The sequence below is a fragment of the Phoenix dactylifera genome, chromosome 5, assembly GCF_051530095.1.
Source record: "Phoenix dactylifera cultivar Ajwa chromosome 5, Ajwa_hap1_PhDact_Kaust_v1.1, whole genome shotgun sequence".
In the NCBI taxonomy this organism is placed as follows: Eukaryota; Viridiplantae; Streptophyta; class Magnoliopsida; order Arecales; family Arecaceae; genus Phoenix; species Phoenix dactylifera.
Window position 1 is genome coordinate 1,662,707 of NC_143194.1, and position 143,378 is coordinate 1,806,084.

General features: G+C 39.2%; 8 protein-coding genes and 2 long non-coding RNA genes across 23 annotated transcripts in view; 6 read left to right on the top strand and 4 right to left on the bottom strand.

Moving 5' to 3' along the window:
- Window positions 1-18,750: 18,750 nt before the first annotated feature.
- On the top strand, window positions 18,751-22,878 carry LOC103700768 (disease resistance protein RGA2-like). The gene is made up of 2 exons (XM_008782635.3): window positions 18,751-22,230; window positions 22,322-22,878. The coding sequence occupies exon 1, from the start codon at window positions 18,948-18,950 to the stop codon at window positions 22,188-22,190; it is 3,243 nt and encodes a 1,080-aa protein (XP_008780857.3). The 5' UTR covers window positions 18,751-18,947; the 3' UTR covers window positions 22,191-22,230; window positions 22,322-22,878.
- A 2,219-nt stretch (window positions 22,879-25,097) lies between these two features.
- Window positions 25,098-30,228, bottom strand: LOC103699185 (YTH domain-containing protein ECT4-like). Its single transcript, XM_039129441.2, has 9 exons — window positions 29,889-30,228; window positions 29,077-29,153; window positions 28,835-28,979; window positions 28,429-28,505; window positions 27,449-28,033; window positions 26,517-27,098; window positions 26,217-26,429; window positions 25,990-26,133; window positions 25,098-25,778 (listed from the first exon to the last, which is right to left on the bottom strand). Exons 1-9 carry the CDS (start codon window positions 29,914-29,916, stop codon window positions 25,527-25,529), a joined length of 2,103 nt encoding a protein of 700 aa, XP_038985369.2. The 5' UTR covers window positions 29,917-30,228; the 3' UTR covers window positions 25,098-25,526.
- Window positions 30,229-34,767: 4,539 nt separating this feature from the next.
- Window positions 34,768-44,593, bottom strand: UNE17 (Subtilisin-like serine endopeptidase family protein). Its single transcript, XM_039129442.2, has 10 exons — window positions 44,507-44,593; window positions 44,316-44,407; window positions 44,140-44,237; window positions 43,869-44,024; window positions 42,773-43,434; window positions 40,161-40,228; window positions 38,805-39,047; window positions 36,782-36,896; window positions 36,020-36,233; window positions 34,768-35,455 (listed from the first exon to the last, which is right to left on the bottom strand). The coding sequence occupies exons 1-10, from the start codon at window positions 44,585-44,587 to the stop codon at window positions 34,860-34,862; spliced, it is 2,325 nt and encodes a 774-aa protein (XP_038985370.2). The 5' UTR covers window positions 44,588-44,593; the 3' UTR covers window positions 34,768-34,859.
- An 18,716-nt stretch (window positions 44,594-63,309) lies between these two features.
- On the top strand, window positions 63,310-70,569 carry LOC103712560 (putative serine/threonine-protein kinase PBL16). The gene is made up of 6 exons (XM_008799110.6): window positions 63,310-64,193; window positions 64,831-65,138; window positions 65,239-65,374; window positions 66,920-67,056; window positions 67,670-67,793; window positions 69,982-70,569. Exons 1-6 carry the CDS (start codon window positions 64,142-64,144, stop codon window positions 70,314-70,316), a joined length of 1,092 nt encoding a protein of 363 aa, XP_008797332.2. The 5' UTR covers window positions 63,310-64,141; the 3' UTR covers window positions 70,317-70,569.
- Window positions 70,570-74,826: 4,257 nt separating this feature from the next.
- LOC103712562 (myosin-12) lies at window positions 74,827-86,797 on the bottom strand. Its single transcript, XM_008799111.5, has 40 exons — window positions 86,585-86,797; window positions 86,354-86,482; window positions 85,055-85,198; window positions 84,817-84,962; window positions 84,575-84,731; window positions 84,392-84,450; window positions 84,141-84,300; window positions 83,865-84,014; window positions 83,648-83,784; window positions 83,411-83,557; window positions 83,082-83,183; window positions 82,915-82,972; window positions 82,726-82,827; window positions 82,585-82,622; window positions 81,995-82,121; window positions 81,739-81,909; window positions 81,507-81,638; window positions 81,306-81,412; window positions 81,128-81,188; window positions 80,813-80,990; window positions 80,519-80,724; window positions 80,259-80,378; window positions 80,030-80,128; window positions 79,730-79,945; window positions 79,366-79,505; window positions 79,140-79,241; window positions 78,936-79,050; window positions 78,793-78,843; window positions 78,589-78,654; window positions 78,296-78,466; window positions 78,042-78,197; window positions 77,537-77,743; window positions 77,304-77,450; window positions 77,114-77,184; window positions 76,878-76,977; window positions 76,702-76,758; window positions 76,561-76,617; window positions 76,412-76,492; window positions 75,501-75,583; window positions 74,827-75,367 (listed from the first exon to the last, which is right to left on the bottom strand). The coding sequence occupies exons 1-40, from the start codon at window positions 86,585-86,587 to the stop codon at window positions 75,241-75,243; spliced, it is 4,680 nt and encodes a 1,559-aa protein (XP_008797333.3). The 5' UTR covers window positions 86,588-86,797; the 3' UTR covers window positions 74,827-75,240.
- Window positions 84,183-85,327, top strand: LOC103712561 (uncharacterized). Its single transcript, XR_005513124.2, has 3 exons — window positions 84,183-84,320; window positions 84,823-84,956; window positions 85,070-85,327. It is a non-coding gene; the product is annotated as an uncharacterized LOC103712561 (long non-coding RNA).
- A 7,453-nt stretch (window positions 86,798-94,250) lies between the features above and the next one.
- LOC103712563 (cysteine synthase) lies at window positions 94,251-105,632 on the bottom strand. The gene is made up of 11 exons (XM_008799114.5): window positions 105,358-105,632; window positions 104,095-104,148; window positions 103,892-104,001; window positions 103,741-103,798; window positions 103,034-103,297; window positions 102,817-102,954; window positions 102,635-102,686; window positions 101,321-101,400; window positions 95,994-96,053; window positions 95,778-95,858; window positions 94,251-94,582 (listed from the first exon to the last, which is right to left on the bottom strand). Exons 2-11 carry the CDS (start codon window positions 104,134-104,136, stop codon window positions 94,490-94,492), a joined length of 978 nt encoding a protein of 325 aa, XP_008797336.1. The 5' UTR covers window positions 104,137-104,148; window positions 105,358-105,632; the 3' UTR covers window positions 94,251-94,489.
- Window positions 105,633-107,711: 2,079 nt separating this feature from the next.
- Window positions 107,712-109,169, top strand: LOC148703306 (uncharacterized). The gene is made up of 2 exons (XR_015986837.1): window positions 107,712-107,761; window positions 109,088-109,169. It is a non-coding gene; the product is annotated as an uncharacterized LOC148703306 (long non-coding RNA).
- A 4,225-nt stretch (window positions 109,170-113,394) lies between these two features.
- On the top strand, window positions 113,395-121,186 carry LPA19 (photosystem II 11 kDa protein-like protein). Of its 3 annotated transcripts, XM_008799115.5 has the most exons (5): window positions 113,395-113,410; window positions 113,543-113,670; window positions 115,382-115,540; window positions 115,640-116,058; window positions 120,790-121,186. In XM_008799115.5, exons 3-5 carry the CDS (start codon window positions 115,417-115,419, stop codon window positions 120,925-120,927), a joined length of 681 nt encoding a protein of 226 aa, XP_008797337.3. In that variant the 5' UTR covers window positions 113,395-113,410; window positions 113,543-113,670; window positions 115,382-115,416; the 3' UTR covers window positions 120,928-121,186. The 3 variants fall into 3 exon arrangements, with proteins under 3 accessions (XP_008797337.3, XP_008797338.3, XP_088577413.1); XM_008799116.6 differs by lacking the exon at window positions 113,395-113,410 and having other exon boundaries at window positions 113,485-113,670; window positions 115,442-115,540; XM_088721287.1 differs by lacking the exons at window positions 113,395-113,410; window positions 113,543-113,670 and adding an exon at window positions 113,677-115,354 and having other exon boundaries at window positions 115,442-115,540.
- Window positions 121,187-125,935: 4,749 nt separating this feature from the next.
- Window positions 125,936-143,378, top strand: part of LOC103712565 (5'-3' exoribonuclease 4-like) — a 35,671-nt gene continuing 18,228 nt past the window's right edge. For 2 of the 12 annotated variants that reach the window (XR_015986838.1, XR_015986839.1), the window contains exons 1-12: window positions 125,979-126,288; window positions 128,852-128,954; window positions 129,054-129,130; window positions 129,222-129,413; window positions 129,585-129,704; window positions 129,792-129,872; window positions 130,192-130,338; window positions 130,480-130,644; window positions 130,847-130,924; window positions 134,274-134,360; window positions 136,768-136,848; window positions 140,474-140,569. Coding sequence is in view for 9 of the 12 variants with exons in the window: in XM_088721293.1 (XP_088577419.1) it covers window positions 126,082-126,288; window positions 128,852-128,954; window positions 129,054-129,130; window positions 129,222-129,413; window positions 129,585-129,704; window positions 129,792-129,872; window positions 130,192-130,338; window positions 130,480-130,644; window positions 130,847-130,924; window positions 134,274-134,360; window positions 136,768-136,848; window positions 140,474-140,569 (1,434 nt within the window). In the remaining 3 variants the exon portion in view is untranslated. Of the gene's footprint in view, window positions 126,289-128,851; window positions 128,955-129,045; window positions 129,131-129,221; window positions 129,414-129,528; window positions 129,705-129,791; window positions 129,873-130,191; window positions 130,339-130,479; window positions 130,645-130,846; window positions 130,925-134,273; window positions 134,361-136,767; window positions 136,849-140,473; window positions 140,570-143,378 lie in introns of all 12 variants that reach the window. The other 10 variants (XM_088721297.1, XM_088721296.1, XM_039129443.2 and 7 more) reach the window with 10 other exon arrangements.

Genomic DNA, 143,378 nt, shown 5'->3' on the forward strand with positions numbered 1-143,378 from the left:
ACGGACACGCGGCGTGACCCAAGGTCGGACGCTTCCGATTTCGTGTTACTGGATCACAGTTCCGGAGAGGTGGAGGCCACATCGAGGCTCCACGTGTCCCAGATCTTATTAAATGAGGGGAGCGGGGCGGCGTCCGTTCGTTCCTCAAGACGATTTGATTTTGCAGACCCATGATGAGGCCCCGAGATCCGACGGGACAACGCTTCGATTTCGTACCCGATTTATTAATCCGGAGTGAATACGGTGCCTCGGCTTACGAGGTCGACGCGTGGCGCAACCCGATCGGGGGATGGGAACCGACCCCATCGATCTGGGCCGTCAGGGGGGTCTATATAAACCCCTCGAGGTTGCCCTAAAGGTCTTATTTGGCTGCTTCTTATTTTCGTTGCCTTTCTCCCTTGCTTCCTTTCTTAACCGAACCTTGCCGTCGGTGCCCGGAGCGATTTCCGGCGATGTCCAGTAGGTTTTCACCCTGTTTTCACTAGGGTTTCCTCTTTTCTTCTCCTCCCCAGCTTCCATTTTCCGCTTTTTTTAACTTTTATTTCGCTCTTCTGTGGGAATGGGTTTGGGTCCTGAGGAAGTGGGATCGAGCCTGTCGGGGGAGGAGTTGGAGCTGATCCGCTCCCGGTTCTTCTTCCAGCCCGGGTTTCGTCTTGAAACTGCGGGGCCGGAGGACAGGGTGACGCAGCCGCCCCCAGGTCGGATCGCGGTCTACCGCGAGACATTTTGGGCTGGCCTGCGTTTTTCCGCCCACGAGTTCGTGAGCCAGCTGTTGGCCGAGTACCAGCTCGTCCCGGCGCAATTGGCTCCGAACTCGTGGAGGACCATAATCGGGTTCTTGTCCCTGTGCCTCGGGCACGGGATCCCGATCTCGGTAGGCCTCTTCCGCCGGTGTTTTCTGTTAAAGAAGAACCCGGCGGATGCAGGAGGGCTATACTTCGCCTTTCGGGGCGGTATGTCACTCTTCCAGGGTGCCCCTTCCTCGATTCATGAGTGGAAGGGGAAGTTTTTCTTCCTGGCGTCCGAGGCGCCTTGGGGGTTCGACCCGAGGTGGGGGAACCCTCGGTTGAAGACCCTCAATAAGCTCTCCGAGCCCTCGAGGAGGGAGCTGAGGACCCTGGACTCCGTGCGAGCCCTCGGGAGGGGCAACGACCTGACCGAGCTCCTGCGGGAGGACGCCCTGGCGAGCGTAGGTCTGAGCTCGGCGCGCCCCGAGGGTAAGGGTGGTTACATTATTTTGTTTTTTCTTCGTTCTTTGCTTTTACTGTCACTGGTCTGATACTTAACGAAATTTTGATTTCAGATATTCCCCGCCTGCCGACCAGCAACACATCACTTTTCTCTCGCCTGAGGAGGCGAGAGGCCGAGGTCGGGGGAGCTAGGCCCCAGCCCCGGAAGAGGGCGAGGTCGGACGGCGCCTCCAGTTCAGCCGGCACGAGTGGCCCCGAGGCGGGGGCCCCTGCAGCCGACCCGAGGCGGGAGCGGGTCGTTAGTGATGCGGGCCCGTCGGCCCCTCCTTGCCCTGCCCCCCTTGCCCAGCGGGGAGAGTCGTCCATGGCCCCGCAGCAGCCAGAATCCGGGCTTGCTCGAGGCCCCGAAGCGAGCGGCTCCGGGACCTCGGGCCCGGTCGTGCCGAGCTCTTCCCGGGCTTTCCGAGAAGAGTCGGTTGAGCCGGACTCCCCTATTCCCGAGGGGAGCTCGGCCTTTCAGGATGCCGAGGTCGCGCGCTCCATGTTGCGGCGTGCGGTACTTCCAGCGGACCGGGCCGTGTTCCGAAATGTTTCGCTGGAGGAGGTCGTTGGCAGCGCTTACTGCAACACTGCCCGGGTAAGCTTCCTTCTTAATTTCCTTGAGTTACTAGCGTACTTGTGTGCTTTTCAACTCACAATACCCTCGTCTCTTCCTTTTCAGCATATTCTCGAGCTCGACACCTTGGCGTTCATCGCCCACGGGTGTCGGGAAGAAGTCCGACAGCTCGGCCGACAGCTAGAGCCGGCCAAGAAAAGAGTCGCCGAGCTGGAGGCGGCGTTGGCCGCGGCCGAGGCTCGGTGGGCGGCCACCGAGGCTGAGCGCCTCGCTATGGCGGAGGGGCTCGGGGAGGAGAAGGCCGCCCATGCCCTAACCAGGTCGGCCTTGCGCGGCACGGAGGCGCGCTTAGGGGAGGTCCAGGCCGAGGTCGCGGCCCTCAGGCATGAGGACGGGGTCTCCCGCCTCCGAATCGAGCAACTTGAGGCCCGGGAGAGGAGGGCACTCGAGCGAGCCGAACATGCCGTGGAGCTCTTCAAGGAGTCGCAAGAGTTCCGCGACATGTTGGAGGAGGAGACAGTGGACGGGTTCCTCCGAGGTTTCGAGAACTTCCGGGCTCAGATGCGCCGGTACTGCCCTCAATACGACCTCTCGACGATCCGTCCGAGGGAGGACCTGGGCCTGGGGTCCGACGTGGAAGCCCTCCCCGCCATTTTGACATCCGAGGCGGGGATATACAAAGAAGACCCCACCGAGCCTTCGACGGGGGTGGCCGAGGCGGTTGGCACCATAGAGGCGGCTCCGACGGCCGAGACGGACGCCGTCCCGGAGGCGGTACCCGAGGCCCCTGCCCCCGACCCCGAGCCTGTGCCGGCTGAAAACCTCGAGATCATCAATGTGCCGGACGACCCCCCGGACGTTGCTCCCGCCGCTTAGGACTTAGCGTATTTTTCCTTTCTTTTTCATTGTATCCGAGGTCGGCTCTTAAATGGTCGACCTCCAATTTTGTAATCGGCCTTCGGCCTTCTGTTAATGAAAAACACTTTCATCATTATGTGTTTGTCTTTCTTTTTTGTTGCGAATGAGGCTAGAGCCTTAGCTAACTGCCTCGACGACCTCTAACTTCACATCTTAGTTTTTGGGTTGCTTAACGAAGTTGTCCCCTTTCCCCGGGCTATGTCTTAGCCTTCTCGGGTTCCAGTCATTCCGACCAAAAGGAGCTCCGAGTCTTAGGTTTTTTAGAAAATTCCTCTAAGTCCCATAGCTCGGATCTATGAATCGTGGAAGTCATCACGTTTAGCCTTTAGGAAAATCCCAAGGCCTCTAGGTCGGGCCTCAGCCCTTCAAGTAAGACCGGACTAGGTCTATGCCTGCTGCTATTCGGAGATTTTAGTCGGGTTTCCGAACTTAACTCCGAACCCCTCGTAGGGAGCGCGGGCTAATAAGTAAGTCATCGTCGAAGGCTTTCGTAGTTATCGTTCTCGGACTCTGCCGAGAACTCGGTGAGCAAGGCTGGGATTTCCAAAAATTGCCTTGGTATCCATGTTTGGCTGATACACTCGTGGTCGGGACCACTTTCTCAGCTAGATGTCGGAGTTTACGTAGAACAGCCGAGTTGGGCCCTAATTTATGAAGCCTTCGTACAGATTGCGGAGACTTGACGAACGGAGCCTGCATAATGTAATTAGGGGGTCGATCTTAAGCCGACCCATTGGAGAGGCCCGACTTTGGGGCGAGATAAGACTCCAACGTTGGGATTCCACTCAGCAATATGTAGATAAAATTTAACAAGAAGGGCGTCTAGCTGGATGTACCTCTTGCATTCTCCGAGTCACGCTTCGCGTGGTGGAGTAGGTTGCCTCCTTTCCTCGTTGACCTCCGGAGTCATTTTGACTTAAAGGGGGGCTCGGGTTTCTCACGGACCCAACAGCGCCCACCGAGGTTGAGAGGATTTGGCGAGGCTTTATTGAATTGTAGCTCTCTGCGAGGTCGAGGGAGTTTCAGACCCCATGGTAGGACCTCGGGCGCCTCAACCTTGGTCGAGGGATCTTGCGTCGGGTCGGCGAGTCCGTGGACGCTTTGCTGACCTGTGGTGCCTCCCGTGGTCGAGGAAGTTTGGGACTCTACGGTCGACCCTCGGGGCATCCCGACCTTAGTCGAGGGATCGTTCGTCAGGTTGGCGGGTCTGGGCACGCTCTACCGACCTGCGACGCTTCCCGAGGTCGAGGGAGTCTGGCTCTCTACGGTCGACCCTCGAGGCATCCCGACCTTAGTCGGGGAATAGCTCGCTTCGGGGATCGGGGATCGTCGACCACTCCCGGGGGTCCACTTCGTGGCGCCCCGGGTGGAGCCACCCTTTCCATCCCTTACGGCTTCTTTCCGAGGTCGAGGGAGTCTGGTTCTCTACGGTCGACCCTCGGGGCATCCCGACCTTAGTCGAGGGATCGTTCGTCAAGTCGGCGGGTCTGGGCACGCTCTACCGACCTGCGACGCTTTCCGAGGTCGAGGGAGTCTGGTTCTCTACGGTCGACCCTCGGGGCATCCCGACCTTAGTCGAGGGATCGCTCGCTTCGGGGATCGGGGATCGTCGACCGCTCCCGGGGGTCCACTTTGTGGCGCCCCGGGTGGAGCCACCCTTTCCACCCCTCACGGCGCCTTCCCGAGGTCGAGGGAGTCTGGTTCTCTACGGTCGACCCTCGGGGCATCCCAACCTTAGTCGAGGTAGGAGAACGAGCCGAGCTCGTCTGGTCAGAGAGGACCGTGCTCATAGATGGAAGTTGATGGAGAACGAGCCGAGCTCGTCTGGTCAGAGAGGACCGTGCTCATAGATGGAAGTTGATGGAGAACGAGCCGAGCTCGTCTGGTCAGAGAGGACCGTGCTCATAGATGGAAGTTGATGGAGAACGAGCCGAGCTCGTCTGGTCAGAGAGGACCGTGCTCATATCTTGACGTCTCGAGTATCCCTATAGCCGCGGCATCCCGACGAACCGGGGCATTCTGACCTTAGTCGAGGAAATTTCGCGCCAAGTCGATATTTCGTCGTCCTGCGATTCTTTCCGAGGTCGAGGGAGTTTGGGACTCTACGGTCGAGCCTCGAGGCATCCCGATTTTGGCCGGGGAATCTGAGGATCACAGATGACCCAATATTAGAAGAGAATTACAGCCATCAAGATAAGAGAATTGTTTGCGAAAAGGAAGCTGAGTCCATTGTCCTGATTGTCTTGAACCCCTAGGGATTTTACTGGTAGTACATTCGCAAATTCTCGGAGTTCCAGCTTCGCGGGATCAGGGTCCCCTCTAGGGACTTTAATTTATACGCCCCTGGTCGTTGTACCCGGGCGATCTGATACGGCCCCTCCCAATTTGGGGCGAGCTTTCCTTGCTCAGTTGGTTGAGAAGCCTCGGCTCTCCTGAGGACGAGGTCCCCCACTTTGAAGAGCTTGGGCTTGACTCTAGAGTTGTAGTATTGGGCCGTTCGCTGTTGGTATCTCGCCATGCGGACCCGGACAACCTCTCTTGTCTCTTCGACGAGGTCCAAGTTGCTCCTGAGCTGGGAAGAATTGGTATCGGGGTCGTAATGCTCCACCCTTGGAGAAGGCAGGCCGATCTCCAACGGGATGACGGCCTCAGTGCCGTATGCTAGGTTGAAGGGGGTCTCTCCCGTGGGCAGTCGAAACGTGGTCCGGTACGCCCAAAGGACATTGTACAAGTCCTCGACCCACTGTCCTTTGGACCGATCAAGCCTAGCCTTGAGCCCCTGCAAAATAGTGCGGTTAGTTACCTCAGTTTTCCCGTTTGTCTGGGGGTGAGCGACTGAGGTGAAACGGTGATCAATGCCGAGCTCAGAGCAAAATTTTCTGAAATGAACATTGTCAAATTGTCGACCATTGTCAGATATAAGGATACGGGGTAGTCCGAATCTGCAGATTATGGACTTCCACACGAAGTCTCGCATCTTTTGCTCGGTGATCCGGGCGACGGGTTCGGCCTCGACCCATTTGGTGAAGTAGTCGATGGAGACGACCAGGAACTTTCTCTGTCCGGTGGCCAGGGAAAAGGGCCCCAGGATGTCGATCCCCCATTGGGCAAACGGCCAGGGGGCGATGATGGAGGTCAGCAGAGCTGAAGGTCGGCGCTGGACATTGGCGTTTCGCTGGCACCGATCGCACTTCCGGACGAAATCCGTTGCATCCTTCTGGAGTGTGGGCCAATAATATCCTTGTCGCAGGACCTTATGGGCTAATGCCCGACCCCTCATGTGATTTCCGCAGATTCCTTCATGGACCTCTCGGAGGGCATAGTCCGCCTCGGAGGGGCGGAGGCATCTGAGGAGGGGAGAAGTAAATGATCGCCGGTAGAGTCTATTCTCGTATAAGACATACCGGGGGGCCTGGCGCTTGATTCGGCGAGCTTCCGTCTCGTCGTGAGGTAGGGTTCCGTCCTGAAGGTAGCAGACGAGCCCATCGATCCAGCTTGGCTCGGAGTCGATGCACATGGTGGGCTCGGGTTCCTCCGTGCTGGGGATCCGAAGATACTCGAGCGCTGTTCTCTTGGGAAGCTCGCTCATGCGGGAGGTTGCCAATTTGGATAGCTGGTCTGCCCTGAGGTTTTTCGCTCTGGGGATGTATTGAATATTGAAAGAATTCAGGGCAGATACGAGTTCCCGCACCTTTTGGAGATACTTTTGCATGGATGGCTCTTTAGCTTCGAAGTCTCCTTGGACCTGGTTCACTACCAGCTGGGAGTCGCTGAAGGCCGTCAGGTCTTCCACTTTTAGTTCTTTTGCCAGCTTGAGCCCGGCGATGAGAGCCTCATACTCGGCCTCATTGTTCGAGGCCGGGAATTCGAGGCGCAAAGCTTGCTCTGCCACCACTCTGTCTGGACTGGTGAGGATGAGTCCGGCCCCGCTACCCTCCGAGGTCGAAGACCCGTCCGAGTGCAGGACCCATGGCTGCCTCGGGGCCTCCTCTAAGGATTCGGGTGGCCTCTCGGGGTCGTCCAGAAGGGTGCACTCCACGATGAAGTCGGCGAGTATCTGTGCTTTGATAGCCGGCCTGGGCCGATATTCGAGGTCGAATTCCCCGAGCTCGACCGCCCATTTGGCGATCCTCTCCGCACGATCCGACCTCTGCAGTATTTGCTTCATAGGCTGGTCGGTCAATATAGCTATCGTGTGGGCTTGGAAGTAAGGCCTGAGTCTCCGAGCCGAGATAATGAGAGCGAAGATGGTCTTCTCAAGTTTAGAATATCGGGTCTCAGGATCCCTGAGAACCCGGCTGGTGTAATAGACCGGCTTTTGGAGCTTGTCCTCTTCCCGGACGAGGACTGAGCTTACTGCAGCTGGGGAGACAGCCAGATATAAGTAAAGGACCTCGCCTTTCTGGGGCTTGGTGAGCAGCGGGGGAGAGGCCAGAAGGCTCCGAAGCTTTTCAAAGGCCTGCTGGCATTCTTCTGTCCACCGGAAGTCTTTCGGCCGTTTAAGGCTCTTGAAGAAGGGGAGGCATCGCTCGGCTGACCGAGAGACGAACCTTCCCAGGGCGGCAACCCGCCCCGCGAGCCGTTGCACCTCCTTAACAGTCTTTGGAGGCGACATCTCTTGCAGTGCCCGGATTTTCTCCGGGTTGGCTTCAATTCCGCGCTGGGTCACTATGAAACCCAGGAACTTGCCCGAGGTGACCCCGAACGCGCACTTCGCCGGGTTGAGTTTCATTTGATATCTTCTGAGCTTGGCGAATGTCTCGTTGAGATCGGCTATGTGGTGTTCCGCCGCTCGGCTCTTTACCAGCATGTCGTCCACATAGACTTCCATGTTCCGGCCGATCTGGTCTTTAAAAATTTGGCTGACCAGTCTCTGATATGTGGCCCCAGCGTTTTTCAGGCCAAAGGGCATCACCTTGTAGCAGTAGGTGCCCTTGTCGGTGATGAAGGCCGTCTTCTCCTCGTCTTCTGGCGCCATTCGGATTTGATTGTATCCTGAAAAGGCGTCCATAAAGGTTAGCAGCTGGTGTCCTGAAGTGGAGTCGACGAGTTGGTCGATGCTCGGGAGGGAGAAGCTGTCTTTCGGGCAGGCCTTGTTCAGGTCGGTATAGTCCACGCACATACGCCACTTCCCATTGGCCTTCTTTACGAGGACTACGTTGGCGAGCCAGTCCGGGTAGGGGACCTCCCGGATGAAGCCGGCCCCGAGGAGTTTGTCCACCTCCTCAGCCGCAGCTCGTTGTCGTTCCGGGGCGGAGCCTATTTTCTTCTGCTTTACAGGCCTGCTGGTCGGTCTCACCTGGAGTCGGTGGACCATAACCTCAGGGTCTATTCCTGGCACGTCCTCGGGCGACCAGGCGAAGACGTCAGCGTTGTCCCGCAGGAAGCTGACGAGGCAATCCCTCTCGCGGGCACCGAGGCCGGAGCCGACCTGCACAGTTAGCTCGGGAAAATTTTCTTGTAGTGGGATTTGAATAAGGAGCTCACCGGGCTCTACTTGCTTCTTCCAGAGGGTGTCCCTCGCATCGAGGGTTTTTATGGGCAGCGAAGGGCCCATCGGGTGGTCCGGCGCCTCGGCTGGTTGCTTTACTGTGTGGGCCGCCATGTAGCATTGCTTGGTGACCAGCTGGTCTCCACGGACCTCGCCTACTCCTTGGTCGGTGGGGAACCGCATGAGCAAATGGCGAGTTGAAACCACGGCTCGAAGGGCATTTAGCCCTGGGCGCCCAAGGATGGCGTTGTAGACCGAGGGCAGACGGACCACCAGGAGGTCCATCCTCACTGTGCTCTCCCGGGGGGCGAGGCCGACTGTGACAAGGAAGCTAGCCTCACCTTCAACCGGGACTGCATCTCCGGTAAACCCAACCAACGGGGCATTGACTCTCCGGAGATGCCCTTCTGTCAATCCCATTTTTTGGTAGGCATGATAATACAAAATGTTGGCTGAGCTTCCATTGTCAACTAGGACACGCTTTACATCAAACCTATTTACAATCATAGAGATGACCACAGCGTCATCATGGGGGGTTTCGACCCCTTCTAAATCCTCATCCGAGAACGAGATGACTTCACCAGTACGTGGGCGCTTCGGGGGTGCTTCCAGGGTGGCCGTCCCTGCCGAGGCCCGCCCGATCATGTTGATGGTGCCGGCGATGGGCCTGTTGTCGCGCGGATTTTCGGTTGGTGCGACATTCTCCGCCGGCCTCCTTTCCTCAGGTCGGTTCCTCACGAACCGGTTGAGTACTCCCCGTCGGATGAGCGCTTCTATCTCATCCCGGAGTTGGTAGCAGTCCTCCGTGTCGTGCCCACGATCTCGGTGGAAGCGGCAATACTTCCTGGGATTCCGGGGGAATCCGGTGTCTCACATAGGAGGCGGGGGTCGGAAGAAGTCCCGACCCTCGATTTCCATCAGGATTTCGGCCCGGGGAGCGTTGACGGGTGTGTAGTTCTCGTACTTTCCCGGGTACGTCCGAGGCCGTGGTGGGGACCTCGGCCGAGGAGGGGTCCTTTGCTGAGATCGCCTCTGCTGTCGGGGCGGACTTCTCAGCCTGGGGAGGTTCTTCTCTCGGCGGGGGGATCGGCTCCTTTGTCGGCCGCGCTCCTCGCGGCGTTTCTTCTGCTTCTTGGAGGCGGGCTCAATTACCCCCCGCCTGGATGCAACTGCCTCCTCGGCCTTGGCATACTTCCGGGCTCGGGCCAACATTTCAGTGAAGTCGGCCGGGAAGCTCTTCTCGATGGAGAAGAGGAATCGGTAGGAGCGAACCCCAGTCTTCAGAGCCGACATAGCCATCGACTGGTCCAGCTCGCGAACCTCCCATGTGGCGGCGGTGAAGCGGTCCATGTACTCCTTGAGGGGCTCCCCCTCTTTCTGTTTGATGTCGAGGAGGGAGTCTGACGTTCGTCGCTGGCGCCGGCTGGCAGCGAAGTTGGTGGCGAACTGCCTGCCGAGCTGCTCAAAAGAGGACACCGTATTCGGCTTCAGCCCAGAAAACCAAAGCCGAGCGGTCCCTCGGAGGGTCGCTGGGAAGGCCTTGCAGAGCATGGCCTCCGAGGACCCTTGTAGGGCCATGAGGGCCCGATAGCTCTCCAGGTGGTCGAGAGGGTCGGTCGTCCCGCTGTAGGGTTCCACCTGAGGCATTTTGAACCTCGCGAGAACCGGCCCATCCTCGATCTGGCGGGAGAAGGGGGACTTGGTGGTGAACTCAAAGTCTCCCTCTTGTCTTGCCTTCTTGCTGTGGAGCGCTGCAATCTGACGCTCCAGATGCTCAACTTTCCGGTCGAGCTCCCCCATTCGTGGGATTGTCGCTGTGGTTTGCGCCGGCTCACGGTGATCTGGGGCTGACTCTGCCTCAGAAAGTTGGGGCCTCTGATCAAAACCTTCTCCCGGTTATTCCTTCCGGGGAGAAGCTCGTTCTCCGTTATTGGCTCTAGAAGAGCCATGCAAGTTTTGGCTTGGGAAAACCGGGCCGTTGGGGAGACACTCCGGCGGGGCCTGAGCTCGTGGGGGGAGCATAGGCAAAGCTTCCTCGCGCCGCAAACTCTGAACGGCGGCGGCCAGGGCCTGGACTTGCTGTACCAAGGCGTCGAACTGTTCCGGCTGGACCAGAGGAACTGGGTCAGCCGGAGTTGGAGAATTCTGGACAGAGTGTCCAGGGCTTTGCGGGGGACGCCGGGAGATGTTAGAGGCTCCCTTACTTCTCAACTTCATGACTGCTACTCGGGCCCTTCCTCTAGCGCCAACTGTTGCTGGAAATTGGACCCGGGGGCAGTCTTCGGTCGAGGAGAGGGAGCGGCGATGAGTTCTCACGGTGGGGCGGCGGTCCGTCGGCGAGCGGCGTCCTCCGTCTGGGGCAGTCGGGGAGAAGGGGCGGCAGGTCCTCCTGGCGAAGTGGCGAACCGTCAGTTGGCGGCGTCCTCCGTTCGGGTGCCTGCACACAAACCGGTGGCCGGGTTTTCCGGCGCCGGCCCTCCGACGCTCAAGTCAGGGAGGGGGCAAATAGTGTAGAAAGGGAGATAAATAATGTCTGTAGAGTGTATCAATCTTCCAACCCCCTCCTGAGAGGCCAAGGCTCCCTTTTATAGGCGGGGGTCGGTTTACCTGCGATGTAACAGGGCGAGGCCGTAGTACGGCTCGGCATGTTGTTCAGGTCGGCGCATGGTCAGGCGAATCATTGCTCTGATGTCGGCGGTGAGGGCGTCGTATAACCAGAACTAGCACGCTGTCAGACGAATTATTGCATTGGTGTCGGAGGTATGGCCGAGATCGGAGACTTATCATAGTTGACTAGACTCTGCTGGGCTGATTTGCCGTGGAGAGCTGAGAGTCCGTAGATGACAGGAGCCATGCGCATTTATGGTGGAGTAAGGCGGAGATCCGCATTTATTATGGAGTAAGCCGGAGATCCGCATTTATTGTGGAGTAAGCCGGAGATCCGCATTTATTGTGGAGTAAGCCGGAGATCCGCATTTATTGTGGAGTAAGCCGGAGATCCGCATTTATTATGGAGTAAGCCGGAGGGTTACAGCGACCATGCGCAATAAATGTCAGGGTACGGTCCTCGGCCGGACCTCTGAGGCGCACGGCCGTAGTAGGTGGCTGACAAGAGTAGACCTCGAACATCGGGGTTTTTCTTAGGTCGGAGGTCTCGAGGTCGGGCGTTCCGAAGTCGGACGCCGACTTCGGCCGTCTGGGGTCGGAAGTTGTACGGCTTCTTAGGGGTATTTATGTCATTTTGGGAAAAAATCTTATTCCCCCCAACAACATCAAATCTAACCCCAAGGTAACTCTGGCTTCATGTTTTCAGGAGGCTACATATGAAGACTGGCTTTATTATTGTTGGGGGGAAAAATAGACCACCCCACACGTACAATTAAAGCACCCAAATCTGACAACAAGCCTGAGCTCACCATACAGGCCGAGCTCATCATGCAGGCCGAGCTCAGAGAGCCGAGCCGAGCTCATCATGCAGGCCGAGCTCAGAAGCTGCCGAGCTCATCCAGGCTGCCGAGCTCAGAAGGCTAAGGCCCAGAAGGCCGAGCACAGAAGCTGCCGAGCTCATCCAGGCCGAGCTCATCTAGGCCGCCGAGCACAGAAGGCTACCGAGCTCATCCAGGCTGCCGAGCTCAGAAGGCTAAGGCCCAGAAGGCCGAGCACAGAAGCTGCCGAGCTCATCCAGGCCGAGCTCATCTAGGCCGCCGAGCACAGAAGGCTGCCGAGCTCATCCAGGCTGCCGAGCTCAGAAGGCTAAGGCCCAGAAGGCCGAGCACAGAAGCTGCCGAGCTCATCCAGGCCGAGCTCATCTAGGCCGCCGAGCACAGAAGGCTGCCGAGCTCATCCAGGCTGCCGAGCTCAGAAGACTAAAGCCAGAAGGCCGAGCACAGCAGGCCGAGCCGAGCTCAGAAGGCCGAGCCGAGCTCATGCAAGCCGAGCTCATCCATGTTGCCGAGCACAGAAGGCCGAACCAGAAGGCTGCCGAGCACAGAAGGCTGCCGAGCTCAGAAGGCCGAGCATAGCAGGCCGAGCACAGAAGGCCGAGCACAGCAGGCCGAGACCAAAAGGCTGAGCTGACCTCAAAAGGCCGACCTCGTCGTCTATATGCTGCGGCCATCCCCTGCAGCAGCCTCACCGCACCATGCTTTACTTGCCGGCCACGCCACGACATATTAATCAGGAACCATACCCTGCTACGACTGTCAACGCCTCACCATTCCCAAGAATGTACTGCACTGCGCGCCACAAGCAAGCTCTGGCTACACGCCATCTCCTCCCATGATGGAAACGGGCCATCCACGGCAACTCATTACTTCACACGCCCACGTCCAATCGTGACGGTAACCCATTAATTCGTCTAGTCACATCACAGGTAACCCTGCCACTCTTCCTATAAAAGGGGAGCTTCTCCCTCTAAAAAGGGGGCTGGAGGTTTCTTCCTCCCAAGGGAGGCTTCGGACTTGGAAATAAAGTCCCTCTCCTTCTCCAAAATTAAGCCCCCCTCTGACTTAAGCATCGGAGGGCCGGCGCCGGAAACCCCGGCCACCGGCTTTTTGCAGGCCCCCCACGGAGGACGCCGCTCACCGACGGATCGCCGCCCGCCAGTGTTCGCCGGAGCTCCTCCTCCTCCTCGGTTCGCGGCCGCCCCCGGGTCCAATTTCCAGCAACAGTTGGCGCTAGAGGAAGGGCCCGAGTTGTGGCCATGAAACTAAGGAGCAGAGGAGTCTCTGATACCTCCCGGCATCATGCTCCAAGCCCCGGGCGCTCAGTCCAGAATCCACCACCAAGACCTCCGGCAGATCAAGCTCCACAAGTCCAACCCGAGCACTTCGACGCGCTAGTGCAGCAAGTCCAAGCGCTAGCCATTGCAGCCCAAAGCCTGCAACAAGTGGAGGCTCCTCCTGTGCCGCCTCCACGGGTTCATGTTAAGCAGAGGAAGAAACTTTCTCCCGAGCTATCTCGAATCAGGCATGGCTCCCGCTACAACGACGTACGTGGGGGCAACTAGTGAGAAGTAGTAGCCAAAGTCTCACATCAACGAGTTGGAGGGAAAGAGAAATAAAAGCTGAGGTCTGGAGAAGGAGAGTTATGTACTCCCTCCTCATGGGTGTAAGTCCTTACGACGGCGCTCGTGACGTTGCTCTCCTTCAGAGCGTCGCCATCACCGAAGCCCCGGCCGTGCACAGACGGCTGCCGAGCTCATCCAGGCCGAGCTCATGCAGGCCGAGCCGAGCTCAGAAGGCCGAGCTCGTCATCCACATGCTGCAGCCACGACCTGCAGCAGTCTCATCCAGGCCGAGCTCAGAAGGCCGAAACCAGAAGGCTGCTGAGCTCATAAGCGCGAGCTCAGAAGCCCGAGCGCAGAACACCCCTCCCAGACAATCGAGCCAAAAAAGGCCGGTGCTGAGCCAAGTCCTGAGGGACTTCGAAGCTCGAGAGCCATCAAAATATCTCAAAAAGGTACAGGATGCCACTTTGGCTTCAAATAATTTCAATATTTCATCTATTTTCAGGTCGGAGAATCCAAAAAACGACCTACGGGTATCCCTATCTCCAACGTCGCCCCGCTCCGAATAAGGGCGCACGGTCGCCAACGAAATCCATCTCCTGTATGTATCTCCAATGATGCCCCGACTAAGTTCGGGATGCCCCGAGTGTCGACAGTGCGTGCCCAGACCCCTCGACACTTCGGGAAGACGGGGTAGTACCTTCGCGGCCCTCCGTGGCGCTCAACACCAACAACGGGGTAGTACCTTCGCGGCCCCCCGTAGCGCCTCCTCGACTAAGGTCGAGATGCCCCGAGTGTCGACAGTGCGTGCCCAGACCCCTCGACACTTCGGAAAGACGGGGTAGTACCTTCGCGGCCCTCCGTGGCGCTCAACACCAACAACGGGGTAGTACCTTCGCGGCCCCCCGTAGCGCCTCCTCGACTAAGGTCGAGATGCCCCGAGTGTCGACAGTGCGTGCCCAGACCCCTCGACACTTCGGGAAGACGGGGTAGTACCTTCGCGGCCCTCCATGGCGCTCAACACCAACAACAGGATAGTACCTTCGCGGCCTCCCGTAGCGCCTCCTCGACTAAGGTCGAGATGCCCTGACGAGTTGACAGTGAGCCCGAGCTCCCTCGACCTCGGGATGACGGGGTAGTACCTTCGCGGCCCCCCGAAACGTTCGTGATTGACAACAAAGCACCCTCAAAATGTTCGTGGATAACAACAAAGCAACGCCCACACAGATCTCCAATGCTGGGAGAAGTGCGACGCGGAAGATCTGCCGCGTCGTCTCGACGTTCTCGAGAGCTGAGTCGACCACAAGCCAAAGAAGGCTGCTGAGTCGACCTGAAGCGTTTGACTCCAACTGCATGAGAGGTACACCCTACTTGGCACGCACATCTCCATATATATTTGGCTATATCACAGGATGATCAACGACTGGACTACTTCCTTCGTCCGAGCCAAAAAGCAGCTCGAACTCGAAAGTCGGGGGGTAGTGTTGGGGGGAAAAATAGACCACCCCACACGTACAATTAAAGCACCCAAATCTGACAACAAGCCTGAGCTCACCATACAGGCCGAGCTCATCATGCAAGCCGAGCTCAGAGAGCCGCGCCGAGCTCATCATGCAGGCCGAGCTCAGAAGCTGCCGAGCTCATCCAGGCCGAGCTCATCCAGGCTGCCGAGCTCAGAAGGCTAAGGCCCAGAAGGCCGAGCACAGAAGCTGCCGAGCTCATCCAGGCCGAGCTCATTTAGGCCGCCGAGCACAGAAGGCTACCGAGCTCATCCAGGCTGCCGAGCTCAGAAGGCTAAGGCCCAGAAGGCCGAGCACAGAAGCTGCCGAGCTCATCCAGGCCGAGCTCATCTAGGCCGCCGAGCACAGAAGGCTGCTGAGCTCATCCAGGCTGCCGAGCTCAGAAGGCTAAGGCCCAGAAGGCCGAGCACAGAAGCTGCCGAGCTCATCCAGGCCGAGCTCATCTAGGCCGCCGAGCACAGAAGGCTACCGAGCTCATCCAGGCTGCCGAGCTCAGAAGGCTAAGGCCCAGAAGGCCGAGCACAGAAGCTGCCGAGCTCATCCAGGCCGAGCTCATCTAGGCCGCCGAGCACAGAAGGCTGCCGAGCTCATCCAGGCTGCCGAGCTCAGAAGACTAAGGCCAGAAGGCCGAGCACAGCAGGCCGAGCCGAGCTCAGAAGGCCGAGCCGAGCTCATGCAAGCCGAGCTCATCCATGTTGCCGAGCACAGAAGGCCGAACCAGAAGGCTGCCGAGCACAGAAGGCTGCCGAGCTCAGAAGGCCGAGCATAGCAGGCCGAGCACAGAAGGCCGAGCACAGCAGGCCGAGACCAAAAGGCTGAGCTGACCTCAGAAGGCCGACCTCGTCGTCTATATGCTGCGGCCATCCCCTGCAGCAGCCTCACCGCACCATGCTTTACTTGCCGGCCACGCCACGACATATTAATCAGGAACCATACCCTGCTACGACTGTCAACGCCTCACCATTCCCAAGAATGTACTGCACTGCGCGCCACAAGCAAGCTCTGGCTACACGCCATCTCCTCCCATGATGGAAACGGGCCATCCACGGCAACTCATTACTTCACACGCCCACGTCCAATCGTGACGGTAACCCATTAATTCGTCTAGTCACATCACAGGTAACCCTGCCACTCTCCCTATAAAAGGGGAGCTTCTCCCTCTAAAAAGGGGGCTGGAGGTTTCTTCCTCCCAAGGGAGGCTTCGGACTTGGAAATACAGTCCCTCTCCTTCTCCAAAATTAAGCCCCCCTCTGACTTAAGCATCGGAGGGCCGGCGCCGGAAACTCCGGCCACCGGCTTTTTGCAGGCCCCCCACGGAGGACGCCGCTCACCGACGGATCGCCGCCCGCCAGTGTTCGCCGGAGCTCCTCCTCCTCCTCGGTTCGCGGCCGCCCCCGGGTCCAATTTCCAGCAACAATTATGAATACATTAGCAAGCAAAGGATTTGTTTTGCTCGTTAACGCAGTTATCAAATTAGTTAACAGTCTATGGCTTAATTTCATTCCATTATAGAATCATAAAGGCTTCCTCTGAGATACCATGGCCATCAAGTATTCATTCATGGTGCATTAATCCTGTTCTAACCTACCTGTAATTTGATAACAAGGAACACCCTCTCAGCCTCATGTGAATCCTGCTAATTTTCCAAGAACAGCATGGAAAGGACATTATGCACAAAATATTTGTTTGATTCAAATTTCTTTGTGTAGCAGACCTTTGAAAAATTAATCTTCAATTGAGAGTTACTGAAGGCTTTCTTCTTGGCTTTCTGTAAACATTCAAGTATACTTCAAGCAACTAATTAGTAAACTTTTTGCTCAAATATTTTGCATCATTAAAATCAAACTTTAATGGTCAACAATATTAAATTGGAGCTACTTCAACTTAGTATAATTATTTTTTAGAAAAGAAAAATACAATAACATCCTTTCCTCGAGATACACTTTAATCTCAATTTTAAAACCTTCAGTTAATACCTTTGATTAATTTTACTATGCCAATATAACGGGATCGGGCCATCTATCTCCATTAAAAGAATAATAAATATTAATTATTATGGATCATCATATAATAAGTTAAAAATTTTACCATTTTCAAAGTGCCCTTTCCTCCCTAATTATGCAAAGAGGACTCCATTGACGACCTCATGGACCACAACTATGTGTGATGATTTTGTGGGCTCTAGGCACAAGCTATGAGGACAAGCTATCTTCCATTTCTATAACATCCAACAGTCAGTAGTTTAACATGCATCGGCTTCGTTAAAACCACGTTACCTTGTCCAAAGATCATGCATGCTTGAAGGCCACCCTGTTAGTCTTAATTGAATTTTGATGGCGTTTTACAAACTATGGGCAAAGCAGCATTTGGTAAATAAATGAGGAATAGATAGATTTCTCCCTTGAGCCACATACAACACAACCTTGACTTACTTGCCAGTCTTTCGTAGCCAAGACTTCGCTAGTGTGGAGTTTGTTATGCAAGGCAAGCCAAAGAAATACCTCGACCTTTTATGGGATAGCAGCCTTTCAGATGAGTTTATAATATAGCCAAATGAGACTGCCATTGTTGACAAACTTATGATAGGAATCAACTACAAAGACGCGATTTTGAGTGAGCTTCCGTGAATGTTGTTAATGAAAATAGTACATTTATCAAATATAAATTTTATCATACCATTTAGTGTTTTACCACCTACTTATGTGTATATTTTAAGAAAAAGTATAAATATTTTTATGTGCTCTCAAATAGCTATGAAAACTCCTAAAACGAAGGATTAATCAACACTTTGGAGCTAGCATCCATACGAACCTAGCCCCTGCCAGCTAGTATAAAACTGGCGTACGAATCATAATACTTTATTGATTAGAAAATATGATTCTTTCTTGGGTACAAAGTGACTTGAGCATAAATATTGATAAACAATATTTTGACCTATGATGTGACTAAATGGCACAGAATGATTTATGAATTTATTTACAATATAAACTTGAAACCATATTTATGAAATATTGATAATTTGTGTATGCATGATTGATTTTGTGACTTGCTTTATCATATTGTACTATAAAATACTTTATTTTGAGATAATTGTTATTGTTTGTAAATAATGCATTATTTATGTAAAAACTTATGCTTGATCCCGTAAGGTGGTGTAAGTTTTATTTACTAAGCTAGTTTATTTACTAGGCAAAAGTTATCTTCTAAATATTAATATTTCTACAAATAGTGAAATAAGTTTCTAACCAATCTAGCCATAATTGCCAAAATCCTATAAAGAGAGCTTGACCATCTTGGTGCACCCAAAATATAGACACATAGCATTTCATTTATATTATTAAATAAACTTGCCATTATTAGCGCCCCTAACATATTTAATCTATATTTCATCTATTTAGGCTATCCATGAACAAAAGCAATTTGAAAAATTTTTTCTTTTACGTATAAACTTAGCATCATGAAAAAAGTTGAACTATTATCACAAAAAATAAGCAGACAAACATACAAACACATAAAGAACTTTGCAAGTTTTTTATTATATTTTTGCGACACAAATATTTAATATACCTGCTACACTTAGAATGAGAAATAATAAACTTTGTTACCTAACCCTTCCCTAAAGATTGATTCTGCTTCCAATTCTCAGATTTTAAAATATTTGACATTAAAATTTGTTCCTATATTTATTTCTTTTTTAATTCCAATTTATGTTCCTCGATTTGAAGCTCCGAGCTGGATGTCGATGACAAATGTGCTAAAAGAGTCCCTCCTTTGATCCACGTACCAATAAAACTTGTTACTTGGGGGGGTGGAATTCTGGTTTCTCTTGAATCAGAAATTAGTTCTTTCATATTTTATTAGATCTGTGACGGAAAAACATGCCAATTAGATTACTTGGACTGCGATATAATTTTGATTGGGGTTGGTGAAGTGTCCATATCTCGGTTTCTGTTTTCTTGAAAAGAAAAAAAAAAAAAAAAAAGATTCCCCAGCTCCCACTAGGCCTTGTCCCCCTCCATTATTGATGCAAAAAGATATCTAGGCCCTGTCCTCCCTCGATTATTGGTTCAAGACTCTCTCATCTCAAGACTCTTCTTCATCAGTGCTTGGTGTGGTCAACTTGGAAACCCCCAAGCATCCTCCGCTCGCCAAGCCCTCACCGATTACAATCTCTTGCTCAAATCTATCCTTGAAGCGTTCCGCGATGGCAGAAGCAGCAGCAATGGCAGTTGCCTCTCCTGTTCTGGAAGTCGTGATCGAGAAGCTGGGTTCTAGATTTTGGGAAGAGCTGGGATTGGCGCAGAGCGTCAACTCTGACATTGAGAGGCTGCAGAGCGTGCTGTCGACGATCGGCGATGTACTCGATGATGCCGAGAGGAGATCCATCCGCGACAAAGCTCTGAATGGTTGGCTGAGGAAGCTCAAGGATGCAGCTTTCGATGCCGACGACGTGGTGGATGAGTTCCGGTACGAAGCGCTGCCGCGACGGATGGAGAGACGTACCCAGCTGATCGGAAAGGTAAGCGACTTCTTCTCTCCTGACAACCAAATTGCTTTTCGCTATAAGATGGCTCACAAGATAAAAAAGATCAATAAGAGATTGGGCGAGATCGCGGAAGAGAGGTCAAAATTCCATCTGGCAGAGGGATCCACCTCAAGAAGGACTCTCGATCGAGAGACCTTCTCATATGTGATTGAGTCCGATGTTTATGGACGAGGTGAAGACAAAGAAAAGATCGTAAATTTCTTGGTCGGTGCAGATGATAGGAGTGATGTCTCGGTGCTTCCAATAGTTGGGTTGGGCGGAGTTGGGAAGACCACACTTGCCCAGCTAGCTTATAATGCTCAGGGGATAAAAGAGCACTTTGATCTTACATCGTGGGTATGTGTTTCTGATGATTTTAGCATCAAGGCAATTATTAAAAATATTATTGGGTGTGAAGCCTCAAACTTGGAAGCTGCTCAACGTGAACTCCAGACGAAACTGGGTGGGAGGAGATTCTTGCTTGTTCTGGACGATGTCTGGAACGAGGTTGAAGCAGAGTGGGAGAGACTGAAGACCTTACTGAGATGTGGCCGGCAAGGAAGCAAGATCATAACTACAACACGAAGCCATGTGGTTGCCAGGATCATGGGAACGGTGGCTCCGCATAATTTGCAAGGCTTGACATCCGCTGACTGCTGGACTCTGTTCAAGCAGAGAGCATTTGGGCCAGGAAGAGAAGAAGAGACTCCAAGGTTGGTTGAAATTGGAAAGGAGATCGTTGAAAAATGTGGGGGCTTGCCCTTGGCTGCAAAGGCTCTCGGAAGTCTAATGAGCTCTAGAAGAGGGGAGAAGGAGTGGTTGCAAGTCAGAGATAGCGAACTATGGAGATTGCCTGTAAACGAGAATAGTATATTACCAGCACTACAGTTGAGTTATGATCATTTGCCTTCTGATTTAAAGCAGTGTTTTGCTTATTGTTCGATATTTCCAAAAGATTATAGAATTGAAAGGGAGAAACTGATTCGGCTGTGGATTGCCGAAGGTTTCATCCAAACATCGGACGGTGATATGCTTGAAGAGGAAGTTGGCAACCGATACTTCAATAGCTTGTTGTGGAGATCCTTTTTTCAGGATGCGATAAAAGATTTCAGTAACAACATAATTATATGCAAGATGCATGACTTGGTGCATGATCTTGCGTGTTCTATCGCAGGAGATGAGTCCTCGATCACGAAGGTGGGCATGAAGACAAGAATTCCACATGGATGTCGGTATTCATCATTTCTTTGTGAGTATAACATGTCGTCGACGACTTTAAAGGCTGATTTTGAAGCAAACAAACTGAGATCACTTATTTCATTGAATAGGATGAGGTTTGATATTCATCAAGAATTTACCATCTATGCGATGTCATCCCTTACTCATCTCCGTGCATTAGATCTATCTCGAGCTGGCATCAAAGAGTTGCCCTGCACAATCAGCAAGTTAAAACATCTTAAGCTCCTTGATTTGTCGGGGACTTCTATTGAAGCTTTACCTGGCTCGATTACCGGCCTTCACAACTTGCGGACTTTGAACCTCGATTATTGTGATGCACTAAAAAGTTTGCCCGAGGGAATGAGTAATATGAGCAGCCTCAGAAACCTAGACATCCATGGATGTAGCAGATTGATTTGCATGCCCCGTTGGTTGGGCCGGTTGACTAACCTCCAAACAATGCACATGTTTATCGCGGGCAAAGAGCGTGGACGTACTATTTCTGAGTTGGAGCACCTAAATTTGATCAGTGGTTACCTAAAAATCACGAACCTTGACAATGTGCAGGATCCATTGGAAGCCACGAAAGCAGACCTGGCATCGAAGACAAACCTGCAATCATTGGGTCTGATGTGGAACAATCACTCATATATGGAATCGGCAGCATCCCCCATGTCAGAGGTGGAGGAAGTATTTGAGAGTCTCCAGCCTCACTCTAATCTGAAGAAGCTAGTTATTTATAGGTATCCAGGTATGAAGTTCCCAACTTGGATGGCATCTTCACCAATCCACAATCTAGTTAGGATCAAGCTGAAAGATCTCCAGAGATGTGAGTATCTTCCAGCGCTTGGTCACCTGCCTCTTCTTGAAAGACTCGATATAGAACGAATGCCTGCTGTAAGGAGAATCGGAGTGGATTTTTATGGGGATGGAGGTATATTTCCCTCGTTACGAGACCTCTATATGAACGAGATGCGTAATTTGGAGGAATGGTCTGCAGAGGGAACGGCAGCAGGAAAATCGTTGGTGATGGCATTCCCTTGCCTTGAAGAGTTTAATCTAGTCGGATGCCCCAAATTGAGGGTAGCACCACGTGTCCCACCGTCAGTCGTGAATGTTAGTATCGAGGGTGATCGGCTATTATTAGCAGTGAGCAGAGGAGGGTTGTGCAGACTGAAAAGTCTCACTATTCATAACTGTGAAGCACTATCATCGCCGTTCCGGTGGGATTGGATGCAGAATCTCACTGCTCTTACTTGGTTGATAATCAGTGACGATAAGCTGATGTGTTTGCCCGAGGGCATTTTGCAGCTGCGCATGCCCTCCCTCCAAGTGTTTGAATTGTTGTGCAGGAACCTAAAGTCCATATCGGGGGAAGAAAGGGATAAGCAACAGCAGCCTCCCACCTTCTTCATGACCATCCAACTGTTGGAATTATATTCCACCAAGAATTTGACCGCTCTGCCGGAGTGGCTAGGGAGCCTCACAGCGCTTCAGAACCTGCTGATCTCGGACTGCCCCCAGCTGCTGGCGAGGCGATGCGAGAGGGAGAGAGGCGAGGACTGGCCCAAGATCGCTCACATCCCATGGATCGACATCTCGCCAGCCAAAGCAACGGAAGAAGACAGAGAAGAAAATAGCCAAAGATCTATTACTTCATTAATCAGAAAGTTAAGATTAACGAGCTGCACGGGCCATGGCTGATGTGGCAATAGCACCATCCCGTGAAATGTTACCTCTGTTGGTGCGTCTTCTTTTCCTTTTCTGTCCATCTGTACCTTTTCTTTATTATGTTTCTTCTGCTAGGCTCTGACACATGGTTCGGTGGTGGACAGCGAGAAATTGGGGCAGCAGTTTGCTCGATGCAGGCCAAGGATGGATTCCAGGAGTATCAGCTCTCCGGCTCGCTGGTTTTTACTGCTGCAGCATTTTCAGATGACTGCTTTTGCCTCATTGTTAAGATCTTCGACTCCTCTGGAGAACATCAAATCCTCTGTTCTCCAATGTCACTGTCCCCCTCAGGGGGATCAAAAATCTTCAGCAAATCTCCAAGCCCTGCCCTGGACACCACGTTTAAAGACCATGGCTATGTTTCGGTCGTCCCAGCACATCCAAGTGCGTCCACTCTGTTGCAGCGGTGTTGCTGAGTACATCCAATGCCTGATGGTTTCATGCTCCCTACATTCTGCGGTCTGTGGAGTACTTTTCATCATCCCTCAGCTTCTTATGTGCACGCAGTGCTTTATGTATTGGAATGAATAGCGGCATATTGATTATTACGTCCTCTGTATGCTTGAAAGTGATAGAGCATAAATAGTTTATAAATACTCTGTAAATTACCATTCTGTGTACCTTTATGTTTATTTTGTTATTTAATGCTGAATTTCTCTTCCTCTGGCTGTACTAGATCAAGGTAATCCAATCAGGAGCACAGGCTAGAAGGTAAATTGATAAGTTTGGTGGGACTATTAGCATATGACACCATGAGTGTGGCAATCTAGGAGACCAAGAATGAACTATCTATAAATGGTGCTGCATTTATTGCTATTGGTGTATAACTAGAAGTTTCTGGCAGTCTAGAAGTTTGAATTGGTTTTATTTTGTTGGTACATTAGTTTGAGGTAATTCCGTGGTACTTTTATAGTTAGTATGAATTTTTATAGTTAGCATGAATTCATTTGTCCTCTCCAAATGTTCCCAGTGTGGTTCTTGGAATTGATTGTGGAGGCACAGGCGGTGGTTTCGGCTTGTACATATGGAGAGGGACTGTGAGAAGAAAGTAGAAAGTTCAATGGATTGTGGAGCAAATGGCTTGCAAGCACTCTAATGGCATTGTGATAATATGGAAGTTTATTTTTTGCTGTGTTACTATAAATTTGAGAAACATTATTTTGTGTGCTATAACTAATAGTGATGACTTGCTAGCACTCTTTTGCATTGTGATAAGGTGGTAATTTGCTTTTCATTATGTTAATCTATTGTTGAGGGAAAAAAAAATATTCGATGTACTATAACTAATAGTGATAGCTTATCTGTAACTTCTGATAAAGTTCTCTCTCCTTTATCCAAAAAAGGGAGAGAAAAAAACTTTTGGCAGAGTTCTGTAATTTAAATAAAATATATGCATTACTTGATAGTTATAAAAATCAGATCAAAGATCGACAAAATCAAGGGTTTAGGTCTCTATGCAGTGGTCCAACTTTTGGATCAACGATCAGACCAGGTTATTACTACAAATATTTAGTGTATGATATGTTCATATAATTTGCAGATAATAGACCTAGTCATCATTCAATTAGTGAACACTAAATGAATAATTAAAGAAAACTAATTTCAAGAATGTAACAGTTCATTGTGTTTGCTTTTTAGAGGGCAAAGCCCGAGGTTCAACTTAGTAAGTTGATGTTGAGGTATGCAAAGAAAACCTATTTTTGCCCTTGGGCTCCATAAGGCTCTACATTTAAACAGCCACTCCAGACCCCATATACTTCCATGAACACTCTTACCCCAACCAACAGCAATCCACTAGATGGATAGATTTACGAGTTCTGATGTTACACCAGCAGTTGGGCTACATGGCCTAGCAATTAATATCATATGAATGATATCATCTGAATGATGTTCCTCAATGCAACCAAGCGTTCTTTCCCACCATTTCCGATCAGATTCACCAATGCTCCTCACAAAATGCCATGCTTTTAGAAAAAATAACAAATGCCATCATCGATAACTTCACTGTTCATAGAATCCCATCATTTCTATATTTGCAATTCTAATTATAAGAACATTATAATTTACCAATTTTTTCCTTCCAACTATTTCTGACAAAACTGAATCACTGTGTAATAAAAGCTTCCAACTGCTACGAAGTCCTGGTTGTTTAATTGTCAAGCAGCAATTAGTGAAATCACATTCCGTCATTTCTAAAGTAACATTGAGAGAGTTAAAGCACTCCTTTGCATGTGCCATAGGAATGATTAATCACCAGTTACCACCTCAACCCACTGAACTTAGAAATGGCAGCCCAACATAACTCACACACTTGACTTGTCTTATCTACACCCTGTAAAATGTCCTAGGCTCTGTTAAACATGGGCTAGAGGCCTGTTCATCTAACAACTTTTACTCAGCCACGTACAACTCCCGGCACTATAGATTAAGAGATACGTACATACAATATGTTATGAATTCAGAACCAAATTTGAGATCTGATGCCTCCAAAAGTTCAGCATGCAGCCTACTTGCAGATGGTTTCTGCTGGTACCAATTTATAAAGAGTTTTTCTACTGATGCATCAAGCCATATTAACTAGGAGCTCTCTCTAGCTCACTGCTCCATAGAGCATAACTTGCTCCATCTAAATTACATCGTCATACAATATGAAATTCGAAACAAGGGGAGTCTTTTTTTGGTTAGTCCAAAAAACTAATTCCATAAGTAACTATAAATCCGCAGCCAAATTTGTGATCTCATACCTCTGGGCTATTCTCGATGGCAGATAGTTTCTTCTGAAACCAACTCGTCAAGTGTCTTGTTCGATGCACGTATTTAAATTGGAGTCATGGAATTGGCAGATGCAAAGCATACTCACAGCTCTCTTCAACTCCTCTATTGCAATACTTTTAACAAGCTTCTTATTCTTAGAGATACAAAGAAAGATTTACAGGAGAAGCAACGGTTTCATAAAAGGAACGACAATTTGAAGTAGAAAACAATCTAATCCAAACCCCAAAACTAAAATTGGCAACAAGAAACTTGTCAGTACACTCTACTCAACACTATAAAACCCCATATTCCTAAACCTAACAACAGTCCAGATGAGAAACCAGCAACTCAACTCAGCATTAAAGGCATTGAGAAAACATGCCCGATCACACGCCAAACGCTATGAAGGCTTTCACAGCCCAAGATCTCAGCACCCCAAATGTAATCTTCTGCAGCCTTAAAATCTGTGTTTCGGATTCCCAGCTATAGCGACATTTATTTGAGCCAACAAAAAAGGTCTTCCAAAACCACTTCTAGAAAGTTCCAATGGCTAACCTAACATCCACTGGCAGCACCATTCGCAATAGCTCGCTTCTCTGTTGCTGGTTTAGCCATCTTCAAGGCATCACCAGCTGCCGCAGCGACACCATTTTTCTCGGATGGCTTCCGCTCCTCACGGCCACCCTGCTGCACATCCTTGCTCAAAATTGTAACAGATTCCAAAGGTTTCTGCAATCTGGGCTTCCCATTAGCAGCATCGTTCTCTTTCTCCCCAGCAACCGCATCAGAAGTTTTTCCATCCCAGGCCTGAAAGCCAAAAAGAGAGAAGAATGAATAAGCCCGATGAAAGGCATAATGGAAGAGTTGTAGCAAATAATACATCTACCAAGCTACAAAATGAGCAAATGAAGACACTGAAACAATGTCTCTGAAACTGGCATGCTTGATATAGCCCAAATGGATACTGTTTCTATAATAAACTGATGCCAACAGGGAACGATAGAAGAGCACAGGATACCTGTTTCTGAAGCTGTTGCTTGGCCTTTTTCTCTTGCATCAATTTCTGGCGGTTCTCATAGAACATGAAATCATCCAAAATGGATGTCTTGCTCGCATGCTCCTTAAAAATCTTGAGCATTTGAAGACCCTGCTCCAGTTTTACCTGCAGCACAAAAAGCAAGAGACAGTAAGTAAAAGCTTTCAATGTAATGATGACATACCATAACGATTCAGAAAGACGCTAACCTCCTGAGTGTCTCGACTGTTTGTCACTGGCTTGTTATCATTGTTCTCTAATGTGATGTGCTTGAGAACACTGTTAGGTACATCCTTGACAATATGCCACTTGACATGGAAGCAACCATTCCACTTGTCTTGCTGCCAGTACTCCACGGTCTTGTTAAAATCAACCGGGCCCACCATTTCCGCAACACCAACAAATTGCCCGCTTGTGTTGACCTGAAAATTTGGGTAAAAATCTGGATGACTAAATCAAGAGCGAAAATAGAAAACAAACTACTCCCTGAAGAATGACATGATACTTACTGAGAAAAACAAGAAGACAGGGCATCCACTAGCTTTCTGCTGAGCTTCCTGGTATCCAGCCTCCAGCTTCTTGTTTCCATTGGGGGTGCTGGCCCAGACATTGTATTTGATGCTCTTATGAATATCATCCTCGCTATATGATTTAATGATGAAGAACTTTCCATCGGTGTATTTCTCAGGGAAGTCAGCACGGTTGTATTGTTCCTTATCTGGTATTACACTAGAATCATCATTCCCAATTGAAGAGAGGTTCTGCCCCCTCGCAGCAATTGTAACAGTAGGTCCAAAAATCTTTTGGTTTTTCAAGTGCCCTGCCCTAGGCCCTCTGTTCAGCTCACTAAAACCGTCTTGGTTCTCATTGCCATAACCATAATATCCATTGCCTCGGCCCCGAGGTTTGTACTTGCTGTCCACAACCAATCCCCAGCGCCCGTTCATCCTAGAATCATAACTATTTGATTCAAAGCCAACACCAGTTCTGAGTGCATTCTGGCCATACAATCGGTTGTTTGTGTACATGCTATTCACGAAACCAGGAGCTGCTGGTCCCATCCCAGATGTCGGTCTTGGGGCATGCATACCCTAGGGATAATAAAGAATGATAATCAATAGGCTAGAAGTGGCACATAAAATAACAATACAACCAAAATAAACCTTTTGCAATATCAAGCAGAATTCATAAGAACATACCATTCAAGCAATTGCAAGGTAAAATGAAAATGAATTTAGAAATTAGATCAACGTCTTCTTGCTGCCTCATATGATAGCTTTTGCTCTGTGGCAAACATTAGGACCAGTGACTCTCACCTGAAATACTTGGTGCTCTGAAGTCAAAAGGCCTAATTAGTTAAATGGAGTTGGCCACAGAACAGTTGCTAACTCAAGCTGGCAGCTTGCAAATAATGCATGATAGGCACTGCCATATAACATACCATAACATGAGGAAGAGGACTGCGATTCTGATTTCTTGCCGAAGGAGTTGTACCATTATGTGATACTGTAGACAACATGGAGCTTGTTGTAGCTGGTCTGTGTTGCCCATTCGAGAAAACAGGTCCCTCAAACCAGGGTACCGGGGACCGCATTACATCAAAACTGAGTCTTGGATCCTTGTAACCAGCAGAAGTCAGTCCCCCTGGCAAAGCTCCTCTACCATGGGAACCATTCGAAGTTAGTGACTGATTTTGGTTGGTTAGCCTTTGAGGTGCTGACCCACTATTTCCATTTGCATTCCCATTGGCAATTCCATTCGAGTTGGCCTTACTTCTATCCACTGGGATGGATGCCTGATCAGCAGCGACCGAAGTCGAAACCCCGTTTTGAGTAGGGGGTTGGTTTGCCGTATGTGGTGCACTGGTAGGAGTTGGTGGTTGGAAAAATGGAGTTGGGTACTGATAATGCTGAGGACCATACGGTTGGCCATCATGCCCAATGGTAGGAACTGGGGAACCAGGAGATGGATATGCACCATAAGGAGCATACCCATATCCATGGTGATACATATCTCCATAGAACCCCTGCCAAGAACCAAAAAGACATTAAGTTAATCCTATCATAAATACACAAAGAATACCTTTTTATTTAAATACTTCTGCTTGTATAGTATTTTGATCTACAAGAAATATCAAGTTACACTGAACATGAGACATGCAATAAAAGCACTGTATCTCCTTGAGCACAATAGTACATAAAATGAAGCAACGTGTAAAAGACATCCACATTGGACAATATATAGAAAAGCAACAAAATAAAAACCACATCATTCCAGCAATTCTCACCTAGATGATCATTCATTTAAATCTCATGTTTGGTGATCTCAAACAACTTAATTCAATTATATCAGAGAACTCCAACTTTTTTTATCCACACTAGTTCAAAGTCAAATATTAATCCAGCAGGTGAGGTAACTTACAGGAGGCATCTCCACTCCATCATGGTTTAAATATCTAGAGTAATCATCCCCCCACTCATTGACAGAACCATCGAAACCTGAAAAATCGAAACTGAAATAAGACATCTCGTAATAATAAAAGGAAAAAGATAATTCCAACAGCACTCAAAGTAAGTTAAGATGTAAAACAAACATCTTAAATAACCCCCCCCCCCCCCCCCCCCTCCTCACACACACACACACACACCAAAAAAAATAAAAAAAACAGAAGATAATACCACAGTTACCAACTAAGGGGATAAAAGCTTCATTATCCACCTCATATAACAACAAAAAAAAATCATACTAATCCACTAAAGACTAACAATAACAATTGACGACCAGAGAAAAAGCCATAAGGCAGAGGGATTTGCAAGCAATTCATTACCTCCATAATAGTAAGGGTATCCATTGGGTAAATAACACATGCTCGGATCCATGAAGTCTGGAAGTAGAGGTGTTAATGACCGCTCTGATGGAATCAGCATGTTTGGGACTTCACCATTGGCAGACCCAAATTGAATAGCAGAAGGCTATTAACCCAAATCCAGGAAAATAATTAACACCAGCCCATCTCTCCCATAAAAGCTGTGCAATCTACAAGAGAACTGGTCAAGGGGAAAAAACTACCTTCTTGGTAGCCTCCACAGCATCATCAGTCTTGACCTGAGAATCCATCGACAACTTTTGCAGCAAATCTGCAGCTTCTGGGACGAACGAATTAAGGAGAAAAAACTAACTATACCAAAAAAAAAAAATTCTATTCTGGACAACAACTAAAAAAAATAGATAAACATTATATCACAACTAAAAAGGAAGCATTAAGAATCTTAATAAAATTTATAGATAACAGAAAAAAGATAAAAGACCATAAAAACTCATTTTGATCGATTGATTTAACCATCAAAAGTACCATCTTAACAACCCTACCTACGAATTTCAATTCAATAAGCCATTTCTGCAAAAATTGATAACCAAAACAGATCAACACGAGCATCAAATCAGCAGAAAAACAAAAAAAAATTAATGAATTTATTCATATCTGTTTGAAGAACTATCTTAAAAGAATATAATCCAAATTGCATATGGAACAGAATTAGGGAAGGCAAAAGTAAAGAAACAGAACTCAGAAGTCTAAAATCTCATCAGAATCATTCCAAAGGCCCAACCAACAAAAGGGAAAACCAAAATCACAAAGAGAACAGCAACCCAAAAGACCCAAACATTCATAAAAGGTCTTCGATGTACGATAAACCCTAACAAAACCCTCAAAATCAACACATCACAAGGAAAAAACGGAACGAAAAAACTCAGCTCCAACGCATCAGAAATCGAAAAACAAGTGATTCCAAGGAAACCGGGGAATCAAACCAATCAAAAATGAAACCAACAACCCTAACCCTAAAACCAGCAGACTTCAATCAAGTAAACGAAAAGGATACGGTCAGCAGTGGGAGCGACGGCTGCCATGGTGAGATCTCGAGGAGGCACGCGTGTTGGGGGAGGTTCCGATGGGATCCGAGCGCGAAATCCTAGGAGAGAGGAGAAAGAGAGATAGAGATAGAGAGAGAGGTGAGGAAGATAAAACCCAGGAGCCGTGGGAGGGAGGAGAGAGAGTGGGGTGGAGTCGCGGGAGAGAAACCCTAGGAGAGAGAAAGTAGGAGGAGGACGAGCGCCGCCAGGGAAGGAATCCAAACGAAGAGGGTTTCCGGCATCGAAAAGCGGTGATTCAAATAGCACCACGGCTCCTCCTTCACCGCCGGATATATTATTTTATTATATATAATATATATATATATATATATATATATATATGTATGTATGTATGTATGTATGTATGTATGTATGTATGTATGGTTCCTTGGCTAAGAGGGCAGAAACCCTAGTCCTCCCTTGACTGTTCGCTACCCTTCCATGGCCCATTGACCCCTTATTGGCCTTAGGATCAAGGTTTAGTGTTCACTTTGACGAGTCAGGGTTTTGATTAGCATGTTTGGACTAGGGTTAGGGTTTTGATTAGCCAATTTGAGCTTTCATATAAAACTAGGGTTCGGACTACATGTGCTTATGATTTGGATCTATGATGCCTGTTGGATCCAACACCAATTATACCATTTCCATTGCAATTTGGGCACTTGGTCATGCTTCGAGATATGTGGTATAGTGCTATCACAAATCTTAAACATTAAATCGAGGGTCTACACTGTTTTGAGCCATTAAATTTTTCGAGGAGCATTGGATCGAACTCCGTTCCTAAACTCTATCAACGCTTGTTCAATATTGTTTGAGTAGTGTCATCAAATTAGGTCTTTTCAACATGCTGAATAACAATGCCTTTTTACCTATCTCACATCCATATCAAATAATGTGATCCTCAAGAATAGGCTACATCGAAGAATAAGACTATGAACAAGGATATTAGTTTTTTCTTAACAAATTGGGCTTTGATTCCAATTGGTGAGGTTGGCTGCGAGTCTTGTATGCTGGTCCATTCTCATGCTTATTGGTTTTAGTGTTTCAAATATGGGGCCTACTAGAAGTCAATTGTAGATGTTCTCTACTGCGTATTTTCTTACTTGGCTCATTCATATCTATAGATGGAAATCTTCATGTAACTTCCTAAAGATTTGGCTTCCAAAAATGAGGTTTTGATGAATAAATTGACCAAAGTGACTATTCTATAGATATAACAAGATCTCTCTTGCTTTTTGTGCAAGGCTAGTATTTGGTTATGGCTCAAGTCCATATCTTGTAGGTAAATCCAGGGTTAAAATTATGCATTTGTTAAATGCACTTCTCCTTCCTTGGACAGTGGGCTTGAATAAATGCAATCTAGTTTGTGTTTTGGGGTTCTAAAATTCAGGGTTAAAAGAAACTTTTTAAAAATATTTGTAAATATCACAATCAGTAAAGGATGATGTCAAAATGAGAATGATTCAACTCTTTTACTTATTGCCTTCAATTTCTATATCAAATTACTTTTTGGTTATGAACTAATACACTTGTCAAAATTGCAACTTCTAAGTCATGATTAAAATTCAACATCTTAAATGAATCTTAGAAAACATGCAGACACATAAATAGAAGAATGTGGAATTGGGAGTTTACAAAAATGGGAGTATCGCTATTTTTCAGTTAGCAAGAGTATATAAGAGTAAACTTGTCATTTCTTAAACTTTATACATCAGAAAATGTTTAGTGGTGAGGAATATCTTGAGCAATGGTTGATCAATCGCATTTGTTATGGAGGTTTGCATGAATCTAAATGCACATCAAATGTTGTCATATATATTCCTTGGTTGCCTCAACGACACTTGTTTGGAATTATTGACATTCAATCTCATTAAATTTTGATTTATGTCATTAATAAATCCATACTTTTTCAAAGTTATTTATCCTAGAAAATCATTTTAAAATTACACATGATTAATTTCACATATTAGAGTGAGAGAGAGAGGGGGGGGACTTATTATTTTGGGATCCACAAAAATGGTGCACGATTTGAGCTTTTTGGTACACACATCTAATGATTCTAGTTAAAAACCTAATTATTACCTTTAGACTGAAGTTACAATTAAAATCAATGTTAAAATACTTAATGTGATGATATAGGACAAAGAAGTATATTCTGGATTAGATTTTATATCTTATAAATTGAGCTTAGAATGATGGGAATTATAGCTGAGATAATTGAGATCAAAGTTCAACTGAGGACTTGGATCATGTGGATAAAATCGAGTTTTTGAGAAGAAAATATGAGCAAAGCTGGACTCACTTTCAGTTAAAGTGAAAGAAAAGAGCATAGTAGCTCATCAGCAATACAAATTAACAGGTTAAGCAGCAGAAGTAAGGATCAAAGTTTCTTATATTCTTTTTCTCTAATCCATCTACCCAGCAAAAACAAAATATGATTGACTAATGATCCCTCATGTTGAAACAATATCCAAACAACCTGCTGTTTCATTCCAACCAAAGGCACCAACAGATACTGACAACTAGAAGATTCCACTATTTTCTCAATCTTGTGTTAGACATTAAAGGCCCTCCAAGAATCTTAAATAGAAACAAGATTAGTGGTGAATGATATCATTTTTTTTTTGCGATCAATATTGACAGATAGATTCTAATTTATTTTTTTTTGGTTTAGAGTTTAATAGTGATTAAGTTTGCATTAGAGTCATATATTTGGAGCTGGAATTTAGAAGTTAATTATCAAAGCTAAAATTGACTAAGGGAGTGCACAAAGTCATTGTCAAAAGTTTATATTGAGAATATTAGATTGAGAGAAAGAGGGAGGAACAAAGTATCAGCTATAGGTTGAAATAATTAATAAATCCGATTTGAGTGTAAGATCACATATGAATATGATATTGGGGTCTCCTGTGCAATGATCAAAAAAGATTATGATTTCTCTAAAAGGATAACAAGGATCATAATTGAGGTTGAAAAGAGTCCAAGGTGAAGTTGATATGGAAGTCAAGTCTTGAACAAAATTCCAGACTGCCATTATGATTGCTGCCTTAAATTGACCATTATTTTAAGTTGAGTTGAACCTTCTTAAAATTGGGAACGTCGGTTGAGCCATTCCATCCCAATAGCGTATATTTGGAGCTCAATATGAAATCCGTCTTTCTTGCAAGACCCGTTCGGATCTTTTCTTCGCTATTAGAGCTACCGGTGCCATGCTCAAAATGCATATAAAACTTATCTTTGATGTGTTGGTGGGTTGTTCCCGTATGTATCAAGTTGGCGACTGATAGGTAGGAGATATAACCTACTTTGTTCCCAGGTATTATACAGGATTCATTACTCTTCCTGGAATATATTAGATTATGTGATGCAGAGAGTGCTACCATAGCCTCAACAATGACTAAAATTATCTTTTTCTTTGAATGAAATGGTTTGAATTGTAATGGTCAAAACTAATTATTAGTGTATATAATGATCGTGAGCAAAATTAGCATGTAACCTAATTTTGAGAGTATGTTTACAGTCATTTCAACGAGCCCAATTCCAATGATGATTTGTTTAAATTTTGTTCATTGATATTCTTGTTATTGCAATATGATTGAATTTTGTAATTGAAGATCCATAGGACTGATCCAAATCAGACCCATCCTTAAAACTCTATTGCTTGTGATTGGCAATCCTAGAAAGCTCATAGTTGGGGATTTATATACTCAAGCATATCATTTATGCCTCCATTATAAAGCAAAAAAGAGGAGCACATAGTCATGGATTACATTCAATTTTGAGGAAAAAAAACATTGAAGTTAACATTGATCAAAGCTTAGAAGATAATGGCCTTATATAAATTTTCTAAAATTTTTCTTGGTCTATATCATCGTCATCATCATTCATAATCTTTTATCTGGAAAAAAGGAGAAAAATATATTACTAACATGGGTCTTGACTTAAGAGATTGGAGTGTCGATAGTGGTGTTTGGTCCCCTAGGCTTTCAAGCCTTGCCAATCTTTCATAGGGATTGCAGCACTCAAGAAGCATGGTTCAGGTAGTTGGTCTAACAGAGCCCTTCACCTAGTGGACTCCTTTAAAATATTGTAGCTTTAAATTTGTTCCACAAGGTCTAATGCATATTACCCTTTTTCTATTTTTTCATGATTAGCTAATGATGGGCCATCCTATCCACCTTGTTTCACAATTAGGATGAGAAAGGAATTAAAGAACTATGAGAAGAACTCCCAAACAAAAGGCTGCTTCCAAGCAAGAGCATTGTAAGACTACCTTAGCAGAATACAAGCAAAAAATACTTGCAGATCACATTCCATCAAGACCAAGTTAACAGGTTAGTCTCTAGTGTTTGGTGGTCCAAAACCTGGACCACCAATCCTATAACATTCCAAAGTTCAGTCAAGAATACCACAACATCACAAGGAGATAGAGATATAAATTATTGATGAGGCAGTGGTGAAGAGTTCACAACTTCCAAAAATGACAGGCAAAGGTTGTTGGGGCATAGGCAACTTTGATCTACCTGATATGTGAACTCTGTCATTGATAGGCAAGTACCCATAAAGATGCAAAGCATTTTTAATGCATAAGATTCAGAGGTGTTCAGCCTCTTCTTTTCTCCTTCTAATCCTATTAGCATTGTCATGGAGAATAATGCTGCGTAATCATGCTTTGGTTATTCCATTTCAAATTATCGCCATAATCCAATATTCGGCTGTCATTATATTTTAGTAATATAATTTGCTCTAACTCAATCCAATATTCCACCAAAAAGGAGATCCATTATTACCTGACTAGAAGAGCACAAAAGCATGACTTGATGCAAGAAAGAAACAACAGAAGAGATGTCAATTGAAAAGCATGATACCTAACTTTTTTGTTATGCTAGAGGGCCATCAATGAACTTCGTTAAGTAAAACTTAATTTGCAACATGTTATGTTAAGCACTCTGATGAGCTGCAGCATCTCTATGTCCATCCCCAAGATTGTTCACACACACTATCAATGGGGTTTTAACATGATGATAGCCATCAAACCAAACTATCTCCCCAAAATCATACCGCCCTTGGGACCGTTTAATTGGCATAACAGTCACATAATATGAAATAGTTTTCTTATGCAAAGAGAAAACTAGGAACCTTGGCCATATAGAAGTGTACACTCCCTCAGGGTTCTTGATGCTGGAGAAATAGAAAGCACTACTTCGACCGACATTCCGAAGAGTTCTCTTGATTGTTAATGTTGACGGAAGGTCCGATATAATTATTGCAGGATAATTTAGCTCCATAACGGAGTGGCTTCCGCTGCAACTAGCGTCAATGCTAGGTGAAGGAAGAACCATCATCTTTATCTGGACCTCAGAGTAGCCTAAACTACAAAGAAAAAGAATATAATCTCGAGTATCCATATCATATACTAGTCCTGGGTCTATTGCTTTTAAGGGATTTACATGCCCTGCACCTATGTCAAAGGGATCTGCTGCTGTCAAAGTGCCTCCTGCCAAGATGTTGTCTGAGCTTGTATCACTCATGTAAGCTGCATGGACAAAATGATAATGAATTTAATGTTTAGTAGAAAAATCATGCAAAAAGAACTAATGGCAGGAAAATGCCTGTACAAAAGTTTATAAATCAAGCTAGTGGATTATGGGACCATTTTTTGGATGATAGAATAGTGAATAAACATTTTGGAGGGCTTTTATTGAGCTCTCATGTAGTTCTATGTTTAAGGATTTATACACAGAAGGCACTCTTGGAAAATGAGATTGTTTGTGCTTTATCATTTAATGGTTCTCCAAGTCATTAGAAACCAATTCAACTATTCAAAAACTATCTAATGATTCACAAAATTCAGAAAAAATTCATGAGGCAGCCATAACTTGTTCATTAGAGTTGTCTATTACATATCAATTTTGTTGCCTCATCAATACCTTTTACGCATACATTGAAGATATCGGTCCACCTATTAATTACAAATTTCTTTCTGTTTACTTTTTTGAGTTTTTCACTTTGTTGAAACTTGTTTAATTGCTTGATTGCTCCATATTAGTCACTTAAAGATGCCAACTTGTTACCAGGCTTGTAGGTTCTTATGTTTTACCTGTTGTCATTAGAGCAGACTTGATTGCAGCCGGGGACCAATCAGGATGAGCTGATTTGAGAAGAGCCACAATGCCTGATACATGGGGGCATGACATTGAGGTCCCCGAATCGAAGTTCCAAACCACAGAACGACCATCAAATGGTAGCAAAGTTGGTGAAGATTTTGGTGACCATGCTGCCAAGATATTTACCCCTGGAGCCATGATATCAGGCTGCAAGAAGATAAAAATGATGTTAACCTTCATGAAAAGTTGAATGATGGGGCTCATGAATAGCTCAGCCTCAGCTTGTTAAATGTTCCATCCAAGTAATATTCTAGCTCAGGCTGCATTTTTTAGACTTATAGCTAAAAAGTAATTAATGCTGGGTTTGCATTAGAAAACAATACAAGGGAGACTAATTTAAGTTAATGGCGATCCAATTGAGCCGATCCATTCATGGATGAATCAGGCTTGGCATGCTAAGAAGCTTGTTCAAGCTCATTCAGTTGGAAAGTGCTTGAGGTCAAGCTCAATTTTGAGGCATGTCTGAATAAGCTCGATCAGCTAGGAGAACATTTGGCTTGAGAAATAAGTATAATCTTGGGTTCATCCAGACGATCGGCTTGTTTATGTTCTAATGAACATAATTTTGAGTTGGCTTGAGTTTAATTTTGAGCTTAAGCACCCTCCTAATGAATATGTTCTAATCGATCAAGCTTTTAGGTGTGAAACACATCAAAGATAGCAAAAGCATGATGCTCAATTAAAAATTTGAGTACCTTGAGGATATTTGGGGATATAGAACTCGGCCCTCTAGAGGAGAAGTACGCCATGGATGGGGCAGGAGAGTGACCAATGTTTGTTTTGCTGGAAAAGATTTGCACCGACAGATCCCTTCAAGATTTTCATGCTTCATATTAGATAATTAGATAACAATATTTTTGCGCAAAAAAGTAAAATATCAATGGATTGATTGGCATTTTTTTTAAAAAAAAATAGATAACAGATTTCTTTGTTAAAAAATTTAGCTAGTCTTTTGAGATTCTTTTTAAGAAAAGGTGGTAATGTTGTCAATCATCTATGTTAAAATTGCCCATGGCAAATACTCGGAGAAATACCTTTCATGGTTCAAAGATGGATCTTTCTATGGAGTAAAGGTGTAAGCACAAAGCTACAACTTGGTTTAGAAGCCTGTTAAAAGTTCTACTCACCATTTTATTTATGATATTGAGATTTCACACCTATGTTAAGGTTGTGTAGATCATACTAGTCTATTACTGGCCATAATGGACTAACCAATAAGGCTAACCAACTTGGTTTTTATTATGGGATGGTCATCTTGTTTTAAAGTCCTTTTAGGAGCCATATCAATGCTAGCTAGGTGGCTCAATTTAGTTTTGCAAACCTTGTGGTACTGAAATTAATATTTATAAATTCTTTTAACCACTTTCTTGCTAAATTATAAGACTTGTAAAATTATAAAAGGTTCTAGGTAGATTGTTTCATGGGATAAGTTTTGACAACTAATATATTATATCTTGTCATCGTAAACACATCAAATGAGCTCATAAAAATATTTAAAATTATTTTTAAAAATTTTAACTGATATTGCACAAGGTGAGCACATTAATTGAGCCCATGAGCACATTAATTGTCCCATGAGTCTTGTCCCATTAGGTGATTCCCCTTGCATTTCTCTCCAATAATTTTTCTTATCAAACCTATACCTTCACCTCGAGTTAATCAGGCAAATGGATCGACATGATTAAGGATCCATAGTTTACTTTTAAGAAACAGAGATTTTGTGTGGATTATGTCTCATTATTTCTGAATGATGTGTTTTATTTTAATCGAGCATTTAATTACATCTTTCTATACATTAGGGGTTAGAGATCTATAATTTTGTTGCTTCTTGTGCTTTAGGAATGGTTGGGATTCATTTCAAATATGCACAAAAATTGCATTTGAAAAAATTAATAATAGGTTTTTGAAAAGAAAATAGTTAATAGTAGGAAACATACCATATGAGTAATACATATTAAGAGATATGAAAGACTGTGAGTAGAAAAAATATTGGAAGTGTTATCACTTAACAAATGCTTTAAACCTTTTATTAGATATAACCATACATATATGGGTGGAAATTAGATGGGTCAGGTCAGATTGGAGGTCAGCCTAGGCCCAACCCAAGAGCCAAAGGCCTTTGCTCACAGCCCAACCCAACCCAACCCTACATTTAATCTGAGCTCCTTAAACCCAACTTGGCTTGGCTTAGGTTCAAAATCGGGTTGCTTCAAGTTGGGTCGAGTCTAATTAGATCGATTGGATCAGCTTAACAAAGTAATCTATAAATACTTTCATGCCAATTGATTATCTAAAAGTAAAACAAAATGAGCTAGAAATGGCAATGTTTGAATATAACATGATTCCCAATTTCATATGGTTAATATATGTCTATAATATCACTCCCGATTTCATATGGTTTATATATGTATATTATATATTTTTATGGTTTTGAACTCTGGTGAGGTTAGATTGCCTAATATGTTAAACTGAATCGAACTTTAATTTGGGTAAGTTTCGGGACTTTCAAACCAAACCCAATCCGGGTCATGCCTCTACGCACCCAAGTAAGTCCAATTTTGGATTGTGCTGGGGTTGACCTGCTCAATTTCCAGTCCTACACGCGCACACATAGAGTTATATATGCATGTATGTATCATTCTTAGATGATATTTTTAATGGATTGACTTTTGTTATCTAAATTAGTAGCATTTCCATAGCTATAAACTTTTCACTTACTTGAAAGATTGAATATAGTGAAGTATCTGAGTGCCTTGATAGAGGTCAACATGGATAGTTGGAAGGAAATCATCCTGAACTGTTTGCCTCGTTATGGACTCAACAAAAATCATGCCCGATCCATTGATTGCTAAGATTGATAGGGCTGCAACTGTGCTAGATACCTGCCCTATGGAAGAGAAGCAAAGAACAATCTTCTTTGACCCTGGCTTGCGGCCGTTCCATTTGTCAAGTGAACATGACCTTTACAATGCAAACAATATGGATAAGACAATAGAGATGAATCATCAAAACTTATCAGTAGACAAAAGTTAAATTGTCATTTTTCTAGAGAGATTGCCTCCTAATAAGAGTAACATAACCTTTAAAAAATGATGTTTCGTTCCTTTATTTCTTTTTCGCATCATATTGTATGCCTAATAAATTCTCATTGTAATGTAGCATATGGATTGAAGTCTTAAAATATGTTCAACTACTTTAGAAATCATGTAAATTTAACTTCAATCTCTATTCTAATTATAATTTTGGATTTATAAGTGATATTTAATTTATAAGATAAATGTATAGTTTGCATATGATTATATTTTTTATTCATTTATTTATAATCATAATTAGTTTGCAAAAAGTTACAATGATGAACTTAGTTACTATATCATCAGTAAAACATTGTGTGTAGAGATATAGATATACACATGCATATATACATATAGATTATATATAAATATATATACTTTATGTTAAAAATATATATAAAGAAAAAGAGCTGGACTTGGCTACACTCGTGGATCTCTATTCGGATTCTATCAGATCTATATTGGATAATGAAGATTCCACATCGATGATCCAAGCAAATGGATGTGTTATACTACCCTTAAACTGCTTACATACCAAAAATTATATGATTTGGAGATCCCTGGCCTATATATCAGTTGATCAAAAAATATATATAATTTAATATTATTTAGACTATCCAATTTTTTCATTATCTGATGCATAGGTTAGGAATCTCCAACTTATATAATTTTTGATATATAAGCAATTTAAAGGTGGTAGATCATATCTAACGGCTCGGATTATCGATGTGCAACCTTTATTATCTAATATAAATCTGACCGAATCTAAATGAAGATCCACTCGAGTGTAGCTAAGTCTAACTCTCTTTCTATATGTGTGTGTCCTATATCTTGGCTCATCCAAAGTATCTAAACTATCAGATACATGTAAAAATTTATATACAAGCACAATTGCGTGCCATACTTCTTGCAAATCTCCACATGACACCCACACCCACGTCCCCCTTCCAACAAAAAAAAAACAAAGAATACACACACAAAGGGAGAGAGATAAGGAGATCACCCATCAACAAAAAACTTCCCACTATCGACCAATTTCATCTTCATTTCTCTTGTGATGAAGCCTTGTCCCTATAGAGAGATCATTTGTTAGTCACCTTTTTTGGATAAGAACAAAAAACAAGGATTATTTATATAATTTTTAAGATAACAATAAATACCTTAGGAGACACCATGTTAAAGATAAATGCTAGGTATTTCTTTATCTTTTTTCTATGTGATTAGAAAAAGAAAGAAGAGCTTTGCTTTTGTTGTATTTTTGTTGGAAAGAAAAAGAATCATTGCATAACAAATAGGAATATGAAGATATAGGGAGCCAAAGAGAAATCATTTAAAGTTCTACAATAAATGCAACCCTAGATCTATGATTTTTTTTATTGCTTATGCCAATAGTGCAAGTTGACTCAACCACACAAACAACGTAACATGTTCAATTAGCAAATACTACAATATGTCCAAATCCTGCCCATAGTATCGCCCAAAGAGAAATTTTATAGGAATTTTTTTTATTATCATGAATTTAGTATTAACAACATGCAACATGTAATGTGAATATGTTTCTTGGAGAAAAAAAAAGGAAGAAAGTATGTCTTGCGAGTCTTCCTAAAAGTCAAGTAGGTTAATATACTTGTGATAAATACAAAGGGATGAAAGTTAATACTTGCTTTTCATGGTTTGGATAATCTTGTAAAACACATTAGGTTTATGGGATTGAGATTAGGACTTTCAATACTAAAGCATATTGAGCTTGCTTCGACCCCTATCAATCGAACTTGCCCCAGACCAGTTCTAGAGAGAGAGAGAAATGCTGTACATTTTTTTTGTTTCTCATATTTTTGTCTTGCGATTTTTTGGCCCTCTCTCGATTCCTACATTCTCACTCTTCCTCTCCCTCTTCTCCATGTATCTTGCACCCACCCACTTGCTCTTGGCTGATGCTCCCTCTCCAATTTGGTAATTTGGTGTTCTCAATTTCATAAATATAGTAGAATTTGATAGGATTTATCCTACCAAACCCTTAATTTCTTTTTTTTCTTTTTTTTTTCCAGTGGGATTGAATAACCTTAATCATTTCAAAATAGACCTATTCATGAGCCGAATGCCTGCCCGGACCGATCAAGCCCAAAAATTTTCGTATGAGCCTAGGCCTGGATTTAAAGCACAGTGGGCCAAGGTGAGCCTGAATATATGCCCGTCTATTAAATGAGCTGGACTTGGATTTAGGTCTGAAAACCTAGCCCAAGCCCGACCCGCTCTAGATGTATAGAATGCCATACAGGCATGCCATACCCATAGCCCAGCCCATTTGGTCTCATTTGTTATAGCTGCATGCGCTTCATTTCCGTGCACCAAGTCCTCATCAAAACAACCATAAAGACATAAGCCAGTAGCCCCATCAACCCCTTTCAAATATTTAATCTTTGTAAGTTATTTTTTTTTAAATTTTTAGACCCCCTCAAAATAAAGGTCGAGAAAGCCTCGAGCCCGGCTTGAGGCTCGCAGCTCGAAGCCCGCGTAAAGAGCAGTCTTCGGCCTGAAAGTAGGCCGGAAGGTCGAATTGGGCTGAGCCCGAGCCCGACTAAAATAAGTGACACCTTGGGCTGAGCTTGACCCGTGTTCAAGTCTATTCCAAATGGATGAGTATGAATTACAAGTGACATATATTGGTTTTACTTGGGGAAAATGGACACTTTTTAATGAGGGAGGCAGGTTGTTTCATTTTTTTTATAATAAAGTTTTCTTTCTCTCCCCTACAACTTGATTGAATAATCTAGCAAGTTTTCTTCAACTTGATTAAATAATCTAGCAAGACATAGACCCTACATAATTGTAAATTTAAAAAAAAAATGACCGAGAGATAGGTATCCACAGGATCTAACTTATAACCAGCATTCCACATGCAAGTTTTTCATATGAAATTTAGACATGAATATTCATCTCGCACGAGACAAGCATCATATGCATCAACTTGTGCAAAGATTATCATACAACTATTTCGGAGTTTTTCTTTTAAGATGAAGAATGAATTCACTGATCATAAATTGAACAGCCCAATGACTGAATTCACTGATCAATGCATATATGTAAACTAGATAAGAAAAATAGACAATACTAGTGAATAGACAATTAAAAAAGAATTATTGATTTTTCTCAGAAAAATTATTATTAATCAAACAAAATAGGGCTGGATATTCTGTAATAGTTTACTTTTTCAGAAGTAAAGACAAGCAAAACTCATGAAATTTCATTTGTATATGAAATGCAATGAAGATGGGATCTGATCATGTATCAACACTAGCATCCTCAATTTACCATAGCATGTTCTTGCAAGAAGGCATTTTGATCATGAAACTGCTGCACTAATAAGGTATCTAAAAGTCTTATGGAGCAGTACCTACAAAGTCAAACCAATGAGATAGTGATGACATATTTGAAATGCTTGTTATGAGCAAGATAACCCTTCTCATTTGAACTAAAAATAATTATAGATAACCTTTCTCATTCCATTGCCATGTTATATGTGATGGATCAACAAAAGCCCATATTCTGCTGAGCTGCTGTTATTAATTACTCTTAGGTATGCATGATTCATGCATGGTGTTTGTGAGAGTATACCATGAAAGAGACATTGTTTCCCAGTACCATCTGCGTTGGGAATGCCCGGTCAATTGTCCCGGCGGCAACACACAAGCCCCACGGCGACACATTTTGCACCAGGGATGAGTCAGGCCCATCGTTCCCGGCCGAGAACACCACCGCCACCCCCAGCTGCATTGCATGGAACGACCCAATGTCACTGCTCGTCGAGAAGAATGGCATCAACGGCGGCGGCGATCCGAGCGAGGCCGAGATCACCTGCACTCCGTCGTGCAAGGCATCGTCGAAGGCGGCCAAGATGTCGGCCTCAGTGCAGCTCCCTTGTAGCCAGCATACCTTGTACACCGCCAGCCGAGCCCGTGGCGCGCCGCCGCGGGCGGTGCCAGGTCCCAGGCCGAAGTAGCTCGCATTCCTTGCGACAGACCCGACCGCCGTCGATGCTGTGTGTGTCCCATGCCCAAGCCGGTCCCGGGGCGATCGGTACTCGGCTTCACCGGTCGTGTTCAGAGGCCCAAACTCACGTTCGAAGCCATTGATGTAGTAGCGAGCTCCGATCAGCTTACGGTTGCATGCTTTCTGTGGGTCGAACTTGTCGGCTTTCACGCATGCTCCATGCCATGATTTTGGGATTGGACCCATGCCGGGTTCCTCCCGGAAGCTATCCGATTCCGGCCAGACACCTTCGATGATTAAGAGATGTGATTAACAAGCAATCAGCATCTTTATTGTAGTTATTTGTTGCTAGAATACTGAGCAAAGAATAACGGTGTTTATATCAGCGTGATGCAATGCCATGCAGTAATTTAACTTTGTTTGAGCGTATGATTGGTGCAATGCAGAGTTTACTGTTCTAACTTTGATACAGTTGGGTCTTTTAATCTACCAAGTGGTGATGAGTATAGAGCATTTTTATGTTTCTTCTTGTGCTTGTCTAATATGGCCGATACATTTGCAGTTTTGATAGATTTTCAGCACTTTGTGAGCTATCATCTTCTCCGCAGCCCATCGGCCGGGAATTTTGCACTGAGGTGGGCAGTTATATGCAGAAACTATGGTAAGCAAGGAGCAAGAACGACATTAGACTTAAGAAGAAAGAGAATTTATTTAAAAGAACCTGTATCCAAGATGCCAACAACTATATCATTTCCATATTTTAACTGCATCGGTGTAGTTTCCTCAGGTCCCAAGGTGAGGCCCATGAAGTCCCAACTTCGAGTTGTGTGCAATCCCAATATCTTGCTCCTGAACACTGATATCACCCCTTCCATACCTACGAATTTGATTAAAACTCTCTTACAATGATAGAACTTAGTATGATTAATATGTTTAATACAGATATAGTCAAGTTTGACACGTAGTTGTAGGAGTCAGTAGCAGCTTCTTACTTGCCAGGGTGGTGGCCTGTGTTGAGTTAAGCATCGCAGCAAAACCAGAGAAGCCATGCTTGTAACTGTAGATCATGGCTTCCTCTGCTTCATCTTCTCTGCAAATTAAGTGAATTGACCAATAAGAAAGCTGATAGAAAGGAATATCAGGATAAGATATTATAACCAACAATCACCTCGAAAAGACACTGGAGAGAAGTCGGACATGGAGCCTTGTGGTGAGAAGAGGATCCTGGCCATGGTTATGGCCCAGGTAGACTATGTGAACCTGCAAGGCAAGAACAAGAAGACAGCATGACGTGAGACTATAATTTGGAGGGAAGAGAAAAAGGTAAGGCTCTTCGTGGGATAAGGTTACAACACGTACATGGGGTGTGGGTGTGGAAGGAATAGAATAAAGTGAGAGTGAGAGGAAGAGACCCCAGAGGAATTGAAAGGAAGTGCTCATTGTCCCTCACACAATCACCCAATTGAAAGTGCTGAGGATTATATAGATGGGGAAAGGTCACTACGAATGATCCCATGGTCTCGAGAGTGGATAGCAGGGTGTAGGGTGCTTGCATTACAATCCTTGAAAAGGCACAAGGACTCTGACAATTCCCCATGGTTGCATGATGACCTCCTCCTTTGGTATCTTGCCTCTATCTTTCTCTTTCTTTGTGGTGAACAAGCTCCATTATAGAGAGAGAGAGGTCTCTCTCTCTCTCTCTCGCACACACAATTGCATGTCTATACCAACTACCAAGATTATAGCAGGTGGATAACAAGGAAAAGTTGCCCACTTCCTCTTTCTAATGTAATCATCTTATCTAGTTTTACCACCTAGCTGTACTTAGGGATGTAAATATGAAAGTAAACTATATTATGAGAGCTTTCTGGAGTTCCCCAAAAGGCTAAATCTCAGAGTTTAGAGTTCTACATTATAGGTAAAGATGGTTACTATGAAGAACAGATGTATGCACTTTCATGATTACTCTTACAACTTGATCTCAAAAGGACTTACAAATCTCATTTATGATAAGGTAAATGTTGACCTTCAATTTTCATCAAAAATGTTTGATCTTCCCTGAGTATAAGAGCAAACATGAGTTTATTAGCATCAAAAGGATAACAGCTATATTCCTATTTATCTTGTTTACTATAATTCTAACGATCTTGCAATAGTTTTCCAGCTGAACATAGTATGTAATAGTCACATGAAGGCTATGCTTAAACTGCTGAGAGTTTGCATCAGTGGTGCACTGGTGATTTAACTGTAGGCATTACATCATAAAAATCAGATTTCCTTTGTACAGCCTCAAGGGGGAATGAAACCTCCTATATAAATCTTCTAACAACTTTAAAACCTAGTTAATAATGTAAAATATATAGGATTATTGAAATATAATTATGACATCCTAACCTATGTTCTATAATATTAACAGCATATGTTGGCAAAAGAACTACTAAAGATTTGTGAGTTCTTAGCGTTACCCCAAGCTACATTATTTCTTTATGAGTGGAGTGGCAGAGGGATTTGGGAGCTATTATTACCTTCATGTTATTCTTCTTCAAAGTAATGAACATGATACACTACTCTAGCTACTCTACATTCTTTACTGGATAAAAACTATGATCTGAATTGACCAATTTTTTTTGGAAAATTAAGTTTCTCGATGATTTTTTTTTTCTACCAAATTCATGGTATATTAATTTGACCATGATAGACAAATAATGGAATTTGAGTATCAATTTTTTTTTAAAAAAAAAAATTAAGTGTCAATACATTGCGTAAATGTGAATCAATATCAAAGCCTATGGGACTTACAAAACACTCCTCATCTACAGCCATGAGTTCATATCATCATTCTTCTTTTTACCTCAACAAAAATACCATCATCATGGATCACCGGCATTCATTCGGTCTTCCTTATAGCTAACTATTATTACATGCATGCATGTATCAGTGGCTTTGCTACTTACATTAAACCCATTCTTGGACCACCCAAAAAATCAACCATTTCAACAAAATTTTACTATCATTCTTATGTTCAATAAAAACAGGGTGCTAAAGAGCTCTCTCACCAAAATCACGAAAACAGACCAAGTACCCTGTTCGAGGAATGCTGCAACGAGACTTTGCTAATTGGAAGATGCACTTAGTGGTCATTTCAAATCATATTTAGGCTGCAAAAGGGGCTGGATGAACCATTAAATAGCCATAGCATGTACGTACTCAACATTAACCGACCCAAATATCTATAAGTGACTATATTTTTCATATGGTAACTAGAAACAGCCATGTTATTATAGCATAGTACTCCAAGGCTCATTGATAGTTTACGTGTAACGTAGGTTTTATGCATCACTTCCAGCTTTTAATTTTTAGTTTGCACAAAATACAAAACTTATTTTTGGTTTTCAATTTCTTTGGAGTTTTTGGTTGTGACAGTAGTGGTAGCAGCCTACAGCTAATGGGTGGTGGTGGGGGCCAACGGTGGTGGTGGTGATCATGGATGGTTTCAATTTTTCTTAAAAAAAGTGAAAGCTATTTCTCGAACTTTCATGTTTTTCAGAAATTCTAAATAATAATTTTAAAAAATCAAAAAGCAAAATGGGTAACCAAATGAGTTTCTAGCATCGGTTTTTAGTTTCTATAAATCGAAAACTAATAGCAATACTGGATAGGCTGTAAATAAACAAGAAATAAATTTCAATGAAAATTTATAATGAACAAATTAAGCTATACTAAGAGAATATTTTTGTGCCTCAAAATTCCTAAATTAAATATCAAGTCTTGTTCCTTTTTTGGCATGAAGGAATGGGTAAAGTTACTTTTGATGCCACATTTTATAAATCCTAGAGAATATATTGGCATCAATATGCTAAAATTCCATTCTCTATATTATTTTCTTGAAGGCTGGATTTTGGTCCAATGAACTCATGCATACAACATTTTCGTCACACTCAAAACAAATAATATGATTTGTGCATAGATTTTACAGAAGTGGTGATGCTTTATGCAATTAGTTTGTCCATGAATAGGATTTTGCTTATGGTAGCAAGATAAATAAAATTTTTCAAGAGCATGTTGAGGAACCTATACATTCATCCATTGAGACAGCTTGGTATCATAACGTGGTAAAAGATTGTGATCAAGTACTATATTCGGGTTGTAAGAATTTTTCAAAAATTTCTTTTATTGTGCATTTATTCCATTTAAAATATTTGAATAGGTGATCTAGTAAGTCTTTTATTATGCTACTTCAATTATTAAATGATATATTTTCGGAAGGTGTTACTTTGCCATCATCTTCTTATGAAGCCAAAAAACTAGTAAAATAATTGAATCTTGGATATAAAAAGATTCACAGTTGTCCAAATGACTGTATTTTATACCGTGGTAAAAATGTTAACCAAGAGTCGTGCCACATGTGTGAATCTTTATGATGAAAAAAGCATAAAGTAGATGAGGATGATTTATTGAATGAAATGGATGCTACAAGAACTAAAAACCGGCCAAAGTTTTGCATTATTTTTCTTTCATACCTAGATTGAAAATGACCTATGCATCATCAAAGATAACTTCGTCAATGAGATGGCATGACGAAAGTCATGCAAAAAATAGAATGTTAAGATATCCAGCAGATAGTTTAACATGGAAAGTATTTGATGATAGACATCACAATTTTTCTTATGATGTTCGTAGTGTTAGTTTGGGTTTAGCTACTGATGGGTTCAATTCATTCCGAATGATGAGTTCTATACAATACTTGGCCGGTTGTTTTGATTCCTTATAATTTGCCACTATGGATGTGTATAAAATAGTCTTCACTTATCATGTCAATAGTTATTTAAAGTGATAAAGGTCTAAGTAATGATATTGATATTTTTCTGCAGTCTTTAATAGAAAAATTGAAATAGTTATAGCAGGGTATCGATGCATTTGATGCTTTCACTGGCCAAATATTCAAATTGCGGGCAGTTCTTATCTGGACTATCAATGATTTTCCTACATATGCTAATATATCTGATAAGAGCACTAAGAAACGTATTGTATATCCCTCTTGTAGGGATTCAACCCATTTGTATTGGTTAAAACATAAAGAAAAATTCTATTATATGGGCCATCATCGATGGTTAGAAGCAAACCATCCATTTCGATTTCAACAAGATTTGTTTGATGATACTATAGAGTTGTGATCTACCCCCGTTCTACCAACTAGAGTTGAAGTTCTTGACAAATATATGGCATCAATTACAATTATGCTAAGGTCTCCAAATGTTCAAAGAAAAAAGAAAGGAAGGATGTTGGTAGCTCAATGAATGAAGGGTTAATAGAGGAGATCAGTACTAGCAATCTTGATGCAGGGGTGTTTGAAGATGCTGACAACTTCTTCGTAAATAATGACAACATATATGGACATAGAAATGATGATGACATAATGGTAGCATTTACACATAGAGCTATTAAGCAATTATGGAAAAAAGGCGCATTTTTTTACCTTATTAGGAGTGCAATCTTCTTCAGCATAATCTTGATGTGATGCATATAGAGAAGAATGTTTGTGATAATTTGATTGGAATATTATTAAATCTTCATAGGAAGATGAAAATAAGTGTCGTCAATTGATAATTAGTGATGCTATTTTGCATCATTAATTAGCGATGCAAATAAGCATCGTTAATTAATTAGAGACGCTTTATTGCCGATGCTAGTTAAAGCATCATCAATTAATGACTCTTAAAAACATTGTTTTCCTTTCTTAACTCATGATGCGAACCAAAAATATTGTAAAAAAGTTATTTTTTTATGGCTACACTGCCGGCACTTTTGCGATGCTTCAAAAAGCACCGGGGATCTGTCATACGGCACTTTTTTGCCTTGGCAAATGAATTAAAAAGCGTCAGTAATGCCACTTCTTCCTATAGTGTTATGGGATTAATATACTATTGCAGAAAGTCCATATGATCCTAACCATAAGATTTCTCACTAATATCTAAACAATTTGATTACATTTTGAAGCATGTTATGACTCGAACCATCTCAGCAAAGAGAATCATGGCACTAAGCTGTTGTTACACTAAGGCATTACAGAGTAAGCAAATATAAGCCAAGATGTTCTAGCAATTTGACAAGAGATCTTTCATGACAGAGTAAGCAAATATCTGTGACATGACCACCTTGGTCAATTGGTCATTGAAGATAAACACGACTCTCTAGGTGTTGACCATTCTCTGACAATATTAGGAGTTTAGTTAGAACACTGCCAAGTTGATTTGACTCAATTTGTCCACTTAGTCATTTTAATCACTGCGTTGGAAGTCCTTGCTAGACTATACAAGTTGACCTGAGACTTAGTTGATCTGGTTTCAGTTTTAATATATGTTCTATTTCAATTTTTTCATTTCACAATTGAACTACATTACTAGATGTTTCTGACTTAGACAAAATCCTAAACTTAGACCAGTTGGCCTGAAATCCGAACAACTGACTCAAATCCTAAGCTATAGATAATGGTGTTTTGCAAATCATATTAGCCCAGAGCTTTGGAATTTCAAAATAGACCATACTCACAAGCATTTTGGCATTTATTATTGGGCTAGTATTTTTTGTAATGGTGGATATATACCTTAAACTCAGAGAATTTTTTTCCTCTCAAGATCTCAAACTAACATCAACCTTCTTAGCCGATCACAATTTCTTAGCCAATGCACTTTTGGAGAAGCGCTCATCATGATATATAGAAAGGCCAGTTAATACATAGGGTGGCAAACATAGTTGATTGCAAAATTTAAGACCTTGGAACCACTGCACAACTCTCAATTGTTGCATCTAGACTTGGAAAAAAAAAAGAGATAAAATATGGGAGGTGACAGATTTATGTAGAGAACTATGATAAATAAAGCATTAAAAAATAGTGAACATGCTTTCCAAAAAAAAAAGAATAGTGACAATGGATGGTAAAAATAGCTTCTATCATATTGAATCACAAGGTTAGGAGGGGAATTTAAACTTCCTGCAAAATATGGTGGATATTTGCCAAAAGTTTTAGAAGTAAATCATGTCAGGTAAAGAATTCATATGAGAAAGATAATAGATGTTAAACTACTAGTGCATATCATTTTGAAAATAGGAGGGAGTCCTATTGGGGAGTCCATCCATATATCACCACCAAGGAAGTTCCTCTTGTAATGGAATTACTTAAGATGAAATGTTGGGGATAATACTTGATGCAGGACTCACTCGCAGGTTATTGAGAGAGAAGAAGCACAAGGAACAAAAAGAGAAAATTGGAAGAAAACTCTGTGAAAAATTTTATTAATCACCCAAAACAATCTAGTACAAACTAAACCCTAGGCTGCCATACATAGACGGGCCTTACAAATCTGACTGAAAATAGAAAACCTGACCGAAAATTAAAAGAAAATATACTAGTACTGCTCGACTATAAAATCTGAAAATCAGAAAAAAAATAATATTTTTTCTAAAAAACAATTCAAATGGAACAGGGTGCGAATAAGCTGGCTCCTACAGGGTTTGGTATGACCCAACTAAGCATAGAACTTGCCAGCTATGTCTTGTACTGCATCAACACCACTTGAGGACTCAAAACTCTAGAACGCCGTTCACTCAGGCCATAAGTTGCCAGTTTATATGAAAACAAGCCTAGAAGATGACATAACAATAATTAAGCACAAAAACTAACAAATTATAACCAAAATAATCTTTTGCAATGATGCTAAAGGTTGTGAATAGTGTCATTCGGCAACCAAAGGAAACCATGAATAATCCCTGAAATTTTCTTGTTCAATGTTTAGTCCAAGACTATGGCAGCAGCATATAGCCAATAGCTGAGGCTAACACCTGGTAACACCCCAAAAGAGCCTAGTCCTATTCAACTTTATGCAAAGGTAGGCCTAAAATTATTTTCAACTGATTCTCTAGTTATGGCATTCACTCTCCATAGGGACAACTCTCTGTTAAAATACAACTGGTCCTATTGAGACTAGATCAGTTAAGACTTGTTAATGAGATTTAACGATTGCTTTTTCTCGAGCAAATCATTTAGATCATGCTTGTACATCGATTTGAGATGAACCTCTGGAAATTTTTTCCCTGCCCATGTTGCAATGTCTTTAGATTCTAAACTAGCAACCAAAAAAGAAGATACAAATCTAAGATCCTAATTTTTAAGCTTTTTTCTCTGAGATAACCTCCTTTGTGTGGCATCTGTTATACTTCAGCATTTTCCAACAGAACACGCATCTATAGAATGAAAAAATCTGATGGACCACCAGGCATGCGATGTCTACTTGTTTTCCAGAAAGAACAGGTGCTATGCCACCCAGTTCCAATTCACTTCAAGTGATGGAAACAGAAGAATCCAGTTAAAATGCTACGTAAACGTCAACTATGCTTGTAGATGGGTTTTTCTGACGCCATGGATGATAACAAATCTTTTGTCGTAGCATAGAATCTATGGTTTACAAGCTCAAGTCCAACTCCAACGTAGTACAAGTTTTCCAAGTCCACTCGGTAAGCGATCATATACTCAGATCAAGACATCAATAATTGTCTGAGTCTCGAGATCTTTTTGTTTCTTGCCCTTGTTTTCTTAAATTAAATTTTAAACGCGGAGGACTTCAGTGCACAAAGTTCTTATGTCTCCTTCCAAGATCCCTGTGGACGTTTTGGGGGACAGTTGGCTGGCTGATATTCTACTGTGCAGGTGGTCCACGTTTTGCAACCCCAATGGATTGGAGGGACGTAGGGTTTGCGATCTATTGGCCCTAAAAGGGTGGGATTGGGATTGGACCTCGTCCGATAGGTCTTTGGTGAGCAGCTGGTTGAGCAGGTGTTAGCAATGCCGATCGCAGCGGCTAAGGCGGAGGACAGGCAAGTGTGGGGCCAGACGGGTAGGATAGAGGTGCGGACACATGACCTTCTTGGGCTGGTGAGGACTGCGGCTAGGCAGATGAAGGCGGGTGGATTTGGCAGTTGCGTATCCATTCTCGAGTGGCCTTGTTTGTCTGTAAGGTCGCTTTGGGATGTTTACCTACCAGGGGAGTCCTGGCCCGACAGGGGGTGCGCATCACCCCGAGATGTTGGGCCTGTCAGGAGACGGAGGAGATTATTTTCCATGTCCTTTTTGGTTGTCAGAGGGTGGCTTCGTTATGGGAGTGTGCCTTGGCCTGCTCTAGTCTGCACTATAGGTGGGCGTCGATAGAGGACTTTCTGACCCTCCTGGCTTAGTCTTCCTGAAGACCGGGCCTCCTGTCAGTGGGGATTAGGCCAGCTTATGTGGTTTATCACTGCTGGCTAGATAGGAATGCTCGAATCTTCGAAAACAGAACCAAGCAGATGAGAGTTGTAGTAGACAAGGCCCTACTTCACGCGACGAAGGTCCTTGATGTTACTACATCGTCATCCCTTGGGTTTGCCAGGAGAATCTAGGGTTCTCATTTCACTCACGTAGCGTCCAGGTGTGTTCTCATCTTTTGGGAGCCCCCACACCCTAGTTTCCTCAAGGTAAACTTTAACGGCAATACTCAGGAGGGCGACTACTGCAGCGCCGGCTTTGTCATTAGAGATCAGCAGGCCAGACTAGTGGCGGCTGGGAAGGCAGCGTATCTTCAATCAGTCTGTCAACAGCACTGAGTTGAGAGCAGCATGGGAGGGAGTATCCTATGCGCAACGAGTGCTGAGGGCAGACCGCATTATCATTAACAAGGACTCCGCCATGGTGATCGAGAGTATCAAGGGGACCGAGAGTGCTAATTGGAAAATACGACTGCTCCACGATATTCATCGTTTGCTAGGCGAATGCATCTCCCATCATGCCTCTCATGCTTATAGAGAGGCTAACAGTGCAGCAGATTGGGTCGCCTCCTATGCAGCTCATCATTTAGGCGATTTTATCTGGTTGGACCAGACTTCTGTCCTATCTTCCTTGCAGTCAATTTTACTTTCTGACTTTTTGGGCAAGTCCCACACCCATTATGTATGAGCTGCCGATGTACCAAAAAAAAAGGAAAAGAATCATCACATATAGCTTATTTCATGATCTAGAAAATCTCAAAAATCTTGTCTTGGAATCACTCCTCTACTAGATTAAACAGTCTGTTTTGATGTATAGGAAAATTCACAAAAAAAAACTATACAAATAAAGCTATTTGCATATATAGATTACAGACTGGCTAGGCTAATTAAAATCTTAAAGCCTAGACTCATGAAATCTTTTTCGGGGGTCAAGATAACTCGAGATATAGTTTCTTTTGTCCCTCATTGTAGCATATATAAATGCTTTTAGATAACAATTGAATGGCACTTGTAACCGTTTCCACTCACTCTTGCAAACCTAACATAAAAATATTATATATATAATATTAATAATATGTAACAACCCAGGATCTCATCCAAAATTGCTAGCCGAAAGGTATTATTTAGGTTTTTTGATCATGTATAAGTATCCAAAATCTATCCAGTGAAACTGATGTGGGACTATACATACTCCTCCCGTTCAACTCCATTCAAATCTAATCACAAACACCATAATTAGCCCGTGGTCTTATATAATTTTAAAATTAAATAATGGGTCTTATATAATTTTTTCCCTTTATCTTCATGATGACATCTTATAATTGATATAGCAGTCTTAATGCGCACTGCCGTTATATGGCAACAATAACGGTACCGACGTTATAACTGTGAAGTTAATTTCATATTAAAAATATGAAAACTATTAACTCACTTGTTTCTTCCATTTATGTATACCTTTTATCAAACATCACAAATTTTAAACCACACAATTAAACATTTCTTGATAAATACCTTGCCGGACATGAATGAGGAACTTTGGTCGGCTCTGGTTGTCTTGAGTCAACTAAATGAGTCAACCTGTTTCCGAAAGAAGATAGAATTTTCAACTTAGAGACCAAGCCGGGTTGAAATTTAATTGAATTAAGTTAAGATGAGTCCCTGAGTTGACGCAACGAGCTCTCAATCAAAGGCTCCTCCTTGCGCATAAAACACTCAGAAGAGCTTACTAAAATGAAGATTGCTATGGCATTCCTTAATATTATCTTATAAAAAGTTAGTAGAGATCTGGATTATCCATTAAGATAGGGCATTTAGGGAATTTTGTTGTTCATAGGGAATTCTGGTACACAGATAATTTTGGGACCTCAGAATAGTGTAGAGACCTGTAGGGGCCTTTGATCTTAATGAAAAGGTCCCTTATCAAAAAACTTTGCCTGCACCTTAGCAAGAGAATCTATGGCTAGGGAGAGACAAGTGGTAGGCAACCCTCAGTCCATGTCATTCTCAAATTAGGTCATCTTTAGGGCTTTCTAGGATCAGAGAAGAAGGAAAGCCAAAGTGGCATCCCTTTTCCCTCTTCATGTGTCTGGGAATGCAGAAAAGGTTGGTCATAAAGGCTAAGCCAATCCTTTCTTCGCTAAGTTATACTTTCCACAAGAGTGACAAGAAGACTAACACAAAATAGCATCAGAATATCCATATATACCTCAATTTCAAGATCAGCATATTTGAAAGTTTAGTCCTATGAAAAATACTTTCAGAAGACTGCACAATTCTTTTGTTATATTAATGTAATCAAATAAGCAAGAGACAGAAGGGAGATTGCCTTTTTGACATTTTAAAAGATACTACAACAGCCTGGAGTTATTCAACCATGATCCACAGTGGAACTCACATATGAAAGCTTCCCACCAAAGCTAAAATGAAAACCATGAATTTCACATGTGAAAGCTTCCCACCATAGCTAATGAAAACCATGAATGGAAAAATTTTCCTGTCCACAACTATGAATAGGTGGGCTTGACCACTCCTACATCCCTTGCCTAATGGTTGAAAAGATGGGTTCATAGTTCACATTTTTATGTTATGCACTTGTGTGAATAAAGTGTAACAACGATTAATGATTAAAAACAAAAGAAGTGATCAAGAAATCATTCTTTCTAGTTTGCTTAAAAGAAATTTCAGCATAGAATGTTGTTGGCCTATGAATTTTTTGCGCACCGACAACAGTAAGAGGCAATCGTCATATTCTTGGCTTGTTTAGTAAGATTTAATTGACATGCCTCAAGGATTTGATAGCATTAAGAACTAACAAGTCTATGCATGATAAATATATGGCCGACATCTTATATTATTAGCAAAGTCCTTTTTGTACATAGTGTTCCTTGGTGGTTGACCATTACATATATTGACAATATTGACAGCACTTTTTATGCGTCAAATCTTGTGAAGAAGTGGTGGATGAGTAATCTAATCTAGTCTGTGAAATATTGATGGTGCACCAATGTATTGAAACATACAGCTCATAGCAAAGAATCATGATCATTTAGACTATTACCTTTGTTAGATTCATAGAGATGCCATATGAGTTTGAAGCTTAATGTATCCAATGCAACTAATTTAGTTCAAGAAGATCATGGATTTCCTTAACTATAAGACTGTAAGACGTGTTGCAGAGATCACATATTTTCCCATCAATAATCATTAATGGATGATTGCTTGATTGCTTGTTTAGGGTTTTGTGTTATGAACCTAACTCTTCCATTAAATTAAATAAGGCTATGAATTGCACCATCTAATTCAAAATAATATTGGAATCATAATGCAACTAATCAAATATTAAACAGAAGGAACACACACACACACTTTGTGATAGCCTGATCCACTTAACCAGCCTGACCTAGGCTTGGCCCAACCACTAGCCTGCATACACTTTGTGCATGACCAGCGGCGGAAGACTCCTAATAGGAGTTATCTTTCTCTCTAAACACTTCGGCTAGGATCCGAGTCCTAGGCCACTAGACTCGATCAAAACCCTAGGGCACCTCTATAATAAGACCTCCCCATCCCTCCATGACTCTCCACCATCAAAAGCAGCCCTTCTTTTCCTCTCTTTTTTCTATTGGAGTTCGACGCCTCCCGTAATTGTGGCCACCAGAAATTAGAGCCGGAGAGCTCGCTAGAGCCAAGGTAAAACCTAGCCTTCTTCTCCTTTCCTTCTCTTCTTTCCCTAGCATTGAACCATTGTTGCCGACGTTGAATTCGCTAGAAATCAATCAAGAAAGAAGAAACCCCTATTTCTGCCCCTGTTTTCCTCTTTTCTTTTTCTTCCGGCCATCTGCATCGTCGGCATTCATCACCAAGACCCTTGGCCTCCCCCTTGCGTTAGCTCCTAGCCTGCACTAGAGCCCCAACCGCCAGTGAATGGGCTGGGATCCAAATTCACTGAGCCAAGAATGCCTTTGTTTCATCCCTCTTTTTGGTCATCTTCTTGCCCTTTTCGAATGTCGTCACCTCTGCTTTCAGTTGGTGAACCTCCGACCAAGCTCCTTGACCATTCTATGATCCCCCAAGATGGAGCCATGGCTAGTAAGTGACCTAGCACTGAATTAAAACCAAGAAAAATATTATCTCTTCTAGCTCTTTTTCTTTGATTTCTTACTGCCCAGTCACTGTCGCCAACTATCCATCGCCTCTAACCGCCAACCATACCCCCTGGCACAGCTCCCCAATGATCTCGGACTCCCCTTCGTCCTATAGGAGAGGCGAAGCCTTCTCTTTTTCACTCATATTTCTCTCTCTTCTCTCTTCTTTCTCTCTCTACTCTCTATTTTTCTCTATAAACAGATCTATGGATCCTGATACAGAGTTCTATCTCTCTTTCTTATGCACCCAAGTTGACCTCGGTAAAGAGGTCCTAAAATACCCTGGGTAGCCTGTCAGACAGATCACCCCAACTCCTTGAATATCTTTGAAACACATTATTGATAATATATATCGAACAATCTTAGCCTTGATCAAGTCCGTGCTTTATGATTCATTGATCAATTTGCTTAAACCTGATCCATCCCAAGCCGTCGAACACCGTCATCCGACCAACTGTCTCATTTTCTTATTATTTTATTAATATTAAAGTCATCAATAGAAAATTAATTGGCTCTTAATATTTTAGACACGTTTAGCTAATTCACTTATTAAATCTTAAATGTTCAAATTGGAAGAGGCAAGTAAACCTTATACTCCTTACAGTTTTGAAACTTCTAAGTAGACCTTACACTCCTTATTAAATTTCAAACTATTATATATTTTTTATGCATTATGGTTTTACATTGATAATATCATATTTTCTTAAAATAAAGAATCAGCATATGCATTATGAAAATTATGCTTTGTTATGAAAGGTAGTTCCATGAATGTTTCTAATAAAAATAACATATTTATGAAGTACGGACCCTATCATGCCATCTAGTATTTTTCCATCTACTTATGTGTATGTTTTAAGAAAATAAAATAAATATTTATTTTAAAGATTCTCAAATAGCTATATATGATCCTCTAGAATTGGGGAAGATTGATATCGAGAATTAGTTCCATACGAACACAGGCCCTGCCAGCGGCTATCAAGTTGGAAAACAAAATATGATACTTTGTCGATTATAAATATAGGCCCTATCATGGGTATAAAGTAACATTAGCATGAATATCCGTGAGCAATGCTTTAACCTATGATATAACTAATGGCAAAGCATGATTTATAATTTAATTTGTACAATATACTTGGAACCTTTTTTATGAAATATTGATAATTTATGCATTTATGATTGGCTTTATAACTTATCATACCATTTTATGAATTATTTATTTTTGTAATATTTATTGTTGTCTTTAAATGATGCATTATTCATAGAAAAATTTATGCTTGATCCGGTAAAGTCCGACCATCTTCTCCTTTTCTTTCTCTTCTTTCTCTAGCCAGAACCATTGTTGCCGACCTTGATTTTTCTAAAAATCAACCAAGAAAGAAGAAATCCTTGTTTTTGCCCCCATTTTCTTCTTTTCTTTTTCTTTCGGCCTTCTCCACTGTCAGCATTCATAGCCAAGGCCCTCAGCTTCTTCTTTGTGTTGGCTCCTGGCCTCCACCAGATCCCCAGCCGCCAGTGAGAAAGCAAGGACATGAAATCCACCTAGCCAAGAATACCTCTATTCCGCCCCTCTCTTTTATCATCTTCTCTCCCTTTTCCGGCCGTCGTTGCTTCTATTTTTGCTTGATGAACCCTCGGCCATGCTCCTTGACCTCTTTATGATCCCCTATGGTGAAGCCATGGCCGTCGGTGAGTGACCTGGCATCGAACAAAAGCCGAGAAAAAATACTCTATTTTGGCTCTTTTCCTTTGATTTTTTGTCAGCCGGTCGCTACCGCTGGCTGCCCACAGCCTCCGACCGCCGATCATGCCCCCTGGTACAAACCCCCAATGACCCCGGCCTCCCCTTCCTCTTCTAAAAGAGGCAAAGCCTTCTCTTTGTCACTCATATTTCTCTCTCTTCTCCCTATTTTTTCTCTCTAAACATACCTATAGATCCTCGTATGGAGTCTCATCTCTCTTTCATGGACCCAAGTTGACCTAATAAAAAGGTTCTGAACCGCCCTGGTGCTCAAGCAGCCTATTAGACCATTGAGTCCATGCTTTATGATTTATTGATCGAGTTGCTTTGATCTGACCCACTCTGAGCCACTAAACATCATCATCCGACCAACCGACTTTTTTTATTATTTTATTGGTATTAAAGTCATGAAATAGGAATTAATTTGGATTTTAATGTTTTAAATAAATTTAGCCGGTTCACCTAGTGAATTGTGAAGGTTCAAGTAAAAGAAGTAAATAAACCTTATATTACTTACTATTTTTCAAACTTATAAATAGACCTTAGACTTCTTATTAATTTTCAAACTATCATATGTTTTTCATGCATTATGGCTTCTCATTGATGATATCATATTTTTTTAAAATAAAAGACCAGCACATGTATTATGAAAATTATACTTTGTTATAAAAAGTAGATCCATAAATGTTTTTAATGAAAATAACATTGTTATGAAGCACAAACCTTATCATGCTATTTAGTTTTTTTCCATCTACTTATATATACGTTTTTAAAAAATATATAAATATTTATTTTAAAGGCTCTCAGATAGCTATGTATAATCCTCTAGAATTGAAAAAAATTGACATCCGGAATGATTTATAATTTTATTTGTACAATATACTTGGAACCATGTTTATAAAAATATTGATGTTTTATGCATTCACGATTAGCTTTATGACTTATTTTATCATATTATACTATAAAATATTTTATTTTTTTAATATTTATTATTGTCTTTAAATGATGTATCATTTATAAAAAAATTTATACTTGATCCGATAAGATAGTATAAGCTTTACTTACTGAGTTATGTAGCTCACATCTCTTTTTTTTCAGACGAATAGGATCACTAGGAACGAAAGACAATCCAAGCTTGGAGTTTGCACTAGCAAGCTTGACAATTTAATAGCAAAATTTTTATTTTTTAATTAATTATGAATTTGTAGTTTCTGACTTTTTGAATTTTAAGAATGATGAGTTTTTGGTATTTATATTTAGATTTAGACATTTTGAATCAATATTTATTTTATGACTTTATGGATGATGGAATTAGACCCCTTTATTATATTTTATTTGTGTTGGATTTATAGGTTGATTATAATTATTGGCTTCGTATGATCGTAGACTATATCTCTTGGTAGTATGGTCGTATTATGTCTTAAATTTGGTGTATGACATATTTATTGAAAAAGAAAGAAAGAAAGAAAGAAAGAAAAAGAAAAAAAAAGAAGGGTGAGGGGGAGTATCTTGATCTTAGGATAAATATCCTAGTCGAATTTGATATTCAAGGCGAGGGATTTTGGAGAGAAGATGGAAATCAGCTGGTCAAGGTCGAGGCCTTTTTTTTTTACTCTCTCTCTCTCTCTCTCTCTCTCTCTCTCTCTCTCTCTCTCTCTCTCTCTGCTCATTTTTGTGGTCTTGATGGCATGACTTGTCAGGGTCTAGGCCTTGCCCTTGGAAAAAGGTACGCCCATTTGAGCCATTAAAAAAGCCAAAGCAGATTCCATGTATCATTTATCAAGTCCCACCCAGTAAGTTTTATCTACATGCTGCCAAGTCAAAGCAGGACCGCAGAATACGACTCCTAATCTGACACTATCTGATTTCGCGTCGGGACGACTCAGCCTTTACCTGCCCATAGGTCGACCCTTGGACTCAATTATAATCACTCTCTTGGACCTGTTGTCTCCTCTCCTTTCTTGCCTAACCAAGCCTCAAACCAACTTGCCTCGACTTGTACATGCCAATGTTTTGTAACCTAATCTGATTAGACTTGATTAAATTGATCCATAAATTTTTGTAACCTATATGATCCAACTTGCTTGGACCAATTCTCCTGCTTCTCAGGTGTCTCTTTTTGAAGTAAACAACCAGTACTAAAAGAGACAACAATTTTTTTTTTTTGGAAAACTAGGCAAAGTTTATATTACAAGTTCACAAATATAAGGAGATTATTAGTATCCACAATACATGGAAGTTCCAGGAGCTATTAGTCCAAGCAATACCTTCTGAATGAGTAGTGGCAATACCGGCCAACCAATGAGTAGCTTGATTAGCTCGCGGATATACATGTACAACAAAAAAAAAATTAGAGGACCTCAGCCAAGAGCCCAGATAGGTGAGTCACCATAGCAGTGTTTCCTTATCATAACTTATCAATCAGTTGAGCTTTACCTAACTCAACATATAAAACTCCACACTCAAAATACTAGCCAAGTCAAAGCTTTGATCTTACTCATCCAATTTTACAAACAAAACAAAACAATCGATGCTAAGTTATTTCAATATTAAAAAAAAAATTGAAAAAAAATTAAACTCTGACCCATCAAGTTTAGGTGATTTTCTAACCCACTTTCTTATCTTTTAAAAATTTTCAAAATAAACTTTTAAGTTTCTAAGTTGTTCTAAAACGTTTCTTTCATTGATAAAATAATGGCATATAACCATCACATAATAGTATAAAGTTATTGTAGGGCGAAAAAATAATGGCACATAACCATCACATAATAGTATAATGTTGTTGTAGGGCGAAAATACCCATTGTTTGGAGTAGAGTCATTGACCTGGTTCATGGAGTTTGGTTACGACAAGAAGTCAGAGAAATAGGAGAGGCAATAGTAGAGCAAAGGAGTTGGGTTGGCATTCAACGCCATCATAAGGCGGCATTCGGTAGTAGCCTTGATTCGTGTGCAGGGACGCTACATGGAGGGCCGGGAGATAGTGGCAAATAGAGAGCAAGAAAATATAAAATATATAAATATATAAATAAATCTATCTCATTCTATTAGTTTAAGTTTTTGAAACAAGTGATTTTTACGTGGTATCAGAACAGAGGTCCTGAGTTCGAATCCTATCTCCGCACTTTTTTAACTTCATTATTAAAAATTTCACATGTTAAGCTCATCCATTAAAGAAAAGTCCGACCAATAGGACTAGAGAAAACTCTGACCATGTCTACGTTAGACTTCACATACATGTCATACAGTCTGCTTCTTTTTCTTTTTTTTTTTGGGGTAATCTAATGTCACAGAGTCTTCGTTGGATACTGAAAGGCTTGAAGTGGGACCTCTAAGTATGAGATCAATGAATCCATGTTGGCCAAGATCTATCAGGATAAATCTATATATCTTGATACATATGCCAATATGATATCAACATAATATTTACTATTTTTTTTCCATCTTCTCCATCAAAAAAGAAAATACTGTTTCTTTTCCATCTTTCATCAACTTACCATGCATGTAATATTTTAAAATACTACGTAATCTTGGAGTTATTCATTGACCGTGATGTTAACATCTTTTCATATACAACGACTTTGATATTTGAATTCTCAATTCTTTACGAAAATTCTCCAAATTCTATCTTGGTCGAGATAAATTGAGATTTAAATTAATCTGATATCAATAACAGAATCACCGAAATAAAAAGGTAAAAATCATGCATAAGTATCGTAACTGAAGTTGCGAATCCTCCGAATGTGTGGTTCCCTATTACTAGTTTGAAGCTTCACTCTGAACTTCTTTACTTCAATTTTTTTTTTTTTTAATACTTGTTGGATGCCTTTGTATATATTTTACTTGCAAGGAGTTCTATCTATTGCCAAACACAATGGGTGGGTTGATTACAAAGTTAGCAAATCAATTGCCGTGTGCCTGATAAATTTTTCATATTGTTCACAACGATCATCTTAAAATAGTTTTCCACCAAACAATTAGTTGGAATTGCTGATCTCAAACAGTTTGATTCAATCGTGAACAACTAGGGAATCACAGTTCCTTAGGTACATGGAAGTAGGGTTCTCCCCATGTTCTATATCACCTATATCATAGAGGACCAAAAATATCCTTTTATTAGAAGGAAAAAAAAAACATAAATAAAAGGCATTATTGTCTTTTAATCCAATTCATTGTACAGCTTTAGTATAATACAATTGTTTTAGTTGGATGGGAATAAAAATTATTTATTCGACAGAAAAAAGGAATTATCCTATCTTATTTTAAAATTAATTATATCAATTAAAAAGAAGAATAACTTGTCCACAAATTACTTATCCAGGATAGGCCACAAGAATGCTGGGTGTTTGGTATCTTGGCCAATACAGACATAAGCCAAGATGTCAGCCCACACAAATTAAGTTGAAACATCTATCAGTATAGTAGAATCTTATTTTTCTTCCTTTCTTTGAGTTTTTTTTTTCTTTTTCTTTTTACAAATAGTAAACCTAGATTAATTACCATTCAATGCATTGCAATATTTAATTATTTAAAACTGAAAAGTCTTGATTGAAATTGCCATAACACTAGCCTATATATTGCAATACATCAGCTTATATCAGCTAAATTAATGAGGATTGAGTGCCTGGTCTCAACACAAACTGGTATTTCAGCAACAGATCTCCATTGAAATGAAAACCTTGAGTAAAGACTGAGATATACCAATATGCCAGCCTTTGAGATCCATGGTCACATGAGCCCACCATGGCATGGAAAGGAATTGTAGGGGGGAAGGGAAATGTGGGTGCATTCCTTGCACCCTTTTTCCCACACTGTGGTGTCACTAGATTACATAAATGTACTGCTGAAGACTACTATGCTAATTCAAACCCCATCGCTCTCCCACCACCACCACCACCACTCAAAAAATGAGATTGCCTGCGTTGGATGGTAGTGTTTGGGCCACCACAACCCCATAGAGGACCCAAGAGACCATCATTACTCACTACAGGAGACCAAGAAAGAAAAAAGCCACCCCACCACCAAACTCCCATCCAAGATAAACATCCCAAAAGAAAAGTTGAAGTAAAATTGAAGGAAGGAAAAGGACTAAAATGAATATAAAGGAGCACTCCCCAGCCCCACTCAAGCGTATTGGTGGGCTTACATTTCTTTGATGGGGAGAGCTCTCACTTTCATGCATTTCCCTCTCCTCCTCGGATTGTTTACCCTTTTAATAAGACCCTCCTAACTCTTTTCAGGGAAACTCAAGTCTTCAGGAATCCCACAAGAAAAGGCTTAATTCCAAGTTTAAAATTAATTCCAGAAGCTACCCCCAATTGCCATAGAGGAAAGTGAGGTTTCAGTTGAAGCATTCATTTCTTTTGTTTCCTCTCAGAGCTTCGTCTTTCTCCCACACAGCCATTAGAAACCAACCAAGAGGCCTCTAAAGAGTTCTTTTCATTTAAGTTCTTAATTCACCCTCCTCCCCTCCTTCAATATCTTAGCTCAGCTTTAGTCTTAAATTAAAGCTGATATTTCTTTTCTTCTCTACTGTTAAACTATATTTATTTCCTCTTCCTTCCTCCCATCTCTCTCTCTCTCTCTCTCTGGAAAGAGATATCTCTTTGCTTATTTAGTTTTAGATTTTTTGCCTCTCCTTCTCCCCCTTACTTTCTGTGTTTCTTTCCCGTGATACCCATAGACCAAGTAAAACTCTCTCTCTCTCTCTCTCTCTCTCTCTCTCTCTCTCTCTCTCTCTCTCTCTCTCTTCTCTCTCTAGCAATGGAAAGGATATCTTCGTGAGGGGAGTGGGGAGACTGAGGCTTGTGGGGTATTAATGGGTAATTGCTGGTGTAGACGGAGCCTGTCCATTTACAATGAAAAGGCAGGTGAGTTTTTTGGGATTTGAGTTACTGCTTTCATGCATGCTTAGATTGGAACAAGTGAAAATTTTGATTCTTTTCTTCTCTTTTATACGTATTTATACGGTTGTCCGGTTTTAGTGCCTTCTTTTTTGACCATTAAAGTATGCCTGTGATAGGATTTTGAGTCTGGTTTTTCTTTCTAGTTATACCTTTTGAATCATTTGTAACATCTAGGCTTTGTTTTCTGCAATTGGATCTGCCTACAGGAAGATGCTTGGAACATGGAAGGCTTTTTTATCTCTCTTCTTGTTACTTCACTAAGAAAGCGGCATAAAGTGGCCTTTGCCTTGTTTTACTTCCCAATTTCCATTTTTTTAAAAATTCTTGACCCAACCTATTTGTTAGAGAACTTCTGAAAGAGGAATAAAAGGAGATTTCATATTAAGTTTTTCTTCCTTTGTTGTTCCTGTTGCTTCTTGATGTAAAAATTGGATGACTGGACGTTTTTTTATTTAATTTTGTGTTACAACTTGCCTGTTTCTGCTTCTTGATACATCCAAAGAGAGAAAATTTGGATGTTTAAATTCTAAATCCTCTTGATATATACTTTATTTTTACCAGTTTCTGAAGATATATATGTTTTTTCCTCTTTTCTCGATAGAATCTCCAAAAATCCAGAGTCCAGTGAAGGAGGAAGAGAAGGAGGGCAGCAAATTGCCCTCAACTCCTAAGGAAGTCGAGGACTTCCGTCGGGACACTGCTGCCAACCCGCTGAGATCGTTTACTTTTGATGAACTTAAGATCATCACAGGGAATTTCAGGCAGGACTCTGTTTTGGGTGGAGGGGGATTTGGAAGTGTTTATAAGGGATTTATAACTGAAGATCTTAGGGAGGGGCTTCAACCTTTTCAAGTAGCTGTGAAGGTCCATGATGGTGATAATAGTTTCCAGGGTCACAGAGAATGGCTGGTAACCTACCGTATCAACTTAATTTACATATTTATACCTATTTTCACGTAACCTTTTACTTGGATGTAGTAACTCTCAAGGAACCTCGGAATGTCTGCAGGCTGAAGTTATATTCCTTGGACAACTTTCTCATCCCAATTTGGTGAAATTGATCGGATACTGCTGTGAAGATGAGCACCGCATGCTAATATATGAGTTCATGTCTCGGGGCAGCGTGGAAGCCAACCTCTTTTCAAGTAATTATTGCTGTCTCAACTTACAATTTGGTGCTACTAATTCATATATTTTATTAGATACAATGCAATTGTGATTTAGTAACAGAAACCTGTGTAAAGAAGAAGTGATCTCTTGTTCCTTATGACCTTGTCTACAAAATAACTTATCACTTTCCACCAAACCTGTTTCTCTAATTTCTGGATGCGATGTGTTTAGTCAATGTTGTTTCCAGCATCTATCCGCATAGGTCTATTCTTATCATCTTAATCATTTTCTTTTTCTTTTTAAATCTTACTTCCTGGGAGCTGCCTTTAGTAGTGGAATATATTTCACCATAAACAGTAGTAGAACCCAAGTCAGGAACCATGTCATCATATAAACATCATGTACTAGTTAATTACTTGAAAGCATACTCCTCTTGAGGCCTTTTCAGATAACAAATCAATCACTTCATGGTTAGCCAATAGCATAATAAAACCAGCTTTGCCAGGCCTACTGCTTCATTATCCTTGAAAACAACATATAAGTGCTGCTAATTTCCTTTTATTTGAACCATTTTTGGCATTTGATTAGCCACAATCGCCAATAGGTGCCACACATTTTCACAAGACTTATTGGCCAAGCCAGAAAACTAGATAGGTTTCCTTCACCCCTTTGAGTTTGGCAGGCCGGTTATGTTTAACTTGGATCAATGCAATGTGCACTATATATTTCCATATGTAACTTGTATTTTCCATGGGGCTCTCACACAAAGTAAATGATAATTTTGAAAGAAAATATATGCAAAAAAAAGGGTCCTTGGTGAAGTATGATCTTTTGAATCTATTAATGTTCTTACATAATCTTGAAGATAAAACTGAATATAAGTTCTTCAAAACTTTTCATTTCCTTTTCTTGTCCTTTTTCATTTTATGGATGGATAGAAGATTTAGCAGTCTTCTATCTGGGCATAAAAATGCATAAAGAAAAAAATACTTCCCTGATCTATAAGTTACCATTTTTTTAATTTAAACAAAAAAGTTCAACCAAAACCTTTATGTAAAGCAATAAATGTTGATTTTGTATTAGATTTGTTTTTCCATTTTTTTCTTACCTGTAATAGTGCACATGATAATAGTATCATCAGTACAGTTTAGGGGACTAAATTGCAGGAACAAAAAAAATATGTAAATTCACTATGGGCTTTTAAAAGGTTGATGGTGGACATCAAGAGTTCTCAAAAAGGACTTTCTTGGAATTCTGAAATTTTGTGTAATTTTGGAACATAATGTGTCATGAAATGTATAATGTCAGTTAGGAAATAGAGTTGAAATAACTAATTTTTGTTCTGTGAAACAGATTGGATATATGTGTTGAGTACATGATAGAAGGCTTTTAAACTTTGAATTCCTTGAGTTGATCAAATAATCCAAATTCTGGAGAATTTCATGCCCTGTGGCCCTCTATCTTGTTCCAAATATCATTTTTTCTTCATCGCATTGTCATGTCCTGACACCACATTAATTATGATACTGCAAAAAGCTGCTTTTGTCTTATACTTGCTAACTGTTTATATTGTTATGTAGGAGTGTTGCTTCCCCTTCCTTGGTCTATCAGAATGAAAATTGCATTTGGTGCTGCAAAAGGGCTTGCTTTTCTGCATGAAGCTGAAAAACCGGTTATATATCGTGATTTTAAAACATCTAATATATTGCTAGACCAGGTTAGTATGTCAAAATTTCTGAATCAGTTTGATGTCCGATACATGACCTTAGCATTTTAACGACGCATTACATGTAATTGTGGCAAGGTAAATTGTTTTGCAGGTCTTTTTATTAATCTGTCAAGCAGATTTAAATAAATATGTCAAGCTGCTTTCACCATGTTTTTCCTTTCCATTGGGAGTTGTACCATTTCTTTGCATGATCAATCTGTATTTCTCATTGGAAGTGATTGGTATATAATTTGCCTCAAATTTGAGAAGTAGGATGTTAATGGTAACCAGCATCCGAGCCTATCATGTCTAGTACAATGCCCATTGATGTACATACCTAATCTGTCTACTGATGCTCCTCAAGCTTGGTTCGTGCTCATCAGTCACATTTCCTTCAAATTTCAACCATCTTTGTTCTTTCCTACTCTCTTAATGCCTGTCATCATCTTTCTCTTTTGCTTCATATTGGAATATGTTAAGTTGTAGGTGCATCTTCTTGCCATAATTTTTATTGTGTTCATTTTCTTGAATTTTAGTTTCTCTACCTCAGTCCCTCACTCTCTCTCTGATACATTTATTGTTGTGAAGTTACTTTTGGCTTAATATTCTATTGTATGTATAGGAGTACAATGCCAAGCTTTCTGATTTTGGGCTTGCAAAAGATGGACCAGTTGGCGATAAATCCCATGTTTCTACTCGAATTATGGGTACTTATGGTTATGCAGCCCCGGAGTATATTATGACAGGTAATGTGAGCTGAGGACATAGTTTACTTAAAGAAGGGTTCTTTCATATGTCTTTCTGAGATAATGCTGATTTCACCTGTAGTTTTAGATGCTAATATGTAGTATAAGGGGATTTGTTTCTAAATTTCTGTGACTGAAAGATCTAGAGGAGTAGATCTTCATTGTGACCTTTTCCTGTAGGAAGTTGACTTATTCTTTGAAAAACAAAGATCTTCCACTGGGCATGCCTGTAATATGCATGGTGTTGCTTATGATCTTATTTCTATTTCTTCGAATTACGTTTTACCTTTTTTTTCCTAAAGAGATTATGGCAAGAATATTTGAAGCAGTAATTCATAAATCTCAGGTGACTGTCCTGTTGGTTGTCAAATATTTTAGAGCAACAGGAGGTAGGAAAAACTGGCTACTTAAAGTTCAGTATATCATTATTTATAGGTTGGTCAAATTATATTGGCATTCCTTTCATGCCATCCAATAATCAAGGAACTCTGAAGCACCTAAGGTGGAAAATTTCTACAAGTTTGCCCAGAACTGAAATTGGTATCCTTATATTACAACAATCATTCTTCCCCAAGGAAGCAACAATAAGGTATTTAATTCAATCATCGACTAATTTCTCTGAACTATCAGCAACTTAATAGGCCTAAAACAGAGAAACTGTATTTTTAAATCACAGATATGGAAGAAAATTTTCCCTCTGAAAATGAATAGACCTAATTCCTTTTAGAATTAATTCCCTTTAATGGGAAAACTTTAGAAATTAGAAGAGTCCTTTTGCTCAAAATCCTACACGATCATTCAAATTACTTTCTGAGTAGAATGAAACAGGGCAGACTCTTTTCACCTACTTTCTTGGAAAAGAAATTTTTATGAGTCCCTTAAGTTCAGGTATCTAAACAGTTTGGGTGTTTTCTATTGACTTGGTCGCAAAGAGACACTAAGCATTGATGTGTTTAAACAAGTAATCTAGAAGAATCTCTTGTTTCATTTTCAGTAGTCTACTGTTACTATAATCCTCAGTGCAGTTCATTACTTTTTCCTCCAGAATGAATGTCACTATTTGGTCCTCTACAATGGACTTGTAGAAGTTCCAATGTGGGTCCTTGTAAGTACATATGATTTGAAACAACAACTGGGCTTAACGAGATTCATTTTAGGTGAAGGATGGCAAGTTGATATGCCCATGGTACTCCTTGAAAGATAGCATGTTGATGTCCCTAAGGCTTTTCCAAATAATTAATAGGAAAATAACATTAAAATGTTGTAGAATAGATTATTGAGGAGTAGGGACATCAGTGGTCTTTGATTTTTACTTTCATGCCTCTTCATACCCATATCCTTTAGAGAGGACTTGGAATTAGATTTGAAAGACAGGTAGGATTTACTTTACATCAAAACTAAACTAGGGTTCTTAATAAGTCCATTGTTGTAATGCATATTTCTGTTCTGGCTACTATTGTCAATTAAGGACTCTGAAGAAAGATTTATCGTTTCAAGTCTGTTCTGTTTAAAGTCTGTAGATTGCCAGTAACATAAGTCAGTCTACCTCTTTAATATGATCTGCATCTAAAATGTCTCCCTCGAATACATTGGTTGTTGTAAGTACGGGTACCTTTTGCCTCAATTATGATGGTGGTAGTCCAATCGAAGCTTGATTTTTGCTCAAACCTTCTTTTCTTTGCTTTTTCCTTTTAATAATTCTCAATTTTCAGCTTTTCCGGGGTTTATGCAAATTGAGAGTGTAATGCTTTCTAGAACATTTAATTAAGTTGCTACTATTATTGCTATGATTATCTTCAAAGCTTCACCTGTTTAGCTTGAGTCCATATCTATATCCATACATGTGATTCTTTAGTATGTACTACAGATTTTATTACTGTTATAATTTAAAGTATTTTTTTTATAATTTTCAATTATCATTTTGAGCTGGCCTGTCCTTTCGAGAGTTAATTGGATTTCAAGAGCAGTTAGTAAAGTTTCTGCCCGCAGTGATATCTTCTTTTGCAACATTGCCTATATCAAACTCTCACTCTTTCATATGAAATCAGTGGCATGCCTACTGATTTAAACTTTTTTCTTTTTACTCATTCATAATCTTGGTTCTAATCTGACATGTTTTCCATCATAAGATTCAAGTCGTTGAAGTATATTGGCGATTGAGGCTGACCAATTATCTTTTTCCATACAGGCCATTTGACTGCCATGAGTGATGTTTACAGCTTTGGTGTAGTCCTCCTTGAGCTCCTCACTGGGAGGAAATCTCTTGACAAGTCCCGCCCAGTCCGAGAGCAGACCCTTGCCGACTGGGCTTACCCCCTTCTCACCCAGAAGAGGAAAGTCATCAACATTGTAGACCCCAGGTTGAATGGAGACTACCCTGTCAAAGCTGTGCATAAGACAGCCAGCCTGGCCTACCACTGTCTGAACCGTAACCCGAAGGCAAGGCCTCTAATGAGAGACATTGTCGACACCTTAGAACCTCTTCAGCTACCCATGGAGATCCCAAACACTGGTAGCAGTTGATATCCACTGTGGATTTGATTAGGACTAAAGTATGTTATATGATTGAAGTTGCTTGTGCTTCAGGGGGATCTTTTCTTAATGTTTTGACTCCAAAGACGGGTTTTGCTGAGTATAGTCTGGCACTATAATCTGTGGTTTGTGTCTTTGGGTTGGGTTTGAATTATTTTACTTGGATTTGTAAGGTAGTTATGTAGAAATATTGAACAAAGTTGACAATTATATATGTGAGCAATTAATTTGGTGGTGCATGAAATTATGAGAGTTTCATTCTTCTTGTTCTTTGTGTGAAGCTTGAGTAAGAGTGGTGTCATCTGCGTAGATTCAAACAGAAATTTCAGATCATGGTGAAATTTACTAAATTTCTTATTGAAGACTCGCTTATGATCTCAGTTGTTCATGCACTTGATTGTACAGACAAGTGGCCCAAACATGTTTACATATAATAGGATCTAATCATGGATCTGGGCTTCTTAAAATGACTGAAATTTGTATTCTTAGGTAGTTTCTCCTTGACCTTGTCCAAAGAAAGTTAGATTTTACTTGAAGAATTTCAATTACCTGAAGTTTTCTTTTGAGAAATTCATGATCACCTTAAGGTGTTCATGCATGTAAGTGAGATCTAAAGTAGCATAGATATTCGGGTTAGTCAATGCGAGGTTGAATGGTGTAGTTGGCTTGATACAATCAGCTTTGAAGCTGATGAAAACCGCTTCAGGTACCACTTTTGGAGGCAGATCATCCAGAGTTTATGTTTGTCGTCGCTCCCCTGGTTCGCATGTACCCCTTCATTGTCTCCCACAGTTATCATGGCATGTTCTTTAAAGTTTTCTAATAACATTTTCATCTTTTGTTGTTGTTGTTATTGTTGATAAAGAAGTGAAAACTACAGTGATCTTAGAGGACTAGCTGCGCAAGAACAGTAGCCAAATGCAGAACAATTAACATAAACATAACAGTTAGGAATTAGAGGGGAAAAAGATATCAGGGATAGCCATAAGAAACCAAGCGCCGATTGATATAAGGGCTCGTTTGGTTCGCGGGAAAAGAAGGGGGGAGGAAAATGTGGCCAAAGGAAAAGTAATGAGATGCCTATTGTTTGGTTGGAGTTTTCAATGGAGAGAGATGGAAAAGTTGTATTTCCATCTGAGCCTCCTCTTACCTTGATGGATTAAACGGCCTATGGGTCACTTTAACTCAAAAAATATAAATGAATACTTGAGACAAAATAGAATTTGATGAAGACTGCAGTATTGGAATAGATTAATTTTGAGACATATAGGAGCTAAAAAAATGGAATTTCATTTCAATATTTGATAGTGTATTGGAATAGATTAATCAATTGTTTCAAAGAAGTCCTTGTCCAAGAATGGTCAAGAAAGTACAACTCCATGGCTAAAATTTGGGCAATCAGCCCCTGCAATTTGAATGGTCTCTACCCTATTAAACAACCATAAAAATTAGACTTTGAATTCTATTTTGCCAGGGTCTTAGGACCATTTTGAGCACATCTTATTGATAGCCGGCACAAGGATTGTCTTATTATATATACGCATGGAGACAAGCAAATTTAGACCTCTATAGTAGTATCCAAGAGGTCTATCAGATGGAGATGCAAATGTCTCTTTCCTTGGCAGGTAATCTCAATTAAAAGATGCCAATTAAACCTACATTGTTTAAAAAAATTAAGTCATATGGTCCATGGTGTGACCTAGGTCCAATATTTGTTTCTTTTTTTCTCTTTTTGAGGCTAAATAGGTCCAACATTGTTAGATGTACATGTGAGTTCTTGTATTCTCTTTCTACATTGCAGGATATGGACACGAAATCAAAATTTTTCATGCAAGCGTTTTGTTTCATGCTGAAAAAGTATCAATCCTCACACATAAAACAGATCAATCCTTGAGGCCCATGGAATGCAAACTTGTATTGTTCTGATACAGACTTTAGGGTTGAAAGGACATGGAAAAGCTTCAAAAAGTGTGGAAGCTTGTCCTAAGCAAGGATTCTTGACCGATACGGTCTAATAAAGCTGCCCAAATAGGACAATGAAATATCCTCTTGTCTTCTGTTATGCCATTTTAACTTGAATTCTATTAGCTAGTTTTGGGTTAAGCTTCAAATAGTGTGAGAGCTTGTCCTAAGTAAAAATGCTTGACCTATAAGGTCTAGTAAAGCTGGCCAAATAGGACAAAGATATGTCTTCTTGTCTACTGTTATGCCATTTTAAGTTGAATTCTATTGGCTAGTTTTGGGTTAATCTTCAAATAAAGTGAAAGCTTGTCCTAAGTAAGAATGGTTAACCAATAAGGTTTAATAAAGCCGGCCAAATAGGACAACAAAATATCCTTTTGTTTACTGTTATGTCATATGTATATGTATATGTATTATAATTATAATATTACCCCAATTACAATGCATAATATATGAATATTATAACTATATACAATATACATAATTATATTGTATTGTATTGTATTGTATTGTATTGTATTATACTATATCATGTTATATCAAATTATGTTACCTATAGTGGTAGATGTTAGGAAAATAATACTATCCATAAGTTCGAAGGGCTACATTAGCCCCCCAAAAAAAAATCTATCCTTGCAACCCATTATACCATTTGAAAATTTGAGAGGAATACTTTTGCATAAAGATGTCCAAGTTAATTTAAAATGAAATATCTGGCTTTTGACATCTTCTGACATCTTCATTCTATATTAATACAAATTTATCCCAAATATTACATGTATATATGCAAATATCAATCTTAAAAAAATAGTATGGGAGAACAGTTTCTCGTATATTTACAAACACCACTTTTAAATCTTAATAAAAACTAGAAATTAAAGAGCTAGGTAATGCCATATAATTTAGGATGATTAAGGGCTCAAATACAGAAATGAAAAAGGGAAATAAATTACTAGTCACTTTAAGGAGGAGAAACCTGTGTAAGCTTTTGAATACTCCCTCCTTTCTAAAGTGTCAAATATCTACAACTTTGTTTTCCTTAACAACACAAATTATTTGGTTACGTCTCATAAATTTCTTGGGACATTTGTGAAAGCAATGCATGGGTCATGCCAAGCAAGATTTGGAGCTACGATTGGAAGGCTAGAGCTGTAACCTACTATCTCTCCTACATCATCACACTAGCTGAAATAGACACCTCACACACAAAAGCTATACTGCAAATGAGTACTTTCCTATTGCTCTTCAATCCTGCTGTCCTTCAATACCACTTGTGAAGGGAAAAGTAGAGAATTTTATATTGCGCATGATTACTTTCCTATCGCTCGTCAATCATTGTGTCCTTCAATGCCATTTGCAAAAGGAAAAAAAAAAGTAGATATTTTGCCTCAACTGAACTTTTGACAGCTTCGGGGACTTCTTCTCGGCTCTTATTGCACTTCTGATGCTTATTTTCTGGGAGCCTCCGTCTCCTAATTTTTTTAAAGTGAACTTCGATTATGGTACGTGAATGATGGCAATAAAGATAAAGCAGAATTTATAATTAGGGAACCAGACTCTAAATTGATATCAGCTGAGGGAGAGCCCGAGCTTTGACACATCGATCTCAAGAGCGAAATTGAAATCCGCATAAGCTGGTATTATCTATGCTCAGCACAGCCTAAGAGCTGACTTTATCCTTGTTGAGGGCGACTCAGCTACAATAATTACCTAAATTCAAGCATAGACTAAAAAGATGGGGATGCACACCACTTGTTACAACATATTTGCAACATAACAAGAGGAAATACCTTCTCTATCATGAAGCATATTTACTGTGAGACAAATAGACCATGGATTGGGTGGAGCCTTCTTCGTAGCTCATCACTCAAATTATGTACTGTGGACCGATGTCACACATGCATCAGCAAAATTTCAGAATATATTATTTTTTTATTTTTTTTTGAATATGTTCATGCTAAAATAGCATAAATATTTTGCCTTAATAGGAAAAAAAAACTTTTTACTGTAAGATTTATTTTAGCAAAGCATTTGTCCTCTCTAAATTTTCTATCCCCGTCCATAAGATCATAATTGGAGGGAAGTTTGGCAAGGTTTATGGGCTGATGATGATTGAAATACTTGAAGTGATCACCATATTTAAAGAGCAGATTTGCCGATGTTTGGTGGATGTGGGAGCATGGACAAATTTGACACCCTTAATACATTTTTCTTTCCTCCCTTATACATCAAATCATTTGATATCCACCCATGCTACCAACAAATAAAAGATGACACATCTGAATTCATGCCTTGTCATCTGCAATTGAATCAAATACATATCACAGCTGCAAAGTGCTGCAATATAAACTTGTTTTTAATTATTAGCATCACATAACCACTAAAAAGCAGAACAAAAATGGAGACAACAGCACCAAAATACTACAAATAAGTTTTACATTAGATTTTTTTTTTTTTTTTTTGAGGAAATATGAGAAGTTATCTCAGACTTTGAATCCATGCACTCAGAGATATGGAAAAAAAAACAAACATAAAAGACTTCCTAATGAATCCCTTTCCATTATCAGTTTATGAAGGAAGAAAAAAAAACAACATGCATTAACATGTTTTTTTTTTTTTGATGACAAATAATCCAAGAAATGCAAACTCGACTCTCTCTCTCTCTCTCTCTCTCTCTCTCTCTCTCTCTCTATTTTGCAATTTGTAAAATAAAAAAAAATAAAAAAGAGCTTCCCTGTTTTTTTACAATCAAAGTAACAAACCCTCCAACAAAACCCAACTCCAAAAGACACACCTTTGACTCAAAAAATCAGTGAGATTTTCCAAAGGAGAAAAAAAAACAAAAAATTACCATTTTTTTGAACACCCAAGAAAATGGCACCCAAAAAAATTACATTCCACATTCCCTTTCCTTTGACAATAAAAAAAATGGAAAAATGGGAAAAAAATTCTCTCAATCCGTGCGCTGTTGTAAGAGGAAATGGAACTCCGAGTTGTGTCGGAGGAGCGGCGGCGGCTCCACGTCGGCGAGGCTGATGTCCAGCACCGACCGTGATATGTCGTCCAACGAGAACGGTATGCTGTCATTAATTTTTTTTTTTAATGTTAATATTTTCCATAATCTAGCTCTTCTCCTTGTGATTTTTTTAGATAAAAAGATGAATTCTTTAATGAGTTTTAGAAATTTTATTATAGTTGGGTTGTTGATCTTACCTCGAATCGTCATCCAACAAGAAAGAATTATTTGGCATGTTGATCGAGTCATCGGTCATCATTGTCCTCATCTTACCAATTACCTGATATCAGTTTGATTGATATGAAAAAGGTGTTAGCTTTCTCTATTTTTTTTGGTCGTCCTGTCATGCACACAAGATGTTTGATACATTGTTGTATAGGTATGAGTGGATTATTTTTCTTTTGGTTTAGAGAGAAAGGCGAGGTAGACCAAGCGCACTATAATTATCCAAGTCCAAAACCTTGGTGATATACAGTAAGACTTGAAGAATCTAGAATTCTGGTTGCCAAGCAAAGGGTGTGCCTTAGTTCATGGAAGTTCGAATTTTCATCGCTAGGCAAGATTATAGGAGGGCGTTATGAAGCTGGCAAGGATATCTTCAATTTTTTTATTTTTTAGGGATAATGTTGATGTGTGCCAATGGGCGACCAATGTTCCATTGTCCTGGTAGGGTGATTGTCCCGGTACACCTAAAAGTAAAATTTAGGCATTAGAGGTGCAGAAGGCTGGTGTTTTAGATAGGATTGTCGCTGATAGCCATGCTCTGCAGCTGGCATCTTCGTCAGTCTACTCTATGACGATCACACTATGTCATGCTAGCGCATTCCACTTGATGGCTTTCGCTCTAGTTCAACCAAGTAGGCCGTTCTGTGTATCTGCTACACTCTGGTCATTGGATAGCTCTTCTTATTGGTGACTTTCTTTCTAGCCATTTTTGTTTTTCTTAGGTTGCTCATTCCATCAATTGAACTCCAGATTCGGGCTAGCTCTAATGCCAGATTTATGACTATGATCTATACACCTAAAATAAATAGAAGCCAGGCTTGTCGAAGACTCAACTCTCAACAACAGATATTCTTGAAGTAAATGAATGGAAGGATATACTCACATCTTGAGATAAGCCTTGTGTTCCATATTTGTCGTCCCAAAACATCGTTCCAATCCGATAGATTTGAGGAATGCTCAAGACCTGGAAGAAATGCTTAGAATCCTAAAATCTGTTTTGTTTTGGGGAAATTAGTTCTGTTTCTAGCTTACCGGGCATAACTCATTCATGATCTCTTCCAAGGATTTGTGTGCCTTCTGATGCAAAACCTGCATGTGGAAGATGCTGTGTTCTGTTTATCTGTTCACAAAATTGATAATGGGCATTTACATAGGATACACTGTCCAACATACCAGAAATCCGATTGCTTGCCTAATGTGTTGGAGCTCATCCCATGCAGACCCTGCAAACTGGAAGTAGATAAATGTTATCAGAAAATTCCTACCAGTTTCCTCCTTTTCATTATTTTTCCTTATGTTTGATTTCATGCTAAATATTGTATACTAATATGCTGACTCTATTTAGCTACCTCTTCCGTAGCTTTGGAGCACCATTGTTCCAACTCCTGCAAGCCAGCCTTAACAAATTCTCCATTGCTAAATGAGCAGCATTCCCGACGGAGTAGCAAGCTGCAGATAAACCAAGTAGCATATTATACAAGATTTTAAGTCTTTTTTTTCTTCCTTTCTTAGACCACTTTTGATGGAGTAGCTACTTCTTTGTTCTTAGTCATTAGACATGTTGGTTATTTCCAGGAACACATACCTGTTAAAGAGTTGTACATTTATGAATGCAAATACTTGGCTGAAAATTTTCCTTATTATCATAGAAGGCACCTGGAAGAAACATATATGATATAAAACATTCTTTTTCGAAATTTAGAATTTCCTGTATGAAATGTTCGATGAGTATTCTGATGCATCTTGTTAAACGATAAAGGAAGCTTTGAACTTACAAAATTTTCACACATTATCCCCAATATGCGATCCAAGCTCTTGACAATACTTTGCCAGTGCATACTAGATGCTTGCTTTGCTACTATAGTGGAATGGATACTCTTGGAAGATCCACGAATTGATCTAGCTCTTACAGATCTTGGTGCCTGTGATCAGTTTTTTTTTTTAACTTTACTGAACATATTTTCTAGAGGTTATTGCTGAAGATCACATATTTTGTTCATGGATATACCTGTATGCACATTGTTAAGAATGGACTGATCTCTTTCTTCATACTGTCTCTGATCATTCCATATATTTTCTCAACATAAGCAGTTAGATGTTGCTTAAATAGTAAGGCTGGGTATTTTGCTTCCACTCTGGACTGGTCATCAGATTTGCCTACCATTCCACTGTACCCACTGGAAATCCCCATTCCTGATGAAGATGAACGGGTGTTCTGCAAGTACACATTGATCAATATTAATAAATGAAATGGTTTTGTAATATTTGAAAACACTATTATTGCAAGTCCGAGAAAACTAGAGGATTGGTGTTGCATAGTTAGATCCAGTTATATTAATAAGACAAAAAGGCCAAAAAATGAAATGTATTCCCGACAAACTAATCAGGACTACCTTAATTGAGGGAATGTTGGCTTTTCATGAGGAGATCCAGCTATAAAAATTTTGAAATATTTCCTAGTTTGACTACTTTGCTGCCTAGACATGAATTTACTAATGTATCAAATATCTTACTCGTGCCATTCTACTGAACAAAGTGACAGTTGTGGTTCGACTTCGGTGTGATTTTGTAGTTGATGCACTGCTTGCTTTGAGAGTGTTTTGTAGAAGAAATAAAAGGGTAGATGTTGTTGAAAGCCAATAAGCAAGTTCTCCAACATTCTCCTGATTCTGAACATGGCAGGAAATAAATTAACCAAATGAGGGAGTTCCTTAGCAGCATGGACAAAGAACTGTTATGAGTACAAGCTCAAGTCATAGAGCACAACCTCAACTGATGACCTGATTGTATGAATGATGCGATCAAATATGTTTGTCTTCTCTGCTTCAAATGAGTGCCACTGGAGCAGTGACTTGTAAACAATACATGCTGCAGCTGGCCTCTTCTTGTCAAAACGCTTATCCTCCATGAGACACTTGATAAGTGCATCATGGTTTTCCTATATATACAAAACAATTACAGAATTTGACGTTAAGGAATGGAAAACAAGGAATGTCTCAGAGTTGGCTTTCTTCTTGGTTCCTGTAGGTATTATGCTGGGATAGGTGGCTACTGACATACCTGTTGCCTGTCTGTTAGAGACTTCTGTTTGCTTAGAGCTGGTACAAGAGGGAAAACCAGTGACTCCTGCAAGTAAACTTTTGTTAGCTTATAACTAAGATTTTTGCGGTAACTCCTCTTTTATCAGCATTAGTATTCTTCACAATATCTTTTAGCAGAACCAGCACCCCCCCCCCCAAGAAAAAAAATAGCTTGTACACATACTTTTGTAATTACTTTGGATTCTTCTCCATCTTGGTGGCCATTCTCCAAGGCCTGAATCATAAGATAATTAGTTGCCTGAGAAAATATACTAAATTAATGAAGAGATGCCACAGGGTACCTAAAACTGCTGATGATTGCTGTACCTTAATGACTGGTGGTTCTACCAGTTCAGTAGTTATAGCTGGTTGCGTAACTACCACTGGTCGACTTTGCAGGAGCTGATTCTCTGATTCCAATGTGGCAATTTTGCTCTCAAGGCTGGACATGAAATGACAAAGTTGCCAAGTGATATTCTTTGGGAAATCAAATTTGAAAAATTGCAGCTTCCTAAATAAAACAGGAAATACCTTTTGATTTGCTCTGACAAATCTTCATTTGTTGATGCAACCAAAGATTGCTGCCGCAGGACCTGGTTCTCAGACTCTATGCTACAGATATTTGTTTCAAGTCTGCAATATAAAATAGATGAACAGTTGTATTTTATTACTGTGGAGTACCTAATTTTTTCCTAAACATAAATATACGGAGAAGTCCAAATAAAAGCTAATAGAGAGCAGATGTTGCATCTGTTACCTTTCTATCGTCTCTTGCAGTTGACTTAATTTTGACTGGTATTCTTCTGTGTCTTTAAGTAATGCTTCAGTTTGTTTTTGAACCTCAGAATATCTTTTCTCAAATTCTTCAGCTCTGCTTTTGAAGATACTTAACTCATCCTACATTAAATAAAAAGGCTTATTCAGCCAATGTTTATTATAGATTCTTCTTCAGTATGATACTTTTGCTGCATATAAAATGTATGAAGATTCAAAGCATCGTCTTTCAGCTCTTGTTTCCTATTCAAAAACTAGTTACCATGATTGCGTTTAGTTATATAGGAAATATATGTCAAGTAAACAGAATAGTGGGGCCTTGAGTGGAGCCTTGATATGTTCTTTACCTCTAGCTCTTTATTGTGATTTGTTAACAACTCTAACTTGGCATTATCCACAACAGGCACTTCTTTGATTACTGGTGGTGCTTGTTCAATTGCTATTCTTGCAGCTTCTTTTTCCTTGATTATTGTCGCATGGGCTTCCTCAAGCTTCTCCTGCGTTTCCTGTAATGCAGATTGTAGTTTTGCAATTTCTTGCCCTTTGGCTTCTTCAAGGTCAATCTACATCACATAATAAACCCCATATTAAATTTATTGAACTACTGTAGTCATCACTTATCCTATCCGATTGAGATGATAAAGTACCCTCATGTGTTTTTCAAATTCTAATCTCCACGTAAGCTCCTCGACGCGCTTTTCTAACTTGTCCTTGGCTTCTTTGAGTGCCCCCGTCTCCCTTGCAGCCTGTATATAGATCTTACTGCTATTAGTATGTTGTAAATCCAGCAGAATGAGTATCTTCACTCCTCAATAAAATCATAGGACGAGAGAAATTCACTCAAAGTATAACACTTGATTTTTGAGGACAGCTCACCATTCTGAGCTTCCGAAGCTCCTTTCTTGCAATGCGTGCTCTCCAGAGGCATTGAAGTATCAAAGTGGCCTTCTTTTGTTGTTTATAAGCTGATCGAGCTTGATGCAAACGCCATTGAGTCTGTAAGCCATAATAGTAAGTAATGACAACTCCAGCTTAGACACACACACAATCACACAAACATATATAATTCAAACGTCTTATCCATTGCCTAATATCCACATTGAATTTTAAAACCTGCATCCATTTACAACATATACCTGAATGATTATAGCAGCCTTAGTTCTCCTTCTATGTCTATACTCATTACGGGCCGCCATGGCACATAATCCTGTCTGTATAACTATTGTTGCTGCCCGCAATTTTGTATAAGCTTTTCTGGCAGTATGAGCACGTGTATATTTCTGTATACGTATTGAAGCATCTTCTCTCCTCATATATTCGTATAGCTTTCGTGCAAGTCTTGCTGCAGGATGCAATGGGAACATATGAGACCATGTCAGCAGTTAAATTTTTACATGCACATGAAATAGTCATAGAAGAAAGTAAAATACCTCTCCACAGTTTTTGCATCTGAATTGAGGCTTGCCGTAGAATAATGAATTCCTTCCGTGCCAGATGTGTTCGTATCTGCCTCTGGATAAGTCTTGCAGCATTAGCCAAAACTTCAATTCTTCGAGCATCTAGCTCAGCCATCTGACCTGCTCTGAGGAACACCTTTGTCTTTCCTATCTGATAGCAATAAATATGATCTGAAATTCTTAGAATATACAATTTCCATTTCCACAGAAAACAGTGCGTCTAGTTTTTTTCCCTATTCACTGTTTTTTTGGCGGGCATTCACTTGTCGGGTTATTAATTGCAGTTACCTGATAGCCCTTCAAGCCCATTCTATCACAAATAGCTGCACATGCTGCCTTCTCATCGGAGCTGCAATAAGATTAAGTGGTTGACATATCACTGGAAGTAGCACACCCTTTGAAATGGGCACTCAGTTCATGCTTAAAAGTTAACTAACTTCTTATTTGTTAGAAAGCTTTTTCTTACCTGTCTATAACATCTGGTGCAAGCATTCCAAAACGATCAATGAACTCATCAAATGTTCTCTTTGTGGGGTACCCTGCACAACTGATCCTGATTGCTTCTAGCACACCCTATATCAGGAAAAGAGTCAAAAACGTATTATTGGAATTATAAGTTACTGTAATTTCCTCTTAGAGGAATCCCAGCCCAAAATGTTTTACTGACCCCACATCTCAATTGGTTCAAGACATTGATATTTTCAAAGATCCCTGGTTTCAGTACAGCATTGGGCTTCACACATCTTATGTAATGTGGCTCTGTTGTGTTGAGAGTTTCCATGAGTGACTGTAGTTGTTGCTGCCAAATTTAGTCAAAAGCTTATCAGAATTTCGAGATAAGAGAATTTCAGGATATGTTTTTTGCCAAGATGGAGTGCATGCCTATAGTAAGGGCATACCTTAAAGCGAGTACCAATGGAGGAGAACTTGGACTGCTTTGAAGATTCTTCTGGTAATGGAGGAAAGAGATTTGCTACGAAAGGATCCTTTGAGGCAATTAATAAAGCTTGATGTTCTGCCACGACGTAATCTTTGTTCTTGTCAAGGAACTGATCGGCTTGGTATGTAACCTGTTAAGTAGAAAACTTGTGCTTTGAATGCCTTGCTAGCATAACTTTTGCCCGAGGATTAATTTTTATTTGGATTTTTACTTACATCTCCAGCATAATGATTGATGTTGAAGGCAGTTCGAGCAAGTTTTGGCTTGCTGAAACGCTTGTGTCCCTTGTATGTTTGGTACATCTTCTGCGCAAATGTCTCATGAGTTGATTTTGGAAACATGCTGCAACATATGAAATATTTTCATTGATCTGCTTTTTTAATATTAGCTAGAATTGAAGACAATATTTATAGGGAGGAACAGCATGTGGATAATGCATTTCATTCTATATATGAATCAGTTCTGAAATAAATCAAACTGGATATTAAAATTTTTATGTTGATTCAAATCCCAAGATATGCATTTGTTAAAGAAGGTGTTTTGGAACATATGTTACAATATGAAGAAACTTCTGACTTAGTTAACAGGTTGGCTGAACCGATAATCCCATCTTAGGTCAAATTTGATGCGGTAATCCTAGATATATACAGAGCACCCTACTAATCAAGTTTTCTTGTTTTCTGCTATAATATTTTTAATGCTCCACTGATGTATTATCTATCATAGTTTATAATAATTGCTCTATGATGAAGTTTTCTAATAATCATAATAATCTCTTTCCTTTGCAATGGAATAGTGAATATACCATGCCTCGTCCAAAAGTGCAATTATTCCTCCAGGTTTCTGCATACAGATGCAAAGTAATCGCTATGAGTACCCTCTTGCTTTTCTATGAACTTAGTATATATTCAGATACTTAGCATTAAATGGTAGGCTCAGGCTGTACCTTTTCTATAAGATCCAACACATCTTGATTGTCTACAAACTCCACATAACTCCAGTTGATTTCTTCTCTTGTGTACTCTTCCTGCTCCATCTTAAATACATGCTGTAGAAATATTTGCATACTTCACATTAGTAGACATCATTTCATAATGCATGGAAGTTACACAAGGTTCAGCTAAGCTATGCATACTTGATTGAAATGCTGTTGCAGTTTCTCATTTGTTAAGTTGATACATAGTTGCTCAAAACTGCCAGATAAAAAATTTGATCGTGAAAAAACTTGATAATATACCCATGAAGATGGTTATGTTGTTAGGTACTGTGATTTTAATTGGAAAACTAGTTTCAGTAGCTCACCTGTTTATCTTGAAGCTCTCAAAACCATAGATATCAAGTACTCCAATTATGTTTGTTGCATTAGGATCCTGACCAATTGAACTGTTGATTTTGTCTACGATCCTGCGATGAGGAACAGAGTAGGCCTCCTATAAGCCATGGACATACCCTGAACTTCGGATACAATGACTTACAAATGTTTGAAACTTTCAAAGTTACGGTAGCTTACTGAACATACCAAGTTAATAAAAAGCTAGTTTTGGCAGTTTCCCGAACAAGATAACAGAAACCAAGTTTGTAAATTTAGCATGATAAACATGCAGGAATATTGGATCATATTGGGTCCTTACCAGTCAAATAACCTTGAGTATACTGTCTTTGCTAAAGCATCACGGCTAAGTGCAGCTGAATCTGGATCAAGAAGCTTTGTGATGTTACCATCTGGTGTAACTATCACTCGCTTACAAAGAGAGTCTTCAAGTAGCTTCTCATCACACCTGAGAGAATCAATATCTTCAGTGTGTAAGAAGAATGATCGGAAAATGACTGAAAGGAAGTTTATTAAGCTCATGAGATTTGGTTTGCACATTAGCAGCTCGGCTGCTGTTTTAAGGTGGTAGACTGCCTTCTCATCCTTTATCTTGGAGGAATCGATTTCATTCCCTTTAGCAAATTTGATATTCCCCAGGTGAAGGATAGCAGCCACTACACAGAAGATTGCATCCTACAAATGGAAAATTAATCTTATGTTAATTTTGATGACTTATAATTTTTGTTGAAGTATGATTCCTGTCACATCATTACCTGCTCTTCCTGACTAATTCCAACAACATCCATGGCATTTCTAGTCTCCAGGTATTCCCTTGCATCATCCACATTTGCTACTTCATAACAGTTTGTTTGATTTAGATAATGGAATATTCTCGGATCTGCAACTTTAAACTTCTTTGCATCCTGAAAAATGATTTATCCCTTTGTTTACAATGGAATTCACAGTCTAGAGAAGCAAATTTTGATGTAGGCTTCTTATTTTAAGTTTTATCTGTATTATAACATTTCGGAGTTTAGGTGTGGAAATACCTCTGGTGGTGCAGCACAGAGCATGTAGAAGCAATGATAGTTCCTCTCAGGGTCAGATACCTGGCAAACTCTCGAGCGCTCAAGAAGATATGTGCGGACTGCAGCTCCAGAAATCTTCCCATATTTGTCAAATTGGATTTCAACAAATTTACCGAAACGACTGAGTGAACACTTCTCCATGTAAGTATTCATTGAGTTCTAAAATCTTGCTTGCAAAAACAATACATTCAACAGAAGTGCATGTTAGTCACCTTGAATTATTGTTCTTGACCGTCTTGGCATTCCCAAATGCTTCTAATACTGGATTAGACTGCATTGAATAACATCAACATTTATTACGCTGCATGTACATTTTTCTTTTTTATGGATTATCCAGTGATTCATATTGGACATTTTTAGAAAGTTCTGATTAAGATTAAGGGAGTATGTTTTACCTCCAAGACTTGCTGCTCTACTGTTCTACCCTCTGTACCTGATCTTCCACCCATGAAAGCTAGATATCTCATGAGCATTTTTGTTGTCTCTGTTTTACCCGCCCCACTCTCCCCACTAACCAAGATAGCTTGGCTCCCCTGATCATTAATCATTGCTCTGATACAGACTCACCATTAGCAGCTGTGTCAATAGGTTTATACTTGAATTATGATGCTGAAAATCAAATCTATGTATCTTCTACCTGTAGCAGGCATCTGCGACTGCAAAAAGATGTGGACTTAGCTCCCCAAATGCAGCACCATTGTACTGTTCCATCATGTGTACGTCGTAGAGATGAGGCAACCTTCGGAAAGGGTTCACTGCAATTAATATATTCCCTGTGTATGTCTGTCGAATTTATATGTCTTGTGAGGGCTTACGTTCCCTGTTTTGAACAAAGCTTTTGATTTGAATAGGGAAAATGGATGATGATAACGTACATATATTTCATTCAGGGAATAGCGGGAGGCGAGGTTAGATAAAACTCCTGGTTCATGGAGGTAAGCCAACTTGGTCATATCATCTACCCCAGCAGGAGGAGCTTCTGTATCCTTCGGATAGATACTGGAAAGATTTGCCACTATCTGCATAGTTGATCAATGTATGAATTAATCTTTGTAAGATATCATTACTGAGTGGAGTATTCAAATACTGTAAAATGTGACAAGCTATTTCATTTTGTTCCTAAAATGGTAAAATTCCATTGGACACCAGAATCTTGGAAGTTTTATTCCTATAACAGTAGCATGTGAATCTAGCTACAACATTATGCTTGAACTAGATAGTGGCCATGATGTTTTTTAAATTGTCATTTATGGAAAAAAAAATATCTTCATTTTGTTGGATGCTTTAGCTATGATGTAAGTAATTCGACCAGAAGGACATAAAAAAGTTCACATTTATCAAATCTTGTGAATCTCTTTTTTTTTCGAAGTATGTCAAGCTCCGTGTCCAAATGAGGTGTTTGACTATTTTAATGATGAGAATCATACAGGTTTCTAAGGCTACTGATGAGTGGATTTATATAAATGATAAACAGAAGTAATGGAGCATCATGATTAAATTGTGATTGTCAAAGAATTTGACAGAAACTGGTAGCAGGGAACTGGTTGAACATAAAACAGCTTCATGATTTGATTAAGACTGTCAAAGGATCGGTAGCACTTCAGATTGCAGACTGGATGCTTTCATGGAAAATTAATTGGATCCGAATTCATAATTCAAATGAATCATTCTTTAAGCATTTTGGATTGGTAAAGATTGATCCTCTATTTCTGTTGTTGCTTGATAAAAGAGAATTTTGATAAATAGACCGAAACGCACAGCCATGCAGGCTAGAACTTCATGATGATGGCCAACTATTGCTAATATTCTATGAATTATGGTCGACTTTTCTTTTAGACATAACACCAGCATCAAAAAGCTATCTATCTATGAGTTTTATGATTTAGCTCATACGTCTGATCATATATGCAGATTTTTCATGATCCAGAAAATTTCATATTGTTTATATGATCAGTTTATTATTGATCTGAATTGTAAACTTAGAACTGGCTCTGAAAGATAAAAAGGATCAGAGATTTTCATCTTGCGTTCACCCTGCCAAAGAAAATTCAGGCATGACAACTGCAAAAGTGTATTGATTGGATCCATAGCATCAAAAAAAGAAAGAATCCAAGAAGAAAGAATTGATAGGAATCTGAAAGGTGATTCATTCGATGGATGCAGTATCAACCCACCGTCTTCCCGTTCATGTTGATTATGGTGGCATCGCTGCCTTTGATCTCCGTGACTTCGCCATCGATCCAGGCGAGCTCAGGATCCTCGACCCACACATGAGAACCGACGATGATGTTCACCGGAGTCCCCTGACCATCCAAAGAGAAGCAATGATCAAAACAATCAGCCAATGGACACAAAAATAATGCCATACTTCATCCATGAAGATAACTCAATGATCATAAACTCACCATGCTTCAATCACTATACGATATTGATCATCCAATCTCAAACTAGAGATAGAGAGAGGTGGAAAGAGAAGGGAGGAGGGATGTTTCTTCAAGGCAAATGGTGGGGAAAGGAGAGAAGAAAAGGGAAAGATTGGAATGGTTAAGCGAGGTGGGGGACTGGAAAGCAGGGCGGTGGGGTGGGGGTGGTGGTGGTGGTGACTCGAAAAAAAAAAAGAGAGCGAGCCAGCCAACCTTTAAGCTGTGCCAGGTCGGAAGGTGATGTGGCATGGGGCGGTGGTGCTGGCGGCTGCTGAAGCTATCTATGGCTTGGCTTGGAGCCTCTCGGTGTTGGATTCCGTTTCCATATTGTCTCTGAGATCAGATTTAGTGTCGGCGGCGGTTAGATTTTTATCTCTTTCTTGTCTGGACTCGGGTTGCCGTAGCGACGCCAAACAGTATCTAGTGCACTTTTAATATGGACAGGTAAATGGTTGTGCTGCCGAAAGCATGGATTATTGGTAAGTTTTTAGATACCAACTATGGGTTTTAATAATGACCTTATAACCGTTATAACAGTTGTAACAGTTTCTGCAACTCCTCTCCGTGGGAAAAAAATAATAATAGCTATTTATAATATAAATGACGGCCATTATTTTCACCTATACTATTTTTTGAATAAAATAATATTGTTTTCAAAATTTATTTTTTACTTCCAAATCTCGGCCCGAAAAAATAATATGATTTTATTTCATAAAAAATAACAAATCTTATTTTAGTAATTATTTTACTATTAAAAATTTTAAAAATTGTTTTTATGATAAATAATGGCAGTTAGGTTTTGCTATAAACTAGACCTAAACACAACTGTTTATTATGGGATTTTTGTTCGACCAAGTATTAACTTTTATGGAGGTGAATATGGTTTATTCTCACATGTGTGGGTCGAGGTACCATGCAATGATATTTTATATAAATAATTTAGCAGATCTATTTTGGTTCCCTGAATCATGCTGCCTCAAGTTTGTTTTTAAAGTCAAGACCTCCAAAGATGAGAGAAATATTTACCAAACAAATTTGAATTGGGTCAATTTAATGGGGTCGGGTCTAGTTTATTGTTTTCAAAACTTTTGAAGTGGCCATAAATTTAGTTTGCAATTGGAGAGTTTGACTCAAATCGTGAACTCAGATTTACCAAAGGCTTAGCTTAATGAGTTGCAAGCATCTCCATTTGGAGGTGGTATTGTAGAATCAAATCATGAGCCAAAATGTGAATTTTTTTCGATGAAAGTGTATGAGGCACAACTGTAACAATTGCCTTACAAATGAATATGGCTTTGGCAGGTGATTAGCTGATCTCTGATCATATAGATAACGTTTAATTGCTCAAGAAAAATTTTAGGATTAAAATATCGGAATATACTAGAAAAAACCTTCCCAAACAATTATCCACAACCAGCTTTAATCAACAAGTAATGCCAGCACTTTATATGCATCAATTGCAAGCAACCACACCCTTGTGATCCCTTAGATTAATTGTTTTCCTTTATTTTCATTTATTCTAATAAAAAATACAAATGCTCAAGCCATTATGTGGAGTCTTAACTCCGGGACCTCTCCAGAGGAGAAGGGTGCCGATGGACCAAAATATGATAGGATTTTGTTTTTGAGTTCAAGTTAAACAAATGGTGTACAAAGGTCTAAACGAACAAGCATTATATTGGTTCAAGTACACCTGCATTTGTTACATACATATATTTGGTTTTTATTAAGTCATTAACTAAGTCATTGTTTCATCATTTAACAAAAATAATAATTAAAAGTTCTCATTTTTACCGTCATACATGCTAATAATGATCACTACAATAAATTTTTTTTAGAGTAGCAGAGGCCTAGCATATATGGGAGTCAAAGTGAATTATGATGCTTCTTAAAATCAGTAAGGCCTATTATTTGAGTAAATTATAAAAAAAAAAAATTCAGATTTACATTTATCATATTTACATTCAATAGTTTGTAAAATCTACACTTATATTCAGTTAAATTAATGACATTAGTGAAACCGTTTATCTCATGTAAAAAGTTAAAATTATTTTTAAGTAGAAAACAGAATATACATATTTTCTTATATTCTTTAATGGTTGTTATGTCGCTTAAGATTTTTTTAGTCATTTTTGAAATTTATTTTCATGTGGCATCTCTGTTTCATTTAAGGTTAATAGTTTGACTAATATTTTATTAAGTTATGAATTAAAATATTAGATAAAATAAACTTTTTAAAATATTTTTTTTTATAGAATTCGGGTCATTTCACTCTAAAGCTACTCTTGAGTATTTATTAATGTAGACCTATCCAACTTATAATCATATGACTTTATTAGTTGGAGGAGCCTAATGGATTTTATAGAATTTTTAGTCTGATCATCCAAATAAACCATCAGAGAAGTAGGTGTACATTTTTCAAACTATTGAATATAAATATAATTTATTTTTAATCTTATGAAAACTTTATTTTTAATATTTTATGTTCATGTAAAGGCAATTTCGGACGTACTTGGAGAAATAACAATCCTCGAATCCAACATTCCAACCAAGAGCTGAAGAAGCTCGAGCCAAAGCCAACACCAACACAAGCTGAGCTGGAAAGAGTAGGTTCCAAATATTCTGGTGAATGTGGACCCCACCCCAAAGCGGGAGGAAGGCAACATTACTCAAGTCTTGGGCCCCACCCTCTTTTCCGCCCTTGAATCTTTTTTTTTTGGGGGCGGTGGAAGAAGAGCGACCACCCCTTTCGGCCGTCCACCCTTCAGAACTCGGCGGTTGGATCCGACCATTCCCACGTGCCTCCAGAAGAAGCCGGCGTTGCAAGGCCCAAAAAAATGATGTAAACAAACCATTAAACAAATTCCTTAACAAATAGGTGGACCCCGCTCCAAAGCTGCATGCTTTTCTGGCAGCATAAAAAACTATTAGACCATACTCTATCATATTTTATGCACACCGAAGAGTACCCTCAGTTTGGAACCCAAGTTACATATTGGTGGGCCATCCCTGCACATGTCATGTAAGTTGGTTTACTTTATCTTTGAGGCCCTTAATTATTGCAAAGTTTTTGTGTTTGCCCGGGGGGGCCTTCCTCGTTAATTATTATAATTGAATATGATTTTTCTTATTCTTTAAGAAAGTTCTGTGTTCAAAAAGTTTTCGCTTTTTACTAGCCCTGCCTGACTTTAGACTCCCCATTCCAGGGTTGCTTCATGAAGCCCAGGGAAGCAACCCTGAATTGTGATTAATTTGCAATCCTGACCTCTAATTTAATCCACTCAATGATATTTTTTTACTTTTGTAGATCATTAGTAACATCTTGAATTATTTGTTTATGTTCACTGGAATATGGAAAAAATTACTATGAAATTACTGAATTAGATACCAACGGTTCAGTGACTCAGAAATTTTGTGAATTATTTGTCCGTGGTCTCTAAATAGAAGATCATCACTATTGAAATCATCTAAATAATGCACTCTCTCTCTCTCTCTCTCTCTCGCTCTCTTGCAAAAAATTATTTTCTATATTGCTGGCATCATATAGCTGTGCATGCAACCTATCACAACTGCTCTTTTCTGTAGGTGTGCACCAATACAAGCACTTGATGGATAGAGCTTGTATGTAAATATATTAATAAATATGCTACTTTTTTTTTCTTCTCTTTGCCTATAGAACTGTCTACAATTTTAGGACCCCCTATCAGGCGTCAGGCCATATCCCTTTCTATCAACTCCGAGGAAAAATAGTTACATGTACTTCATGTTTCCTCTTATCCCTATTTCTCTGTTTTGGAGGGGCATTAAAAAGGTAGACCAGAACAAGAACTATTTCCTCCAACCACGTTCACAAAAAGAATACCTTTCCAATCTTCTCAGTTGGCACTACTCTTACCTGCGGAGAGCTATTGAACTGTGTCCTGATGGAGTGAACCTTTTTGATCTATTTCAGTAGGAGTAACTCCCAACTTGGCCTTCCGTTGTTAATGCAGGGTCCAGGGGCACTTTGAACAAGTGTGCTTTGCTTTATAGTTCATGGTGGGCACCCATGAATGACTTGAAAGAAGTAAGTAGCTTTCGATTGAGTCCCCACTGGTTTCGAGGATCAACGGATTCCGGCGACAATTGGCCGGTGCAGGTAGCGTATTTTGACTTGCTACTGGTCCATGGATGGTTGAGAGTTTACACCGATTTTGTAAGCTTGAGACTAACAAATTTGAACACTTCTGAATGCAACCACAAGTGTCAAATATTGAGCATAGTAATGAAATTTAAGACCAATAAGCCTATCTTTCGCATTCCCCTAAGCTGATTGTAAAACATGATCAGAACCTCGGAAAACAATAGAAATGGCTTCACCGACCTTCGAGTTTTCAAAAGTTTGTTTAGGATAAATAATGAAAAAAATCCAGAGTTTTAGCCAAAAACTATGGTTTAACTGGCCTTTAGAAGCTTTGCATGTGTTGTAAATTGTAATGCGTTATAATTAACCCTCACTTGTTAGTTTAATGTTAAAGTTATAATAAAGCTCGAGTAAGAGTCAGACCCTAGAAGGATCTTCTTTTGATCACCTTGAAGGTGTGAAAAAGGTGCATATTTTGCTATCATGGTGCATAATAACAGCCCGAGTTCCTCAGAATTGGTCAATCAAATGCTGGCATATGACATTACACTATTCGCAAGCAATAGAAAAAACTCTGGGAAAGGCAATTAAAATGTAAAAGAAAGCAAGATAAGATTAACTAGGAACAATTTTTTTTGCCCGCCATGATGTCATTCATTGATAAATAAAAAAAATATTCAAAGAAAAAAATAGAATGCTGTAAATACTTAATTAGCCTCTCAAAGCAAACATCATGTGAGAGGCCTGTAAGAATATATTTGATATCTTCCATTCCTTAATGATCTTTTAATTAATGTTTCAGGGCTTTAATGGATAATACTGCTCTTAAACACCTAGTTCTCTGGAATGGAAGCTAAGAGGTGGCATCATTGGCACTAGTAGATGGGGACCTGAATGAAAGGGTGGGAGTATAAAGAATGACACTGCATCATTGCAACTCTACAGTCTATTTTATTAGCTGTTCACTCATTCCAACCCATGGCCAATGCAATGCACCATGATGCCTTCGGGAATTAGGAGTTTTTTAGTGCACCATAACCTTTGAATCATGATCATTCCCAAACCAATGAGAGCTGAGATTTCTCATAGAAGCTTTCGAAAAGCAAAACAAGAATGAGAAGGGAGCAACAGGGGAGCTAGCCAGGTGTTGTAAATTTAGCATTTTTTACCTCCATCATCAGAAACTTTGAAATATTAGGAATGGTAGTTGGGGAAGAGGTCACTGTAACAACTATCTCATTAGATAAGATGGCCGGAGAAGAGACTCCATGCCTAGAGCTTAAAGCCCTACTTTCGAGATTTCTCCATTTTCTTCTAGTTATCTTTCGAGAGATTCGAGTTGAGCGGATTGAAAGAAATCTTCTTTCTTCCCAATTGGATCATTACGTGATTGCCCTCCTGTTTATTTTTCTCTCCATTCTCCAGTTATTCTGCATCCAATGAGTTTTTCCCCACAAAATCAATGAGTCAATGTTCTCGCTATTATATCCTTCTTAATAAGATATTTTATGATAGTATATAAAACCATAATTATAATAAAGAAAAATAGTAGCATATTTCGGTTACAAATATTTCTAATTGTTTTTGTCCTCCCACTACCTCCTACTCTACTCTTCCTTCTATCCAGTCGATCCCTCCAAAGAGGTGCTCTACTAGGCAAGGGAGGCTCGAGAGATGGGCTGTGATGAGCGAAATATGGGATACCTTGACCTTAAACCAGATCTCTTTATTTACCTTGAATGTAAACCGAAGAGAGCTATCTCGGCCACAGCAGAGCAGCTGATCATCCAACGTAAACTCCTCAGCCCCAGCCGAAGAATTGATCGACCGAGGAGTCATCGGCCGAGCAAGATAATTGGAACGAGTCGACCAAGGCTGAAACTCTCTTCCATCCATAATGTTGCCTCGTTGTTCTGACTTAGGCATCGAAGGATTTCCTACCGGAAACTCTCCGGCAAGCGGACTTCTTGCAAGCCATCCAGTAGAGGAGACTAGCACCCGACACATCAACTAGCCTGCTCAACCATTTTCAGCCGACCTTAGGGTCATCCAAGTTGTATTCCCGCCTCGGTCTGAATGTCGCAGCAACAAACTAGCACTAGAGGAAGGGTTTGAACCTTCAGCTGCATCAATATCAACCGAAGGGAGAAACAACTAACATGAAGTCACGAGGGACCCACGGCGCATCGCGTGCTTCACATTGTCGCGCTCCAATCTCCCAAAGGTCATTGAAGTACCCCAAACCTGCTTAACCATAGTAGCCCGCCACACCAATAGACAATGAGCAGTTCAACTTACTTACTCAACAGGTGCAAGCATTGACCGCGGCGATCCAGATCATGTAGCAGACAATGGCACGACCGAAACCAGTCCAACCGGAACCCTACCAGCACAACCCCCGTTCTCAGTCAATGGTACACCATATGCCCCAGGACAACCACCGCTCTCAAGACCGGAATCTCGAGCAGTCGCATCAGAGCCAGCACACCCGACAAAACAACCCCGCTCGGAATAGGAAACGACACACTTCAAGCCCCCATTCCAAGGGGGACTCTGTCCAGAGCCTCTCGCCTATTCGTCCTATGGAGCCCCCACCTCAACGGAGTATCGACCTCGATTGAAGAATCGAAAAAATGGACCGAGTGTAACCATCGAATAGAATGATTCTATAATTATAACCACATGCCTTTGTACACCTTACATATATTTATCATTGGGAACAATAATAAAAGCAGCCAAACAACTTATCTCATTTCTTTTTATGGTATCAGAGTCAGGTTCCGGTCATGGGACCTGTAACTGCGGGTCATGGTATCTTAGAAATTCACGAACTCCGGTTAGACAATGGGTTAGGATACAAAAAACTCTCTTGTTTTGTTTGGGAGTTAAAGGGAAATATTACACTCTTAATCATGTTATTCCTTACTTCCATTTCTAATGCTACTATGTTAATGGACATAGCTCGATCCTGTACCAAATCCAATCTGTATGTTATTAACAACCAAAATAGGGTTCAGGCCACCAAATTTTGACCGTGCAGGCATGGAGGGACCGTGATGGCCTTGTTGGTGCGGACTGCGGAGGCTGGGAGGGTTTCAACATCCACCAAAATTTGGAGAATAAGAATTAATCACAGGCTTGACTAACAAATGAATTCTACTCTTTAAAAATTATTTTAAGTCAATAAATAAAATTTTCCCATCTCCACAACTTCATGTTTGTGTTTTAAAGCAACTCTCACAACATCTGGATACATACTTTTTAAATCTGGTTACATTTTTCTCTCTTTTTTTTTGAAAATAACGTTCCTCTTGTATCTCATTTAAGAGAGCCTTCTTTCAGGAAACTGGTATTTGATTTCCCAGATGTCATTCAGCAGAGCCTTTCTGCCATGTTCTCCAACCTTTTCCAAGTTTCTTTTTCTGTAGATGATTAATCTAACTCCATAAACAAAAGTACATAAAGCTCAGACCTCACCAAATTATATTGAGTACTCCTAGAAGACTTCTATCAGTAGAAAAGAAATGTCACAAGCACATTTTCTCCATTATAGAAACTCGAGAGTTGGCTCATACTCGCTACAATTGCATTTAGTCAAATAAACAGAAATGCAAGCACCCCAGATTCTTCATTTACAATGTTTGCAATTCGATCTAAAGCGCACCCATACATGCTTTTTATTCTAATATTGTTTAGCACATGAAGGCCTTCAGTATCTCACATGAATGTTACTGATTTGGAGCTCAACAAAAAACATCAATCTTTTAAGGCTCAAAAACCATACTCTCAGCCTCCTTTTTTATCGACTGGTAGAGCACTGAGGAGAGATAACGTTCACCAAAGCTAGGGAAAACAACCTGCAAAAGAAGTAGATGCTCAGCAGACAACAATATATAATGCCGGAACAGGTTTGCAATTACAAAACAAACGAAGAGGTAATTCAGATTAGAGCCACTGAACAATAGGTATCTGCAAAATAGAATACATAGGGTCCTAAAGGGAGCAGAAATATAAAGCACACAGGTTTAAGTAATGGAATTAGAGAAATTAGCCAGCATCATGTGCTACCTGGCACAGGCATTCATAACATAGAAATAGCTGCATTATTATTAGGAAGACAAATGTATTGATAACTTCATATACGTATCAAGCAAGCAATGATCCAGAGGAGTACAATCGCGTGGCTTGTATCACAGCACAGCATTGTGAACACTTGGTAGCTTCTTCTAGTTAACGAAACTATCTACTTCTCAAGATGATGCAACGACTGCACTCAATATCCTGTATAAGTTAAGCTGGAACGAACACTTGACACATCTCTTGTATAAAATAGCATAGCACAGCACAAGAGAGCAAAACTGAAACCTACTACTTTTGTTCAAGAGCCTTTACTGCTGTCCTTGTTTTGTTTTTCTTGATAATAGTACAAATTTTTTGTTGCACATATTAAGTTGTTAAAGATCGCTTGTGAAAATGCCAACTATGTGATGAATAAACCAACTTGTTCCATTGAAGTCCAAGCTTTCACTCTTCCAGAATAGTTCAGCAATGTAAAGCCTAAAAACTAAATAGTTGAGATCAAGGTTCACTATCTTGGTACTAGGCCTATACCAGTGCCACCTTGTTACTGTATCGGTATGCCTAGTACAGGAGTTAGTTCGGCATACCAATACCGAACTGGTACGGTATGCCTCATACCGTCCAATTCGGTATAGTATGCCATGCCTTGGTTGAAATTATAAGAAGCATGTAAGCGTTGCTTTAGAACCTAGATACCTACACTCCACCGGTGTTATATTATAGACAAACAAAAGTAAATGTACCATCCGCTCAACATAAAAGTGGTTTAGATCTTTAACCATCCTCACCAAGTTGTAAATCGGACCAGAGACCAGCAATAGGGATCCATATTTTAATAAACAGAGAGATTTATTCAACTATAAAAAGCAAGATCATTCAACTAGTTGTTTCAAACAAAACGAGAAATCCTAAAATGAAAAGAGGAGTGCACAGAAAAATACTTGTACAGCAAAACAAGAATTGGAAGCTTACAACAATTAGTTTTCCCTCATTCTCCGGCCTCTGTGCAACCCTTATAGCAGCAACTGCAGCAGCCCCAGATGATATTCCAACCTGCAATACATGTTCCATGAATCATAATCATGATCAAAAGAAATACATTTTGTGCCTCTATAAAATAGAAACTTTATAATGACATCCATGGTATCAATAACAATGACTGGACATTCTAGACAAGTAGCTACTTACCAACAGCCCTTCTTTCAAGGCAAGAAGCTTTGCCATTTCAATAGCCTCATCACTTGAGACCTGGTTACAACACCATCACAAGCATGAATAACTCATAGAGTGGCAGATGACAATAAGGTTTTGCAAAGAGAATTGTAAAGCATAACCCAATCAATTAGTTGTGTTCTATACTTATAAGGCCTGATATACATTGTTGACCCCTCCATAATGCTTAAGCTTTAGTCATTGTTGACTCATTCATACCTTCATGCACATGATCTGGGCTGCATGTAGGTGGGGGTCTTAAAGACCTGATATACATTGTGATCCCTTCCCTAACAGCTTATGTTTTGGGTCCAGTGGTTACTTAAATACTTGACACCTATTAAACTGTGTTTATTTCAAACCAGTTAATTATGTTTTCTACTATTAAACTTGTATTTGTGCATGCATGTGCGTGGCTGTTTGGTGAGAAATAAAAGAAAACGATCAAGAATTGCCATAACCTTGAACCATGTTACAGAACATACATCACCAGGATGTCATACCTATATGTCCTTTGATTCTTGATAATGAAAGTATTTGGATCTTGCATTATCCCACACATGGATTCAAACTATGCATCCCCAATTGCAGTATGCCAATATCTTACCCCTAAGTGCAATATGCCAGTATCATACTCATGGAGTCAAACCTACATAACTATATTTATTTGGCTTCAAGCAAAGCCAAAATGCTGATATAATTCCAACCAAAATATGGATATTAGTTCTTAAATCCCTTACAGAGCTTAGATCTGTTGCATCTGTGAAAGGGCCTTGATTTCTCATCCATGTCCTTTTGACAATTTCTTTAAAGAATTTCAACCATAAAAACAAATGGCACGCATCATTTTTGCCTCACATTCTACATCATTCATGTCTTTCTTCTCCATGATTTAATTAGTCTGCCCTTTCCTCTCAAGTTTCCAAAGCCGTTAGAGTGAAAAGGTTTGGACCTATTAAGTTCCTTTCAAATTGAGGATCTCAGTATCCTTTATATATTGTCACAATCCCTTAGATATATGAATTTTGCTAGATTTTTCATGCAATTTATACTTAGTTTAACTTACCATTTCTTTTCCAATGGATCCTCCTGCTATTTCATGTTCATCTTTCATCATTAAGAAAGCAATCTGGGGCTGGGCATCATATTTTCTAATCATCCACCAAAATTGTGTAAGATATTTAGCTTCTACCATTGATAAACCTTGTTCATGCTATCATATCTGAGAATCTTAAAAATCAGATAATTCTTGTGCCTTGATATCTCTAACCACTGCTCATCTTAAGATGCTTGGATGAGAAACATAGATACCACCTTCACCACCAGCGGCAACCATCTAGAGATCATCTGTGACCTGCACAGCTTGCCAGCAAATATGGTGCATCGTCTTAAAAAGTTCGCATTTTTGCTTTATATCTGACATGCTAATCTATCTGAGATCCGTGTGATTTTGCCAGTTAATCCTCAGTTGACTTCATTGAAGAATTCATCTTGTAGCTAGCCTTGTCAATTGGCACCGGTAGATTACTAATTTTACTGCCTTTGAGAGTCCAAAAGTAATTTGCCCCAACACTTGAGGCTTCCTTCATAAGTTGAACAACATTTGTAATGACTTCAATGCAACAGACTTGTCATCTGTTGCTTTATCACATTAATATTTGTTTATATGTCAAAATGCTGATTCTCCTTGGTCATGATCTCTCACCTATGGCCACATGTCCTCAAGCATTATCGTCAAGATTTGAATCTAAAACCTCAGCCATTTCCTATTTAAACACCGTCAAAATGTATTGATATATGATCTCTCTCTCATGCTTCTTTATATAACCTATTATGATTCCATTTGGCACACAGAGTTTCATCTTCATAAAGGCAAATTCGTGGATCTTATAAGATAAAGCATGAAGTTGGGTTCAAGCACATGCATAAAATTCGTCAACAGCTGTATGCGTTCATCTGTTAGACAGTAAGTTGGAGGGGCAGTAAAGAGACAAAACCAAAAAAAATGATGACAGTTTTACATAAAAATTTAAATGCAAAATCATGTTTAACATATTTCCATGTCAAGTAACAAGTCACCACGTCCTCGCTTAGTGAAAGAGAGGACATTTTTTTGGTCGTTATCAACAATATGGTTCCCGGTCGAAGAAAGATGCATATATTGACAAAGATTTTTAATAACTGGGGAAGAATGCTATCCATATGACCCTCTTGGTTCATTGCCCTGTATTGAATTAGTAGTTTACTTGTTTAAGTGATCCACTGCCTGATGTGCCACACAGTGTAACTCTCTCTCTCTCTCTCTCTCTAAGTTGACCCAAGTTCCCATGGTTAGTGGTTTGTCTACATCTAAGGGTGCAAATGGATGTAGCTGTTTATGAACAGCCCACGCACTCGGCTCATTCAGGTTTGTTGTTATATGAAACAAGGCAAGCTCACATCCTAACCTGGTTCATTTAGTGAACAAACCAAGCTCAGGAATTGTGGTGCTTGTTTAGTCAGTCTTGCAAATAATGGTGTTGGATATTATATATTATAGATTTTGCAAAATTAATATATTACAAAAGCCAATAACTTTACTCTCCACCTCCAACTAAATGTAATCCCTAATCCCTGCCCTCATCCCTGGCCTGGACCTTGATTTTGCAGGCTCAACCCAATATCTCTTTTCTTCTAGCCCTATCAATTGCCATTGCATGTTGAAGTTAAATCAAGATATCCCTCATCCTCAGCCTCTTTCTCCCACCACTGCATCTTGATTTCTTCTCATTCCGCTGGCCACTGTCATCCATTAAATGCCAAATCAAGAGCTCCCTCCCTAGTCCCCTTTAGTCTGTCATGTGGGTTTGAAAGTTCAAAAATCTAACAAAACCGAGATCCATATTTTTGCATTGCCTAGTCCTAGATGGTGGCAATGATAACCAATAGGTGAGCTTGAAACCTGCAGCGGATGACTCAACCTCCACTCCACACCCACAAGGTCTGCTAACCCTCATCTCTCTTTATCTTGGAAGACTCGATTTGCATGAATTCAGCTTGTGGAACTGAGCTTGATTCAAGCTCAAAATCAAGCTTGGCTTGTATAGTAAAACAAGCAGAACATAAGCCAAGCCTGAGCCTATTTGATTTATACTAAGCATATATTGAGCACATGTGGTTGAATTCAACTCAGCTGAGCTTGAACAACCTCGGGCTTAACCTAGCTGAAACTAAGCAGTTTAGTACTTGTCTCACTCAGCTCATCTTTATCCTATCTGAAACTCGTCTGACAGCTGACTTGTTTTGCCATATGCCCAATTATTCTAGACAGAGAAATAAAGGTTTATTATTTGACGGGATTTGAACAGTCAAGTCCTGATTTGGGAAGATCTAATGACAAAAGAGTCTCTTCCTTTTCAATAAGCAATCTAGTTCTACACGTTTTCTATAGTATACTGAATAGTCCTCACCATTTACTACTCCATGGAACCACTGTTGGACATTCGCAAAAAACAGCTATTTCTTGCTTCAAATTTGACCCCTTGTCTCATATTAATCACCCACTTTCAGTACTCAGTGTGGACCTTGACACAACCAAGAGGAACCTTTATGGCCTTGTTTGGACCACCTTTTCCACTGTTCCAGCTAGAGGCTTTGCTGCATATTCTGGTTGTGTACAAAAAGTAAATGGACAACGAAAGGATTGGAAGGGACCAGAAAGAGCTGAAAATATAACCATTTACTTTTGTCTAAATTTTTACAATTTTTTTTTGAAAGAAGAAAAAGTTAATAATAGTAACAGGATGGCGGTTGACAGAAATCATTATGTCCACTATAAGAAAACATAAGAGCTAGGTTTGGAGAAAGGGATTGTTTTCGCAGAAGTCCCCTAATGAGGGACCTTAACATCAATTGGAGAGAGGTAAGCATCTATTTGTCAATATATTGCATGGAAAAAAATAAGGCTTGAATTCTGGGAGTAACTATAAATCTTCTCTCAATGTCCTAGTCTTGAATAAATCATAGAGACAAGCTCAATGGTGCAAGAAACAATGCCACTGATCATGCAGTATCCCAAATTCAGTAAACTCAAACACATCAAGAAATCATTTGTATTGACAAGTTAATTAACTTTAATCTAGGTCATAATATTTGCAAATATTGAAATATAAAATTCTTATAGACCTAGCACACATGATACAATTCTTAATTTTCCATTGATCCCCCCTAGTGTAGACAAGGTGATTGTAAGAGTAAAAAAAAAATGTTTAGCGACTTTCAATATATTTTTTTGGTTAATACCATTAAAGAGAAGAGGAGTGCATCTATCATAAAAAGGGGTTTAAGTCTAAGTCCTAAAAAATTTTCTACTACCTTCAAAACCAAGGTCGGCGGAACCGTCCTGAACTAGGCGGTTCCAGCTGTTCCGAGACATCCCGGCAGCTCACTAGGACGGTTCCGACAACGGAAACGAAAATTATTGCCGGAGGCGGAGAAAGAGAAGGAGAAGGAGAAGGAAAGAAAGGAAAAGAGAGAGAGAACGGGAGAGAGAAGGGGAAGGAGAAGGGAGGCCGGTGCAGGGTGGCGGAGGCCAGCGGCAGGGCAGCAGCGGAGGTTACGGCTGTTCCCCTGTTTCTTTCGAAACAGAAGTTCGGCCGCTAAAAAATTTCGCAATTTTTAAGTGAAGTCGATGCAAAATTTTTTTAGCGGTCGAACCCCTGTTTCGAATGAAACAGCGGAATGCTCGCGGCTTCCGCTACTGCCCCACCACAGGCCTCTGACGGCCCTCCGCCGGCCTCCGACGGCCCTCCGCCAGCCTCCCTCCATCTCTTCGCCTTCTCTCTCTCTTTTCCTCTCTCATTCGTCCTCTCCTCTGTCTCTTCTACTGTGTCGGTACGGGCCCGACATGGTACGGCGCAGGCCCGTACCGACTCGTCCCGTTAGGCAAGCAGTACGGTGCCCGGTACCAATTCCGCCGACTTTGTTCAAAACTACAACCCTTTCGTAAGTACCTTAGAAGGTAGAATTGGTCAATGATGCCCACATTTTGTCTTTTTTACTTGTTTTGAAAACTAGTTAGTTGTAAAATCATTTTCTTTATTAATGAAACAGATCTAAACTGTAATTTAAGCATTATTTTCTTTTGTTTATTATTTTTTATGTTTTCCTGGATTGTTTTGATTAAAACTTGACGAAATAAACTCTTTTACAAAATGACAAAATGCAATATATGAAGGCAATAGCCCCAATGTTGACGTAATAATGTAGTAGCATTATCCCATACATTCACCTTTAACACACTCACAGAAGTTTCTGAAACTTACTTGTATAACTTCATCAACGAGATCAACATCCAAAACTCCAGGAATAAAACCAGCTCCGATACCTTGGATCTTATGTGGACCTGAGAAATTTGAAAAAAAAAAAACATACATTTGGTCGCAAAATTTGAAAATGTCAATAAGAAAGAACCCTTCTTTGAGGCAGGTGACTATTAGAGATCATCATACCCTCTAAATGAAGGACAAAATATCCCAATTGGTTTTAGCGCATGCAATAGAAGATGACGAACCAGATGAAGGCACAAAAAATAAAAATAACAGCAAAGGTATTACCATAATTGAGCTCAGCCAATAGACTACAGAAGCATAAGAAGTATAACAATGATCAATAGCACCTAAACTTGATAATCTACAGCTGCCAAACATTAGGCAAATGATGTACTATGAACAAAGAGTAATGTGAGCAACATAATGTAAATTAGGAGTTCCTTTTTGATGATAATAACACAGTAATTTCCAAGATACCCTAGCAATATTGGTCAAGCAACTAATGAGATTTTTATAAATCTTGCTGCATAAAGCACAGCAGATTTAGAACCAAAACATTGGATGTACTGACAAAAACATAGCCCTCTCATGTTGGAGGGATTGCATAACTTCAAAGGATCCAACCCATCCTGAGAACAAGCATTCTGATTTCTGATATTACGAATCGGAGAACCATAATTGTAACCAACAAGCTGTATCCCATCCGCTCACTGCCAAGTTATTATTTGGTGAACAAGACATTCAAGGATAAATTAGATTTGGATCATCTTAAATATGCATTGATATATTAAACAAGCCCTATTCCCTAAGTTTTTCTCCATGATGCTGGATTGTCTTAAATGTGTTGATTTTAGTAAAATCATAAAATGCATGCATTAATTGCAGGGGGTATAAAACTTCAAATAAAAATTTGGCACTGGGTTGTATGCAAGAGTAATTATAAGTGGCCAAAGACAGCAGATACAGTTACATCTTTCAAACATCACTAACAAATCGAGTTTTAAAAAAGCAGCAGGTAGAGATGTCATGAAAGAAAATAAGCCCTCATAGAAGGACAACAAAAAAAAATAGTCAGAAAGAAAAAGAGACTAGAGCAAACATCTAATGATAGACTTCCAAGATGCTATACACCCATAATAGTAAACCTATTAGTCACTCATAAAACATTTGCTTTATAGATGAGATGATATTAGTTGAGTAAGAATTAAAATAAATGTGCATAATTTCAGCATGGATCAAACATGTACCTATTTCATACCTTCAGGTAGAAGAGAAAAGAAAGAGAAGGGGCACAAGGCTATTACTAACCAGGCTTTCCTCCAGACAAAACTGCACTTTCAGTTGGTTCCACGCCACATAGCTTCAAAAAGAAAACAAACATCACACAACATCAAGCTTAGCATATAAATATGTTAACCATGTCGACTAATTGAAAGCTACATCCAAGAAATAATTGATTACATAAATAGTCCTATCAGTAACAAAACTACCTTAATCTCAGGGTTTTTCTCCTTGAGGTACTTCCCAGTTCCAGTAATTGTACCGCCTGTTCCAATACCGGAGATAAGGATATCCACCTTGCCAGAAGTCCCCTTCCAAATCTCTGGCCCAGTTGTCTCATAATGAATCTAAAAGCAGAAAACAAGTGTCATATCTATTCTTCCACATGACCATACAACTTTCTAAGGAGCAATCATTCAAAACTACCTTTGGGTTAGAAGGATTTTCAAACTGTTGAAGAACATATGAATTTGGTGTCTTTGCAGCCAGCTCCTCAGCCTTCTGAACAGCACCCTTCATGCCCAAAACTGGATCAGTAAGGACCAATTCAGCACCAAAAGCTTTAAGAATGATTCTTCTCTCAAGGCTCATGGAGGCTGGCATGGTAAGGACGAGCTTGTAACCCTTTGCAGCAGCCATGAAAGCCAGCCCTATGCCAGTGTTACCACTTGTAGGCTCAATCAGGACACTCTTTAACAAACATCACCGTGCACAATAAAAGCAAAAGTGTCAGTCAAAGACTCCATAATGCTTGTTGCAGATCACCATGATTCTTAGAATGTAACTATCGTGTTTTCTGAGAATATCTTGATAACAAAAAGCTAAGCTATAATCCTAACTTTATCAACATAGTAGTAAATTTAGCTAAGAAATTTATCCTAGAGGTTAAAAATTTAAACTATGGCCAGATAATAGTTTTGAATGAACTATAACTATTATGACCACAAGCAAGTAAACATGAGCTTCTTTATGTTCGATGAATCAAAATAATTATCTTACACATCCTCAAATCATGCCAACCCGTTGTGTTTTTCAATTTTCAGAACTTGGCAATAAGACTACTAAGATAAATGGCCATTTCATACAAAGCACCATTATTTTTGTTAAAGAGATAGATGTATGAATTTACTGACCTTTCCAGGGGTGATGAGGCCTTTCTCCTCTGCATCAGCAATCATGCTATATCCAATCCTGTTGGAAGAAAAACGCCAGATAACTTAAAATCATTAGAGAAGACCATCTTGTTTATGTTAAAATTAAAAGAAATGACCAAAAAAACAATACCTATCCTTAACGCTGGAGCACGGCTCCATCATCTCAAGCTTAGCAGCAATGCGAGCTCCACAGCCATTCACAACATTGTTCAGATAAACTAATGGGGTTTTACCAATCAACTGGATAAACAGCAAAATAGTCATGAAACAAGTGAAGATTAAGTGATTTTAGACCAAGGAGAGGAATGAGTGAAAATGAAGTACAAAACATACTTCAGTGACATCCTTTGCAATGGCAAGACCCAATTCACCCATTCTTCAGGTTAGCTGCAATGAGTAAACAATAAAATTTAGAATAACCATACTTCCTGTAACCTTACAATGAAAAATCAAATACTAAGGGCCAGATTGCCATAATTGTTGTTTCTGTGTTTTTGTTTCTCTCCAAAATTAGTGAAATACCAGATGGATATGTACATTGAAGATATCATTTGCACAAAAGTTCTGCTGCTCCTTGCTTTTGTAAATATTCTTTTTCGAAAGCAACAAACCTCTGCTTCCAGAAGCTCTGAGATTTTACAAACAATTTCAAAAACCAAAAGGGTTTCATTGTTCACATTCTTGGTCTCATTCATTTTTCTTCCTGGTTTTGGAAGCTGAAAACAGGAAAAAAAAAAAAGAAGCAATACCAAATGGGCCTTGAAATTCTCAGTAAGACGTGCAAAACGTAACCAAGAACATCCAAAGACTGGCTGATTATCATTCCCTATATCTTACTAATCAATTTTTACATGAATTCACAGTTAATCACGAATAGATTGGGATTACAAATTTCCAATACAATAACAAGTTCAAGATTAAAATCATCTACTAAAAGCCTAAAAGCTTAGAGAGCAAGAATTTTTCAAATCACCAAAAAGAGCAGAACAATAGATTAGGAAAAGGAACAGTTAAACTCTTTTCATTTTTATTACTCCTTCATTATAATGTGGAGCACCCATCTTTCAAACAGTCACTAGGATTGCAACCGATCTTTTACGATAATATAATAAGATTTTTTCTCTTAAAACCCTTTCCACTCCAGTACTTAAAAGTGTTTAACGTAGCCACCACCATACCACGACCCTAAAAGGTTTTCCCATGATTTGCTATCGAGCATTCAAATACCATGGATTCCCCAAACATTTTCAAAATAAGATTAAAAGTCAAACGTCAAACAAAAAATAGGAAAGCTGTTATCTCCATGAGAGGCTCAAAGAAGGAAGCATCCACATCAGATCTTCCTTAAAAAAAAAAAAAAAAAAAAAATAATAATAATAATAATAATTCCATATCAGATCCCCAAAGAACTAAACCAAAAATCTCCAAAACATTTATTCAACCATATTTCAATTCAAAATGAGAAAATTGTATTTTTGCATTCCAGAGTCAAAACTTGCCCAGCAAAACCCCGATAATCCACCATCAACCAGTTCGTAAGAATAAATTCCAAAGAAAAAGCTATAAAAGCTGACATTTTTACTGCCTCGCACTCACCAGAGAGATTCCGAAACTGCGGTTGGGGAATTCCTTGGAAGAATAAGATTAAGACGAGATCTCTCGCTCGGAAATCTCCGCCTCTCTGCCTCCCATTCTCCGCCTATTTTATCTCGAAGGGGAACGAAGGGAGACAGAAAAATTGTATTTTTTATCCTTTTTTTTTTTTACCAGGAGAGCGAGATCTGCGCCGTCCGATGGGGTCTCATGCGGTTCCCTCTAGAAAGTTCCAAGAAGGCCACTCTCCAAATCCGCGTGCTTCGGGCGACCAAGTCGCAGAACCGAGGTGCCGGAGATCCGGCCAGTTAACGGGTCGGGTTTGGATCCGCCATAGGTTGATCCCCGTTCTTGGATTTAGAATCTAACCGTAATAAATTATCAAAATTACAGACTCAATCAAAATGAGTAGCCTAATCAAAGACCTTGTCCTACATATAGATCATTATCTGTTTGAATAAAATTGAGATCACCTTAGATTGACCGTGATCTATTAGATTGAAACTAAGCGGTGGTATTAGAAATGCGTTGTAATGTATATATGATATTAATTATTTGAAAAGTCTTAGGTTAGGTCATTACTGGAAAAAATAGGCCGGTAGAAATGGTTAACTTGTTTAACTTGATTCGATTCGTTGTAGATGGCGGTAAAAATATCTAGTTAAAAAAGTAGTTAGGTTGGGATTGAGATTTTTGATTTAATTATTAAATAGTTCAGATGAGAATTGATAAGTTTTTACAACTTATACTTCAATCTGATTCATATTTGATTTGACCCAACCTAGCTGACATATTAAAAATAGCACATGCTATTAAGTTCGGTTATTGCATCAGTTGTTAGGTTAGGAACTAAAATGTTTTGTATTTTGACTCGGGATGTTGGATTCAATTCATTGTAGATCGCAGTAAAATTATCTATTTAAGAAACGAGTTAGGGTCGGATCGTGATTTTTGGCTTAATTATTAAATAGATTAGGTGAGAATTGACAGGTTTTTATAACATATATTTCGATCGGATCCATATCTGATTTAACCCAACCGAGCTGACATGCTAAAAATAGCACCAACTATTAAGTTCAGTTATTGCATCAGTTGTTAGGTTAGCAACTAAGATGTTTTGTATTTTGACTCAACAGGTTGGATTTGAGTCAAGTTAGAAATCGAATCTGTTGAGGGGTCAAGAAAGGACTCGGTCTATTCAAAAGAAAGATCGCCGGTTGGTGGTTGGTTTGACTTCTGTTTTGCTTACTCACCATGTGACATCACGTAGATGCAGACATTTGATCTACTTTGTCGCCCCCTGCACGCTTAGTGGTCAACCACGAGAACGTAAAGTCCTCGCAAGAGATTAAAGTAAAGAGCTAACTAGTAGGTGGCTTCCATACGTCACCTCTGAAGCGGACTTCACAACTAATCATTCTTTAACGATGTCACCTGCACATTATCTTTTTATTTAAATGGTAGAAAATTTATTACCTCAAACACTTCGAGCAAGACCATAGAGGATGATTCAGCAACGGTGGTCTGATGAATTCAGAATCAGATAGAAACTGCACGATATTCAGAAGATCTTGAGAGGCTGTGTATCCCTAGCGGCTAGCCATATCTGCTAAAAGACGAATAAAACTGCGGATTAAGTTACCATGAAGCATTTTAGAGAAATTATACAGTTTGAATTGTCAGCTATCCCGGTTGTGCTTTATGATATTTTTTTTTTCGACTTTGTTGCATGTATTAATAGCAGACATTTACAATCTATTCATCTTTTATATATATATATATATATATATGGGAATTGATAACCTACCAGAGTAGGTTATCAATCTACCCATGTTTCCGTAAACAAAAAATATCCTCATTTTTTATAACTCTTAAGAATATTTTATGTCTTTTTACAATTACATATTAATTCATCCTTTCAACCTCTAATTAATACTCTCTCTTTCTCTCTCTCCCCTGTGGCAAGACATCTATATAAAAAAATACTTTCAATAAATCCTTTGATACCACAAATCTTTAAAGATGTCAACTCTTACGTACTATGGCTTTCTTTTATTAGCCGATTTTGAGTTGAGCAGTGGAATTTTTATCTGGGGTTTTCATTATCTGGATAACTGTTATATGGTCCGCCCAATTAAGTTTTTCTAGTTATTTGTGATAGTTTCTTTAATCTTTTCAGGCATTACCTTATTTGCATATGATATATTTTGTCTTCTAATCAAATTCTTATGTTGTATTAATATCAGGTGAATTTTCCCCAAGGTACTGAGATGTTGAACAATTTTAATAGCTATTCCTCGAAGACTTCTATATCGGACGACCTTGGCTTCTATAAGAATGGGCAGAAAGCAATGCAGAAAAAAAAAAAAGGAGCAAGCCACCTACTCCAAATGTGGTACATTCATCGGTAATATTTTCTTTGATACCTTCCATGAAGGTTCTCATTCTTCTCTGAATAGGTTTTGTATTTAGTGGAAAAGAACTGTCTCTGCTTGCTAATTGAATATATCCAATTGGTCGGGTGTTATGGCAAATTCTGGTGATACCGAGAAATTTTCATGGATCATTCTATTTCTGCTTTCTAAGGAACGTTGGAAGCGAGGCTTTGGCTAGGACTATTAAAATAGATATAATAAGTTGCCAGACAATTAGTAGATTTAATTAATCTATATGCTACAGTGTTTTCTTTCCTTCTTTTTTCGGGTGGGGTGGGGTGATTATTGATAGACATTGTTGTGGTTCAGATCTGGCCCGAAAGTGTCCACGCCGGGAGAGTCGAGGAAGCTGTCGGAATATAGAAGAAGAGGATGAAAGCCACCTCCCGCGCGGCCGCGTACCTGCACAAAGCCTCACTGGTATCTCTGGTGAGGGCCCTCCAACAATCAAGTTAGAGTGGGCTCTTAGTTGGTCCAGCCAAAAGTCCCTTAAATGTTACATGACAGAGCTATTTATAGTCCCTGTGGAAAAGCCCAGGTGGCGGAGATATTGCCCGTCCTTATCATGAGAGGAGATGGCTCTAAGTCGGATAGCACGTAGCTAGAGCTTGCTGGTGGCGTGCGGTGTCGTCCGTTCTTGGGAACGGTAAGGTGTTGACAGTCATAGTAGGGTGTAGTCGGAGTAGCACGGTGATGTTCTTGTTGTCGTGGGCCAGCAAGTAGAGCATGGCATGGCGGCATCGCTATGTACGGCCACGTAGGAGGACGTAGGTACGCATATGGTGAGGGCGACCTACGGGTGCTGAGATTAGCCTAGTATCCGGGTTCCAAGGTGTGCTCGACGGAGCGCCCCGAGCTCAAGAGTCGGAGCGTATCATTGGAGAAGGCGCCCCGAGCTCGGTCGGAGCGAGTCGGCGAATACAGGAGGTGCCCTGAGCCTGGTCGGGGCGATTCGGCGAATACAGGAGGCGCTCCGAGCCTGATCGGGCGAGTCAGCGAATATCCGAGGTCGATGGAGCTTCCCAAGGAGTCCGAGGTCGGGCTGGTTCTGGGCCGGACCGAAGTTTCGTCTAGCTGGCGTTGGCGTCTATTGAGCCGAAATTGAGAGGCCCTCATCGTTGTGAGCAGGACGATCCATTTGGTCCCCATCAGACATCATAACATATATTTGATAATATTGTGATTTGTTCCATGCTGTACGATTTGTGATTTTGTTCTTTGTTAGATAGCCATTCAATTTAAGGATTTGATCGACAGCATTAGAGCTTCGCTAATGTTTTTATTTGTAACTTATACAGCCAAAAGCTGATGATGAATTAGCCCAGTTTGCAACGCAAGGTGATCCAGAGTTCAAACTTTCTAGTCCCCCATTGTTAGAGATGTCTGCCGGCAAGACCGAGGAAGAGCAAATAGCGGTGGTTGCAGCGAAGTAACGGCCGCGGAAGGATGCCTGTCCCAATTGGGTGAGACAACGGCATGCTCTGCGAAGGGAGAAGGAGAGAGGTGCCTTTACTATTTTATCAGGGGGAGAGAGAGAGAGAGAGAGAGAGAAAGAGAGTATTAATTGGAGGTTAACATGAAATTGTAAAAAGATATAAAATAATTTTAAGAGTTATAAAATGTAAGAATATTTTTTGTCTAAAAAAAATAGATAGATTGATAACCTATCATAGCAGAGAGTAGGTTATCAATCCCCCCACACACACACGCACTATGAGCAAGATAAAAAACATCATGAATATAGAACCTCTTTCTGATGAAAAAGATGTGCATCATAGTGTTATTTGCGCCACTTAGCCCTTGCACAAGCTTTATAATATTGTTGCTTAATTTTCTTTATAGTAATTGTTTTGACTCACACCACTTATCATCTCAAATCTTAGTAAAATATGAGTTCGCCAACCTCCTATTCTCCTAATAGAGTAAAGAAATTAAGATATTTTCTATTTCATAGCCTGTTAACTGCTTAAAAAAATATGGTACACTGCTCGGCAAGGAAATGATTTTATATATTAAGAAGAGAATTCAATAAGGACTTATCGAGGTAGAGTTTTTTTTTTCTAGGGTATACTATCTTGGATTTATTTTTCTAGTTTTTTAAATGAACTAAAACTAAGAAAAATTTCTTAATGGAGATTTTTACTAGTATTATTTACCAACAAGCATATTTCTAAGTAATCAACTAGTGGAAGAAGTCTAACATACACAAATTACACTTCCTAAACAATGGTTACTGTTGGTGGCAGGGGTGATCCCCACCTTGGAACAAAGTGTTTCCTTGGTGGAGTTAAGAGAAGCTTTGAAGAGCCTGCACTATGCTTTATACAACCAATAAGCTACACCTCAAGGTTGACATTTTTAATGTGGTTAATTAAATCGCCACAAGGTCAGTTGGCACTGCACACTAATGCATGTCATGGGTGGGATCTTGGTGAGCTCTCCTGAGGTATTAACTTATTCTCCTGTATGCCTGGAGGCCAGTCACTTAGCTGATAAGCTTGGTAATATTGATAGCTATCTAGAGTTATCTTGGACTTGGACTTCTCATCTCCCTAACTCTGTAACTTAGCATGTTCCTGCTTCTTGATATTTTAGGTTGCTCTTTTCTAGTGAATGTAATGAGAAATATGAGCTAACATAATATGTGGAGCATCCCCTTGTCCTACCAAAGAAAAAAAAGAAGTTTTTGAAAGATTCATCCATTATGCACTAGGATCAATCTGGCTTTACAATGCAAACATAAAGTCAATAAAATGCTTCATTTAATAGAATTAATAGCTTTGGTGATTTTTTTTTTATAAAAAAAAAACTAAAGTGAACAGTAATGCATAATGCCTATATTGAAATTTAGAAATTTTTTGTAATAACAATAGCAGCAGCAACAACAATTGCAATAAGTATATACAAACGAAGGGTGAGTAGAAACTATTCAAAAGTTTTACAGAAAAGCAAAAGTGCTTTGTAGATTCAATATAAGTTCTATCATTTATAATAGAATTTTCCTTCCTATTATAGATGCTTTTGGATGGATATCTAAATCCAATGCCAAAAATAATAATAATAAAAAAATCTTAACAACCACATATCCATATCCGATATCGTGCAAAATTGCAAGCATATATCCGGATCTGCATCCGGGTGTAATCAGATTATCCCATCGGAAGATCTGAATAAGAGAATAGATTTGATTGGATAAATTCAACCTGTTTTTAGCCCTACTTAAGAACTAGTGCTTGTCCACAGATATGAGTACCTTGGGTTGCATTGACGTCTTACGTATATTAGCACTAGGTTACGTATAATATTGATTGCCAAGCAAACAACTAAGCACTAGATGGGCAGTATAGAACGTCGTGTGGGAGAGAAAAAAGAGCCATGAGATTTGGCTCAACTCATTAATTGATGTTTAACAACCACAACATGTGAGGCAATGCATCTAAGTTTGAACTCAACAAACTTTTTCCTTAAATAATATCAAGGTTGCTTTGGTGACAAGACTCGAACAGGTATGCAAGGATCATGAATATTATTTAGATGCATTCTTGTGATCATATCAACTATCAAGGCACAAGAAATGTATAGGATCGAATCACAAAGAAAAGCATCAAAGATCAAAGTTCTTAGTTCCCATATATTGTTGTGTAAAAAGGGAATTGGATTGCTGTCGTTGGCTCTCCCACTTCGACCGTCTGGAGGGAGACATGCATGCTAAAAAAAACTTGTTGATGGGTGGAAAGTGGTAAAACTCTTGTGGCTAAACTAGGTAGATGAGCAGGTGTGCCGCCTATGTTGAATTAGCTGCAAAATGAATAATCTTAGAAAGATAATGAGAGTAGCATGGTCTAAATGTCTCGACCTTCAAAATTTTTAATGTTGTCATAATACCTATCATAAAAGAAGATGGATATGATTGGATAGGTCGTAGCCAGAGCTATAGTTGAAAAAATTTATAGTTACCACTACTTCTAAGATAAAATCCTACAAGTAATCTAAGAATAAAATAAAGCAACGTAAAGCAAAGATAACTGTGGGTAAATTGGATTTATTGATGTGTTGAATGGTCCCTTTCAAAGTACAATTTATTTATTTATATATAAAATAATAATAGTAAGAATAAGTGCTGAATTAATCTCGTATCTATCCACGTTGTCACAGTTTTCAGCGGTTCCGAAGGTATGCTTCCATGATCTCATGCATGGCATAACCAAAAACCGAATCACGATCCAACGGATTTCAACCTATGAATAATATCCATGTGTCATGGTCGCTCATGGCCACATCCCATTCTTTTGGTCTGCTTATCATAATTCGTATCGCTGAATCCTGTCCCTTTGGCATAACCCTCCATATCTAGCTAGGTTGTTGTTGCCGAATTTTATTAAATTTAATAAAAATCATATAACTATCATTTATTCTAACTTTTTTTGACCTCGTTCATATGGTACTTAGTTACCAACACTAACTAAGTTGTTGAGATAAGATGTAAGTATATATATATATATATATATATAGGGGATTGATAACCTACTCTCTGCTATGGTAGGTTATTAATCTATCCATTTTTTCGTAGACAAAAAATACCCTTAGTTTTTATAACTCTTAAGGGTATTTTATGTCTTTTTACAATTCCACATTAACTCACCCTCTCAACCTCCCAATTAATACTCTCTTCCTCTCTCTCTCTCTCTCCAGTATACATATATGTATATATATGTATACATATATATATATACACATATATGTACATATATTTACATGTGTACATACATGCATACATGAACATATATATATATATACACACACACATATACATGTATACGTACGTATATATACATATATGTATACATGTACATATATATATATACATACATGTATCTATATACATATGTGTATATACATACATGTATCTATATACATATACATATATATATATATATATATATATATATATATATATATATATATATATATATATATATATATATATATGAGAGAGAGGGAGAGAGTATTAATTGGGAGGTTAAGAGGGTGAGTTAATGTGGGACCGTAAAAAGACATAAAATAACCCTTAAGAGTTGCAAAAAGTAAAGGTATTTTTGTCCAATGAAAAATGGGTAGATTGATAACCTATCATAACAGAGAGTAGGTTATCAATCCCCCTATATATATATATATATATATATATATATATATATATATATATATATATATATATATATATATATATATATATATATATATATATATATATATATATATATATATATATATATATATATATATATATATATATATATATATATATATATATATATATATATATATATATATGGGGACTCCGTCCTAGATCATTTGTCATTCATGTATAACTTGGTAAGGACCCATCATTATGTATTGCGAAACAAGTTGACCTCCTCCAATCACTGGGCATTCTACGTTCATGGATGACAGGTAAGATAGAATTAAAGTCTCTGGTTCTAGGTCAACCTTAAATTGGAGAGTGTTTAATTCAATCTATCTTCCTTTGCTACTTTTCTGAGGGGAACATGGATGAAAAAAAAAAAATCTTTCCTCAGATTTATTAGAGAATAAAGAACATATTTACAAAGAGGGAGGAGGAGGTAAGACAAATCTATCAACCCAACATGAATGAGAATCGTTAGCCATCAACATCAAGGAGCAAGAGAAATCATCAACAGTTGATCCAAAGCTCGATCTTTATATAAGACCTAGAAATTTCCCATCTTGTGTAGGACCGCCCCGTCCCACGTAATAACCGAAGAGATAAGGCCCTGGCGGACGACAGCCAAGCGACCCGCAAGAGAGGTTTCTTTAAGGAAGACACGCCAAAGCCAAAGATTTTACAACGAATAATATAGAGGTAGCCCTCTCAAATCTCATAGCCTCTTTTTCCTTCATAGTTTAACATGGAAGGTTGATGTAGTTTGCTGTATTTTTTTTCGTTAAATTGTTGGACTGATTTTCTGAAACATGAGGTGGAAATGATGTCAGTGTGGATTTGAACCATTAGCAGATATACCAGAATGCTAATTTTATTTGTTTGGATAGCATTTTCCGTGAACGTGGGATTTAAATTTGAAGATTCAATTACGTTGTAGTTAGTTTTTCAGATTATTGCACTGAGATTTACTGATTTTGCTACTTCAAGAACAGCAAAGATAATTTACTTTTTTTTGAGATTTTGCACAATTATTGTTTTTTAATCTGATGATTCTGAATGCCATTTCTCTTTTCTTAACATATTCTGGTTGGAGTTGCATGAACTTAGCTGCTGTTTGAACCTTAAGTTTACTTGGCTAAGAAATGCCAGATGAGTGCTTTGGTCCGTAAATTTTGCCTTCTTGTATGTGAAGTTGAAATTCCTATGATGCTACGAGGGATTTGCATGTAAGAGCAGAATCGTATAAGTATCGACGAACAGAAGTTTACATGGTTGGAAAGGAAAAGAAGAGGAAAAGAGTAGGAATCTAGTAAGGGAGAAGAACTTAATATGTTGTTTGGATTTTTTATTAATTAAATTATACTAGTGTGGAGGATATGCAAAAAAGGGACATGGAACCAGCATCTTCTGCTTAGGTTATTAAGGACTGGCTGCATATATGTAAAATAGGGCTTGAAATAATGTTGGATTTTGGCATGTGTTGGTTTGGTCAGATCGGTTATATTCTGCTTGATGATGAACTTACACAGCTTAATTGTAATCAAATTGAAATGCAAACTGGGCTATACCCCCAGTTGCACCCCTCCTCTACATGGAAAGAAGCTGAAGGATCTTGGGTACGGCAAAACTAAAAGCTCCTGTTGGTTTTCTTTTTAAATTTTAAAAGATGGTTTAAGGGTTCAAGCAAATTATTAAGATTCAAGAGGGGAGCAAGCCGGGAGCAAGTATCTATAAAGGACATAATGTCTTAGACTTTCTGTAATGGAGGGGTAATGTTTGTCCATAATGTGCGAATGAACCAATTCAATCATGGTAGTTTCAGAATAAAATCTTACATTCTCAACGAAATACTTGACTGGCAAAACAACCACTAAGATACTGGTTTGTTATGCCCGGTTCCATGATCATATAAACTTCCTTCAGAAGACGAAGTTATGAGTCCAATCTGGTGAACTTGTTGGCAAATAATTAAAAAAGAATAGATTCTGGTGATGCTCTAGTGTCGTAGAGTGACAATCATATGGTGTAAAGAGTGATGCATGATGGTTCGATCCAACTATTGAGACGAGTGGTCTTGCATATTAGGCCACTCGTGGCTCTTACTATTCCATAATCATAGTTCTCTGTTCTCTTAAATTGTTGTGTGTGCTCAGGCCTCACTCTCAGCTGCCTAATACCTAGATATGCTTTCATGCACCAATAAAAGATCGCTTCTTATGTATTCCATTTTATCCATTTTCTTGGTTTCTGATTTTTTTTTTTAATTTAACATTAAATTATATGCTTCCTTTCTTATGCTTTTTAGCTACTACATTCCTTTGAAACTCTGGCAGTATCCTTCTGATAAGAGGATCAACATTGTAATGGAATTTTTTATTATATGGTAAAAGCAATTCCTTTCTTTATGCAGTCATTGATCCAAGTGATTCTGATATATAAGAAGTGATGAGAAGTCCTTTTCTCTTGCCAGTTATACAGGAAAGAATGATTTCTTCTCTCTCTTTACTAGAAAATTGCTATTGTTGCTCTGCAAAACATATTAAAAAGAAGGCAAAACAGTTCTCTCCCTGTAAGTTTTGACTTCTGAGCACCACTCTTCTAGTTTATAGACCTATGTTTCAGCTTATTCATCCTTGTTTAATTGTACCTTTTTTATGCAACAGAGCAGATAAACTGCAAGTGAAGGGCTCTTCAATCAAGTCTTCCCATGAAAATTTGGTTAACAGAAGGCTTGCGATATTTTGTAGTGGTGCCTCTTTAGTTTCCAGTATAACGGTAAATTGTAACTTAACTGCATCACCTGCCAAGGCAGAAGAAAAGAACCCAGAAGATAAAGAGGCTGAGGGTGATGCTGGTGTTGTTGGAGCAATCAAGTCCTTTTTGGATCCCAATGAGAAAACAAAATCTGGAAAAGTACTGCCGAAGGCCTACTTAAAGGCTGTAAGGGAAGTGGTGAAGACACTTAGAGAGTCACTAGAGGAAAATACAAAGGATGTTGCCAAATTCAGGAGGAATGCTGATGCTGCAAAGGAGTCAATTAGAGAGTACTTAAGTGGTTGGAGGGGACAGCAAGCAGTTGTAGCGGAGGTACACATCCTGTTGACCTTAATTTTGCTTTTCCATAATTGGGGTACAAAGATGCCATATTACTGATAGATTATGCCCAAATTCACTCAGAGCTTGTTCTTACGCTAGGCATTTTAAGTTTAAACTCCGAAAATAATGGTCCAGCTCCTTTTGCACTGCCAGATAAATTAAACTGCACTATCTATCTCTTTTGGAAACTATTGATCTTTGGATTTGTTCCACAGAATCAGACAGAACATTGCAATGATCCCTAGTATGTTTCTTTGTTAATACTAAATATTAATGGTGTATATCAATACTCTTTCTCCTGATACCTTGTGTCTAAGCTGTTGCATATTACCAAAATAAACTTAGACTCTAGATTTAAACACTTGTCAATGATATTTGTCTCACTTGTAATTATCTGACTGTTAAAGTATATAATTATATACTTAATAGAAACTTACGTTCATACAAGATAATTATTGTTAGCAATTGCCAAGAGGATCTAGCCGAGCCTATCCGAGTTACTTGATTATGCCTTGATATAGAAGCCCAATCCTTAAGTTTCTGTTTAGCTATGTCATCTCATTCTGATGTGCTGGAACAACTGACCCTGCATGCTCACATCCCTTGTCATATATATATATATATATATATATATATATATATGGCCACCCTGGATTCATATTAGTAATGAACAGATTAATTGAACCCTACTGGCCATTTTTCAGCCTGGGATTTTGTGATTTCTTTCAGAACATTTGCGAACATTCTATGATCCAGTTGCTATCATGAGCCATGTGAAAATAAGGTACGAGCAGGTAATTAGACTTGCATTAGTCATGTTTAAGATAGAACTGATTAGTTGTTAAAGGCAGCTTAGGATGGTATGGGAAGAAGACATCATGGAGGCAATTTTGGAGTTGTAAGAGCCTAAGAGGCAATTTCATACTCTTATTGGCATGAAGAAACTTGTTAGAGTGGGAAATTGTTCATAGTTATTGGTGGGAGACTTTTTTTATTTTTTAAAGCAGCTCCTTGAAAGATTGGATAGATTAGTTTTAGAAGGTGATTCAGTTTGATATAGTCTTGCCGTAATTTTCAAAGTTTAAAATAGAAAATGCTTTTATTAAAGGAAATTTTTGGAGCTCTAAAGGAGGCAATATCAAACTTCTATTAGCGTGTGAAGAAACTTAATAGAGAGGGAAACTATTGCTCACAGTTATTTGTAGGAGAATTCTTCGATGACTCATGTTTCTGCATCAACCATGGCCTGGACAACAGATCAGCTGTCTCCTCTTGTTCTTCTTCTTCTTTTTATTATTTAACTGTTTCCTTCCTCTTTGGTTTTTATCACTTTGCCTTGCACTTCTCTGTTCTTATCATCTATTACTATTTTCCTTCCTGAAATGATAGCTTCATTATTGCTGATCATTTGTTTTAATATGTAGATGCGGTTAAGTCTTAACATTGTTATTGCCAACTAGTGAATTATAGAACTCATGATCTTCATATGTACTATTGGAATGTGCCTTTTCTCTACTACATTATGATGTTGTTGAACATTAGTATTATTCTCAGAGCCTAATATATTCAATAGGTTATGACCCCTCATCATGTTATTTCAGAATGTATGTTATTTGAGGGGATGATGAAAGAAGTATTGCTTAAAAAAAATCCCAGGAGAATATAATGTCAATATTTAATTAAAAATTTTGTTAATGTGAAATAACATCTTGTAACCAATCTGATATGAAATATTTTCAAGACTTTGCAACTAATGTGATTGATTTTTTTTTTGTTTTTCCCTTTTTTTTCTTTTTTTTTATTGGGATGGTAGATATCAGATACATATATTATTTCTAATTAATTTGTTAATATGTTGTTCTTGGTAATTAGGTCACCTGCAAGCTTTTTGCTTATTCAAGATTACCAATCAAAGAACCTTTTAAGCATTTTAGCCTAGCATTGCATTTAAGAAAGTATACATCTATCTCAGCAATCTGGCACCCTTATTATAGCGTAGAGGCTTCCATTGTCAATGTGGCTTGATGTATTATAGAAGAACTTTTTCCCCTTTCTTAAGCCTACTTGTCAGTCTATTCATTCCTTACAAATGTATTTTCTAAATTAAACCTGTCAGTACTTGGTCAGTTGCAAAATTTTTCCTATTTCAATTCAAATGTTTTTTCTTTTGGAGTAAACCCCCTGTAATCTTTGTTTCAATTTGCTACACTGAAAAGTCAACTGCATTCTTTTTTTTCTGAACTGGAACTGTTGTAATTTTTGGGACCCTGGAAGAATGAGAAAACATTCTAGATATCTGTGTATTCTATGCATCTTCTTGAGCTGATGAGTGCCTCTCTTCTCGGTTGCATAGGATCATTCATGTTCCTTATGTGGCTACCTTTTTTTTTTTCCCTCTCTTAATATATGCATCCTTTTATTAAATCTCACTCCACATGGATGGGAAATTTCTGTTAAATATGTTCATTCACTTCATATCTAAAATGTGCATTCGTATATATGTTGATGAAAAGAACATTCATATTTGATGTGATATATTCTGAGAGGAAGTAAATGTGAATGACATTCCTTATTGGTGAGTGTATGATATTCCTTTGATGTAGCATAATTGTGGAACTGAAAGATTTTCAAAAAAAAATATCGAAGATGAAATCTTTAATCACTTGATCATTGTTAGATATTGGAATTTTTCTTTTCTTCTCTCTCTCTCTGGGATGGATCGGTGTTTGACATTTGATTTATCACAAATAACTTCTCTTAGAGGTGGGCATTTCAAATCTATGGACATTGTCATCAATGCGATAGAGAATTAACCCAAGTAACTATGAGCACTGCAAATGTGCATTGATGGACGGCAAATCTAAAGGCGTAGAAATTTCATGGAGAATAGTGTTGTTCAGTAGAGTGAAGTTTGGTAGAAGCAGTATCATTTTTTTTTTTTTTGAATGGGAAGTGGTGGAAGTGAGGAACTTCTCCCAATTTATTATAAAAGTATTAAAAAAAATACAGTGATGTTTTAACATAAGTTATGCCACATTGAAAAGGTGTAAAGGGTTTATGAAGAATAGAAGAAGCTGAAGACTTCTGCTTATGAAAGATCCTGGAATTCCTTTCGTGCCAAATATGCCATATTAGAGCCATGAACAGTTGATCCCATCCTTTCCTTATGGTAGAAGCAGTATCTTGTAACTGAAAATTGCCTCAACAGCATCATATACATTATTTGCCATCAAATCTTTTCTGCTCAATATCAGTTAAGTTCTTTTCTCTTTTATCCTCTGCTATATATTTTAAGGAGATTTGTAGATCCTATGGTGCCCAACTCTGGGTAAGGTTATTTTAGGATCCTCAAAGCAAACTTTAGAATGAGCATCTCAGAATGCCCAACATAGTCTTGAGTATCTTCTTTTTTTATATTCCGTGTGTCAGCAGTCAGTATGTTCTATTTATTTTATTTCTTTTGAATGCAATAAGGATAATGCACTAGACACTGATGTTCTAGAGCTTGGAGTAGAGTTTCAGGCTTTCATATGAATCCATGGATGTGGAGATCTGGCATTTTATGAATTTGCTTTGGTACCTTCCTTTCTCCCCATAAACATCCATGCTTTTTGAATGGAGGGCTTAGAGTTAACTTCTTAACTGACCACAACCAGAGGTACTGGTGAAAGGTACGGATAAAGTAGTAAGTTCTTTAGAGCTAAGGGCTTGTTGGGATGCGTCCTTGTGTCATATTTTTCCCCTCCTTCCCATCCCCCGCAAAGTCGTTCATCTTGCGCCAATCCTCCTGGCTCTTCTCTGATCTTGTTGCTCCTGCCTGGCTCCAATGCAGAGCTTATTCCCTAAGGATCTGGAATGAAATCCGATGAGGAAAGGTGCAGCGCTGGTGGTGTAATTCCTGAATTTCTTAACTAGATAAAACTAGAAGAGGTGTTTCAAGGTCTTTTAGAAAGAGAAGGGAAGGAGGACTGAGAATCGGATGGACCTAGACTAGACCTTTGTGGGGCTGTAATGCACGGTTATATATTCTCTTCTTCATATTTCTGGATAACCAACTTCATCACATTGGAGAGATACCCAAGAGAGAAATCACATTTTGAGTTTTTTTGAGATTGGTTTCTATGAAGAGAATTCTCTATACTTTTCTCTATGTTTTGTCTTAACTCCATCGAGACTTCTTCTGGGATATTGGAGAGATCGCAGTGATTAAAATGTGGAAGTTGTTTGCCCATGGTGCTGGACTGTCAATTGGGAGCCTGAGAATGGTGGAAAATGAGGCTGGGTTCAGGAGGTTAATGGAGCTAGCTCAGCGAGACAGAAAGGAAGGAAACAAGAACAAGCAAAGATGGAGTAAGACATGCAGACTTGGAAGTATTGAATAGAGAAATCAGTAATCATTTCAATTGGTATAACTCCAAAAGTTCACTTTTGCCTCAAGTAAAATCAGAAGTCTCTAGATAACTGGAAAGTAATGAGAAAAAGTTGCCAAAGCAAATCCTGGCATTTTATAACGATGAAAGACTCCAACAACGAATGCCTTTTCTCAGCCGCATACTAAGTTTTCTTTTTGCAATTTTTTTGGTTGATTATCTCAAGTCATTTCATGTACTAAAAATAAATCATCTTACCCGTGTAACAAATGATTATCTTATAATGAACCAAGGCATTCCTTAAAATTTTTTGAGACTGCTCATTAACAAAATAATCTGGCATTTGTTTCAGGAGTCATATGCTGCTCTGGAGAAAGCAATAAGATCATTGGCCAATTTCTATTCAAAAGCAGGCCCCTTTGCTACGCCATCAGATGAGGTTAAAGCAAGCATTCTGAATGACTTAAAGACTGCAGAGGCCTCTCTGTAATAGCCATGGTCACTTGTAACCTTGCAATCTCTTATGTTATGGTGAGTTCATTTGATAGCTAATATGAAGCTGTATCTGTGAATGTCCTTTGTCTTTTTGGCCAAATGATGAGTCTAGGAATGGTTGCATCTTACTCAAACTCAAATTATGTCATGTCCATGATGTCTCACATACAACGTGATAAACAGAGGCTATGCAGACTCCAAATACCTAATCAAGTTGCAGCAGCTTTACCGTTTTGGTGTTGCAACGGATTTAAGACTTTTTCCCCTTTGTATGCTTTTCTAGATGCTGTCCTTATGGATCATTGTGGACAAAGGTTGTCTCTTTAGTGCGAAAGAAGGATTCACCTTCCTTTGCACGAATCCACCATTTGATCATGCAATGGTTGCTTTGAGTTTGGAGAGCTTTGAGATCTACATGGGATGTGGTCCAACGGTCGACGTTGCAAAATAAGATCAATCATTCTTTCGCACAACAGATATAACCGGAACCCGATCTTTGTTAGATTTATACAGAATACTGAAGTGAGAAAATGGATAATGTGAGAGGTTTTTCTTCTCTCATGCTGGTGCTCGGATAGGCTTAGGGTGTCTGGATGCCTTGATATATATCAAGCATGATATGCTCTTCAAACAAGAAAGGAACTAACGTTGCTCAGCCATTCATTCTTTTCTTGGTAGAGCTAAAACAGAAAATTTTTTTCGAGGATTCAAGGATCCTCGTGGTGAAGAGCTAAAACATCGCATGAATCCACTATGTTTATATCAGCTTGGAAAACGTTGTTTTATTATGGGGAAGTACGTTATAAGCATATAAATTTCTGCATGTCATTTTAATCAGTTGACAAGTGAAGAGGTAAACTATTATTGGAGCTTTGTTCACGTATACGGTCTTCTACGTACTAGCCAATTCAAAAACTATTATGTATGATCCTAAATCTTAAAAATCTTAGACCTCTAAAAATAAAGATATATTAAAAAAAAGGCACCTCATCGCAGGTCATCGACAGCAACTGAGCCAGCATTGATCAACCAGTATTCTGGCAGTCGGGTCATCAACCGGTGAGTGCCCACCGGCGACCATGAACAGACAATTGTTCGACAGCCATTGCTCGCAGTTGAAACGTTTCTCGTAATGGAGGAGAAGGAATATAGGACAGCAAGTCAGATTTCTTGTGTGTGTGATCTTGTTGTTAGGTTTGGCCTGGATCCAAACCCACATCAATGAAGGTTAGTTTTGTGGTAAAACACCAAAGATTGATTTGAGCTGCTGAAACCAAGGGATGTTTTGGACCGAGTTGGGCACAGGCCTAGCATAGTTGAAAGCCTGATAGAGGTTTTACTAATACTAATACTATTAATAATATAATACTAACATAGAAGATAAACATATTATATAAATTAATATCTATATCTATTGCTAAATTAATAATATTTTATATTATATTGTTACAATTATATAGTTCATAAAATTATAGCCTATATAATATTGTGTATGATGTACATTAGATTAGATTATTTATCTAGTATACAATTTGATGATCATTATTATGATATTATTATAATTTAGTATAATATTCATGTAATATTATGTTATTAATATTAATAATATTGATATTAAAGCTGATATATTGATTATGCACTTTCGCTATGGACATTCCCCTTCCTTACTTTTTTACTCTTCTACCTATTTAAGTACAACCGTTTAGAAATTTTTACTAATGAAATATAATAGCATTTTGATCAACAAGTTGATTGATGAAAGGAAAAAGCAAACTCTTAACTAAATATCTATTATCCACCTCAACCAAGCATTCAAATAAGTGTCTAGTTTTGAGGTAATAAGTTATTATGTCTTTTTAGCTAAGTGCGCCCATCTTGGGTTAAAGAACTCTTCTTATCTCTTTGTTTAGAGAGAAACAAAAATTGAAACCATGCATCTATTTTCTCACCTCCTATACTACACATGCTTAATGTTTGTTATGTTATTGTATATAAAGTAAAAAAATCCTGCTGAATTTTCAGCTATCTGAACTTTCTTGTTTAACTTACTAGAATTTTATCATAACTATCTATCTTACTCCTTATATGACCATTATTCTACCATATAATCCAAATTAAGAGTGGAAATCATTTATTAATTTCTGCATTATCTTCTATCGCCATTTGCATCATCCATGCCATATTTTAGCACAATGAAATGTATAGTACTTTTGTGCAGATTTTTTTCTTTCTAAAGAACTAGTATGCACATCTGATAGAAGCTTCAACTAGATGAATAAATGTGACTTGTACACCTAAAAAATAAAAATGCTCTTAGCACATCCTTAAAAAAGTAAAAACAAGATTCGTTCATGCAATTGATTGCAAAAAAATTGGTATCGCACCTTTTGTCTACGATATCAAATTATTTTTATAAATTCACTCATTTTGATTGAAAGTAAAACTTTAGGTTCAAATATTACTAGAATTCATTGACTAAATAGAAATGATAATAATAATAAGAAAAATAAAAGAGTGCATTCAATAATTCTTGTTCTTAACAGAATAGAGAAACTTCAACTATATAATCATGGGACCTGTTAACAAATATCCATAGGGTATTTATTAACAAGACTGTTCTCATTATTTTAAATGATGTATTCACTTTTTGTTGGAGGACAACTAGGTGCAAATCGGATCCGGCAACCAGTTTTCTACAGCAACTTTTAAACCTCAACCTATAAAAAAGTAGATTAATTTCTTTTTTTTTCTATTCCAAAGATGACCTCAATTAGATTACTGCATTAAAAATTTTAAATATTTTATGATACTACTAATTAGATTTTTCTTCTAAAAAGCTTAAAGTATGCTGGACCCATCCATAACTTCGGAATCAACAGGTAATAAAAAAAATTTGAATTTAGTAAGGAAAAATGAATTAATTAGTTAATCATTTTCATTTTTATTATTTTAAATTTATTTGTCGTTCCAACCCTAAATTGTTTGCATATATCTGCACGTGCATTATAACTAGTGCGAATAAAAACTTTCCTTATAACATTTATAGTTTTAAATTACTATATATCTCAATATAATAAATCTGAAGTATTGATATGTTGATATTCAAAAAGGAATAAGAACATGAGCAGGCTAGTGATTGAGACTCAGAGCTTGCAGGACACTATGAAGAGCAATTTTGGGAAAAATAATGAATGAGTAATACTAATACATTTAACTAGAGTTTGTAGCTAATAAAAAGTCAAAACAATCTCAACTATATGGTGTTTTTTTAGAAAAAAATAATTAGTGCAATACACAAAGTTTGTTGGTGATTAAAATGTAGAGATCTTAGGAAACTATGAAGAGCAATTTTTAGGAAAATAGTGGACGATTAATACTAGTTATTTATATAGAGTTTGTAGCTAATATGAATTCAATATGTTATTAGCAATTAGGGCAATGATATTAATAAATGCCCTTGGGTTATTTATTAACATTTTCCTAGATCATACTCTTCATATTTATATTATTGGAAGGTGCATCCTGCATTAAAATTAATTCTTCTGGAGAAAGATATGAACTAGTATTCTATCTAGCAAATTAGATCGTGACATAAGCTGAAAAAAAATCTAATCTAATGGTTGAAGATAAATATAAGGAGATAAATATAGACTGCCATTAAATTGATAGAAGAAGGTGATAAGTGGTGGTGAGTACTTTAAAAAAAGTTAAGCATATAAACTCTACCGCGTCCTTTCTTTCTTTCTCTCTTTCTTCCTCTCGATGATTACTCATTATTATTATTAATATTTTTATTTTGTGAGTAGTCGTTATCGATTAGATTAATTTGCTATACCTCCATACTTACAAGGGTCCGGGGTCTCCTTTCTTTAGAAGTCTTTTAGAAGGATAAGGATTAATAAGAGGAAAAGCATCAAAGAAGAGGAACTTAATTTGTTTCAAAGGATTGAATTAGCCAACTACTCCATGATATCCTTCGGTCCATCTTCAAGTAATTGCCTGCAAGAGATGCATGGATGTAGATTCTAGTGGACCTTTATTCCCAAGTGAAGCTTCTGTATCACTCTTGTTCTAAATTTCAAAGAACCATGCAACATCTATAACATGGTACAAATAGATGTATAAAGAAGGGGCACTCTCTTCTCTTTCTCAAACAAAAACAAATGAAACATAAATATTTGGACTTTTATTAAAAATTATCCTTTAGATTTAACTTCTGCTTGATTTTCTTGCTTCCAATCGATTCATATTTGTTTACCATGCTTATGTTTCATAACAAAAATCCTATACTATTATGTTTCTAATTAGTGTGATACTTTTGTTTAGAAGAGAATAAAAGTATTATCCTGTGCGATTAGATATGTGCAGGGTGAACCTATTTAATTTCATTTAGATATTATATAAGTATTTCAAATATTTTAGAATTATTATTGTATATGACCATCTCAAGAAACTTACCGTTGTCAATTTTTCATCATTAAGTTCAACACAATTAAAATTTTAATTATTTTTCTTTCAATATGTATATCAGAATGTATATTCATACCGATATATATAAATATCCTCCTAAATATCAAATTTGGCATGAATATCCTTTTAAAATTAATATTTGCATGTATACCTTCGTAAAATACTTGTTTTGCTATTCTACCCTTTTTTTAATCTTTATTTTTGCATATATATCCATGCCATCTAATGCTGTTAAAAAATTAACGATTTCAAGTTAAAATGACTAAAATATCTTTAATGGGTAGATGTACAAAAAGAAATATTTATAAGACGATCACGATGGAGGATAAAAAAATAATTTCAATTTTTTAATTTTTAATTAAAATAAATATAGTTTTTATTAATGATGTTAAAAAAATTGTTTATAAAAGCAGTATTTTTATGAGGTACATAAATAAATAATAATTCGAAGGGGTATTATTTAGAAAGATATTTATGCAAGAAAGACCTTAAATAACATATATTATCAGGTCATATTGGGCCGGGACTGGGTTATAAAAATGCGGCTCAGGAGTCAGATCCGGATTCATTAAAGATCTTCCCTCTCGCCTTCTCTTCTTACCAACCATTTCCTCTTCCCCAGCTCCTCTATCTATTTCAAGAAGAGCCATCGGAGAGAAAGGGAAAGAGAAGGGAAGCCATGGGAGTGCCGGCGTTCTATAGGTGGCTTGCGGACCGCTACCCTCTCGCGGTGGCGGACGTGATCGAGGAGGAGCCGGGAGTTGCCGCCGATGGCCTCCCCCTTGCGGTGGATCCCTCCAGACCTAACCCTAACGGCGTCGAATTCGACAATCTCTACCTAGACATGAACGGCATCATCCATCCCTGCTTCCACCCCGAAGGCCGGGTACGAACTTCCTCTCTTCGTGTTCCAATCGCTCTTTCTTGACCGATTTTTGCAAGATCGTGACTACGAATTTGAGGGTATCCATCAAGAAACGAATTTGAGTTGGGTATTGATGCTTTGTGTTCATTCGGCCGTTCTTTGATTGATGATAGATCAGGAAAAAATAAGAAATATGTTACAAGTGGTAAACCAGAGCGCCACATTACAACAAATTTACAACAAATTACGAAGTTTTCCTAAACCCGGTTGAAACCCAACGCCTTTACTGATTATGCTCCAAACTTGAGACGTTTTCAAGACTAACGTGGTGAGTATTAGATTTTTGGAATTTATAACTTTGTGTTCTTGGGGTTGTTCTTGTTCGACTATAGATAAAGAATCTCCTTCTCCTGTCTCCCGATCTCTTCTTGTTCGACTATAGATAAAGAATCTCCTTCTCCCGTCTCCCGTTCTCTTCTCCTTTACCGGTTTTGCTTCGGATGTGAGAACTTTTGCCAGACTAAGGCCGAGAGTAGATTTTTTTTTTCCTGTTTTTTTGTTTTGCTCTTTGGGTTGGTCGATAGATAGAATTCTAGCAGATGAGGGTTCTTGATTTTCATCTATTTCAATTTTCGTTTCCTGTGTCGTTGACTACCCATATATTGGTCGGCGATCAACTTCAAGCGCGCATCGAAATTGTTAAGTTTATTTTCTTGACCCAGACCCAATCGGCCGGTCTAGATAACTTGGTCAGATTGAGCCGAATTGGGTCAGGTCATGGGCTGTCTCAACCAATTTCCAGATCTACATACGGTACAGGGAACAAAGACTTATAAAATTGACCCCAAAAAAAAAGCACAAGAAACTTGACAAATGTTTGTTATTTGGGAACAATGCAGCCAAGTGCATAGATTTGGAATTCAGAAAAAAAAAGCACAAGAAACTTGACAAATGTTTGGAAATGATTTGATATAAATCAAAAAGTATTGATATGTCTAGATATTTATTCATATAGAAACAAGAGTTGGAGTAATAAGAACAATATAAGGTAGCGATAACACTACTATTAACAACAATAGTTACTACCATTAGTTTGCAGCCTATGAGTGTTTCTTGAATACAGCATGTGTATTCGTAATTAAGTTGCAAAATTTGCGAATCAGTGAATGATTCTTGAATAATTTATAATTGTCTCATCAAACTTCAGTTAAGGAACAAAATTCATCAATAATTTAATACATTTTCATTAATTTGAAAAAGAATTATTACCTGTAAGCTGATGATTGCAGTTATCAACTGAATCTATAGCAGAAATTCTGTAGATATGGTCAACTTTTATGGGCCAAACCCAATTTTTGGAACTAATTCAGTCAGGCTAAGTGATTCTGATCTATGCCTACATGTCACCTTGCTTTCAACTTAACATTTCATATTTAGTTCGTTCCAATTGTCAAGCTGTGTTATCGTGTCTGGCTCCAATATGTTGGATACATATCCAAAACGGATATGCATCAGATACTTGGATACTTATCTTTTTTTTCCCCTTGCTTTTATGGATAGGTGGATAATTTGAGTATTTCTGTCATGAGTTCAACACACCATAATAATGTTGGAAGTGACCTGTTTCATTTTTGGAGATTGATCAAGAATGAGGATATTAAGATAACTTTGCAAAATATCCTTTTCTTGTACCTCTGGGCAAATTAGGAAGTTTGAAAGACACATATAGTGAAAGACCTTAACCTCTAATATCTTCTAATATTTTCTTCTATACAGTATTAAAAAAAATAAATATATAGTTTATTTTTTTTTCATATCCTGTATCCCCCTTTTTTTGTGTTGTTGAATCAGACACATGTACATGTGTCCAACTATATGATTGTTGTGCTTGTCCTACTCACAATGCTATATATGCCATTTAAATATTTTCTGTTTAACTTTCTTAGTCAGTATTTTCTTATCGATTTTATTTATTAAAGTAACTATTATTAGCATGCTCTAAACAAGTTATGGGGGAATTGAAAAGAGATTAGAAATTTATGAGAGCAAATACTTGTTCAAAACCAAAGAGCATCTGCTGTGCCTAAACTCCACTCTCATTATATGTGTTTTGGCATGGATACACAAGAATGATTTGTGTACCTTACCGACATAAAAAACATGATTGTTGATAATCATTTTATGTTCTTGACTTGAGCCTCACATCTTCTACAGGCATCATGGAATACTTTTTATCGATTGAATTGCTTATCGAAAAGGTTTCCAGTACTATACATGTATGTATACATTGGAGAATATGAGTATTTGTCAAGAAACTATGGTCAATATGCTTGGAATCTTGAATGTAATAAACTGTGTCAATGCTATCAGTCTTTTTCTTACCTTTTTTTCTTTTTGTGACCCTTTAGTTCATTTCATTTCATAGTTTGATATGCTATTTTGACTGGGTTTCATCTAACAACCATCCTCCACCATTTTGATTTGGGTTCTGGACTCGTAATAGTGATATGCAAACCTTTCAAAGCGAGTTATACTAAAGTTAATATCAGTGTTTGAACAATGATGGTTGTTCTTTTTGATGCAGCCTTCACCTGCCACTTATGATGATGTATTTAGGTCTATATTTGCCTACATTGACCATCTATTTGGGCTAATTCGCCCAAGAAAGCTGCTGTACATGGCAATAGGTGAGCTGTTCTGATTTTATGACATGCCAACATTTGAATTAAGTTGTTTTATATTTTGAATGAACTGGCTTAACATACTAACTTTTTTTAGGTTTGCAGATGGTGTTGCTCCCAGGGCTAAAATGAATCAACAGCGCTCTCGGCGTTTTAGAGCTGCAAAAGATGCAGCTGAGGCAGTAAGCATATGCATATCATTTTCCAGGTTATTATAATAGTAGATATTATATCATCTATTTGTTCAAGTACCTATATTTCAACATTTCTCAGGCTGCTGAAGAGGAAAGATTGAGAAAAGAGTTTGAGGCTGAACGAAGGAATTTGTCTGCCCAGGGAAAGCCTGAAACATCTGACTCAAATGTTATCACTCCAGGGACTCAGTTTATGGCTGTGCTCTCAGTTGTGCTTCAGTATTATATAAAATTAAGACTGAACCGGACTTCTGGCTGGCAATATATTAAGGTCTGCATATGATCGGTATCAAGTATATGATGTCTGCGTTAGGATCCTATTGGTTCCTTACTCAGCTGTGTAATCATTGCTTGTTTTACTTCCTTAAAATTGCTTTGGTTTTCAGGATACTTCTCTCTCTAAATGTATTCATGGAGCATTGCATTGGATAATTATTTGAAGGTTATACTCTCTGATGCGAATGTTCCTGGTGAGGGAGAACACAAAATCATGTCCTACATCCGGTTACAGCGTAATCTGCCTGGTTATGATCCAAACACACGCCATTGTCTATATGGATTGGTGAGTTTGTAACTTTTAACTCTTAGTTATTTAATTTTTGGACTCTATTCTTTATAAAGTTCTATATTCTGTTCTCTTGATGCCTAGTGGATCTGTTATGTGCAGGATGCAGATCTGATTATGCTGTCTTTGGCTACTCATGAGGTTCACTTCTCAATTTTAAGAGAGGTTTCTAGATTTCTTTCCCTCATGTTTATGCCTACAGTTACACTCTTTAGGTATTCATGTCTGGTTCATTTATACTAAGAGGAAAAAAAAGTTTCCACGCGTTATGACTGTAAACATCGGATACATCATACACGCCAGAAGCTTGATGCAGATGGGCATTTGTTTGTTCATTTGAGCATATGTGGTGCTCTGTTCATGGATCTCAGAGTCCAGCTGTATTTTATTAATGTTGCAGTATGAATTTACTTCTGGTTTGTACCTGCAACTGTTGCTTATAAGTTAAGGTTTTGTCTGAAGAACTCTTAAACTGAACATGCAGGTGATCTTGATGCCTGGACAACAGGAGAAATGCTTTCTCTGTGGTAAAATTGGGCATTTTGCAGCTGATTGTAGAGGTGATGCTGATAAACAAATTTCTGAGTTGCAGGCTATGAATGACACCCCAATTCACAAAAAGAAATATCAGGTTCAGTTCAGAATCTACAAATGGTTTTTTGATATGTTATCTTAGACACTGCATGTTCCTTCTCTTGCTCTTTTATGTAGTTTAATATCAACATTTATTGGATACGTTATATGCCTATCCTTAATCATTTGTTCTCTGCAGTTCCTTAATATCTGGGTTTTGCGAGAGTACTTGGAGAATGACCTGCAAATTCCTGATTCTCCTTTTGAGATAAACTTTGAGCGGCTTGTGGATGATTTTGTCTTTCTATGTTTCTTTGTGGGAAATGATTTTCTCCCACATATGCCTACTTTGGAAATCCGTGAGGTTTGTGGTAGGCCTAATTTCAAATTTTAGTCTATATGTTAACAACATTCAAGCATTAGAAGCCGGGTTTCATTTCAAATCATCAGCATCTTTTTTTTCGTTTTCAATTTTGGGTACTTAAAAAGGTGTTCGAATGATCTACAATTTAGACTTTTTTCAGTCGTTTTGTGTACTTGTGCTAAAAGTGCTTTTTATTTTTCAGGGTGCAATTCATCTGCTAATGTTTGTTTATAGAAGAGAGTTTAGAGCTATGGGTGGATATCTCACACATGCAGGGGAGGTAATTATATTATACTTAGATTTTGTTGAGCTAAATGCTAGAAGTTTTTAGTTGCTGTAGCAAGGGAGGATTGTATCTGGTGTGTGAAGAATGATTTTCTTAAGATGCTGCACCATTGTAGATGCATTCTTTTTCTTTTCTTGAGCATTTGTTTTCTTCTTTGTATATTTAGATTATCAGTAGATATCTTAGTTGATGTGGAACATATTCGAGTATTACATTGGAATTCTTGCAATTCTTTGACTTGATTAAATCAATACCTCCACAAGTTCAACATATTGATGATCAGGGGCATAGTCTGGGTATCATAAAACCATATCTAGAAGAACCAACCCATTGATCCAAATGGTGCCAAGTTGCCTCTTCACCTGCCAAATGTTCTAACTAATTGCTAATTGTAAAACTAGTAGCGTTCTTAACTGTTGATAACCTCTATACTGCTTGACAGTATTGGGCCTGTCTTTTGCCATCCTCCACACTGAATGAAGGGTTGCTATGAGGTTTAGACTTTGTTTTTTGACCTGGCTTAAGTTAAGGGGGCCCATGATTGCCACCCGTGCTTCTTGTGTCTTGTTGGACGCTCTACTTTTTCATGTCATGCTCCAGGGAGGTTTTCTGATGTGGGTTTTTGTCTTTCTAGTTCAAGGCATGCCTTTTCTGGTGGGCTCCTCATAGAGGTAACCTACGAAAGAAAAAGAGAATGAATGAGAAACATTTTATGGGTTGGTACCTATTCTAGACTAATATAAATAATTAGATGATGATATGCACCAGGTTGGGGTTTCGGGGAAGGAAATGGGCAAAGATATCAACTCTCCTTGCTCCAAATTAAACACCCCCCCCCCCCCCCCCCCCCCTCCTAAGGTATTTGACGACAATAATTTTCTATGCTGAAAGAAGATGAGATGGGTGCAGACTAAACAATCAAAATTAAATGAGATGAAATAAGAGGAATTGAGACGAGAGAGCAAAAGATGGAAAACTTCAATGTCGATGAAAACCACCCGAGGTCTTCTAGAAGGGATAATCAACACCAAGTTCAACTTCTTTATCATAGCGCAAAGGAATGAGAATGGTGGACGAAGGAGGATGGTAGGTGGTGAGAAGGTGTATGGATAAAAGGTGGGTGTTCATGAATGGAGCATGGACGGGAAGAGAGGTTTTGGGTGGAGAAAAATGTTAGGTGACACTAAGGTAGTTTTCCTACTTATAGATGAGAATTAATGGGCTTAAAGTGGAAGAAGAGAGCAACATAGATAAGTATGGACATGAGAAAATGGTATGTGGAGCCAGCTCAAAATGGATTTTTAATTTGTTACCATGCATTTGATGTATGAAAGGAAAAAAATTCTAATTCTTTGTGCAACTATATGCAGTTATTCAAACAAACACACTTAAAAAATACATCAGTTCACATATTTCGAATTTTCATTTTCTTTGTAAAGAGGAAAGTTTCATACTAACACACAAAAGTGATGCATTAATACATACAGAAAATATGCACTGATTTAAAAGATTTTGTATTTTTGTATGAAAGGAAATATTTTGATCCTACATAGCAAAATGTGCGTTAATTCAGACACACAAGAATTATGCATTGATTTAAAAGATTGAAATTCTAAAGTTTGGGAAAGCAAGGAATTTTCCAAATGAACACACGGTGATGAGCGTTAACATGAACTGATGAATGACAGTTATGCACCTACTCAGATTTTGACTTTTTTGTTAAATTTTAAAATGGAAACATCTGAATTAATGCATTATAAATGTGTGCCTATTTGAATAGAAGCATAAAAATCTTCACTGACTTGAAAATAAGGATTTTCACAAAAAATGATAATACTAGTTTAAAATGGCCATTCCAAATAATGATCATCCTTCTAGACAAGGTTGCAAAAGTAAAAAGCACCCTTAAGGTGACAAGACCCCCATATTGCCTGTGGCACTATGCACCAAAAAGGCTCTTTTTTTGAAGAAAACACGGTGCTAGTTGGTGAAAACTCAATACTTTTATTAAAAATAAATAATATTTGTATCTAAGACAATACAAGCGTCATAAGATTAATTTTTCAGGTCCAAACATCCTAAATCATGATCATCACAACTTTCAGAACACCAAAGCAAAATACCACTCCTTGTAGCATGTTTTTAAACAAAATTCAGCAAAAACAAACCACTGGACATCCTAAATATCTTCAAAGTTCAAACATGACGGCAGAATACTGCTTCCTGAAATATATTTCATGTTTCTTTAACAACACTAACACAAAAGAGTAAAGCAGTAAACATTCTAGAATACACCTTTATTTGTAAGGGTTGCAGTAAACCAAAATCAACATCAATATGAAGCTAACAGATCTCTAAAAAAGGGACAAGAAGAATAGTGCTAGACACAGGAGAGGCGCTCATTCAAATGCCCTGCCTCACCTTGTGCCTGGAGTGCCTTTGACAACACTGCTTATAGACACCCAGATATTTTTGCAGTGGCCAAAATGGGTGTCTACAGAGGTTATCATGTTAAGTTTGAGAAATGAAAGTTAAAAAAATTACATGTTTAAAGTTCTGAGGTAAAAAGGGCTAGTAATAATGAGTTTATCTGTGAATGCTAAGTAAATAACATGAAACTTGAAGGAAGTTGAGTATCCTTACATTCTTATCATTTGAAGAATGAACATGATAGCTGAGGAAACTATTTTCCTTTCTCTGTTTTTATGTTCTTTTCTTTGCTGTTTCCATATGATTTTTAAAATTCACTTTTTTTTCGGTTTAGTCATATGAGCAATTCTTAGGCTGAATATATGTCCTTTTTCAGTGAGCAATAATATTTTGTTTGGAGGCCTGTATACTTGTCCTCATGCTATTCATTGTTTTTGCTGTCTATGTTACCCAGACCTTTGGACTCAGTCCAACATACCAGTGCCCGACAGTTAACAAGGACATTGATATGACACTTGGATGTGGCTCCATAAGAGGAAATTGTTAGATGCTGAAAGGATCTAACTCTTAGACATGCATCCACACACCCGCAACTGACATATTAACCCAAGTCATTCTGAGTACAGTTAACTACGTCTACCGTATGATTCTATTTTTTCCAGACGTTGTGAATCATGTGGTTGATAACTGAAAGAAGCAACAGTATATTCTCTCTACATTGGAAAAACATTTTGTTGTCCTTGTATTGAGTACTGACATGTTAATTCAATTTTGATGTGTTCCTTCTAATGTCATTTTTCTTTAATACTTCTTATTCTTAGCTTGGTATCTGCAGACAGTAAGATGATCAAAGTGACTTGGCTTCTGCTTTAATGTCCTTTTTTTTAAACACAAGATGTTTCTATGTGTTTAGGTTTCATTGGACCGAGTTGAACATTTTATCCAGTCAGTAGCAGTTTATGAAGAGCAAATTTTTAAGAAGCGCACTCGTATTCAACAGGTGATTGACCATCCCTATGCTAGTCTTGTATGGCTTTGTTCTCGTCAGGTTATACATATAATAGTGGTTACTATTTCTTAAACAAGTAGCAACAACGCATTAGAATCTATGTGTAACTGATAAAATCTCTTAAATTATTGATAATTTGATATGAATACAAGGAGCAATAGCTATAGTGGCGAAAGATGACTATGAGTAATGCAGTGGAGATATAGGTTAAAATTCCTGGCAAATTGTTTGAGTGCAACATTTAGGAGTCTGAATAAGATGTGGAATCTGATGAAAGATTGTATTAGCAATGTAGCTGGAGAATTTTTTCGAGACTCAAGACATATATAGTTCTGGTTGATTTCTGCTATAAGAGTAGCAGCAATAAGGTTAGCAGCAATCTAGGATTACCAATCGGTCTGCCTTAGCTTGGGAAATTTTACTAAAATATTTTATTAGACATGACGATTTTCATGCTGTCAAACTTATTAAGGCTGTAAAGGTCAAGAAAAAATTGTATGATATTGCTGTCTTGGTTATTTTTAGGATCATTTCATTCAGGAAAGAATGGTCAAATTTAGCAAAGTAAGTCAAAGAATATGAAGATCGTGAAGGTTAAATAAGGCTTCATAAACTTTCATCCCTCAAAAGGTTGTTAGAATGAAACCAGAGATCAATTTTCAGTGTCAAAATATTGCCATTTCACTTACATGATCATCAGTTTCTGATCACGCTTCTACTTCAGCAAGGATTCTCCATGGGCATCAAATTTTGGGTTTAATAGTTTTTTTAATAGTTTATGGATTTGTTTTTTGTAGTTATAAGGATAAAGTAGTAATTTGTTGATTTAGGAATAACTTGTGAGTTAATCGTAGATTGACTCAGCAGACTTTTTAAGGGCTTCAATTTTGTGTTTCTGTTTGACTGGTTTAGAGAATTATCGGAGCTGTCCTCCTGTCCAGTTTTATGGTTGGTAGCATGGCGCAGCAGATGACACACCTTGCCATGTTGAACGAAAATAGTCAAATGACCATTGTAAGGAGCAAAGGCAAGCTGGAAATAAATGCAAGGGTCAAAATGTAACAGATCCATTGTACCCTTCCAGTATAATGTTTACCCAACTTTTGGGTCCCTGAAAATTGAAGCACCTAAATGGCATATATATAGTACTTCATTAATTTTGTTGATTAGTGTTGATTCTCTTTCTCCTCAAGATTGGAATTTTTTATTCTCTCCACATTTTGAAGTATTGAAAGCGCTACACTGTTGAGCAATTTTTCTCAATTTTGACGCCAAAGTAGGACATCAATTGTGAGCAATCAATGATTTAAATATTGAGGTACATATTTGTTCTAGTTACGGGCCAATATTAACTGCACTGAATTCTAAAGATTCTGTTTTTCCAAGTTCTTATCACCTTCCTCCTTTTTCTTCATCATCAGTGTGGATCCATTGGATTTCAATCTCATCAAATTGGGAATAAATCTTTTCAGTTTTATTTTTGTTTTTTTTATAGTTTCTTTCAAGTATAAGAACTTGTCATTCTTACGAGCCCCTTTTGTACCAGACTACATCTACATAAACTTCACTTTCAATATCTACCATTTTAAAACAAAATTCTTTTATTGGTTCTATGGAACTTGCCTTTCCATTACTAAAATTATTTGTAAATTTGGTACACATGCTCCCAAAACAACAATAGTTTGGGCTGCATATATGCATCATTTTAGTGGGGATTGAAGCCTATGTGATATGGGCATAGCAGTATTCTTAGGTATATAACGCATTACCAATTTTTTGGCGGCACTAGTTAATATTGGATGATTGTACTGGGCTAGCTACTCTGTTAATTTAGCATGAATCAGAATTATTACATCGATTTTTTGACCTTTTTTTTGAGTTGTTTTCCTGATCTAGGGTATCATGTTGTTCAAATGCCAATACATGTTCTCTACAAAAATAGAATGCCAATATATATTCCTAGTTCTATTCAACTTGTGTATTCCTTCATTTTTAGGCTATATGAAATTATGCCCTTGCATGGTTCGCATGATTTAGTTGCTTTCAAAGTCTACTCTTTAATTTCTCTTTACAAAATCCAGGAAGATAAAATTCCAATCGAAGTTGATGGAGATCAATTTAAGATTCATTTCTTTATGAATTTACTAAAAGATCCCAGTTAAATGTATAATATCTGACCTTATTTTTTTTTTTACTTTTGTGGTTCTTTTTGGTTATCTCTTGTGTAAATTCTTTTCATGTTGATATTTGGATCGGATCAAATAAAATTCCTCTGTGTATTCATGCTTTCAGAAACTTACCTCTTATCATCATATTTCGGCATAGTTATAGTATTCTAACTGACTCGTTGAAATTTATTTTCGTTTCTTATTATCACATTCGGATTAATGGCTCTCAGGCAATTAAAAATAATGAAGAGCAGAAGCTTAAGTTGAAGGGAGAGAATCCTGAGGATCCTCTATTTGCATCTCCAGACAAGGTATCTCTTTTTGTGATCGTTGTGAAGGTGGTGAGAAATATCTGTGAAAACAATAGTTGAACTGTTTGCTTCTGAAACTAGTTTAGTTTGTATGATCTGTTTTTTTTATTTTAATGAAACTGAAGAAATGCTATATGCAATATTCAGTTTGCAGTACTGGAATTGATTAGAGATCTGCAGCATTTTCTTAGTAGTAAGGTTAATTTTTTCGAATCTTTTGCAACAAATGTTATGCATCCAAATGACCGTGGATGTTCACTGCTGTAAGCTTTGATATTCCAGACAAAAGGCACCAGAATAAACCATATTGATCAAGAAATGTGGAACCGTTCCAAACCATCCGGTTTGGAGTGTACTGAGTTGTGCCGACGGCGGACCGGTATGGTTCCGGCTTTCAAAACGGTAAACCGGTGGGTGGGGGAGAGGGAGAAGGAAAGAGAGGAAAAGAGAGAGAGAGAAGGAGGAGGAAGGGAGAGGGAGGGAGGGCTGTCGGAGGCCTCTAGAGGCCCCCTGAAGGACCGAAGCAGGGGCTCCGCCCTTTGGACCCCTGTTTTGTTCGAAATAGGAGTCCGTTCGGGCTCTTTTTTATTTTTAAAATTTTTAAGTAAAGTCGCTGCCAACTTTACTTAAAATTTGGGCCTCTTTTTTTATTTTGAAAATTTTAAGTGAGGTTGGCACCGGCTTCACTTAAAATTTTCAAAATAAAAAAGGGCCCCGATGGACCTTTGTTTCGAACAAAATAGGGGTCTGGAGGGCGGAGCCCCTGCTCCAGCCCTCCAGCGCCCCTCTCTCTCTTTTCCTCTCTCCTGTTCTTCCTCGCTCCCTTGCCCTCTGATGTGTTGGTATGGGCCTGGCATGGAACAACACCAAGAGCGGCCCAATGTATTTGGGGGCCTAAGGCTATTTTGTCTTTGAGGCCTTCTCTGTAGTGGGCCGGCCTAAGGCGAACTCACAGGGAGGCCTTTTTTCTTTCTTTTTTTTTTTTTGAGGCCTTTCTTGCGGTGGGTCTTCTTTGGGTCGGGGCCTTAGGTGACCGCCTAAGTCGCCAAAGGATTAGGCCGACCCTGAACAGCACGGGGGCATACCGAACCGTGCACGGCCGACCTTGATATTGATGAAATAAAATGTTAATTATAATCTAGTTACTTGGCTCTCACATACCTAAAAATTAGTTGCAGTCTTTCTAGTTTGCTAGTGGCATATGATCCATTCTATCATTTTTTTGTTCTATCATTTCCTACCCAAGTGAAGATTTGTGATGTCCTAAAAAATCAATCAGTTCACGGCTCTGCTGTATGAACACCTGGCTGGGCAGGTGCAGCTGAATTTCTTTTATTCAGCATGCTGTTATTTGATCCATTGTTAGAATGAAATGAGTTTAAAATGTGAATGTATGATAATTTCATTTAAGAATTGCAGTTTACATTGTTGGTTTTTAATTCATTTCTGAAGTAAAACCTGCTATTTATTATCTTCTGAAAAGCAGGTCTGAACACATCCTGCTTCTGCCTCAGATGCATTGGCATGTTGTGTCTTTGTTTCTTCAGTCTTTCTTTGTTGTCTGGAAATGTATGCTACAGATTTTAACTAATTCATTGCCATGTCTGGCCTGCTTTTTCTCCCGCCTGTGTGATAATTGCCATTGGACCTGAGCAAAACCTGCTTGGCCTGCCTGGCCCGGCTCAGCATGCTTTTTTTTTTTCAGGCTGGAGCTAAGGTTTTAGGCCTGACGGGGGCCTGCCCAAGTCTAAAAATTTAGGTCCAATTTGAAATCAGGCTTGGTATTTTTTAAGCTGGCCCAAACCTAATTATATATATATTGTATATAATATATAATCAAAATTTAGAAGAAGGAAAGGGGGATCAGGAGAACTTTAAACCCTCAGCCTACCTTTCTTTCTCCCCATGTCTCTTCTACTTGCTGCCACTGCTTGTCAGTCCATCGGCTCCACCCGGCCTTCTCTCTCTCTCTCCCCCCTCCCTCCCTCCCCACACACACCCAACAGGTTGCTTCCCTCTTCTCCTTCTCTTTCTCTCTCTACACCTCAACTAGCTGGCCATCGCCTCCCTCCTCTCTCTCAACACCATTCTCTGCAGCTACCACCTCCACCACCTCTTCCTCCCTCTCTCTCTCTCTCCCTGTGCACCTCCCCTTGCTGACCTCCTCCCTCCCTCCCTACCTCTTTCTCTCTCTCGTCCGCGCCTCCCTCCAGCCATGCACCACTAGTAGACCTTCCTAGCTCGCCCTAACCTTCCCCCAACTGATCAGATCAGGTTCGACTCTTTAATTCTTTTGGCCGGGATTGGGCCTAGGAAGATTTTACTGATATAAGACCAAGAGCCAGCTCAAATTGGGCCCGGCATATGCTCAGGTCTAATTGGCATTATCCATGTGTAGAATCACGTTAGTTATATCTTGCCCGTTGGTTAATTATATCTTGTCCATTAGCTAACCTTGTTGCTACAAATTGCTTACCCATTTCTTTGCTACGTAACTTCCCATTTTTATTTACCTTGCCAACTGAATGTTTTTCTAGCCTCCCCAACTTGATTATCTGTGTTACGATGTAACCCTTCACTAGGTGATATGAAGCGTTGCTACTTATCTCAGCTTCCTTCAAAGGCTGGATCACATTTTTCACAGCATTGGTCAAAACTGTTCTGTCATTTATGACATAATTTTCTAGCCCTTCTCATGCCAATTCAGCTTATTTGCATATGAAACTTTTCACTGTCATGGCAGTGTTGCTCTGCCCCCCCCTTCTCTCTCTCGCTTGCGCGCTTGCTTGCTTATCTTATTGGCACATCCTAGTGATCATAAGCTCCCAATGGTAATGATGCTTTCTTGAAAGGCATCTCAGCCCCTCATTGGTTTTGAGCACTTTCATCTGATTAACTATCCTACTACACTAACAACCATAGTACTTGTGGTGGTGCATCTGCTGCTTAGTCCTTCCCGCCTCCAAAGATGCTTTGGGATATCTTTGAAATCATGATCCCACATCCACTTCCTAGGTATCTTCTTCCTAATAAATTTCTTTGAGAGCTTTGCTGATGTTCTCTGGCTCAGAAATACGTTCCATGTTATGTAACAAAGCTCATTGGTTTGCTAATACACCTTTGAGATCCTTCTATCTCTTTTGTTAAATGAATGGTGTATTATCCACCATGAGTTTAGAGAGAACCAGAAGATGTTTGAATAGTGGCCTATGTTTTCTTTTTCTAAATACTTCTGATATTGCTAAATCTTTTGTCTTTTGTACTCTATTGTTTTATAGATTTGCTCACACATGATTTAGGTCATGCAATTTTGTGAATGGTTCATACATCCATTCCCTTGTGAGGTTTCTTGCTTAAGTTTGGGTCCTTTGTGAGCCACCTTATCACTCTAACAAGCTCCAGGACTTGCCTCTAGGTTATACAGTCTTGATGCTTCTTTGCATGAAGAGCTCTTTTGATGAAATAAATTTGGTTATATGCTTCCTGAAATCTATTAAGAACATTGAACAAGAAATGTTTTTAGATTTTCCTTGCTGTATCTTCATCTTCACACATGCATGATCTACTACAAGCTGGAAACTTTCTTTCTGAAAGCTGAACATGAAATTCTGTCATCCAATTTCAGGTAAAATTAGGAGAACCTGGATATAAAGAAAGGTACTACATGGAGAAATTTGAAGTAAAAGAGTCAAAGTCAATTGATGATATTAGGAGAAATGTTGTAAGTTGCTTCTTATTGCTCACCAATTGCACTCGAGGTTCTCCATGAAAGCTACTACTTTAAGTTGTTTGTGGACTACATTAAAAATGCACATATATCAGTTAGTCTGCGTGTTATATGAAGCCAGAGAATTGCTCTATTTATCTAACTGCCCATTTCCTGCACTAGTGTCTAGTGACGAATTTATAACGTCTAGCTGCAAACTGAAAAGAAAATTCTTGTTGCTTATGGTTATGATTTTACTTGATTTCCCATTGTGGGTGTAACGTTCTATTAAAATCACCATGTAACTCTGGAGTAAAAAAGCTAAATTGGATCTTTTGTGCATTAGTAATATGAACTGCAACATGATATTAAAATTTAGGTTTGGGGTGACCATTGTTTAGTTCAGACATTTAGTTTTTTGTAGTTTATGTGGCTCTAGTTTGAAAGGTGTTTATACTATAATGCATTCTGTTATGTAACCCAAACTCCACATTATCATATTTTTATTTTCTCAGTTTGATTCACTCTTTCAGTAAAGGTTCTTTGTATAAGACCGGTGTTGCATAATGATAAATGTGGGCATTAGATTTCGTTATTGATATCAGCAATTCACTCTGCAAGAGTAAAAAAGGAGGTATCATGATATATAAGAAGAGATTATATTTAAATTAATCTTTTCGGTGTAGAATTAGAAAATTGTCACATCCTTGACCCAAAGGCATGTACCAACGGACGTGGCAGCCCACCACACATGTTTAGGGCTGGGCCCCATGAGCATAAGGCGATATAACATGCCAAACATAACAAAGTAACAACAATCAATAACATTGGCAGGATAACAATTTCTAGGTCTAACTAAATTTTTCCAAACTTGAATTGGTCGCATGCCAATCCCGAACTACTACTAACTGATGTAGCACAGGGTACAACCAACAAGTACTATGACCAACAAAACCATGCCAAGCATCGGAGGAGCCAGCGGATTTACAGGCAAAGACTGCAATAAGCAAATACTTAAGGTTTTTATTGGCGGATTCATAGGTTTTTGGCATATTTTCTTATAAATTTCTCATCAGGGACATTATCATATTTTAGCTAGGTTTCCATATTTATAATAGGATAATTCTAGTATGTTTTCTTATTGTCAAGTCCTATTTTGAGTATAATTTTGTATCAGGTTTAATGCTCCAATTGGGGTTAGGGTATCATGTCCTATAAATATGCACACTTAATACACTGTAAGGGGAGCTCTTGAGATATTAATAATTTTTTTTTTTTGAGATGATTTCTTCTATCAAGTGAAGAATTCTTTAATCCAATTTTCTTCTATTTGCGTGTTGATATTTGAAGCATAACCTCGTCGATCCCATCACCCCTTCTTTCTTTTCCCACTGCATTACTAACATTGCTATCACTACACATTAAGGCGGTTTACAATATGCCTATAAAATAATTTAAACCCTTAATTTTTCACAAATTTTACAAAATCACAAAGTCATGTCCAACTAAATTCAGGATCTTGGTCTGTGCTCACATCCCAATCGCAACCCATAATCTACTATGGACTTTGAAAAAGAGAAAGAAGAAGGTGAGCTAAAAAGCCCAGTAAACAATTAACAATCTTGACCAAAGGGATAGAGCAAGTATAATAAATAAATTTTAAACAATTTATGGATTCATGATAAAGAATGACTTATTTAACAATATAGGATTTTCATCATCAAATTATACATTTAATTCCAATGAACTACATATAAATCATTTTCCAAATTGGTATTCCAATTATAATTCCAAGGAGTATTTTTATAAGCCATTACCAAAACTAAATTATCTTATGCAAGGTTTTCATTAAGCAATTTATGATCACTTTCTGAAACAATACCATTATCAAAGCGAGGATTTTCATAATTGATATTTCATATACAATTATTTCTTGATGTGAACATATGAACTATTTCTTAAAAACAATATTTCACTTCCAATTCCAAAGGGCGATTTATAAGTCAGATTCCAAAACCAACATATCACTTATATAGATATTTCTGACAGTATATCACTTCTCCAAAACTAAACCATTTTCTAAATCAATATTTCCCACATAAATCCAACAATCAATTTATAAATTAATTTTCAAAGATAGTATTTAATAACTCATCAGTTATTGACACTACGACGGATGGCAGGGCTCAAAGTACTGCATTTAATCAGTCCCATGAGACTACAACGACATTATCCCTATGGCAGGGCCCAAAGTATTGCATTTAACCTTTGCGAATGAGGTCTAAAGTACCATACTTAACCCTTGGGGAGTAGGTCCAAATTATCACATTTAATCCCTGCAGAGTAGGTCTAAAGTACCGTACTTAATTCCGGCAGAGTAGGTCGTGAGTACTGCATTTAGTCCCTGTGAAATAGGTTCAAAGTACGACATTTAACTTTTGTAGAGTAAGTCCAAAGTAATCAAGTTTTAGAATAATCAAATGCAAGGTATGCCGTACCAGTAGGCATGCCGGTCGCCTATCGGATCGGTACGATATCGGTTCAGCATGTTCGGTATCATTTTGGTACCGGGCCCTTACCAAGAGAACTCAGTCGGAGCCGGGGAAGAAGAGAAGGATAGCGAGCGGGGGAGGGAGGGAAAAGGAGAGGCCTTCGCTGCTCGTGGGGGCCCGACGGAGGCCGAGGGGGGTGGCGTAAGCCGCGGGGGCGAAGCCGCGGCCGCGTTGAAATAGGGGACGCGGCCCCGGAAATTTTTTTGGAGTTTTAAGTGAAGTCGGCAAATCTCTTAATTTCTGTTACTACCTCCAAATTATGGACTTTACTT

Coding starts and splice junctions, on each gene's coding strand:
- LOC103712563 (XM_008799114.5), bottom strand. CDS start 104,136: ATGGGTGAATTGGGTCTTGCCATTGCAAAGGATGTCACTGAA. Junction 103,298..103,740: donor GCCTCATCACCCCTGGAAAG/GTCAGTAAATTC, acceptor TGTTTGTTAAAG/AGTGTCCTGATTGAGCCTAC. Junction 102,955..103,033: donor AAAATCCTTCTAACCCAAAG/GTAGTTTTGAAT, acceptor TTCTGCTTTTAG/ATTCATTATGAGACAACTGG.
- LPA19 (XM_008799115.5), top strand. CDS start 115,417: ATGAGAAGTCCTTTTCTCTTGCCAGTTATACAGGAAAGAATGATTTCT. Junction 115,541..115,639: donor GGCAAAACAGTTCTCTCCCT/GTAAGTTTTGAC, acceptor GCAACAGAGCAG/ATAAACTGCAAGTGAAGGGC. Junction 116,059..120,789: donor AGCAAGCAGTTGTAGCGGAG/GTACACATCCTG, acceptor CATTTGTTTCAG/GAGTCATATGCTGCTCTGGA.
- LOC103699185 (XM_039129441.2), bottom strand. CDS start 29,916: ATGGCAGCCGTCGCTCCCACTGCTGACC. Junction 28,980..29,076: donor CTGTGGAGGCTACCAAGAAG/GTAGTTTTTTCC, acceptor TTGGGTTAATAG/CCTTCTGCTATTCAATTTGG. Junction 26,134..26,216: donor ACAGTCGAGACACTCAGGAG/GTTAGCGTCTTT, acceptor TTTGTGCTGCAG/GTAAAACTGGAGCAGGGTCT.
- LOC103712562 (XM_008799111.5), bottom strand. Junction 85,199..86,353: donor TCAACATGAACGGGAAGACG/GTGGGTTGATAC, acceptor TCAACTATGCAG/ATAGTGGCAAATCTTTCCAG. Junction 81,189..81,305: donor GCACCAGATGTTATAGACAG/GTAAGAAAAAGC, acceptor ATCTTATTGCAG/CTCCGATGAGAAGGCAGCAT.
- LOC103712560 (XM_008799110.6), top strand. CDS start 64,142: ATGGGTAATTGCTGGTGTAGACGGAGCCTGTCCATTTACAATGAAAAG. Junction 65,375..66,919: donor GGAAGCCAACCTCTTTTCAA/GTAATTATTGCT, acceptor ATTGTTATGTAG/GAGTGTTGCTTCCCCTTCCT. Junction 67,057..67,669: donor CTAATATATTGCTAGACCAG/GTTAGTATGTCA, acceptor TTGTATGTATAG/GAGTACAATGCCAAGCTTTC.
- LOC103700768 (XM_008782635.3), top strand. CDS start 18,948: ATGGCAGAAGCAGCAGCAATGGCAGTTGCCTCTCCTGTTCTGGAAGTC.
- UNE17 (XM_039129442.2), bottom strand. CDS start 44,587: ATGAGCACTTCCTTTCAATTCCTCTGGGGTCTCTTCCTCTCACTCTCA. Junction 40,229..42,772: donor GAAACAATGTCTCTTTCATG/GTATACTCTCAC, acceptor ATCTCTCTATAG/GGACAAGGCTTCATCACAAG. Junction 36,897..38,804: donor CACTATATTCAATCTTTCAA/GTAAGTGAAAAG, acceptor AAAATCTTGAAG/GGATCTGTCGGTGCAAATCT.